The sequence below is a fragment of the Rattus norvegicus genome, chromosome 11 (genome assembly GCF_036323735.1).
Source record: "Rattus norvegicus strain BN/NHsdMcwi chromosome 11, GRCr8, whole genome shotgun sequence".
Taxonomy (NCBI): Eukaryota; Metazoa; Chordata; class Mammalia; order Rodentia; family Muridae; genus Rattus; species Rattus norvegicus.
In genome coordinates, this window is record NC_086029.1 from 29,078,366 (window position 1) to 29,222,544 (window position 144,179).

The 144,179-nt window shown below is 39.9% G+C and overlaps 1 protein-coding gene and 1 long non-coding RNA gene across 8 annotated transcripts; one reads left to right on the forward strand and one right to left on the reverse strand.

The window, feature by feature from the left end:
• Positions 1-4,592: 4,592 nt before the first annotated feature.
• On the reverse strand, positions 4,593-10,385 carry LOC120095594 (uncharacterized). 3 transcript variants are annotated; one of them, XR_005491148.1, is made up of 3 exons: positions 9,787-9,845; positions 6,204-6,705; positions 4,593-5,789 (listed from the first exon to the last, which is right to left on the reverse strand). It is a non-coding gene; the product is annotated as an uncharacterized LOC120095594 (long non-coding RNA). The 3 variants fall into 3 exon arrangements; XR_005491147.2 differs by lacking the exon at positions 9,787-9,845 and adding an exon at positions 10,242-10,385 and having other exon boundaries at positions 4,593-6,705; XR_005491146.2 differs by having other exon boundaries at positions 4,593-6,705; positions 9,787-10,233.
• Positions 9,918-119,958, forward strand: Usp25 (ubiquitin specific peptidase 25). Of its 5 annotated transcripts, XM_063270602.1 has the most exons (26): positions 12,245-12,687; positions 33,721-33,798; positions 37,357-37,504; positions 48,789-48,912; positions 50,906-51,068; positions 61,134-61,220; positions 65,424-65,561; positions 68,635-68,711; positions 75,603-75,676; positions 78,968-79,116; positions 82,423-82,550; positions 82,882-82,977; positions 83,997-84,158; positions 84,688-84,914; positions 87,921-87,991; positions 89,074-89,302; positions 91,389-91,589; positions 96,779-96,918; positions 100,663-100,776; positions 102,677-102,772; positions 110,599-110,777; positions 111,927-112,005; positions 114,403-114,482; positions 116,990-117,113; positions 118,099-118,294; positions 118,584-119,958. In XM_063270602.1, the coding sequence occupies exons 1-26, from the start codon at positions 12,643-12,645 to the stop codon at positions 118,754-118,756; spliced, it is 3,378 nt and encodes a 1,125-aa protein (XP_063126672.1). In that variant the 5' UTR covers positions 12,245-12,642; the 3' UTR covers positions 118,757-119,958. The 5 variants fall into 5 exon arrangements, with proteins under 5 accessions (XP_063126675.1, XP_063126672.1, XP_063126674.1 ...); XM_063270603.1 differs by lacking the exon at positions 61,134-61,220 and having other exon boundaries at positions 12,290-12,687; XM_063270605.1 differs by lacking the exons at positions 12,245-12,687; positions 100,663-100,776; positions 102,677-102,772 and adding an exon at positions 9,918-9,968.
• The last annotated feature ends 24,221 nt before the right edge of the window (positions 119,959-144,179 follow it).

Sequence of the window (144,179 nt, forward strand, 5' to 3'; positions counted from 1 at the left end):
GGGGATTTTCACAACAAATACCCTTATTTGTGATGGGATTCTGGATTCTCAGCTGGGAAGAAACTTCAATAAAACTCTAGGATGAGAATCGCCTTCTTTTGCTACGCTCCCTTAGTTTTCCCCGACTTTCTACAGTGCCTAACTAGAATCATGGCAATGTGCATAACACCTAGCATTACTACATTTTACCATAAACATATTTTATGAAACATAGTTATATTTTATGAAAACAAAAACAAAACCATGAGAAGAATGCTACTGTTTTAAATTTTTTGCCAATGTCTATAAAATTATAAGTTCTCCAATCTGTCCTTTCTATTGTTTTAGGCAGAAACCTATGAAGAAACTCTGCCATCACTCACATATCCAAGAGGGAGTGGTTGCATCTTGTCAACCTGGGAGGAGTTTGAGGAACTCCAGGAATCCTTCAATCCCATGTTGAGAATGTTCAATCCCACTATGGAAGGTTGAAGATTTGAGTTCACACAGACTTCCTACCTGGGGTCAAACCAACCTAACAGGGTATGAGTGTGTGCCTTAGGGCAACTGGTTTCAGTGCAACCTACTGCAATTTCTCCCTCTTTGCACAGTATCCTTAAGTCTAACTTCTTAGGATGGCTATCAGAGGGAAATGATCAGAATAAAGAACTGAGCACATGGCATAGCAAATAACACGTGCACCATGGGCTGTTGACTGTATCATCTTGAAATGGAAATCTAGACTAGCTCTCCTAACTCACAAACCAGGACAAAGGCCAATTTTGAAAAGTAGGTGGGGGGTCCTAAATTTAAAAAAAAAGAAAAGCAAAACAAAACGTATTCTATTATGTATAGACTGGGTTTATAGCCATGTTCCCTCATGAAAATTTTGGGAGTTCTGTCACAATTATCACATGTTCCCGGGGAAGCTGGGATTCTCTCTTAACATTCTTGCTCTCATGAATAAAAGAATGGACTGAATAAGGAAGTCTGAGGACAGTTTTTTTTTAGAGTTTAAAAGAAAAACTCCAAAGCATGCAATCTGTAAATGTTGGCAGCCTGGTGTGGAAAGATGGCAAGGAAAATGAAAGAAAGCACTAGGGTTTGGTATAAGACGGGTTGGAGGTAGGCCGCATAACAGACTAACAGCCACAAGGTGGGAAGGAGAGCTTTAGAGAAAGAGAAAGGAAGCATGAAGTAACAGAAAAAGCAACGTTGGTCCAGGCCAGTGGAAGAACCAACAACACAGGGTAAAAAAGGGAAGAAAGAAAGATAGAACCAAAGAAAGAAACTTGTGCGCAGCAGGTGGACCTGACAGAATCATATGGCAGTTTATAAGGACTAATGAATTGGAATGTGTGGAAGGAAAAAAATATTACCTCACTAAAGGAAAAATATGTCTGTAACTTCCTTAGTGTGGCTTAAGGTGAACTGGCCTTCCTGAGGAACAATACTTCCCTCAATTGTCAAATGGTCAAATAATTGACTTGGCCAACCTTCTGAAGGCTAGGTCCCCACCCGGGTTGGAGATTGCGTTCTCTCAACCATAAGGAAATAATTTTCCTTCCACGGGACTTCAATGCTACTTGAGCATCGTGGTTTGATTATGCATAGATAACTATAGGCTGAGAATATTAAACAAAATGCACTGAGGAGTGTGGCAAAATGTATGACTTTATGGTACAGTCTTGCACAGAAGGTGAATCATTTCTTGGTCTAGTGTTTCCATCCTGTATACACTACCTCCCTGTTAGTGAGTGAGTAGATATCCCACTGGTCAATCTCCACCATGATGGTATCATAGCACTCGTGATCAAGAATATTGATTTTAGTAAACAATATCCACAAGGTGCAGAAGGGCTGATGGTGACAAATCAATCATATGAAAGAGAAGCTAGAGTGTTTCCTTATCCATGAAAACAAAAGGACAGTGGAATATTTTGACAGTTATTTATGTAACTTGAACATAGCATTTTATTTCTCTTTCATTAATGGCTATTGTTAACCATTTACTGAATCTCACTTGAATATTAAACTGGTTCATAAATACTTAGAGGAAAAAAGTGCATGACAATTTGATATGATTCAAAGTGTTGGGATATGTGAGAATCTTGAACTGTTTCTGGTACAGTCAAGGAGGCCATTGTAGCATAATAGTGCAAGCCAAAGTGATGGCAGATTTAAACAGAACTATCAAGCCAAACCTAACATTAAAAAATTCTGTGTATTTTTGTACAAAAATTAGACCAAATTAATAAGACACAATTGGATATTGTCATATTCATATCTCCTTCAATAAGATGACATGAAGCATACACACTAAACAGTTTCTGAAGGCTAGAAAGTTGGAATGCATATTTTCTTTTAATTTGCATTATTTTGTTTATAAATTCATTTTAATTCATCTATGCTTAATGGTCACCCATGTGATATGAATGCCATTATTCTAAATGCAAACCTGAACATCATTTCTGACTAATATTTAAGGCTTCTCTTTCTACATGCTCATAGTATACCATCTGACTTCTATATCTTTAATATATATTTTAATTTTGTGATATTTATATACAAGTTCTGTGCATTTTCCTTTTAGTCAATGTGCAAATATTCACCAAAGGTCTAAAGCAATTGCTGCCCAAGAATTTCTAGGCAAGGTCACTTGTACATGATCTGACTTATTAAACTATTACTGGAATTTCAGTAGCACAATCCCTTCTTAGACTGCCAAGTTCTTCAACCAACCTCACTTAACCCCGCTGTTTCTCTTGTTTTCCTGGAATTGGAGTAGTCCATACCAGCTGACTGGTTCCTCTTCCTGCCCATCTACAGGTTTTATCTAGTAGGAGGAGGTACAAAAATGTCCAACACCCTTCTGGGCTTCAAACTAACTTGACAACAGACAGATTGACAAGAGGAAGACCATATTTATTTAGACACTTGGAAAAGATAGTTCCAACAATGAGGAGAAAAATCATCATCTAGTGTGTCTGGTTTGAATTGACCCGTATGACAGCTGCTCATACAGCATTTAGAGCTGGGTAAAGGTAAGAAAATGGGTGTTTTGAGGTGGAGTGTGGCAATAGAAGTTATGATAGAATCAGTGAAGGGAATGCAAAATAAAGAAGATTGTCTTAAGCCAAGTATTGTGCTTATAATTTTAACATTTATGCATACAATTCCAACAATTGAAAAGGGGTGGCATGAGAATTTCCATGGCTTCCAGGCCACCCTATGCTGGGCTTCATTGTATATTCAAGGCCAATCTGGCTATAAAGTCAAAATCCTGCTTTAAAGTAAAAAACCCACCAATGTTAGTACCAACAACTTATAAAATGGTTGTCTCATTAATATGAATTCTTTGTCATGGGTTGAATATGAGCTGTCCACCACAGGGACAAATGTTTGATCATTTGATCCTTAGTTGCTTGTACTGTTTTGGGCACTTATGGAGCCTTTAGAAGACAAGGAGTTGGTGGCTGAACCAAAGCTTATTGGAACCACAATGGTTCCAGCAGCCTGGAGTCCTCACTGCGATGTCAACTCTGTCACGGCTTCCCTTCCCTAGTAGGCTGTCACCTCTGGAATCATGAGACAAACCAGCCATTGTCACCTAAATTTCTTTGAGAGGTATTTTGTCATAAACTAAGGATGGTAATTAATATACTTTTGCAATAGCCCTCCTTTTGACACGGCTTCTTGACAAACACAGATTCCCCAGATAGTCCTAATTCTCATCTACAAAAAGACAGCTTTCCAGAGAGACTCCTATGTCTGCAGTTTCTCAGAATAACCAGTGGAGAACATGCCAGCAATGTATTTTGAGGAGTACATTCTAGTCTTTTACATCCAGATTTGGAAATGGTTTATCTCATGCCTAAAGATTTATTAACTTTAACATACCAAAAATCTAGTAATAACTTCAAAAGGCCTGAATAGTAAGAGCTCAATCATGTTTGTGGAAAAGACAAAATTCATGAAAAATCATGATGAAAGATAAATGTTGAAAGAGCTTTTAAAAGAGCCAGGTGGTAGTGGCACACTTGGGAGGCAGAGGCAGGCAGATCTCTGAGTTTAAGGGCACCCTGCTTTACAGTGTAATAAGTTTCAGGACAGTCGGGGCTACACAGAGAAATCCTGTCTTGAAAAACCAACAAATAGACAAACAAAAACAGAACAAAAAAGAAACGAAAAAGAAGAAAGGAGAGGGGGAGGAGAGAGAGAGAGAGAGGAGAGAGAGAGAGAGAGAGAGAGAGAGAGAGAGAGAGAATGGAGAATGGCATCGGAGGCCTTGAGGATAGAACCAGTGCCTAACTCTAGCTTCTGTGCATAAATGTGAATTTTTGTGCAAACAGTAGTTTGCTAGACATTAGGAGGACATAACTCCATTGTGTTTAAGTCATACGACTCATACCATGATGTTCTTAGAACTCTTGCTTATATGTTTTTGCTAAGTAGATGAGGGTCCAGTTTTGCTTATGCCTTTGGGGTAAGTCGTATTATCACCACACTGGGTTGGAATGAAAGAAAGAAAACTAGTCCAGACAGGTTAGTTAAAATTAGTTGCTTTGAGTGCCAAGTTTGGGGGTGGTGTGAAGAAGCTTTGTCTGAGACAGTTTTCACTATTCACAGATTCTTTAATTCTGGAGGTAATAAGAGTTGTGCAAACCTCAAGGAGCGGCTTTGAGTTTTCAACATAACTATACATTATTGGCTGGGGCTGAGATGCTGGGATCTCCTGAAGAGAAATTTTCGGTGCTTGCTAGACACGTTTGTAAAGGGAGAGAGGAGGTTAAACCTGTAATGTGGCTATCAGGCCACATGACTACATCAAAGGTGCTGGACGTCAGTGTCACAGGGCTATATACCAAGGGGCATGCAGGCCCACAACAGGGAGGGAGCCGTCCTTACTACTGCTAGTCTCAAGGTAAGAATTTCAAGGTTTGAATCTGTCTTGATCTCACTCTTGTTCCAGGCTCGTCACTCCCCCACCCCCTGCAACCACCACCATGGTATTTGACCCACATCCCCCCACTTTTTTTATTAATGGGGTTAGCGGTGTCATAGTTGTCAGCTTCTATGTGGGGAATGGTTTGATACCGAACCAGAGCCCAGGTGGCATTGATTCTTGCAATGTTCAAATCGACGGGTTTAGAGGTGCTGATGAGTAGGGCGCCAGGAGCAGTACGGCTCCAAAGGTCCAGTCTGGGTTCAAAGGTGGGGAGAAGGCAATCTACCAGAGGGTGTTGGGTGCATAGCATGCCCAGAGATCTCACCTGAGATCTTTGAGCATTTGTATGTCTGGTTCCACTAGCCCAGATTTACTGATGGAGAAGCAACATTTTTCCCCTAACACAGGGCAAATCCCTCCCTGTTCATCAGTCCTTAAGTCCAGGGCTCTCTAGTTTTAGAGAACAATCCATGCAAGGAGGTGATTTATCACTGGAGGGACTCAAGACTGTCTGTGGTGGAAGCCATGGCCTTGTCACTTTATCTTGGAAGTCACTGGCCATGCTGTGTTTAGAGGAAGGCTGTTCTGACTGCCCCAGAAGCATCCATCAAGTTGGTAAGACCCATGAGAAGAGAGATGAAGAGTTCTCATTTCTTTAGATCGCCCAGCTCTAATGTAAGTTCTTCAGGCTCATAGAGATAAAGCTGGGAAACAGTCATTATGGAGGTGTAGAAGCCTTTAAAACGGGGTATAACTCAGGAACTGGTAGTGTTGTTGCACCAGAGAAGGTGGGGGATTAGCACAGATTAACTTGTGACAGTGATGTTACAGGGACATGTAGGATGGGATCTTGAAGAAGGTCCTATAAAACAAAAGGGTAGGGGTAGATTGAAGAAAGGGATGTTTTGTGACTTCGTGTGGGTAAGTCTCCATGAGGTTCATGGAGCAAGATTCTAATAGGAAAAGCTGCCAGTAGTGGCCAGAAGAGCGAAACACAGAAGAAGCATTGAGAGGAGCTGGGGTGAGTGGTTAGAGGGCAGAGGGCAGGTGTATGTTGCAGGTAAATTGCAGCCTGGAGGTGCTGGGGATAGAATACCATGACACTATGCAAGGAGGGAGTGGCTTAGACCTCCTTCTGAATTTGGTTTTCCTGTTGAAGAATGTTAACATCAGTAAAGACTGATTTGGAGGCAGGGACAAGCTGGAGAGAGACACATATGTCAACTGCAGGGTATATAGCATAACCATTAGGGTAGAGCTAACCAAAACTCCTCACCATTGATCTCTCCAGGGAGCGCTGGAAAGGTGAAAATGAGTTTTAAGATCGTCAAGTATGGCACTACCATGCCTGGTGGATTCGAGTCTACACCCCAATGTCTGCAACCTCCATTGATGGAGGTCTCCTGGAGGCAGTCACATGTGTTGCCATAAGGAAAGCAGAGGAATGGGCTGGGGATTGTGGAGATGGAATCAGGGTCTAGAGGAATCTCCATCCTGGCTCAGCATCCTTCAAGTGGGCAGTCCTGGCTTCCTATGATTTTGCTGTGTTTGTCTTAGGTCTCCCTAGCAAAGAATCTCCGGTTGTTGGGTATTGGGAGGGCACATGGCTTGGGCAGCGGCCACCAGGTCCTGGATGTCCTTTCGGCAGATCTTGTTGTTCTGTTGTCTCCTCCACTTCCTTCTTCCTTGATCTGTCAAGCGAGAAGCAGGCTATTTTCTTGGTTGGTGGGATGATGTCGAACATTTCTGGCAGGGACTCAAATAGGCCTAGGCTGATCCTGTGGAAAGATACACACAAAATATCTTCCAATTTTAAGGAGAGGGGTCTGGTCCCTTCTGAATCCTATCTAAGGGAAAGCAGAGGAATGAGCTGGGGATAGTGGACATGGAATTGGGGTCTAGTATTATACGAGAATGGGAGGGGTTGTTCCTGGTGTGTGCTAATGGAGGGAGATAGGAGGGTATTTGGCACTTTTGTAGATGTTAAATATATTAAAGTAGTCAGAGGAATCATTAATTGTATGCTAGGTGGGGGTAGGCATTTGCTTTTTGTTTTATAAGTAGGCCTTTAAAGGCATGATGTGTTCTTTTCTTTATCCCTTGGCCCTGGGGGTTGTGAGGAATCCTTGTGTGCTGGGAAATTTCTCATTGTGAACAGAAGGTTTTGAATTGGGAGCTGGTAAAGGAAGGGCCATGGGGAATGGTTATGAGAGTCCATGGGTGCCGAAAATATGGTGAATTAGTCTTTTTGAGTTTTCTCTTGTTTGGGCTGTAGGCCATACAAAACACATGTGCCAATGTTCACCAAGGCATTGTTTTTCCTGCCAAATTAAGGAATGTAAGGTGACACCAATTTGCTGTAGGACATTGGATTTGAGACCTGAGGGGTTGGTGCCCATCGTTTGTAAAGCTGGGGTAGTAATAAGGGATGCACAAAAGGAGCATGTTTTTATTATCCTCTGTGGCAGCACAAGAGGAATGTGGAGGAAGCAGGTGAGAAGGCTCTTTGTGTGTGTGTGTGTGTGTGTGTGTGTGTGTGTGTGTGTGTGTGTGTGGTGAAATAGATCTCCTTGCTCCAGGCAGTCTGATCAGCAAGCGCGTTTCCCTCAGATGTCGGGCTGGGCAGGGGACAGTGGGTTCTGATAGGCTGTATGTAGGGGAGTGGCTGTTTCTCATAAAAAGGTGGGAATATGTGTGTGTAGAGAGGAAAGTAAATTGTTGTCTAATTTGACAACAGGGGAGCAAATTAACAGCATATACACTGTCTGAAAAAAAGACTAAAGGGCCTATTGACTTTCTCAGGGCTAAATCGGTTGCACATGGTCCCTTATATAGGGGGAAGTGATGGGGTAGCTCTTTGAATTGGGTAACAGGGGTTCATCTCCAGGGATTATATATATTTGCTACAGCTCCTCTCTTTCCTCCATCCATAAATATTGATGGGCTTTTTCTTTTTTTTTTTGTAAAAAGCCAGGAGAGGATAGCCATTGCACCAGAGGGAGGACAGGAACCCGTTTTTCATTAGGGTAATGGTTATCAATTTGTCCTGGAACTCCTGTTAAGCTAAGAGCAAAGCAGGCATGATTTCTGAGTAGCCATTGAATTTTGGAGAAATAGAGAGGCTGACCCAGAGTTGTTCTTGGGGGTGATGGAGTTACTGAAAACAGAAAGCATACACAGTGTCACGGGTGGAAGAATAAAGAGTAGAGATAAAGTACGTATATCTCAAAACCCGACTTAGCAGGAAAACCAAACATAAGGAAGTGCGTCTGGTAAGATCTAAGACCATTCAACAAATACAGTCTAAGGGGTGCCTCACTGGGAAGCTGAAGGCAAAAGAAGCTGGCCTAACCTTTCCATTTCTCCCACGCTGTAGTGTGCCACCCACCCTCTCATTAGCCAAGGACGTGCTGAGGTCACATGACTTGAGGGCATGTACATGCAAGAAGTGTATACTCTCCACAAGTTAGAGGAAAACAAAGGTCAAGGAATCTGAAGAGAGTGTGGGTAGTGTAGATGATTTATACAACTTGGCTGAGATGGTAGAGCTAAAGTTTTCATAAAGTATATACAAGATTTTCCTCTTCACACACACACACACACACACACACACACACACACACACACACACACACACACACTGCATGCTGAAAGAGGAGAAATAAAGCCTGTAAGATGATATTATTTTTTATGTAGTTTCCTTTGCATAATATATATATGTGTGTGTGTGTGTGTGTGTGTGTATAATTTTAGAAATTTTATGCCTGCCATTTTTTATACATCTGGAAGAAAGGTAATAAAAAGCGTCTGAGGACTATAACCCATCTTCCCTGTGAAAGAATCATTTGGGGCTTGTTCAAGGTGAGGTAAAGCCATCTATTTCTATGCTGTTAACCAATAAGATGCATGCAGCCTTTTTTTCTTTTTTTCTGGGCAAACCTTGCTTTCAGAGAATACTTCATAACTGATAGTTTACATTGTTATATGAATTATGAGAAGTATTTATTGATGAGTGCAGGTATGTGGGGATGAAGCCAGAAAACAGCTTGTTATGTACTTGGTTCTCTCTACCATATGCTGGGGATCCTGGGGATTGACCTCAGGTCGACCTACTTGTAGACAAGTATCTATATCCACTGAACCATGCGACAATGTAGGTTATGCTGATTTATATGTATATTAATTTTTAATTCAGAGGCCACTGTCTTCAGCAAAGCTCTTCTAATGGAAATGTCAATCGTGGTAGAACATGTGTGGAGTAACTACCCTTTGACATTGCAAAGCAACTCTTACCAATCTAAGAGGTTATGGGTTGGGCAGGCAAAGACTATTTAAAGGCACAAGAGTATGGTGTGTATGGAGAAGCAAAGTATATTGAACATGGCTGTGCTAGACTGGAGTAACTTTCCAGACGATTTATGCATTGGAATACCAGACCTTCAGACTTCAGGATCTAAATCTATAGAGAAGTTCAAATGTGTGACTGCTCTTCGGAATCACCCAATATCACCAACATTCTTAGAAAAAGATGCAGGTATGGTAGGCGTATGAATATAGAGGGACAGAGAAAGTGGGCATCTGGAAGCTAAGAAGAGAAACAGCAAGGCAAACCTACACTAGTCTGATCTCTACTCTTAGGTTTCTATTCCCCAGAAAAATAGACATCTTTTCCCATCAAGAATCCCAGTCTGTAGTCATTTGTTATATAAAATCGAGTATAGTAACCTAGTACCAAGGAAAGGGCTATTGATACCTAGAGATAATAGCAGGGACATGATTTGACATATAGCAATATGGACCACAGAACTATCCATAAGCAAGCTTCCTAGCCATTCATGTGATTTAACAAGCACATGTACCTATCTTAGCTGGTCTCTTCTACAGCTCCTCATCTATGAGTATTCTATCGCCTAACAGTACCATTGTGACATCATAGAATCTCTTCTTTGCGCGGTTGCTTATTGTTTACTCCAGGTGGTGATAAAATTATTCTAGACTATCACTGCATGTTAAGGAGGAAAATAATTCTGATACTCTTAAGGTAGATTTGAGACTTTCATTTTCAAAACTCAAATTTCCATTATGAATCAAGTGAGCTCTTCTTTCTTATAAATGTCTTACAAAGATCTTTGGCAACATAGTAGGCTCTCGGTGTCCAGAAATAGATCTCAAGCCTTTTCTAAACAAAGAGAAATGTATAGTTAAGCTAGAAGAGCAATTACTTGGTCCACATGTGTACACACCAAAGGTAATAATGAATACTAGAAATATTCTTTTCTCAATAGAAAAAAGTAGATTTTGGGTTTGCCCTTACCTTATTTTAGGCTCACATAGTAGAGAATCTAAGACTGGTACGTTAATTATATACCAAAAAATTTGACTTATAGTCCCAGTGTGTAAGTAGTCTAGGATGGATGGCCGAACCCACATCTACCAAAGAACTTTGTGATGCCCCATCCCATGGCAGAAAGTGTGTGTGTGTGTGTGTGTGTGTGTGTGTGTGTGTGTGTGTGCGTGAGCACACGCACGCATGTGCGATATGACAAAAAGAGGAGGGGGTCTTGTTCTTTTATAATATTCATAATAATTCACTCATTAATTTATGGTGGTAGAATCTTTATACCATATTCACCTTTTATTAGGCCCCAATTCCCAATCTGTTACTGGGACTTTATGTAGGGTATGCTTTTGCTGAGAAATACTCAAATTATAGCATGATCACACGCTATTTTTATTTCACATGACGTTTACCATGTCTTTTCACCAAATATCAATAATGTCAAGTAATGCATGAGGGTAGGAGCTCTTATGTAATATTCTGTGACGGCACAGTCTCAGCTGCCGTGCCTAATGAGGCAGATATGTGATATGCAAATTTTGAAAATGAGGTTGCAAAGCGGGCTTCTGTACTAATTTATGTTAATTCACAAATTTTTCTCCTCCAATTATTCCAAAGAAAACATATATCAGTTAACCTAAAATATGTCATCTCAAAAATCATGTACTTGGATAATTGACAGTGTGCTAAAAATCATTGAATGAGTGAAAAACTTCAGAAATGAGCCGGAAATGAACGTTCCAGGTGGGCCATCAATCCTTTATTTAAAGTACTAGAGATTTTAAAATTAAGACTAAAGAATGGAACTCTGAGGGTCATTATACTACCAAGTTCCCGAAATTAATGTTTAATATCTGGCAGTAGTTTTAAAAAAACATTGTAATATTTCTTTAACATTAATTTTAACTTTTTAAAAGTAGTGGTTCTAAAGATCAAACTTATAGCCTGGTGTATCCATGCTTGTGACTACTGATGTATCTTTAATCTCTAATTATTACAAGGCTTTTTTTTTTGTTACCATGACTATATAAAACGTGGTATTTTTTTTTGATTCTTTATCAAGCTTGTTTTCTTTGCCATGGATTAAATTACACCCTAATTTGTATCTGCATTGTATTATTTTATTTATAACCCTGCGCACATTAATCTACTCTTGCCTGGGCTGCACCCTTACTCTGTCCCTAGTTTAGTTTGTGCAGCTGAAGATATTTTATTTCCAGATTTTTTTTCTCACTGTTAGGCTTTTCCTACAACTCCATTTACAGTAGACTATTCCACATGTGGTAGTTAATCGTTTGTTTAATTTGGCAACAAGGATATTAGAATTATGCATCATCTAGGCAGTGATTCTTTCATAATGTTGTTTGCCTTATGTCTATTCATTTATATTCTCTTCAGTAAATAAACCTTAAATCCCCAGCCTAGCAGTGACTGGCACGCATTCCAGTGCATGAAATAAACACAGAATGTCAATACCGATATATGCAATGAATAGTTGAGGAAAGTACATCCCAGAAGGACATCTAACAGCGCTCTGTTCATTTAACTTTTTTTTTTTTCCAGCTGGTTCATGGCTTGTGAAAATTCCTAGAAAGGCATAGATGACATAGGGAGTACTGGAGTTCTGGGTCCGCCCTGGTTTTGGGACATTATAGGTAGGGAAGGACGTTGATTGTTCGGAGACTTTGAGCAAGAGGGTGATCTGATATACTATCCTATGGCTGTAGCCTCAGACTGGGGGTCAGAACGTCAGAGTTTAGTAAGAGCCCTAAACCAGCACACAGAAACCTGCAGGATGGGCGGTTCTGGCTGTCCAGATGGGCAGGGCTTAGACCACGGGCGGGGCACATCGGGGGGCGGGGCAGCAGCACAGCCCCTCCCGCAACCCCCGCGGGTCACAATGTAGGGTTAGGACGGGTGGGGCGGGGCAGAGCGGGGGCGGGGCAGGAGGGCGGGGCGGGGGCGGTGACGGCGGCGGGGGAGGGGCTGGAGGCGGAGTCGCGGCGGCTGGAGGACAGCGCCATTCCGGGTGGCCGCTCCCTCCGTCCGCTTGCCACCCGCCCGCAGTGGTCCCCCGGAGCGGTCAGGCGAAGCTGAGTGCGAACGCGTGACGCGGCCCGGCTTGCTCGTGCTTTCCCTCGCCTGCGCCCATGGGCCGGGCCGCCGCGGACCAGCGGCGCTGAGGAACGGGGCACAGAGGACCTGAGGCGGCCGCGGTGGCGCTCTCCGGCAGCGTCTCGCCGCTTGCCCGCGGGGCCCGCGTTCGCCCGCCGCCATCGCCTTCGCGCCCGGCTGGCGGGGGCGCCGTCCTCCCGGGCCGTCCGCGTCGCTGCCCCGGGCCCGGTAGAGCGCGACAGGCGGGGCCGCCGCGGGGGCCATGACCGTGGAGCAGAATGTGCTGCAGCAGAGCGCGGCGCAGAAGGTGAGAAGCGGGCTGGCCGCCGCTCCTCGACGGGCCGCGTGGCCTCCCGCCCGGCCGGGCCATCCCGGGGCGTCGCGCTCGGTTCCGCGGGGCTTCGTGCCGAGCGGGGTGTGTAGTAGTGAGAGGCTTTGCGTCCACTCCCTTCTGCGGATTGCTCTCCTGGAACCGACGGCGTCGCGTCCCCAGAGTGACCCCCGCATTCCTCCAGTACTCTGCCAGGCTTAGTAATTAAACTTTCTTCTCCTTCGCTTCCTTTTCCAGTCTCCTTTCTTCTGCAAGAATGTCACTTGTCACCCCTTTTGGACAGTTTCTCTTTCGGAGGGCTTAATATTCCAGGCCTGCTGTTCTGCAAAAAATTAACCTCCCAAAACGAATTACCTGTCTTCCAGGGCAAGTACATCACATCGACCCAGGGTGGAATCTATACAAATAGAGGATTTGGTTGGTTATTTTTTCTTTTCTTTCTCTCTCTTTCCCCCTCTCTTGAATATAGAAACTATCTCGTGTAAGAAGATCTTTATGGCTGTTATTCAAATCTTTTGTCCCCTAAGTTTGACCTTGCTCTCTTGTTCGTTCATTCTTTACTCTTTAACACACTGAGTTAGGGGGGTCATCACATATTGCTTTTAAAATAGCACCTTGCTAATTCTAGGTTTTACTTTCAGAATCTTAAATCCTCCATCATAGCTTGCTCCATGCCCTGAGGAGTAGATGGTCATGACTTGTTTTGCCCCCCACCCCCGACCCCGGCCCACCCGCTTTATTGGTGCGAAAAGCATTTCGAGCACAAGGGAAATGTTGGCTTAGTTGAATTCTAAATGTAGGAGCAATTAGGTTTACAGTGAACAGCCAGAGTCCTGTTTGGCTCATCTGGTGTAATGGATGCCACACCCTGCTGTAGTTTTAGACACAGGGTACTCGCAGGCTACCTGAGCTTGTCTTTAAAGTGAGGGCCTGTTGTACTTAAATAGACCAGTACGTTCAAACAGCCTGCTTTTGTTTTAGTTTTTTTTTTTTCCATTAGAATAGTTTTAGAATTTTATGTTCCTTGCGATAACCAAAGATGCCAGAGAATTTTGGAAAGTAGAGATAGTGCATTGTTATTTTAGGCGCTTTTGTTAAAGTTGTTTTTGGAGCCTATTTTAGTCTATGGTACTTGCACACTGAAAAGATTATTGCAAACTGTAATGTATTTGTGGCCAAAGAAATGAAGACTGAGTAGCAATAACGAAGAAAACAGTTGGCCTCCTAGTTCTGTATGCTGTGTGTAGAACACTGTGATCTTTACATTTTGATGTTGAATATGTGTTGGAATTTTGATTAGTTCATGTGATCTTAGGAATACTAAGCTATAGACTCTAGCATTTTGTTTGTACTCATTTTGCATTTTAAAACTTCATTTCAAAGTGGGAAATGTTGCTGGTTTTTTTGCTTCTCTTAAATTTTAAAATTGCAAGAAATTTATTCAGTTTGTGGTTTTTGTCATTCATTTTGACTAAACTACTTCCTTGCATAGTCAGATAACTACCGGAATGGCTCAGAACTTTGTATAAAAAACTGTAGAATCAAGAATTAAATCACCAAAAGTTATCTTTGTTATCTACTCCAATATTTCTGATTAATGAGCCTCCTTTCTCCAAAGAGACTATTCAAAATATTAACGTTGTGATACTGTTTTTAGCATGTAAGTATATTAGATCATTTCATTGATAATTGGTGAATTCTTTAAGAGCAATATCATACATTTTTATACATACACAATATTTACTTTTAATGGTGTTGGGGACTGAACCTAGAGCATCATACATGCTAGCAAAGAACTCAATCAACTGAACTACATCTGTACTTTCTTAAATGTGTTTCTTTTCCTTGTTAATACACTGTTACTTTGTTACCTGTATTAGAACAGGGTCAAACAGTATGGTTATAAATGCTTTTGAAACAATATAACTAAAAGCTGAAGTTTTAAAATTATTTTAGAAGCTAGGGCTTGTGCTTCACCCTAAGAAGTAGGAAGTGAACTCCATACTTAAGAAGAAACAAAAGTGAAACTGATTTTACTTAGAAGCCTCAAAGACTTGTCAGGAAAAGGAGGGGCTATCTGGAGAAGCTGCCGTGTAGATAGAATTTAAACTGCTTTTTCCCTCTTCTCTAAAGTGTTCAGAGCTGTTGACAATTTTAAGTAAATGACCATTACAGTTGTTGGCATGATTTTCTGCTTTCAAGATTTTCTTCCCTTTATTGTAAAGAGCTGTAACATTGGTATGTTTTTAAAAAGAGTACACACAAAACTTCGTGTTCTTCTTTTTGTTGTTGTTGTTACTCTGTTAAGTAACTTGTGACAATGTGATATGAAGGGGCTGTCTTCCCTTCTTGTAGCCTCTGCTAAATTCCTGAAGTTTGCCCCAGTCAGGAAGTTAGGAGATGTTGGAAAACTGCAGAGAGGTCAGATTTTGAGAGAGTTGAGATGGTTGAGGTGAGGATTTGACAGTGCTTGAAGTACAGGTAAACCTGCGGCTATTTTCTTCTTGGACCTGTCTCTTCCTCCTTTGAACTTGATGTTTATCTAGGTGTAGGATCTTTTTATCTTAGAAGGAACTAGATACATGGATTCACATCCCAAAGCCTGGTTCCTTCGGGAAGGATTGGTAACTTCCTCCCAGGAATCAAGGTGTCTGATAGTTGAGCCTTTCACCACGAAGGCATCCTGGTGAGTGAGTTACCTGTACTCTTGCACACCAGGACTTACCATTGTTTAAAATGAATATTTGTAAGTGATTGGAAAGGAAAGCAAGTGGAGTGACTGCTTAGATCACTAAGTAAAAAAATGACACTTGGTTACTGATAAACAGTGGCGGCTTGACAAGCATCCAAGCCAGGAAAGTAAGAAGAAACGAGGCAGGCTGTGGATTAGATCTAAATCATGTTCTGTGACCTTGGGCAACTCATGAAGTGTCTCTAAGTCTTCTTGGAAAGCTTTACACTTTGTAGACACGAGAAACTTCTTCAGATCTGAGTGTTTAATGGAGCTAAGCAGGCATTCATTATTTTTTAAATGTAGCATGAGGCTAGGTAGAGGCATAAATATTCTCTTCAACTGAAAAAAATCAAGACAACAGATTATTCAAGAAGAACTGTCCTTGTTTGCTCTGTGTATAAATACAAGAACAGTAGTCAGAAAAAAAATCCTATCAATTTTGCCATAACTATCCAGGTATGCTCATCACAGTGAAAGAAAGCTGGGGCAGAAAGGTTCTCATTTCAAGCCCAGCTGACTGCAAAGCAACTTAAACTATAGTGGTCTTGAGAAGGGGGGAGGGGAGAGGGATAGCTAGAGGGAGAAGCGGGAGGGAAAAGAAAAAATGTTTATACATTTCTATAATGGTTATCAATCCTATTTTTAAACACAACATACCACAATTCAAAACCACTAAATCAGTTTACCAAAAAATACTATCTTGGGGGCTTGAGACCTTGGGTCAATCAGTAAACATGAGAATGTATGTTTGGTCTCCAGCACCCATGTAAAAAGCAGACATAGCAGCCCCCATTCGTAACTCACCCAGCACTGGGAAGAGAGAAACATGGATCCCTGTACCTGACAGGTTGCAATCTTACCAAAATCAGAGAGTCTCCAAGTCTATGGTAGGAAGTGATAAAGGACCACATCCAGCATTGACCACTGGCTTATTACTACATGAGCATGTATGCACATGATACATGAGTTTGAGTGCAGGCAAACGTGTCCCAGCAAGTATTTGAAGGTCAGAGTAACTTTGTAGTTAGCTCTCTCCTTTCACCTGTGCAAGGGGTTGTGGAAATTCAATTCAGGGCCCCTGGCTTGAAAGGCAAGCGCTCTTATCTGTCCAGACACCCAGCTGGCCCATCGCTTGTTTGATCATAGTTCCAACAGTCCTTAGGGCTTAGTGCAGATGAGATATGCACTTAGCAGAAACCGGATTTTGAATTTTTTTCCCAGGCTAGGAATCCAGTGTGAGGATATGTCTGTCGTTCAGTGTGGGGCAGCAGTGGTGAACCGTAGCTCATGGCCTGTCACTCAAAAGGAAATGAGCTGGACTTTACTGAGTGCTTTTGGATACAGATATGAAGTTATATGAGATATTCAGCACTGTATCGCAGAGTAACATTTAGACTGAGGGCTGTTCTCTGATGGAAAGACAGACGTAAGTGTTTTGAGCATGCTAAGCTATGATTTGAGGTTCGTCAGTTTGGGCAAATCTTGGTTTTTCACCTGGAACCATAGACTTTCTCTGTGGTGTTTTGTTCTGTTCTGTTCTGTTTTGTTTTGTTTTTGCTATTAAAATGTTTTTGAGCTTCAAATGTCTTCCATAGTTCAGTTTGTTTCTGAATATTTCCATGGTTGTGGCTACATGGAAACACTGGTATATTTCTGGATCTTCCTAGTTTTCTGGTAATATATACATATATTATATATATTATATATATAATAAAATATAAATATAAATAAATCCATATAGAATCAAAGTTTGTCAGCAGGTCTTTGAGTAGGTCTTAGGCAAATACATAGGAACAGAAAAGTTAAAATGTACTCTGAAATTGTTACCCAGACTGCCACACTTTCTTTCAGAGAGGACCAGTTAGATTTTAAATTCCTCAGTACTTGGTCTTGCTACTCTTATATGCTTTAGTCATTTTTAATGGAAAATCATATTAGTTTGTATTTCCTTATGACTAATGGTTTTTGAAATCTTCTTTTGGTGATTATGTTTTGAACCACTTTTAAATATTGCTTTTCATATAGTACCCACTTAGGTAGTAGCACCAGCTGACTATTTTTCCCAATTGAAGTAGTAAAGATGTTAAAGCTGTTGTTAGAGCTAATTACGAAGTATAAATGTGTTTGTAAAGCGAAGTCTCATGATCCATTTTATTTCTTAAAAGATTTAAAAAGAGGTCATTGCTGAAAACTAGGAACCATTTTCTTTGTCATGTCTCAAGTCAAACATTCAATTTATCTCTTTCATAATTGATTTACACGCACTTTAGAAATCTTCCTAATGTATATTTTATTACCAGTGTATAAAATATTATCATCATAGATGTTTTGCCATACATGTGCAGTCTCAGGACCAGTCTAGGTTACATAGTGAGATCCTCTTTTAAGCTACCATTGCCAAGAACAAACAAAATCCACTTTCTGTAATTTAGTTGGTAAAGAAGTTTGGAAACAACATGGAGCAAAATGGTAGGTATGGGATGAATTATGGAGATCTGTCTATCTGTCTGTCTATCTATTGGGCGAAACTTTTGTAGGTTTTCCTCCATCTGAGGACAAGAAAAAGAGGGTTGGCTTGAACTGTAACCCCCCTCCCCCACTACATCTGTTGGTATTTTATTGTAGTTTTTCAGTGGAAAAGGATTGGATAGGTGAAGGGAATTAGACATCAGGGAGGAGTTGGTTGCAGAATTGAGAACTAAGTTCCCACTGAAGCAGGAAAGATATGTATAGAGGACTATATAGAGAAGGACCAGGACGGACTTGATGCTCTGTTAACAGGAATGGGGACAGCGATTGCACAGTGGTGTATGTAAAACATAGTGAGAGCTTCATTTCACGACAGTGTACACGCAGAATCAAATGCCTTAGATCCTTAAGGAGGTGATGTAAAAACCAACTTGGGCTGGAGCTCCGAGCTTTCTGTATCGTCCTCTGATGCCTCTGAGCTGGTTCTGGGGATTACAACTAGAAGTCCCTCAAGACTTTCCCTGAAACTTTGAAGAGGCGAAGGGGAGGGGGAGAGAGTGGAGCCTTGTGGAGCGGGGCTATGAAGGGGAGCAACATTTGAAATGTAAGTAAATAACATAATTAATAAAAAGGAAAGTGGAACAGTGCAGTACTGAGAAAGAGGATGAAAAGCAAACTAGAAACAGCTTCAATGATTGCGTCTTTGGAAGGAAGCCGCAGCTCAGCATAGTTTGCCTAGTGTCAGCAGACATTGAGCATCATGCAAATTCTCTGAACCAACTGGCCAGTTTCCTAGCTAGTGGAGCATCAGCTACAGGCTAATGACGGCACTGCAGAACTAGGGTTGTCTGTGCCTTGGGTGGCTGGCATTGAAGGGTGGACAGCCGTGAACCCAGGCTCCTGGATTGCTTTTGCCGAGCAGGTGAAAACAGGTCACCTGGTGGCCAACCTCAGCTTCGGAGGGTGTGTTGTGAGACAGGGACAGGAGTCTCTGGGGATATCCACCAAGAAGCTCCTTCTGGTCACAGGGTCCTGTCCTATGTGACATGACTCTAGGGCAGCTAGTTAGATATTACTGTTAGCTTTTGTTGGGCATCCTTGGTGCTGGCTTGGGCAAACCTCATGATCTGCTGATCTGGAGGGAGGAAGATGTTGTATTCTGGGTGGAACACTTTGTTGGTAGTGTGTCTTGTACTCCTTCCTTGGGGAAGTAGGTAGAGACTTGTAAGCTCACTATTCAAAAACAGGGAGTCTCCCACTTCTCTCTTTCTCCCTTTTCCTCCCTACCTTCTAGGTACTTTCTATTTCACTATTCCTGTTTACATGTATCTTTGTGTGTGTGTGTGTGTGTGTGTGTGTCTGTGTGTGTGTGTGTGTCTGTGTCTGTGTGTGTGTGTGAGTGTGTGTGAGTGAGTGTGTGTGAGTGTGTGTGAGTGTGAGTGTGTGTGTGAGTGTGTGTGAGTGTGAGTGTGTGTGTCTGTGTGTGAGTGTGTGTGAGTGTGTGTCAGTGTGAGTGTGTGAGTGTGTGTGAGTGTGTGAGTGTGAGTGTGTGTGAGTGTGTGCGAGTGTGTGTGTGTGTGTGTGTGTTTGAACACTTGTCATGTATGCATGAGGAGGCCAGAGGACAATTTGCAGGAGTGGGTCCCTCTTCTCATCAGTATTTTTGGGTAGAACGTAGGTCACCAGGCTTAGGACAAGGATCTGTACCTGTCATCTCACTGTCCTGTCGGCCAAATTGTTACTTACCTTCTTAATTTTGGGATTAAGAATCCTTTGCCTATTTCCTGTATTTTCTTAGATGTGACTGATCTTTTAATTTTCTTACCCATTTTTTAAATTAAAGTATTTGCTGTTCCATTGGATTGCATTTCCCTTGGATTAAAACTTTTAACTACATTTACTTTTTCCGGTTTTCTTCTCACAGGCTTTAATTTAACTTTGATGTTTGTCTATAATTCACTGGAAATTGTTTGTGCTCTGAGGTATAAGAAGGTTCATGTATATATTAAAATACAGTAAGATTTGTTTATGCTATAAGCACAGAAGATTCACTTCCATGTGGATATGTAATTGTTCTAGCATCTATGTTTGAAAGGATAATCGTTAATAATTTCTTTCTGAAAAATTGACCATCCATGAGTAGGTTTTATTCTTCTTTTATTCTATTCTTATTGTATATAGTGTCACAAATGCCGTATTTTAAGAAGGCATTTTGAAGTAGGTAGGGGAAGTTCTTCAGCATTATTTTTGTTTAAAAAAATGTTTTGGCTGTTCTTGGTGTTTCTGCATTTCCATGCAAAATTCTAATGGTCTTTGTACAGTTGAACCAAAATGAAGCAAAATGAAGGTAGGAGTTTTGAGTAGGATTGTGTTGCTTTATAGAGATCCATTCTGAGTGCATAGATGTGTTTAATCTAACACCATTCTACAGTTCCCAATTAATTTAGATTTTAATTTAACAGCATATCATTTCTAGATCTTGGTGTATCATTTATTAGTGAGACTTTTTTGATACTATTCTAGAAGGCATTTTTTTGTTATTTAGGTTTGTATTTTAATTGTTTTTTGACAGATAGATTATAATTGATTTTTGCATAACCTATGTCCAGTGACCTTGCGAAATGATTTCACTAGTTCCAATAGTTTGTCCCTTTCTGTCCCCCACCCCCTCTCTCTCCTCTCTCTCTTTCTCTCTCCACCTGTGTGTGAGTGTGTGTGTGTGTGTGTGTGTGTGTGTGTGTGTGTGTGTGTGTATGTGTGTGTCTTCTGATTCTTTTTTCTTGCTCTATTTTTTATTGTATTTTCTGGAAAACAAAACAAAACAAAACATTGGCTTGGAATTCTTGCATTGTTCCTCACTGTATTCTGGGAATGCTTTGTATCGCTAAGTGTGATCTTTGCTACAGTTCTTTGGAAAGATATATTTCATAAGGTTAAAAATGTTTTCTTCAGTTTTTAGGTTGTGAATACTTTGGTGAAACTGTGGTCATCCTTTTGTGTTTCTGGGCGTACTGAAGCTTAACCGTGTTCCCATTAATGAACTATTTGCTTATCTTTCCCAGTGCTTGTTGAGCTCTCTGATTCTTGCTTGTAAAATTCCTGTTTTTGTTTCTTTTTCTTTTTCCTTTTATTCTGATTTCAAGGTTTTCCTTATAGTCCAGCTTTTACTTGTGCACGTTTTCTTTTGCTGTAACAAAATAATACCAAGCAAATGAAAAGAAGGACGGATTAGTTGACCCTGTTGCTTTTAGGCTTGTGCACATCATGGTCCCATCCAAGGCAGTTACTCAGATCATGGTGGCCAGAAAAGAAGAAAATCAGGCCATTTTCCAGAGCATCTCCTCCCTAGAATCAGTCTTCTGCTTGGCCCTTCCTCTTTTTCTTCCCTTCCCTTCCCTTCCCTTCCCTTCCCTCCCCTTCCCTTCCCTCCCCTCCCCTCCCCTCCCCTCCCCTCCCTTCCTCCTTTCCCTTCCCTTTCCCCTTCCCCTCCCTCCCTCCCCTTCCCCTTCTCCCTTCCCCTTCTCCTCCCCTCCCCCCCCTCCCCCCCCCACACACGCATGCATTTCTGTTTGTTCCATTCTTAAAATTTAAAATTTAATCTTTCTGCTTCCTCCTTTGTGGTTTCCATTTTAGAGACATTTTGTATTTTACAGTTTATATCCATCGCTTCCAAGTTTGTATATTCAAAATTTGTGCCTAAGTATACAATCACCAGTGGGTGCCATGGCTGTCTTTTCATTTCTTCTTCCTTTGTCATAAGCAGATTGAGAAACAGCGTACAAAAACCTTGTAGTCTGTGTTTGTGGAGTCCAGTGAGAGGCTAAATGCTAAGGGAGGGAGGAGGGAGACAACATGCAGGGGTGAAGTGGAGCGTCACTAATACATAGAGAGACTTTGGTTATTAACGAGAAGCTCTTAATTTTGAAAGAGCAAAGATAAGGAAAGCTGAAATGATCCGATATTATCTCCTGTTACTACAAATAGCTCTACTAGAATTGTGGCAGAATATCAAACAAATATCCCATCTTTCCCCTGCTCTCTGACATAGAGTCCTGAAAACTCTTAAAATTGACTTTTTTTCTAACCTTAGGAAGATGACTCATGGTGCTTGATAGAGAGTCTGGATCGTGTCAGGATGGGAGCTGCTTGACTGAAAAACTAACCGTGTCACTAGAGGATTTGATTTATCACTGCAAGCTCCAGGGAAGGGACAGGAGTAAGCAGGTTGAGTTCATTCACTAGTGGCCAATGATTACATTACCTGTTCTTTAATAAAACTCAGCCTTGTATATTCTCAATTAGATGCCTAGTAATCCTGTAGGAGAGTAGTTAACCTACATGGTTAAATTTCACCTCCAGAGACTTTTCCCCTAGGCGTTTATTCTCTTCAGGTTAAATCTTCCTAATTCTGTTGACATTTACTTTCTTAAAAAATATAACAATATATTGTTATAATTTAAAAAAAAGTTAGGAGCTGAGGGCCAACCAAGACAAAAAGAGAACACAAAAGATTATAAAGAGGGTTTCAAGTTCTCGCCAAGTAGAGAGTTTGATCAAGACTTAGTAGAGGAGGGGATAGGGCTCATGGGATGGACCTATAAGACCAGCTAGGCAGGAAATGAAGCCAGGGGCAGGTCACCTGGCTGGGCTACAGATTCATTTGAAGACCAGCATGAGCAACTTAGTGAGACCCTGTCTCAAACACTGAAAAGAGATGCTGCAGAGAAGACTCACTGGTTAAGAGTACTGAGTGCTCTCCAGCGGACCTGGTGGCTTCAATTCATAGCACCTCAATGGCAGCTTATAGCTTCAGTCCCAGGGGATCCTCCAGGAACCTCTTCTGTGGGCCGCAAAATGTTAGTGCAAATTTATGTGTTTCAGCTTTTCTCTTAACCCAGCTAGCTCCCAAATAGTTGAGAGAACTATTAGATTTATTTAACAGGTTAAGGCACAACAACTGAGCCATATTAATCTATTTTAATTCTCCAAACTAATCTGGGTACCTCCCAGCCAAAATGCTTGAGATATTTACATTTTAGTACTTACTGATGTGACTTTCTCTGCTCTGGGTGAATTCTCATGGTGTCTCCTGGACCTTCTCCTTCTGGGGAACCCCCTTTTCCTCTCTCTCCCTCTTCCTCCTGACTGCAAGGAAGTCCAGTCTTATTTTTTCCTCTGCTCAGTCATTGGCTGACCAGCTTCTTTATTGACCAGTCAGGGAATAATTAGGAGCAGTGTTTACACAACATTGAGACAAGAGATTCACAAGAGGTTCTCAGAATAAGGATTGTGGATTGCAACCAGATAGGGGCTCATAGAAACCAGCATTTGGATAATACAAGGATAATCTTTACACAATGCACAGTAACATTGTGCCTATACATGAGTCAGCCATTATGTAATTAATAGGACAAAAAAATGGATTTGCTTTAAGGAAGTATTTGTGACATTAAACTGTGAGGAGTCCTGAGACACTTTAATTTGAAATTTCTCCTTTAAAAATTGGTTAGTTTTGATTTCAACTTGACACAATCCATAATCACTTGGAAAGGGAGTCTCACTGAAGGTTGACCTGTTGGGTGTGTGTTTTAGGGGGGATAATCTTCATTCCTTTGAGATGAGAAAGACCCACACATTCTGAATCCCATCACTCCCTGTGTTTGGGCCGTGGACTGTGCAGGAGAGGAAAAGTGAGCCAGGTGCAAGCATATGCGTGCATCCATTTTCTCTCTCACCTCTGACTCTGGATGTGACCGCCTACCTGCTTCAAGCACCTACTGTTTTCACTTGTCCACTATGACAGAACATAACCTGGAATTGTGAGCTGACATAAGCCCTTTTCCCTTTAAGTAGCTTTTGACAGGATGTTTTCTTATAGCAACAGGAAATGAAACTAGGATGAGGATGTCTGACTAACAAATTCATCCTTCGCTTTGTGTGTGCATGTGTGCGAGCTCGACGATTGTTGTTGAGTGGCCTTCCTTTTTCTATGTAATGGTCTGAGACAAGTCTATTTCTTGAACCTGGAGTTCACTGATTGCTCTTGCCTGGCTAGCCGGCCACCCCAGGGATTCATCTGACTCCTCCTCCCCAGTGTCAGGTCCAGGTCCCTGTGTCAGTCATTTTGGGGGGTTACTTGACCACCAAGCTTAGGTTGTCATGCGTGGGTGGCAACCTTTAGGCCCTGAGCCTTCTCCCAGGGCCCAAAGCTGCTCATTTCATTTGTATAGTTTGCACTTAAAATTATGACGATGTCATGCAGAAATTAGAGATACAAGTCACGCAGTGGTGGCACATAGCTTTAATCCCAGCCCGGGAGAGCTGAGGTAGGCAGATCTCTGAGTTCAGGTCATCTTAGTCTGCTGAGCAAGTTCGAATACAAGCAGGGCTACAAAGAGAAACCCTGTCTCACCCTCCACCCCCCCAAAACAAAACAAAACAAAACAAAACAAAAAAATCAGCAACCAACAAAACAGAAAAAGAAATTAGAAGTACATATATAACAGGAGAACTATACTTGCTCAATGCTTATTTTATTTAAAATGTATGACTTGATTCTCAAATGTTGTTTACCTACGTGTTTTCTAGAATGTAGGTACTCTAATTTAAAATCAGAGTGTGTAATAAAAGACTTTGCCAGTTTGGCTTCTGGAACTGAATATGTATGATGTTCCCATAGAAACCATGTTTGTTCCTGTAGGGTTCTTATTTGGACTCACAATGTACTTACTTTGGTAGGAGTTTTGGTTATAGTGCTGTAGTAACATTCACAGGGAGACATGTACTGACAGTTCCTACTCATGATTGTTTTATCTGCTGTTTAGTAGGGGTGGAGAATTCATGAAATGCTGTGGTATATTGCAGATAGGACTGAAGAACTGGGTGACGGGTGCAGATAAGAATTCTTGAGTGAGAAGGATGGAAACTTACATTTATCGAGGACTAGCTGTATCCTTACTCGTGTTGGTAATTCCCTTTAGATCAACTCATCTATTTTCTTAGTTCCTATTTTTTTTCCTGAGTCCCACAATCACTTTCTTAACATTGTTTATGTCCCTCCCCTGTCATTCATATATATATATATATATATAATATAAATTTATAAATATATAAATTTATAAATATACATAATATTTATATTTAAAAGCAAGAGAGTTAGAACTAAGTGTATAACTGCTGTCATTTCTAAGGCTGAGTGAAACACAGGAAAACACAGCATTCTGTCAGATTTCTGTGTGGAGACATGGCTGAAGTACTGCAAACCCCACAGAAAAGCTTCACCTTGTGGCCACAGGAAACACAGCATTGCCTGAGGAACTCTGAGGATCACTGTGGAGGTTATTTCTTTTTTTTTTTTTTTTTTTTTGGTTCTTTTTTTCGGAGCTGGGGACCGAACCCAGGGCCTTGCGCTTCCTAGGTAAGCGCTCTACCACTGGAGGTTATTTCTTAAAGTGAATAAAAATGACCGGAAGAATTGCAGACAAAACTAGTTTAGGTCATAAATTATCCAATACTTGCTTCGTTTGCAAGACTTTGGAAACAAAACAAAACAAAACAAAGGAGAGAGCAAGTAAGTTGAGGCTGTCACTCTGAGCCGCATTTCCTTGTTTTACCTCAGTGATCTCCACTGCCTCTGCTTTTGAATGGAGTTGGTTTTGATTGAGTAAGTGCTCTGAAAAGTTTAACCTTCTAGCACTAAACACGGGTGTTGGTTAGCATTAAGTGTGGCAACTCATGGAATGACGCCTGTGAATTCTAGAGAGAGCAGAGCATGGTGGAGAAAGCTGCATTACCATGTCTCAGTGTTCTAAGATCTAAGAGTTGGAAAATTTCACTTGTCCCTCTTTCCTGTGGGGGCGTTCAAGCCCTGGGACTTGAATTTATCTTTGCAAACCTGCTATGTTAATCTTAGTCAATATTCTCATTTAATTTAAATAGATATGTTATAAATTAAAGAAAATGAATGTAATCAATATTAATGTGTGTCAGTATAGCCCTACTACATTAACAATAATTAACATTGAGCTCTGTGTGCTAAGATTGTCCTAGGCACCAGACTTACAGCAAAGATCAAAATAATCCTTCTCTTACTTGAACTCATTGTCTGGTGACCAACCTTTCTATATTATAGTAGAATTTATGTAAATCTGAAGAAAAACGTTGTAACTTTGACAGATGACAAATGTCCAAAAACCTTTGCATTAGAAAAGAGAATGGTGTTCTGAAGATTCTCCATGACAGAGGGAAACAGAGAGTCTAGGATGAGGTTGGAGATAGAACAGAGGCCTCAGAATTCAGTCTTTAGAACTATGAACATTTAAAGCGCACTGAAAACTGCGCAAAGGACTTGTCTACCAGGTCCTTGTAGAAGTCATAAAATAGTCTGTTTGAATGAACACATGATTAAAAAGCCGTAGGAAGTGACGATTTTCTTTTTCCTTTGTGTTTCCCATGTGTCCAGTGAGAGGAAAGTTTGTACTTAAGACAGGAAGGTTTGGACTTCAGAAAGTGGCATGCCAATGGCCGTGTTCTGATGGAGTCCAGGCCCCTCGGACTTAGCCTTCCTTTGGGTTTCTGCAACTTCACCTGAGTCCACACTGCTCTTATCTATTAGAGTTTTGTCCTTCTCTTACCTCCTCCCTCTACCTCTCTTCCTTCCCTTCTTTCTTTTCCTCCCTTCTCCTCCTCTTCCTCCTCATTCTCCTTATTCTTCAGGGACTAAACATGAGTCTTTATTGGCCAGGAATAATTGAGGGGTAAGGAGGAGGAGTGGGTGGCAGCCATACATAGCAGGCTGGTGCTGCATGGCTTTTAGGTGAGGGACATCTTGCCCAGGGAGCGACCTGTCATCTCTGGCTAACTTTTTGCCTGGCTGTAGGTCTTGCCATTGTACATGCTCACCATGTTCCTTACCCTTGCTGGTGGGCTGATCATGTCCTTCAGTGGACTCTTCACCACCTGAGGGCTTTGATGGGTAGCTTCTCCTACTTGGCCTTTCTCAAGCTCAGAAGTGAGTGCTGCTTCCGTTGAGTGCCTGCCATGTTTCAGGTTCTCCCCCTGGCTGTGGCTGTGCAACTGCATCAGCTGCTCAGAAGCTCTGGCGCTGCTCCAAGTACGCGCTGTAGTAGGTAAATTGGTGAGTGGTTCATTTCTTCTGCTTCTCTTCAGTCATCTTGCCTACTGCTGGGAAAAGGAAGCATTCCTTCCTTCTTTCTTCTTTCTTTGAGACAGCGTCTCCTTAATCCTTATGTAGCCCCTGCTGGCCCTTACAGTCCTACATGAGGCTCCCTAGTGCTAGTACCACTGACCTGTGCCACCATTCCTGACCCTCTTCAGATCCTTACTGACTCTTCCTTAACCGGAGAAGACGGAAGTCTGAAATCTTACACACACCTGGGAAGACTTTTGTCATGTGGTACCTTTTCCAGTCCCACAGAAGCATTTCCGTCCCATTCCTTTCTTTCAGTCACCTTTGATAGCTTTAAGTAATCATTGGAGTGTTCTGGGGAATTCTTCCTTTGCTGCCAGAGGCCATGTTCTTTGAGTGAATTCTTAGTTACCATCAGAATTTCATTATGGAAGTTTGCTGCTACCAGTAGATGCAGAATGCATTTCAAAAGGAAATACTGCCATGTTCCTCACCCTAAAGTAGTAGAATGAGGGGTCGTTATAGTAGAAGTTAGAGGCCTGCCACTCAGGGCCTGCTGTAAGTAAGAGGTTTGAGTCTTTATTCTTAGAAAATCTGAAGACTTTCTTCCCCTAGTGGTCATTTTAAAATTTGCTGGCTGTAGCCACCTTTGAGGGGACAGAGACCTTGGAGTTCTTTTCTTTGTACTAACCTGAATATTATTGATTTTTGAAACTGAGTGGCAGGACCCAGTGGCGACTAAAGAGTCACTCAACTGTGAGTCCATTTTCCCTACCTTGTAGTCTGTGTTGCTTTTTTAACTTTTTATTTTTATAACCATTGAATATTTCACGTAAGCATAACTGGACTTTAAGCACAGAGTTTTCAGTTTTCACATCATTGCTAGTAACTGAGTTGAGAAAATCTGGAAAAGACAGTAACTGTTGAATTTCGAAGACCTGTGTTTATTCCTGTCTCTGCATGTACTAATCTCTTGAAGAAATTTCAGGGAGCTTCAATGAGAAGAACTTCTTGGGGAACAGAGCTAAGATTATGAACTGGAGGCATTTAGAAACCAGTATTTTGTATAACAGGCATGGCGAACAATTTCCCCATCCCCTTTGCTGCTAGCCATTCCCACTTTTGCATTCTTGGCAGTTATACTGATGTTTTAGCCAAGGTGTCTTTAAGTTACCGTGGAGCTGAGTGGGGCCATCCTGCTCTGCCTGCATAGATGTGAGCAGTGAAGAGAGACTTTTCTAGTGCTAACTGTCCCTAGTCCTTAAATACCCAAGACCTGTATAGACTACATTGGTAGACTATAAACCCTGAGAGATAGGGCTTATTGAATTAGGCTTTAAAACCAGAGATTTAGTTGTTTTTATTTTAATTTTAAATATGCAGGTTGGAGGCTTGCAGTTCTCGCTTATCCACGAGTGGGTCCAACATTTGACAGCTGCTGTTCTCCTTCATTTTTGGTTGCAGTGAGTGGAAAAGGTAGACGGTAGAGGCAGTGTCTGCTAGTGAGATAACTCCTGGGTGGGCTGTGCATGGTGGGACCTCGGGTCCTGAGGAGTTTAGTGTTACAGCACTGAGACCTATCCTCTTGGAATTTAGGATCTTGATTGCAGGTAGTGTTACAGCCCTCCGGCTTTGGGTGTTGGGATTCTTGGCTCCTAAGGCCTCCATGTCTTTGGAATCCCTCCAGTGTGCAGAGCCTGCACTGCAGGTTTGTCTTGGCCTCTTCTGCTTACTTAGTTTCTGTCCCTGGCTGCTTTCTGGAACTCTGCAGCTGACCTTCTGGTGCTGCCAGCACCTTGTGTTAGCCTTCAAAGAGAAAGACTGCTCCAAGGACTGAAGCCTGAAAGGAAGCCCTGTTACTGCTCTCAGGCTGCAGCAGCTGGAAGCACCAGAGAAGGACTCAGTCACAGAGTGAGCCAGGAAGCTTCTGTAGCAAGGTGAGAAGGACTCAGTCACAGAGTGAGCCAGGAAGCTTCTGTAGCGAGGAGTTTGCACCACTCAGGATACTGTGCTTGCTGCAATTTAAAGTTGGCATTTGTATTAATCAAGCCGTCCCTTTTGGTTTGAATGGAAATGGCTTTGGGGTCAGCTGGAGTTAATGGAGACTGGTTTTGCTGACAGTGGCACTTTCGGCCGCTAGTACAGACTGGGGTGCTCATAACTGCAGCAGGGCTGCAATGGCCGGATTGCTCACTGCAGGTGTTGTAGTGTTGTCAGAGTCATCGTAAAATGTCCAGAAAAACTGGGCTGCTGTGAGCAAAGGTTTCTTGGCTGATGGTTCTTGAGGTTGTTAACCATAAGGGAGGCTCCTGCCATTCTGGTCTACTCTGTAGTTTTTACTCATTCAAAGAGCATTAAATGGATATTTACAATGTAGATGTAATCAAGTAAAGCTCAACACAGAAGTAGCAATTCTACAAGCCCGTACCAATCAATATTTAGTAATATTTAACCATCGTCTATTACTTTTTCCCTCCGGCTCCAGTATTCCATAGAGGTAGCTTCCAGTGGTATCTTCACGTTTTCTGAAACATTAGGGAAAAGGCGGGCATTCCATAGTGAACTGAAGAAGTAAAGGATGTGTGCTGAAGTTGACCTTGCCTCCTTACCCTTGAGGTGCTCTACTTTGCAGTTGTACGAAGGAAGGCTGTCATTGTGCAGTGGGAATAGCAAAGCAGAGCTGGAAGTCTCTGCATTTTGGCATCTTTGCTCATTGATTTTTGTGGCATCCACAAACCCCCAAATCTGTTGAATTCTGTTTTGTACTTTGGCCCAGCTGTGGGATCAAGTAGAAGCTGACATGTTCTGCCCTATAGCACCCGAGAAATCCATGTAGAGGAGGCCACTGGCACTCAATAATGGGCTCCAGAAGTAGGAGGTTGGAGTGAGTCCACCTTGCTTCTGAGCTTGCTAGAACAGCGGAGGTCTGCACAGTATGCTCGTCGTGAGGATAAGAGTACATCAAAGGACACATCTGGTAAGCCAAGTGTCCTATTGTTTCATCAAAACATAAGGAAGGAGGTTTCCTTGGGCTCACAGCATTCAGAGACTCAGTTCATCATGGCAGAGGAGTTCTGGTGACAGGAGCAGGAGTTGATAGGTCACATTGTGTCCACAGTTAGAAAGCAGAGAGGACATTATGCCCAGCTTCCTCTCTCTTCTTAAAATTCAGTCTAGGACCTTAGCCTACGGAATGGTGCAGGCTGCCCATTTAGGGTGGGTCTTTCCAATTCAATTAAATTAATCTGGAAAATCTTTCTCAGGCATCCCAGATTTAGTTTCCATGGTGATTCTAAAGCCAGTCAGGCTGACAGAAAAGATTAATTGTCACACGAAGGTCCAAGACAAACCGGGATCATAATCACAGCAGAAATATCAGCAATATGGACACAGCTGCAGGAGATGAGAGCACAGCTTGTGGGGCTAATGACAAAGGGGACAGCTTTGCAGCCAGGTGACTTCTGGAGTTTTCTCTGTTGCGCACCCCCTCCCCCAGCATCTCTTCTCCATTTCTTGTCAGTTTCACTAAGAAACTTGTCTCTAGCTTTTCTCTCACCTCCTTCCCCTTTCCCAGCGTCCCGCCCCCTTATCTCCTCTTATGTTCACTCTCAGTCAAAAATTTGTGAAAACATGACTCACGGTGGAATAGGAAGGGCTCTTTTGGTGATGTATCAGACTGACTGCTCATAAAAAAGAAAACACTGCACATTTATGATATATAGCAAAATTGCAAAGGCTCTACCTCTCTTCATGACTTCTCTGTAATTCTTAGTGAACGCTGTGCCAGCCAACTAGTGCATAGGAATCACCGTAGTGTTGGTTACATACCAAGACCTTGTTACCACACTCACTGACTTACAGGCAGGCTGAGTGGCTCTTTTCCACATCTGCCTCTTTTGCCGGGGTTGGGGGGACTTCAGTGGGCTGTCCGAGTCTTCTAGTAAGGCATCTGTGAACTGTAGTTCCAACCATCCAAATTCATCCCATTTCTGCTCTCCTCGATTTTGCCATTGACGAGTGTCTGTCTTCATCGCCACAGGAAAATGTGTCTTTAGAGGAGGGAAGTAAAATAAAAAGCACCATCACTGTATTTACGGATTATTTAGTGTGCTCTCTTTCTAGCATCATGATATTTGAGAGTCATGCATTCGTTATTAAAATAAGAGGTCTCTGCCTTGTTCATACCTTGTCTAGGTTTAATTGCATAAAACCATCTGAGGCATATTGTTTATGGAATCAGTCTCTGGTGGGATGTTGGTCTTTATATTGTACCATGCACATTTGGTCATCTTGTTAACATTAATGTTCAACAACTGCTTTCTTGGATAAAGGACATTTGGATTCTTCCCCTTACTCCAGGATTGTGAAGAATAGCTATGAATATTTCTACAAAGAACTGAATTTCCTTGGGATATTCAGTATTTTTTTCTGAGATGTATGATTAAGTGTGCCACTGAGAAAAATAATATAAAGAAAGTGTTGAGGTGGTAGGCGCTGTACATCGCAAATAGGCCCTCAGCATTTTCCTACCATGATATGGGCACTGAAGCATTCCACTACGGAAAGCAGCAGCAGCAGCAGCAACAACAGCAACAACAACAACAGCAACAACAACAAAACACCTGTCACTTTTACTGCAGTTTTTCCCAATACGAATCAATAGGAGAGGCTTAAAGAGAATATGATTTTCTTATTGGGCCTGTAAATTGTCAGTTTGATTCGTTTGTTGAATGGCTGGGTACTTCCTGGTGCGTTACCTACTTTTCGTTTGTATCTTATTATTATTATTATTATTGTATTGTTAGGTGCTTCTGTTACCTTAAGAGTTTTATGGAAATGGAGTTCTTAGATGGCATGGAGGAGTCACAGTGGCCTAACAGTATCTGTGTAATGCATTTTCTCTTTGTTGCCTTTTCTCTTTCTTTGAATGAATTAATGCATCTCTGATTTCACCGTTAAAATGGATTTTGCCTACCAGAAAATTATTTTCTGAATTCCTCTGAAAGGGTTAGTGGCTTGACACTTTAATCTGTACAGACCTTAAGCAGAAGAAGTCTTAAGTTTTTAAGGAAGGCAGGTTCCTTTGTTCTTTGCTGAATTTTCTAGAACTTTTATGGGACATTGCATTTGGATATAAAGAACTTCCATGGCTTTTTTTTTTTCTTTTTCTTTTTAAATGGAGCTTCTGAGAATCACTTGTGGATATCGTACACTCTGTCCATTCTGTCACTTAAACATGTCAAGGGTATTTTCTAAGGAAAAAGATGTTCCCATACAACAATCCAGTTCATGAATGTGACACCAGTATGTTGTCATCCACTGAGCAGCTTCTGCTTCTCCAGGCACCTCCACTGACTCTGCAGGGCATGCCATAGCGTCGGCCAGCCTCTCCGGTCGCACTGTGTGGCAATAGTTCTGGATTTCCTTTCTGGCAGAGACTCACTCTTTGTGTTTGGTGGTGTAGACATCCTAACAATTATAGAACACCTCATTTCTATGTACTCCTTGTCTGAGATTGGCTGGTCAGTCTGGAAGATTAGATTTAGGTTTCCTAGTGGTGTCAAACTGTCACAGGCTGCAGTGTGTCAACAGGTGCATACTGCCATTTTGTTTCATCATCAGTGATACTAACTTGGATTTCCTGGTAAATGAGGAGGCTATATAGTTTCCAGTACAGAGCTACTTTTCCTCTTGATTCTTTGTAGATTGGAACTTTGTAAATACTTCTTTTTTTTTAAGCATACTTTCACCCAGTAGGTTAAGAATACCCAAAGGTTCCCATCTGAATTGGTACTGAATAAAGGCTAAACTATGTTGACAAAATAATCCAGGAGGTTATTATTCTAGCAATGAGGCTTGTTTTCTGTCTTATATTTTCTGTGCTTTATTTCATAGGGCCGTCCCACTGTTTGAGAGACTCATGTTTTAGGAAATAAAATAAAAGGACACGAAGTGGGGATTGTTGATAGAAGATGTTTGCAAGCATTGTCGGCAGAGTCTTGTGCTGTTTAGGGAATGAGAGTCCCTAGACTCATAGACTGTGGGAGGAAGGGGAAGAAGTGGACCAAACCAGTTCAACTGAGCCTGTTCTATGGCGGGTAGATTGGAGAATCAGGTGGTCTTGTCATTGACTGGCTCCGTGGACCCTTGGATGTATTTACTGGTTTACTATGACCCTGAGACATGTGCGTCTCCTAACCATCCCAGGAGGTGTGCCCAGGCGTAAGGTTTGGATTCTTGCCGAGCCATCAACTGATAAGATGCAGACAGAAGGAAGACTGTTAGCTCAATGAAGCTACTTGGGAAAGAGTATGAATGAAAAACTGAGCATGAAAAACAGGAGTAGAGTCGTGGTGGCACTTACCTTTAACTCCAGGTTCTGTGAGTTCAAAGCCAGCCTGGTCTACATGAGTTCCAGGTCAGCCAAGGCTACATAGTGATACCCTGTCTTTAAAAAAAGGCTGGGTAGAAATGTGAGAGTAGCAGAAGGGCTCTCTGACGTGTGGTGTTTTTCCTTGTTCCAAAGGAGTGACATTTTTATTCTGTGTCTTCCAAGGCTTAGCTCTTCTCTTTTTCTTTTTCTTTTTTAAAATAAAATATCTTTAAAAATATTTTCAGTTCTCACTGTACTAATTTTGATTTCTTTTCTGCCCTCTAGCACCAGCAGACATTTCTGAATCAGCTGAGAGAAATAACTGGGATCAATGACGCCCAGATACTGCAGCAAGCCCTGAAGGTACGGCCTTGAGTTACGGTTTGAATTTGCGGCGTATTTTTGTCTCTCTTACGTACTGTATTAGTTTTTTTTTTTTTTTTTTGGTTCTTTTTTTCGGAGCTGGGGACCGAACCCAGGGCCTTGCGCTTCCTAGGCAAGCGCTCTACCACTGAGCTAAATCCCCAACCCACGTACTGTATTAGTTAAACCGTATGATATTAGTAGAGGCAGAGGAAAGCAGTCTTGGATAAAGCTAGAGCCTCTTTTCATGTGTGGTAATTCTAAACAAGTACATTTCATGTTACCTTGAGTGATGCGTAACCCCTCTATTATCAGATACTTTTCTCTTAGAATAGTCGTGCATAATTTCAGTGTTAATGAAGAATGTTATTCAACCATGTTTTAGCATATGAATGGGGCTAAGTGTGTGGGTTAGAATACAATGTGAAAAAGGAACACATATTAGAGAATCAGTAGAGTCCAAAGCTTACAGCTCTTTCCTTCTGAGAGTGAGAGATGTGTACTGCTTTCAGCTATCACGTTACTCATGCTAACTTCCTTCAGGTAATTATGCCGTAAGGATATCCCACCTCCAATTTCAGTAGCATGTGCAACACAGCCAATGTGTCATTTTGGTTGTCCTAGGTATAGTCCCATTTCCTTATGGAGATGAGTCAAATACCATGTTAGTTTGCAGGAAGAAGGATCAAGCCAATGAAGTATATGCTTGAAAGAGCTGTATTTCACCTCATTTGTATGAGTTTTATCATCATAGTCACACGCAGAGACCCGAGCCTTTGTAACTTATCCATGAGGAAAAGTTAAAATGGTCCCCGATTCTGACCCACAGGGCTTTAATTTCCAGCGATAGTTGCCTTTTCAAAGTTTTTTGTGGTTATAAATACCGTCAACGGTAGCAATAACCAGGGTTTCAGTTCTTTATGTGGGTTTGTTTGTTTATTCTTGTATTTCCAAGAGATAAATACTTCCCTTCCCCACTTTGTAGTCGAGGAAAGTGAAATATTGAGTAGTCCACCCCACATCACACTGGTGTGTGGAGGAGCTGGACGGAAGCCGCAGCAACCATCAGCCTGAACAAGGCTGTGTCTGCTGCTTTGCTGGGGGCTTTGGTTTGTTCTGTTTGTCAGAAGGAAGCAGATGAGACAGGGTTGCTGAAGGAGTTAGTGCTGAGCTCTACGTGCTGTCATTAGAGCAGTGGAGTGCAGTGCCTCGGTTCTCGGGAGCGTGGCATTCGACGGTTGCCAGTCTTTCTTTCATTCTGATAAATAGGTGACTAACCCATTCCAAGGCTATTTTCAGAAAATGCCTCTCGCAGGAGATCACAGGGGATGAGGGCGTAGCCAATCACTTCGCTATTGTGCATTTGGAGAAAACCCCCTCCCTGTTTTCAATTTGAGAAATATAGATCAATTAAGGCTTGTCCACATTCCTTTAGTGTAAGTGATTTTTCTTCTTCACAAACTTTCATCTCCACTTTGGTAAATACGGAACTTAATCTCCAACTGATGGCTTTTCTGATTTCTCAATGGTTTAGTAATGAGTTGATTCTCCTAGCAACATACCAAGAAGTCCCGTGTGCTGGGATCCACAGCTGCTGACTTCATCACCTTAATTTGGAAATGCCCTTAGCTACTTTCCTTAACCGCACGGCCACATACCCGACGGACGTATCATAGGATAGCTAGAGAGTTGGCTCGGTGGGAAGAGCACTGGCTGCTCTTGCATAAGACTCCATTTTGGTTCCTAACATGTCATTGGCTTACTTCAGCTCTACTGGGTCAGTTCCCCTCTTCTGGCCTCTGCAGGCACTACACTCCTCTACACATAAACACACATACATAGACATACACACACATACACGTATACATACACATACACACATACATAGACATACACACACATACACGTATACATACACATACACACATACATAGACATACACATACACGTATACATACACATACACACATACATACACATACACACACATACACGTATACATACAGATACACACATACATAGACATACACATACATACACATCACTTTCAAAAGGCACAGAGAGGAGGAAGGGTTTGTTTTGGCTCACAGTTTCAGAGCGCTGTCTCGTGGTGGGGAGTCACGGGGGCAGGAGCTTGAGTGCCGGCTCACACCTTAGCAGACCTGGAAGGGAGCTGGGAGACCCTCTCCGCCCTCACTTCACCGTGTTCACACATCTTCACTCCTGAGAAACTTACACAACCTCTCAGAATGTTGCCATCAGTGGGGTATCAGTATCCAAACCCAGGAGCCTGTGAATTAATTATGTTTAGATCCAAATCCTAACAAGAATCTGTACTTAGTCATACAGGCTAAATCGACACCAGGTTGTAAAATTCCTGCTGTGCCTGAGTTTTCATTCCATGAAGCAGGGCATTCAAGAGACTTAGCAGGTTTCTTGACACACAGTAAATGCTGTCTCACTGCGATTCCTTTGGCAAGTAGTGTATTGCCTAACAGTGGCCTATCATAAGTGTGCAACTTGGATGAGTCACTTAGGAGCCCCGTGATACACATAAAGGAATCACACTTCACAGTCCCACTGTTGCCTGCCCGCCACCCTTTCCTCAAACTCCTTGCTAGAATGAGATCTAGGGCAGGACCTATTTCTTCTTAATAGGTTAGCAATAATTTATCAGACTTTGCCCCTATAGTTTTCTTTTTAATGCATAGCCAGCACAAACTTTTTTAACGTGAGCATCATACGATGTGCAATCTCAAACTGTGAGGTCTTTTACATTCTGGCTTCTGGTGTAGAGATGACTTGATTAATATCTGAGTTTATAGTGCTGTCTCAGTTAGCTGCCTTGAGGTAGTATCACATTTTACTTATCATCCGTCCCTTAGAGCATCTAAGGATAACTCATTGTTTTTTTGAATTCTAAATGAATTTGTGTCTATGCTTTTGATGAACACTGACTCTGAGTGTGTGTGTGTGTGTGTGTGTGTGTGTGTGTGTGTGTGTCTGTGTGTCTGTGTATGTGTGTGTGTGTGGTCTTGATGGCAGTGAGTATTTTTGTCTAGCAGTTCTCCCTGCCTTTCCATATAGTAAAGTTCTAATACTGCTGATGTCCTAAGAATCCTTGACATTTTGCTTCAGTTTTCTCTTAGCTGTGCATCCAGTATCCGTGTTAGAGAAGCTGTATTTTAACTATCAGTTTTCACTGTATGGACCCCCTCCAGAGGGGATCTAGGTTACTAATTTGTTTCAAATTGCAAGCTCATGATTGGATTTTTCTAAATGGATAAGAAAGTAATAGAAAACTAAGAAAATAGACAATTGATTTTAGCACTGTATTAAAAATCTTAATAACGAATATCAAATAATGAATATTATTTTAAGAAATGTATTATAGTTTGCGGGTAGTGAATTTTTACTATTCAGTTAGTGTTGTATTAGAATGATTTCAAATCAAAGTGATTTTTGCTACATAATATTATAGGTAAAATTATGTACATTTTGTGTGATTATATGCCATTACTCCAAAATCATTGTGTGTTCCTTTCTTGATATTTGAAGGATAGTAATGGAAACTTGGAATTAGCAGTGGCCTTCCTCACTGCAAAGAATGCCAAGACCCCCCCGCAGGAGGAGACGGCCTATTACCAGACAGCAGCACTTCCGGGCAGCGACAGGTACATCAGCGTGGGGAGCCAGGCAGATGCGAGTAAGTTTTTCTTCTTAATGTTTCATAGACATGAACCAAAATGTTTCTGTTGATAATGTACAAGTTTTACTCATTAAGTGAGGTGAAGCTCAACTACAAAAATAAATGAATATACATTTTTATTCATGACATAATATTTTTCTAGGTTAAAAACAAATCATTTTATTTAAGTTATATATCTTTGTATGAGTATCTCATGGACAACATGGCTCTGAATTATAAGAAAACTGTGTGAATCATTTTCACAGAAAGTATAGCATTTTAAGAGGGCACTGCGTTTTCACTTTCAGTAGAAGCTGAGTATTGCTTTGAGAGTATACATTTTTATGTTTAGTGTATTAGAAAAGTTTCCTCACTCCACATTGAAAATAAAGATTTGAATAGAAGCTTATTATCATGTAATCAAAACCGTTCATTATTCAAAATGAAAAGACACAATAAAAACGTGAAAGAGTTGTTGGGAGACACCATCCATTCTCATGTGGGTCTCAGTGAAGACACATGAAAGACTTACCCTTTCGCTTGCACACTTACGTCAGGATACCCGAGAGGCTTTGCACACGGCACTAGCTTATCCTCATCATGTGAACATTGTCATGTAGCACTGAGTTTCCAGTGTGTACTAATATCCGCAATGCCCTGCTCTTGTTCCATAACTGGGGTACAGCTGGTATTGTTAAAGATATGTGCTTGGCCATGTTTTATTCTTAAGCTCCCCAAAGTACAAAGCTGGTATGTGTAAAGTGTAAGCTTTTATTTTTACGTGTTGTAGATCTGAGATGTGAGATCACTCACCTCTGGGTTCCTTCTGAGGCTGTAATGATTAGGAACAAAGCAGGAGAGCGCATCTCCCTTTTCCTTTCCACATAGCTAACAGGCGACAGGAGCCATCCTGCTTGCATGAGGCAGGCCTTCTTGCTCTTGCAGAGTTCAGGACAGACTGAGGCTTTGCCCCAGCTTCATTCTTGCCTCTGCTTCTCTCCAATTTCTCCCTACTTTACACTCTGACAATAATACAACCTGAGTTGACGTTCACACCACCCATACCCAGTGCTACTGTCTCTCTCAGGGTGTGTTCTTGCTGTTCTTTCAGTCAGGAAGCATCTTCAACTTCTCTCTCTCTCTCTCTCTCTCTCTCTCTCTATATATATATATATATATATATATATATATATATATATATATATATATATATATATGTTATTTTAATCTTAAGAGTTAGTTCAAGGGCAGCGCCTTGGAGGTTTGGTGGATCTGTATCTTGCTCCAACAGTGTTTGGACAGGACAGACCCAGGGACTCCTACTTTATTAGTTTCCAGCCACCTTTACAAGTCTCTCCAGTCATGGTCTCTGGGACCATATCCTTGCTGCTGTCAGCCAGCACCATCTTCACCCTTAGCCCCATACTCCGGATCAGCCATAGCCTCTCAGATTCCTGAGAATTATTCCCCCGAAGTGGAGGCTACCGTGACCCGCCTGGTCAGCTTGCCCCTGCAGGCCTCCTACACCTCCCTCTCTCTAGGCTTCTTTTTTGATCCGGATGGCATGGCTTTGGAGGGTGTAAACTACCTCTTCCTCCTAAAATGAACGTCTGAAGCCACTAAGCAGCTTTGTAACTACCCTGGAGCCTCTCCTGAGTCTTGGACCAAGTAAAAAGAAAGCTTCTTAAAACTGGAAAAAACGTTAGTTCAGCAGCTACTTGCTCGAGAATGTTTTCTCCCTGTCTTCTTGCTGGGAGTAAGTATGTTTCCAGCATCCAGGGTGTGCTTCTAAGCACTGCCATTTGCAAATCAAGTGGAATGGAATTGTGAGACTGCTGTAATGGAAGGCCTATTTGCTGTGCAAAAGGAGGAAGTAGTACATAAGCCAAGCGCTAACACCTGTTCAAGACTTTTGTCAAGGGCCAGTGCAAATGGGACACCAATGGCGACCTGCAGAGTCCCTTAGAGAGAGCATAACCCACATTCAGAAAGCTGATATCTTCTGATAACACCCCCCTCTACACACACACACACACACACACACACACACACACACACACCACTGTTTGCTTATAGCTCTAGAAAAATATTATGCAGTTTTAGTTTTCACTTGGAATAAAAGGTAGGTGATTGGAGTTTCTGGTTGCACCTCAGCTGGTTGTCACGTTGAATGCCTCGTCTGCACTGTGGTTCCAGTATAAAATGCACCGTGCTAAGCTGGAAGCTCCCTGGTATGTGTCCTGTGCACAGACTTATGATCATCGAGACACGACCTGTTGAAATTTAATGGTGTGCTTGCAAAATGACCCTGTTGGTCACACTTTAATGTCATTACTTTTAGTAGCAATATTTGTTTTTATCATGTTTTGTAAACTTTTTGGAAGCATAGCTCTTGTTAGGAAATAGCTTTGATTCAATGAACTTAGTGAGATTGTGAACTAAGTAAAGAAATTCGTAGGTGTAACTGTGAAGTTATTGCTGAGAAATGAAGGGTGTGTGTGTGTGTGTGTGTGTGTGTGTGTGTTTTCAGTTTTATAGAGTGGAATCTTGTGCATGGAAGGAAAGATAGAACACTGAAAATTGTTCTAAATGAGAGTCTAAGTGCAGACTTGCTCACAGAACTGAGTGCTGCAGGTCTAAGAGTCAGGAATTTCTCAGGCATTGATGTGGACCAAACTGTTTCACTCTTCAGCACCTTCTCAACTTTATTTGCAGTCGATTGACATTTGAAACTTTCCTATAGTTTGTTTCAAATATGGCAAAGTTTTATTTTCAGTAAATTACTACTTTCTTCCATCTTCTTAGCTCAAAGCTTGAGGGCAACTGAAGTCATGTTCCCAGCCTACTGGCCTCAGTACTGGCAAAAGATTCTTTACTCTGTACTGAAAAATTTTGCTCTGCTACTGCCTTAATGTAAATGTAAACATAACTATTTGTGCCCGAGTGTCTCTTTTAGAGAAAAAGAAGTCATAAAGCTTTCTAGCCGTCCCACTTGGGGCTTGGATTAAACTTTTAGTTAGGCATCTTGTGACCATCAAAGGCCATTAGAAGTTATGTTACTTGATATGAAGAACATTCATATTTGGGCCCATTTCTGTAATATTGAAGAATTAATTACCTTTTCAATACTTTTAATAGTGGACCCATCTCATAGTTCTAGTTTTACCTTTTATTTTTGAGAGAAAAATTTACAATTTCAAGAAAATTTGTACTCTGGACTTCACAGTTACTCAACTGGGTGCCCTTTGGTAATATTTGCTATTGGAATTTGAAACTGTGGTATATTCTGGGAAAAGGCTCAAATTATTTGCAGTATAATTAGCAAAAAATCTAGACCTTTTCATAACCTGTATAATCCTGACCCATGTTAACCTGCACAGTTTGGAAGGAATGCCTCCTGCTGTAGCTCACACTGGGGATGAACACACATGAGATCACTGCAGTGTCATCTGTTGGTGCAGAGTACGCTGCACAAGTATGAGGGGCTGAGTTTAAAATCCCCAAATCCATATGCAAAACCTGTGTAATTCCAGTGATGTCGAAGGCAGAGGAAGACGCTCACTGGTCCTTTTTGGCTTCCAGCCTAGATCAAAGTTTAATGATAGACCCTGACTTAGGAACTAGCATGGGATGTAACTGGGGAGTCTCCCTGACATGTGCCTCTGACCCTCTGCACACACATCAACCCCTGCCACATATACAAGTGAATCAGACCAAATTGCAGTGCACACTGTTGGCTATTATAATTGTAATGGTCAGAAGGGTAACCGTGATGGTCTTGGGGTTGGCACACACTGTCTTAGCCATGACTTAAAGGGTTTTGCCCAGTTTGAAACTTAAGTAATACTTTTATACCACAACTATTAAATTGTTTTAAGCTTTTTAAAAACAGGGCAAAACCAGTATATGTTTGCCATAGCAAGATGCACCACAATTGAGCAATCAAAATATGCATCAAAAGATAAGAGAGATTTTGGTAGGTAATCATAATGTAGGAAGTAATATGGTTTATTTACCTTTAGAGAAACTGGCATACTACATTGACATGGGTTCTAATTAGTAGTAGGCTCTTCAAACATTTGAGTTGCTGTAGGTGCCCTCCCTCTATACAAGCTGAATTGTATTCAGAATGAGAAAACGTGGAGGTCCCACCTTAGGATTCAGGTAACTGTTGGATGCTTGGCCAAGGTTGCTGATAGCCTAGATGGTGGGGGCAGAGTTTCTGTTCTTACAGAGAGTTAAGGTCTCTTACCTTTGCCCATTCCTCACAGTTTTCAAAAAACAACTTTAGGTAGGAAAACAAGAAGTCAATTCAGAGGAAGTTACAACTCTGTCTAGAAATTTATATTGCTTGAAACTATATTAGGTATTCACCAACAGCCAGTTAGAGATTAGTACGGTATGAAAATGTGTAGCTGACTAGATCCACAAGGGTGCTTAGAGTAGGTTAGGTGTATGCTACTTGATGTGGACTATGGACCAACCTTTTCCAGAGCAGCTTCTGTTTTCTAGCCTGGTACTGTACTCAAGGGCCATGGTTGTCACTGTGTTGAAGTTGTTGACTAACAGGGAACATTAACTTCAGGTTTTTTACCATTTAGTTGAGAGACACAGAACATTAATGAGAATTTTTTCATTAATTTGTTAATTTACTTTACACCCTGACCACAGCCCCCTCCTCCTGATCCCCCCTTCACAGCCCCTTTCCCACGCCCCCCTCATCACTCTTGAAATCATTTCACTTTTTTTCTTTACAGATGCTACTATTATGAATTTAGTAACTTTTTAAAAAATCAGACATACATTTGGACCAGCTAAATTTGTTTGGTATAGTTTCCAGGAGTGAAAATTAAATTTATATAATGTAGAAATGTCATAATGTAGAATATTTCATAATATTGTAGAAAGTCCTGTTCACACAGAACAGTTTTAGAGACTGAGTTTAGCAGTCAGAATAGTTGTGTGAGTGGGAGGGACTGGAGAGTATCGTTTTACATGGAAATATTTTACAAATGTATTGCCTCTCTGTCCTCTGTGGAAAATGGGGGCATATGCTCATATCTATTATTGTCCCTACACATGGCCCACTTTTTAAATTCTGTTTCATATTTGGGTGTTAAGTTCCATGTGTGTTTGGTACCTACATACTGATAATTCAGTAGTTTTAGGGACCTTTGTAAGCCATAGAAAACTACAGTGTCTGCCTATGGAGGATAGTGAGGATGAATAATGCCAGTTCTCACAAGTTCACAAAGAACAGAATTCCTGGGCCAAGATGGCAACATGGGTGTGGCTTGTGGTTCAGAGCAGGAACTGCTATTTTAGGTTCAGTCCTCAGAGAATGCTTCTTAGGTGAGGTGACATTTGAACAGATACCTGAGAGAGGTGAGGAAGGGATTCACAGGCTGCGTGAGGAAAATAAAATGGCAGCCCAGTCTGAGACAGGGTTGTGTTTGGCTCATGGGATGAACAGTGACACCAGGCTGCTGAAGCTGGACTTGTGAGGATCAGAGGTGCCCTGATCTCTCATCTGTGTTCTTAAGAGCCATCTGTTCTTACAGTGCTCCTGGTCTTTGGGCTCCCCGAAAACAGGCTGTACAGTGTACAGTTCTGGTTTGGCATTCCAACTTGTTGGTTCAACTCTCCTCAAATTCATTTCTCTTTCTTCCCTCTCAGTACTGGGGATTAAACTCGGGACCTTAGCACATGTGAGACAAGCCTTCTAACACCCACTGTATCACCCAGGTCTCCTCAAGTTCCTGTTCAAAGTTTTCGCTCTCAACTGTCCACATAGAGTCTAGGAGTCTTTATTGGTGACAAACAAAATTCATTTATCAAGCAAAATACAACATTCCCTTGGATTTAAATTCATGTAGATAAAGAAATAATGAAAACATTCATTTCACCTTTTCAAGCTAAAATCTTTACATTGTCATTCAAGTAGATTTTGGGTCAAATGGTATACTTGTAAACGAACTCATGATGAAGTGAATTAAAAACCATGCAAGGGCTGAAAGTGTGTGTAAAATCCGATAGGATACGTGTATTTGGGACTCATAGAAGTAAGTGTGTGTGTGTGTGTGTGTGTGTGTGTGTGTGTGTGTGTGTGTGTATAATGTATATGAAATTCATGGTAATTTCTTAGAAAGCAAACATTTATAAAGATGAGTACATGTGCTGTATTCCTGACTTATGAAGTTATTTTAATTTAGATAATCTTAAACATGTGGGTAACGGCTCCGATGATCATGTAGTTGACTGCAGTGATACGCAGCCAGTGTGTTTATAAAGCACCATTGCTCTCACAGTAGTAGCTCAGGGAGAGTAGGTAGCAAAGGCCTTTGCAGTGTTTTCCTGAACTCTTACTTTGGCACACATATAAGAATATAATGTACTGGTATTTGGGTGGATTTTTTTTTGTACTAAGACTATATTGACTTTAAACTTACTTCTGCCAATTACCAATTGTTTATAGCCAAGTTCAGTTCACCTTTTTTCTAAACATACAGAAAATGCTAGTTTTCATTATACTACTGGTAGATGGAGCATTTAATGTACTTGTTGTTCTACTAATTCCTGAAAAGGAAGTTCAGGGAGGTCCAAGACTGGGGTTCTCAGCTGGTCTTCAGTACCTGCCAGAACTCAAAAGGAAGCAGGCTCTAATGCCAGGGAAGGGACAGGCATGCCAGCAGGAGCAAGGGCAAGCAGGCAAAGAGCGTAGGCTTCTTTCGTGTCCTTATTTGGGCTGCCAGCAGAAGGTGTGGCCCAGATTAAAGGTGAGTCTTCTCATCTCAAAATGGGTCTTCTCACTTCAGATGACTTAATAAAGAAAAAATATCCTCACAGGTGTCCCCAGCCACGTTGGTTTTAGTTAATTCCAGATGTCATCACATTGATAACCAAAAGTAGCCATCACAAAAGGAAAATTAACTATGTATCAATCATAGAAAAAAGTTACATTTTACTTACTAATTTCTTATAATATGAAATGATACTTAAAATCTAAATAATTTGGTATGTGCTTAGGTCATAAAATTCTTTCCTTGTGATGACATTGTTTGAAAGTCCTGCAAGAGGACACACAGCTTTATGGAGAGTAATGGGAACACCATGAAGAATATTGTAATTAGAGTGGCTTTGCAAAGAGAACTTTTCCTTTGCTGGAAGAAAACGTTTCAGTGAAGGACTGATAGTATCTGATCTCAGCTAACCTTTTCCATCATTAAAATGTTCTGTTACCGAACAGCAGGCGAGGCAGGCTCCAATTCCCATCTGGGTTAAAGTTGTTCCTGTTTGTCCAACTCCTGGAGGATTAGAGATGTGGAGGGAGAGAAGGGAAGCAGGAATCACTGAGTGTGGTCCTTGTAGCTCAGGCCGTTTTGGCCTTTTATACCAGGGGAAGGAACAAGTGTCTTTTGTTTGCAATGCTGTCAGGGCAAGGCAGATAATATGCATGTGTGTGGAGACAAGACTGAGAAAGCCGCACACTGGGTCAGGCCACACTGTGGAGGACAAGGACATCCATCCAGACGCAACTTTGTGGCCATGTCCTGGCCTCCTCACAGAGGAGACTGGCACACAGGGCTGGTAGCAATGTTTCTTGACGTTCTTCAGGCGACTGCACTTTTTATTTCCTCAACTCGGTTATAAAAACCAGATTACAAAAGCCTTTATCCTACCCAGCCAAATGTATTGGAGGGCATGTTTGTATTTAATAACGAGGCACACTTTTGATCTCAGAAGTCCTATAAACTCACAGACTTGTTTCACCTCAAAGTGCTTTTTGTTGATACAGAATATTTTCTGAGTTAGAACTTAAAATTCAAAGAAGCTTAGAAAATTAATTTTTACCAAAAGTGCAATCTATTATGTTTACATAAACATTTCATATAAAGTATATTTCTGAAACAAATTAGTGAAAGAGTATACTTTGCTGCAAGCGTCTCGCGTGTATGGTGTGGGAGAAAAGCTGGGATCTCAGACCTGTGTTGGAGGGACTGCATTCTGCTGGCGTAAATCGCCTTGGTTCTCTATGTGAAGAAGGCTGGCTTTATACAGATGTCATTTGGAAAAGGGTTTAATTGGTTATTCAGACTAGATATTCTGTTTACTGTCTCAAAACTCAGTGTTTCTTCATTTCTGAAGGGTGAGTTGTAGTGTGAACCCACAGTCACACTGGTGTCTGCTAATCATTAATTGCTTTTCCTCTGGTCCTGTTCTACATTAAAATCTACCACTACCCTCCCATGGATCTCTCACCCATACATGATTCTGTAAGACTGGAATGATAATTGCAGTTTCATCTATATTATGAAAGAATACTACGTAAAAATACCAAGTTGTTGGCAGGTTATGAACTAGCCTTAGCAGAAAAGGCTTTAGATTCTGAGACACTGTCAGGATCATACTAATTGAAATATTGTTTTCATTTGCAAAGTTCTGAGCCTGAATGAGAGTTTCTTCACAGTCATTAATAAGTCACTCTGCAGTGACTGGTGAAATTGAAGTTTGGGCATTCATACTTTGTAGCATGACATTTGTTCTTTCCACTAAAAATGGTGTGAACGATATAGTATGAAAAGTTTGCAACTCCAGCCTTTGACAGGCATTTAGAGTAGGCTTTGCCATACATTGTACATTTTTAGTCATTAACAATTTGAGAACCTTGTAAATTAAGATTCAGTGTTTAGTAAAATTACCTTTTTTGGATCAGAGTTTTGACTCAGAAGAGAAGCTGGGTTTTTTTTTAACGAATTGATTATGTTTATTTATAAGTAACAAAGGGTTCCACATTGGCACTGGTGTCTTGATTTGTCCTAAGATGCAATCCTTTCCTCCTGTCGCTCTGCATCAGCAGTGCAGACATCAACTGCAGCAGACGAATTACATATTCATGTACTGTGATCATAGTCTTTACCCCCAGGACTTCTCATCTTTTCGTCAAAGTGTCTGTCAGGATGCTTAGATCACACCCGAAGAATTGAGTGTGGGGAAAATGGGACGTAAGAAATGACCTTAGACTTGGAACCTGTTATCCTTACACTTAGGGGATAGGTCAAATTATGCTGCCCTCTCTTAAGGTTTACTTTTGTGTTAACTGATTTCCAATTCATAGATCCTAAAAGAGTACCAGTATAGGTTAGTACTCGTTCTAAGTAGGTTTCTAGTCAGTTAGTCACGAAACCGCAAATATGCTCAGTAATTTTATAGAAGGAATTTAAAGGATGTAGAAACATCTTGCCTGCAATTGAAGGAGAGGTCTTGAGCTCACTCTTCTGTAGTGACTTCAGATCATTGCAGGATTGACCCTCATAGTGCTTCTCATTTCTCTGCCACACAAGGAGAACAGCCTGTAGGGTGACTCTGATCAAGTCCATTCTTCTCACTGTAGCTTTGGCTTAGTGGAAGAGAACTAGATGTGCAACCTCGACTTGGCCCTGCCTAGGTATTGGAATGCTAATAGGGTACCAGCTTCACTTTCTGGTGAGTGTCTTAGTTAGACACTGACTACTGGACTGCTGCTGTAGAACAGTGTCTACACATCCATTAACACTGGAAACAGTGCAGCAATAGGATCCTGGCCACTGTATTGCTTCTGCCTTCAGAGTTTCTTGTTAGTAATGGTATTGATGTGACCTGAATTTTATTCACAATATTCTTTGCAAGTGAATATGGAAGACATGTTTGTTTGTTTCATGAGGGAAGCACAGTAGAAGTATGGGAATGGAATTCATGCACTAATTGATCCTGTTCCTAATGCTTGATTTTCTAGTTTCCTGGGATTTGTAACATGTATCTCCTCTCCATCCCTGTCTAGGTTCTAGCCATTTTAATTGCGGGCTGGCTCTTGTTCTGTGATGCATTTCACACACTGGATCCACCCTCCTCCATTACTGAGTCTGGACTGGGAAGCTGGACCTTCGTACAGCTCCTCCCTGTTTTAGCTCCATTCTTATAGCTCCTCCTTATAGTTCCTGTATATATACTCTCCACATAGCCTGCCTTCTTTACAGCCGCGCCCTCCTGAGCTGTGTCCTGAGGACCGTGTACTGGGTCACACAAAACCTTGTACTTGATGGCATGTGAGGTGCCCCGTCATTCCAGCTACTGTATCTTGTGACCTGTGTTTGAACTATTTTTCCAGCTGGAATTAAACACTTTGTAGCACAACTTACTATATTTTTATTAAGTTTTATTGTATATGAGGTCATTTAAAGAACCCTTTCTATAGCAACTATTTATAATATTTTAAAAGTTCTTGTGTCTTTCTCTTGGAGAAAAAGTGGTAGGTAACAATAAAAAGATTTTTGTAATTGTCCAAATGCAATAATAAAATTAAAGCAGCTTTTCCTATTTTTCCTCTTCTTTTTTTCTCCTGTGATATTTTAAACACATTTAAAGTTTAAGGAACATGAATATAAATTGTGTCCAAAGCCTGAAGACAATTCTGATTACCCATTCTTTTTCTCACTGGACTGATTCCTTTCGTTGCTTATATTGTAATAATAGTATTCGTCATCATCATCTTCTCTGTCAAGGAAGCTGACCAGTACACCTTACAGCCCTGTGCTGAGCACATTTTACTGAGCTTCATAAAAGGTGCAGCTCTTATTCATCAGCTATAGAAGTAGAACTTGTAATGTTCAAGGTCTCTTTTAAGAAATGAGGGAAATACATTCATTTGTGTATGTTTAAGTAAAAATCTTTTTCAATGAAAAGGACATATGTCCTAAATTGATCACATGGTACTGAAGTGTAAAAAGCATAAGGTGAAAGCTCCTTACATCTCCCTTTTGTACATTTTTCTTCAGAGATATTGACTTTCAAGAGTGTGGCTTATTCTGACTGTAGAACAAACACACGCACATGCGCATGCACACGCTCGCAAACTCACATGTGTGCACGCGCACCCCTATGCTGTTGTCTGTGTAATAAACATAAATCAGAGAGCGCCAATGTAAATATTTGGTAGATGCTTACTCTCCTTTTCATTGATAAACCATACTCCCAGCAATCTTTCTGCTTACTGGCTTTTAATAAGAGATTGCATCGTAAACCAACAAATGCCAAGGTTTTGTTTTCACAACTTTTCAAGATTTATAGAAGAAACTATGAAGTTATCAATAGTAGTTAATGGTAGCCATGTTTGGATTGTTAAAGACATATTCATTCTTACAAAAGTAGAGAATTAACTTGGTTCTAGCTTTTGGCCTGGCAAGGTTTGTTAGGCATAAAATCTCTGTGATAGGAGTTCCTTTTTATTTGTTTGGCTGAATTTTGAGAAAGGTAATTTGCCTTTCAGATGTGATTGATCTCACTGGAGACGACAAAGATGATCTTCAGAGAGCGATTGCTTTGAGTTTGGCGGAATCAAACAGGACGTTCAGGGAAACTGGCATAACCGATGAGGAACAAGCCATCAGCAGGTGAGGACAGCATAAAGCCTGTGTGTGAGGAGTTCTCTATTTCAGATCCAAGGATGGATTTTAATGTTAGTATCAATAGGACCTACCTCATCCTGAATAAGTCATTAACACATGCCTCTATTCTTTCTCTGTCGTATGTCACCCAACATCATTTAGTTCTGAAAGTTTAATTTACTTTGTAATTGTGAAGCACATAATTTTGTCACAAATTTATTTTTTAAATATTGTTGTTTCCTCCTGTAATGTCATTTGAACCTACTGTTCAGTTCATTTTTACAAGAAATTTATTATAGGAGTTGAGGGTTTTGTTTTTGTTTTTCTTTTTTGTTATGAGCCAATGGTAAGTGTTTTGGATATGTGGTATATAATTATGTCGGGTAGTTTAGTGCTTTTGTATGTATGTAAGCATCCTCACGTATGCCTGTGTGTGGAGACTGGAGGCCAGCTCTGAGAGTGGTTCCTTAGAGGCTGGCTCTCTTTGTTTGAGACAGTCTCTCTCTGGGACCTTGGGTTCACCAATGTGATATAGGAGAAATGTCATAAAATAAAAGTTACACTTGCTGAAAATGTACTTTTTAAAAAAAGTCACATAAACTTTTGTTTATATCAATTTATATTAACGTAAGAATATGAAACTACGTAGAAATTTATATCACAGATTAACATTTATAATTCTGTGTCATTTGTTTTCTTGTTATTTTGGTTGTGAGCTTAGTTAGTTTGTTTGTTTGTTTTTTTTTCTGAAAATGACTGGATGCTTCCCAGGTTTATATTTGAACTGCTACCATACAGATGCACATTGCTAGGTAATGATTCTTCTCTCCAGGTGTAACCCTTGCTGCTTGGTTATGTGCTTACTTCCTTGTAAATTTTGAGACAGAGTTTTATTGTGTATCTAATGGTGACTTGAAATTCTCCTACCTCTACTTATAAGTGTTTATATGTCAGTGGCAGGATCTGTCTGTCCATCTGTCTCTTTGTCTGTCTGTCTATCGCAGAACTGAGGATGAAAACTATGTCACTGGCTATGTTAGTACTTTCTCTGAACAACAAAGCTATCTTTGCAGCCCATGTCAGTCTTTTCTAATTAAAGCAATATAAACCTATTTAAGTTACAAAGTGGTTGACTTTGGCATAGTTCTAAGAAAAGGGTGAATAGGCAATTTCATTAGAATATGATTACAAAAACCTAGATGTCACCTCTTAGGTTAACAGCTCCGTGTAGTCCCTTGACATAGTTAAGAGACAAACGTGAGAAGTGGTAATCTTCTGCCAGCCTACTGTGGCATTCGCGTTCGCAGGATGTGATGTAACAGGGTAGGAATACTGTAAAATACCTGCATACAGTAGCATATTGAAAGTCTAAGTGTGGTGTCGGAGTGACTGAGTGCTGAGAGCGTGGTGGCTCCAGCTGTGGATCAGTAGAATTGCTCTAGTTATGAGGGCTGGAAGGATGGTAGGTTTGTTTATACTGTGTCACCACACAAACGTGCCTTCTGTTAAAACACAGTGGCTGGAAGGCCACTAGGTAAAGGAAATTTCATCTTCACTGTACTCTCTGAGGACCAGTCTTGCATATGTAGATCACCATATGATTCATGGACATCTCTCTCTCCCTCTCCCTCCCCCTCCCGTGTGTGTGTGTGTGTGTGTGTGTGTGTGTGTGTGTGTGTGTGTGTGTGTGTGCGCGCGCGCATGCGCATGTGCATGCGTGTGTAGAAGTTAAGAATTGTGATTCTATTGCTAGTCTGATTGAAACTTTGTATTTAAATTTTCTTGGGAAATTATCTTTACTTCCCTTGATCTGTTGTTGTTGCCACTGTCATGTTCTTAATGATATTCAACTGCTACTCTAGTGATGTTAGTATAACATTACTTGAACATATTATAATGAACTGTGTAACGAATCTTTAAAGCTCACCCATCATAGGTGTTGCTTAGAGGGTTCTGTAATAGAGTAAATCCTTTTCAACATCATATTTTCATTTTTAAGAGTTCTTGAAGCCAGCATAGCAGAAAATAAAGCATGTTTGAAGAGAACACCTATAGAAGTTTGGAGGGATTCTCGAAACCCTTATGACCGGAAAAGACAAGATAAGGCTCCGGTTGGGCTGAAGAACGTTGGCAACACCTGCTGGTTTAGCGCAGTTATTCAGGTAAGGGCGGAGGTTCAGCCCTCAGTGCGTGGGCCTGAGGAGCAGTGGGGGTGGGCTGTGATGTTTCTTGTTACATTTTAAGGAGAAACTCAGGCAGAATTTTCATATATGTGGCATAGAGTAGCTTGATTTCCGTATCCCCCAAACCTTGTCTTTAAATTTCCCAGTGTGCCTTTTGTTGTTGTTCTTTGTTTGTGTTGTTGTTATTTCCTGTTCTTTGTTTTAGTCTGGTTCTTGTTATGCAGTCCAGACTAGCCTAGAACTTAGAACCCGCACCTCAGCTTTTTTTTTTTTTTTTTTTTTTATTAACTTGAGTATTTCTTATATACATTTCGAGTGTTATTCCCTTTCCCGGTTTCCGGGCAAACATCCCCCTCCCCCCTCCCCTTCCTTATGGGTGTTCCCCTCCCAACCCTCCCCCCATTGCCGCCCTCCCCCCCATAGTTTAGTTCACTGGGGGTTCAGTCTTAGCAGGACCCAGGGCTTCCCCTTCCACTGGTGCTCTTACTAGGATATTCATTGCTACCTATGAAGTTAGAGTCCAGGGTCAGTCCATGTATAGTCTTTAGGTAGTGGCTTAGTCCCTGGAAGCTCTGGTTGCTTGACATTGTTGTACATATGGGGTCTCGAGCCCCTTCAAGCTCTTCCAGTTCTTTCTCTGATTCCTTCAACAGGGGACCTATTCTCAGTTCAGTGGTTTGCTGCTGGCATTCGCCTCTGTATTTGCTGTATTCTGGCTGTGTCTCTCAGGAGTGATCTACATCCGGCTCCTGTCGGTCTGCACTTCTTTGCTTCATCCATCTTGTCTAATTGGGTGGCTGTATATGTATGGGCCGCATGTGGGGCAGGCTCTGAATGGGTGTTCCTTCAGTCTCTGTTTTAATCTTTGCCTCTCTATTCCCTGCCAAGGGTATTCTTGTTCCCCTTTTAAAGAAGGAGTGAAGCATTCACATTTTGATCATCTGTCTTGAGTTTCATTTGTTCTAGGGATCTAGGGTAATTCAAGCATTTGGGCTAATAGCCACTTATCAATGAGTGCATACCATGTATATCTTTCTGTGATTGGGTTAGCTCACTCAGGATGATATTTTCCAGTTCCAACCATTTGCCTACGAATTTCATAAACTCGTTGTTTTTGGTAGCTGAGTAATATTCCATTGTGTAGATGTACCACATTTTCTGTATCCATTCCTCTGTTGAAGGGCATCTGGGTTCTTTCCATTTTCTGGCTATTATAAATAAGGCTGCGATGAACATAGTGGAGCACGTGTCTCTTTTGGGATCACTTAAATATACTATCATGTCGTCTGCAAATAGTGATATTTTGACCTCTTCTTTTCCGATCTGTATCCCCTTGATCTCCTTTTGTTGTCTGATTGCTCTGGCTAGAACTTCAAGAACTATATTGAATATGTAGGGAGAGAGTGGGCAGCCTTGTCTAGTCCCTGATTTTAGTGGGATTGCTTCAAGTTTCTCTCCATTTAGTTTAATGTTAGCAACTGGTTTGCTTTATATGGCTTTTACTATGTTTAGGTATGGGCCTTGAATTCCTATTCTTTCCAGGACTTTTATCATGAAGGGGTGTTGAATTTTGTCAAATGCTTTCTCAGCATCTAATGAAATGATCATGTGGTTCTGTTCTTTCAGTTTGTTTATATAATGGATCACGTTGATGGTTTTCCGTATATTAAACCATCCCTGCATGCCTGGGATGAAGCCTACTTGATCATGGTGGATGATTGTTTTGATGTGCTCTTGAATTCGGTTTGCCAGAATTTTGTTGAGTATTTTTGCGTCGATATTCATAAGGGAAATTGGTCTGAAGTTCTCTTTCTTTGTTGTGTCTTTGTGTGGTTTAGGTATAAGAGTAATTGTGGCTTCATAGAAGGAATTCGGGAGTGATCCATCTGTTTCAATTTTGTGGAATAGTTTGGATAATATTGGTATGAGGTCTTCTATGAAGGTTTGATAGAATTCTGCACTAAACCCGTCTGGACCTGGGCTCTTTTTGGTTGGGAGACCTTTAATGACTGCTTCTATTTCCTTAGGAGTTATGGGGTTGTTTAACTGGTTTATCTGTTCCTGATTTAACTTCGATACCTGGTATCTGTCTAGGAAATTGTCCATTTCCTGAAGATTTTCAAGTTTTGTTGAATATAGGTTTTTATAGTAAGATCTGATGATTTTTTTGAATTTCCTCTGAATCTGTAGTTATGTCTCCCTTTTCATTTCTGATTTTGTTAATTTGGACGCACTCTCTGTGTCCTCTCGTTAGTCTGGCTAAGGGTTTATCTATCTTGTTGATTTTCTCAAAGAACCAACTTTTGGTTCTGTTGATTCTTTCTATGGTCCTTTTTGTTTCTACTTGGTTGATTTCAGCTCTGAGTTTGATTATTTCCTGCCTTCTACTCCTCCTGGGTGTATTTGCTTCTTTTTGTTCTAGAGCTTTTAGGTGTGCTGTCAAGCTGCTGACATATGCTCTTTCCTGTTTCTTTCTGCAGGCACTCAGCGCTATGAGTTTTCCTCTTAGCACAGCTTTCATTGTGTCCCATAAGTTTGGGTATGTTGTACCTTCATTTTCATTAAATTCTAAAAAGTTTTTAATTTCTTTCTTTATTTCTTCCTTGACCAGGTTATCATTGAGTAGAGCATTTTTCAATTTCCACGTATATGTGGGCATTCTTCCCTTATTGTTATTGAAGACCAGTTTTAGGCCGTGGTGGTCCGATAGCACGCATGGGATTATTTCTATCTTTCTGTACCTGTTGAGGCCCATTTTTTTTTTACCAATTATATGGTCAATTTTGGAGAAAGTACCATGAGGAGCTGAGAAGAAGGTATATCCTTTTGCTTTAGGATAGAATGTTCTATAAATATCTGCTAAGTCCATTTGGCTCATGACTTCTCTAAGTCTGTTGACATCACTGTTTAATTTCTGTTTCCATGATCTGTCCATTGATGAGAGTGGGGTGTTGAAATCTCCCACTATTATTGTGTGTGGTGCAATGTGTGTTTTGAGCTTTAATAAGGTTTCTTTTACGTATGTAGGTGCCTTTGTATTTGGGGCATAGATATTTAGGATTGAGAGTTCATCTTGGTGGATTTTTCCTTTGAAGAATATGAAGTGTCCTTCCTTATCTTTTTTGATGACTTTTAGTTGAAAATTGATTTTATTTGATATTAGAATGGCTACTCCAGCTTGCTTCTTCTGACCATTTGCTTGGAAAGTTGTTTTCCAGCCTTTGTCTCTGAGGTGTGTTTCCTGTAGGCAGCAGAATGCAGGGTCCTCGTTGCGTATCCAGTTTTTAATCTATGTCTTTTTATTGGGGAGTTGAGGCCATTGATGTTGAGAGATGTTAAGGAATAGTGATTATTGCTTCCCGTTATATTCATATTGGGATGTGAGGTTATGTTTGTGTGCTTTCACTCTCTTTGTTTTGTTGCCAAGATGATTAGTTTCTTGCTTCTTCTAGGGTATAGCTTGCCTCCTTATGTTGGGCTTTACCATTTATTATTATTTGTAGTGCTGGATTTGTAGAAAGATATTGTTTAAATTTGGTTTTGTCATGGAATATCTTGGTTTCTCCATCTATGTTAATTGAGAGGTTTGCAGGATACAGTAACCTGGGCTGGCATTTGTGTTCTCTTAGGGTCTGTATGACATCAGTCCAGGATCTTCTGGCCTTCATATTTTCTGGCGAGAAGTCTGGTGTGATTCTGATAGGTCTGCCTTTATATGTTACTTGACCTTTTTCCCTTACTGCTTTTAATATTCTTTCTTTATTTTGTGCGTTTGGTTTTTTGACAGTTATGTGACGGGAGGTGTTTCTTTTCTGGTCCAATCTATTTGGAGTTCTGTAGGCTTCTTGTATGTCTATGGGTATCTCTTTTTTTAGGTTAGGGAAGTTTTCTTCTATGATTTTGTTGAAGATATTTACTGGTCCTTTGAGCTGGGAGTCTTCACTGTCTTCTATACCTATTATCCTTAGGTTTGATCTTGTCATTGAGTCCTGGATTTCCTGTATGTTTTGGACCAGTAGCTTTTTCCGCTTTACATTATCTTTGACAGTTGAGTCAATGATTTCTAGGGAATCTTCTGCTCCTGAGATTCTCTCTTCCATCTCTTGTATTCTGTTGGTGAAGCTTGTATCTACAGCTCCTTGTCTCTTCTTTTGGTTTTCTATATCCAGGGTTGTTTCCATGTGTTCTTTCTTGATTGCTTCTGTTTCCATTTTTAATTCCTTCAACTGTTTGATTGTGTTTTCCTGGAATTCTTTCAGGGATTTTTGCGATTCTTTCAGGGATTTTTGCGATTCCTCTCTGTAGGCTTCTACTTGTTTATTAATGTTTTCCTGTGTTTCCCTAAGGGAGTTCTTCACGTCTTTCTTGAAGTCTTCCAGCATCATGATCAAATATGATTTTGAAACTAGATCTTGCTTTTCTGGTGTGTTTGGATATTCCATGTTTGTTTTGGTGGGAGAATTGGGCTCCGATGATGCCATGTAGTCTTGGTTTCTGTTGCTTGGCTTCCTGTGCTTGCCTCTCGCCATCAGATTATCTCTAGTGTTACTTTGTTCTGCTATTTCTGACAGTGGCTAGACTGTCCTATAAGCCTGTGTGTCAGGAGTGCTGTAGACCTGTTTTCCTCTCTTTCAGTCAGTTATGGGGACAGAGTGTTCTGCTTTCGGGCGTGTAGTTTTTCCTCTCTACAGGTCTTCAGCCGTTCCTGTGGGCCTGTGTCTTGAGTTCACCAGGCAGCTTTCTTGCAGCAGAAAAGTTGTTCTTACCTGTGGTCCCGAGGCTCAAGTTCGCTCGTGGGGTGCTGCCCACGCGCTCTCTGCAGCGGCAGCAACCAGGAAGATATGCGCCGCCCCTTCCAGGAGCTTCAGTGCACCAGGGTTCCAGATGGCCTTTTGTGTTTTCCTCTGGCGTCCGAGATGTGTGTGCAGAGAGCAGTCTCTTCTGGTTTCCCAGGCTTTTCTGCCTCTCTGAAGGTTTAGCTCTCCCTCCCACGGGATTTGGGTGCAGAGAACTGTTTATCAGGTCTGTTTCCTTCAGGTTCCGGTGGTGTCTCAGGCAGGGGTCCTGCCGCTCCTGGGCCCTCCCCCACGGGAGGCCAGAGGCCTTATACAGATTCCTCTTGGGCCAGGGATGTGGGCAGGGGTGGGCAGTGTTGGTGGTCTCTTCCGCTCTGCAGCCTCAGGAGTGCCCACCTGACTAGGCGGTTGGGTCTTTCTCTCACGGGGTCTGGGAGCAGAGAGCCCGCACCTCAGCTTTTGAGTGCCGGGGTTATAAGTATGAGATATCACACCTGGCTAGATAAAGATTTCATTATTTTAAAAACTTTTTTTAAGTCTAATTTGCAAACAAGATAGCCACACACAGCGTAGGCCGGCCTGAGTATTGAGGTTACAGGCGTAATATCTGCCATGAAGTTTTCAATAGAACGTAAGTGAGTTCCTCCCAGCTATGTAATATTAATTTCTCCTGGTTTCTTGCTGGTAGGAATTGGTGCAGTTTTATTGATTCCCGAAGAGGTAGAAAGAAGATAATTTTGTGGGTATTTCTCTGAAAGTATAGAAAATGATTATAACCAAGATAGGAAATTAGAATTAACCTTCTGTGGCTCAGGTCTGACCTATTTCTATATAAGGGATACCGTCACAGTACTACAGGCGTGCATGTAGTAATGTAAATGTTTACAAATTGATTCTTGAAGAGACATTTTGTTTCAGGCTGGTGTTGATGTGCAAATACATCACAGTACATATGTGGGAATGCTAAAAAAGAATAAATATTGATAAATGGAGATTAACACATTTTATTTTTACCTTAGAAAATTCTTGCAGTATGTTTTGTTAGCTTTCTCCAAAATAGATGTTTGTAAATGCCCATACCTGTGATCTTCTCAAGAGGAATGACTTTTTTGTGTATATTTAGTGTGATCTCTGATGTTTTTAACTTTTTATATAATAATGCTGGCAATATTTTTTTCATTCTCTGTTGATATGACTAATCCAATTTTAAATTTAAATAAATATTCTCTAAATATTTTCTTCAATTTCATGAGTTTTATAAGAGTTAAAGCGTTTTTGTTTACTATTCCTTAGAAATCACTGGGCATCTGTGCCATTTTTTTTATGCTCAAAACAAGAGCCTATTTTGTAGCTTTCTGATTCTGCTTTTATGATTACTTCAGCTTGCACACCGTTCATTTTCTGCTAACTTGTCTGTCATTGCTAGGTGGCTTTTCTCTACAATGTAGTACAGGTTTGAAGCCCCACCCCCTTTGCTTGTGGTACATGTACAATTTTGGTAGATTTCGTTTGGTTTTCTGGGCTTCTGCCTCATCCTCATGATGTTATATTAGACACTGATAAATGAAATGGCTCCTGACTTGCTTTTCTCACACATTCACAGTCTGTGAAATATCTGCTTTGCTATGAATCTGTAGCGATTCTTCCACAGTAGGCTTCATTCTGAACTGTTCATTCACGCATGTGCCAAAGCAGTGGCTAACATGTCTTGATACTCTGGACACTGTAGCCATTACAAGTTGTTTAGCATAGTCTCCACAGATTGCCCTCTTCTCTCCTATAGCAGTGGCATGCTTTGCAGAGCGTGACCTATGAAGAACAGATGTTCTTGCTATGCTGTCCTGCCTTCTGCACGGCACTGTGCTCACTAATGCTTCTCCAGGGTCTGCTGGTGCTTTTCACTGAGACATTCAAGGAGAGGAAGTCCTACAAGCAGTATTTGTTAGCTAGATACATGCTGTTCACGGCTGACAATGTTCACAGGGAATTCCCATTTGAAGGAATAAATGAACAGAAATGAGGAGCTCCATCTTTCCTGTTCTCTTCCTTTTTCAGTTTAGTGTGACAGAAACCATGTCTACTGTAAGTTCACTAGGTGACCAAGCTTGCATGTATGTGAACATACCAAAAAATGTGACTTATTTTTCCTTTAGTCACTAGTAATTTTATTAATTTTAATTTTTATTTGAGTCTAGTAGTGACTACACCCATGATAGTAAATTTAGCTACTGAAGAACATTTGATTTCTCTAGCAGAAGCCTAAACACCCCACACAGATAATTTCCAACCTTTAGAAGGCTAGGTTGTCACAACCTTATACAAGTTATATTTAGGGAAAACATAAATCTTCACACTGTGGAAATCTGTGTAGGTAGCAAATGTCACAAGTTCACTTAGAGGTGTATGTTTAACTGTATCTTCAATGATCATCGTGATTTTAGGGGACTTTTTATTTTTATGGTTAGAAATTGTAATCTTTATTTTTTTCTTTCTCTGACACTGCTCTTTTCTCAGGTGTGAGCTGCGAAGTGACTACTTACCTATAAATGTAACTCTTCACTTAACATTGCCTCCATTAGCATTCACAGCTTTTATTGGGATTTACAAAGTTGATTGGAATTCCTTCCAATCAACATAATAAATGACATAAATGCTCTGCCGAGTTTCAGTTCCAAACCATCTGAGGGTCGGCGCTCACTGAGCCTGCAGAGTTCTGTGAGACCAGATGAAGGTGAATGTGTCCCTCTGCCGATGAGCACACAGCAGCCCCTGCCTCTCAGAAGGCAGGCCCTTTAGCGAGCTAGGAAAACGAGCTGGCCATCCCCTAGTCCGTCCTTAGTAAATGTTTATAGAATGGAGAAAAGCAGTTTCTCATACAGCCACTCCGAAGAACATTCAAAGCATAGCAGTGGATTCTCGTTGTTCTTCGGCTCATTTCCGCACAAGTCATTCCGACTTCCACCTTAAGCTGTCGTCCATTTCCTCAAGGCTTGCCTCCAGCATTCTTCCTCTCCTCTATTTCTCGCACCTGCCATCTTGTGTCCCCTTTGACAGAGCATGCTGTCATTGCGAATCTCTGTAGTCTTGCAGAGTTCCAGCGAGTCCGCGCTGTGCACCCCGTCTCCCGCTGTGTATGTGGAGAGGGCCGTGATGCCTGCTTGTTTCTCCTTTCGATCCTTCATACATCTGGAACCTCTGCTTTCCCATATCCCCTTCCCTGCTTCATTGCCTGACTCTCTGCTACTGGGCCCCAAACCTTTTTCTTTTATTTAAATTTTGGCTTTAAACTTCTTCCTCCCTGCTGAGGTTCTGACTTCAGGTTCTTTTTCTTTCCTCTCTGATTCACACTCCTGCCATCCTTTTAGTCCACAATTCTATGGTGATCCACATCATATAAGAGGACGTGCTCTTCTCTGTCCTCTAGCATGCCTCAAGCCCTGTATATGAATAAATGCGATAGGCACAATGTTGTGCTCCTGGTGTCCCTCATTTCAAATGGCCCACTCAGAGGAATCATTAGAGTTTAGTAGTTAGAGCCATCCTGGGTGGCATGCAAGACCCCTTCTCAAAGGAACAAAACTAACAAGAATAGAAAATGAATTCTTTTATGTGCTCATAATAATGAAAAAAATCTTCTCTGGGAGCTGGGGAATGGTGACTCATGCCCTCAATTCTCAGAGCACTCAGAGGCACAGGCAGGCAGATCTGTTGAGTTCAAGCCCACTCTCGTCTATAGTTTGAGTTCCAGGACGGCCAGGGCTATACAGAGAAAAAATCAAAACCAAAGCCAAACAGAACAACAACGCAACAACAAAACCCACATAACAATAATATAACTTGCTGGGCATTGCTTGCACAGGGCTGTATCTCAGCATCAGGAGGCAGAAGCTTGTGGATCTTTCTGAAGTCAAATCCAGCCTGTCAGACCAGCCAGGCCTATGCAGTGCAACCTGTCACAAAATAAAACCTAAAGAACAAGGGACAAAGAAAAGAGGAGGGAGGCTGTAAGTCGTCACAGATCCTGTCTCATGTCCTATAGTTTCTGTTAGGAAGCACTTTTGGCCACTCATCCTTATCTTCCCTGGTCTTCTATTTGCCAGCTCCTGGCTTCTCATTCGTTTTGTTGTTGTTTATTTGTTTGTTTTTGTTAAGTGGTGAGCCGTTTCCCAAAATTTATCTGCTTAAAAATTATTTGTTATCATTCATTTGGGATATTGCTTTTATGCTGTATAAAGTAATCCAATTTATATTTTGTAAAATTTCATACATTTTTGCTGCTTGTGACAGTTTATATACTGTATCAAATGTGACACACTCACACAGTACAGTTACACTGTAAAACTTGTAAGATATCTACTTGTGTATAAAGTATTTTAAGGAGAATCTTGAGATGATCAGATGAGTTCATATTTATTAAGTATGTGTTCTAGTATGTACTATTGTAGTTTTCGTTTTGAACAGCTGTTATGATGATGGTGTGGATTATGAAGTACTTTACTAAAAAGTAACACTGTGGTACTGATGGAACTGAGTGGTAGAGAAAAATTCACAGCCCTAATTCAATTTCCAGCAGCTGACACACCAACAAAAACCGTGCTCCAGAAGTCTGTCCTATTTATGAGTGTCTGTCCTATTAAGTACTTTTGCATTTCTCTGTTTTTACAGTTATGTATTCATCTCCTTCATGTGGTTTCTTAGCTATCAAGAGAATAACATTTTGTGTTTCTGTCACAGGGCATCTGAGGAATAAGTTGATTTGCACTCAATTTTTCTAGGTACATAATCTGAAGTAGAACATGTGTAAAAGTCTCTCCACTGTATTTTATTCATTTTATTTCAAGAAAACTTCCTGTTAATGACATAGTGGCATAAACAAGTTTCAATAAGTAAGACATTGTATGATTTAAAGAAAGATGTCCCTGAATAATTTGTACTTTGCATGTAGGATAAATGTTAGATAGTAACAGTAATATGTTAGAAGTAAATGTAGCTCGGTGGTTAGTGTACTTGCCTTGCATGCAAAAGGCCTTGGGATCAATTCAATCAAACTCCCATCCAAAATTATTTTTAAATGAGAATACTATTTTAGAATATATAAAAAGACTTCTCATAAAAAGGCATTCTGTGCTAATTGCCACCGTTCTTTATATGAGTAGTAGAATTGTCAAGAAGGAGCCTTGAAAATAGTGATATTCACAATCCCATTAATAGAATTTCCTCTTAGGTATCTTAAATTGTTCTTTTTCAGTCATTATTCAATCTTTTGGAATTTAGAAGATTAGTTCTGAATTACAAGCCTCCATCAAATGCTCAAGATTTACCCCGAAACCAAAAGGTAAATTATAAAAGATTTTTAAAAGCCAAGTATTATGATACTTATGTTCTTTCCTAAGTATTTTGGAAGCTCTTCTTTATTAACTCTGAAACTGTTCAAATTTTAATGTTTTGCCATTTATCTTTATTATAGTAACTTCCTTTCCCTTTCCATATCATAAATGTGAAATTTCTTCTGCGTATCACAGGAGCATAGCAGTTCCACGTGCCCAGGTTAAGACATCTCCCCCTTTAGGCTGTCAAAATAGAGTACATTCGTAGGTGACTTGCTCCAATTTAGGTCTTTCATTAATCGACGTCTCAATACTCTCGTTAGGATCAGTATTTCTTTTCACCTGATTGTCCAGAACAATCCTTTAAAACTGGGTTGTATGCTCTTTGCCAGGGAAAACTTCTCCATCCTGTTTTGGAAGTTAGAGTTGAGTAGTTGAGGTTGACCTAAGAGAGCAGACTCCAGGGTCTGATTGCTTGGGTTTTTAGCTGTGACCCTAAAGCAAGTCAGGCTTCTCTCTGGGATTTCCTCCTCTGTAGTGGAGACAGTAACAGTAACAGAGGTGCTGAGCAGATTAAATGGTAAACATGCAAAGCACTTAAAAGTGTCTATTACACGCTATTGGCAGCCATGTTTTAAAAGAAAGTTTTGATTTTTATAAATTCATTAATTTTAATAAAAATTGGACTGATTTGCACGCATACATTCTTACTTCATGAGTAAAATCTTTTTGTAGGGGATTGATGTAGTTTGGGGCAGGTATCAAGTAACCTCCCGTAAAGAGCCAGGGGCCTTAAAGACACAGGCTGAAGACTCAAAGGAGATGAAGTTTTAGGCTTCAGTGATGTCCTGAATGTCATGTGACCCATTGTTACAGTGATAAATTATTTAGTTACATTTTCCTTTTAGTGTTTAATTTTTAAAACAATTTTTTCTGTAAATACATGAAATATTTATAATGCACATCAGAGGAAATAAAGCTTGAAATAAAGCCAACGTTTAAGCTACAATTTCTGGGCTGGGACAGGCTAAAGAATAACTACTTTTTAAAGGAAATCAGGACAATTTGTCAACTCCATAGTGCTAGAGAAGTGAAGCAAAGCTCTCCCAGTGTAAGAGTTTTGAAGGGAAGGTTTGGACTGCTGCCTGTCCGTATCACGTTAGTATCATCGGTTCTCCCTTCTCAAGTCCCAGGAGAAGGCATGCATAATTTATATGCCATTAGTTAGAATTACTTGCAACTGTAGAATCGTGTGTGTGGTGCTTACTTTTTATTTCTTTCATTTTACTAAGTTATGAAACTCCAGTCTCTTATTTTTCACAGTTTGAATGAAACCGAGTCTGTTGTGTGACTTTACTTAAAAGCTAGTCACTCTCGGTGTTTCTCTAGCGGAGGTCCTTTAGGGCACTCAACACATGCTAGCAGTGTGCGTCCTGAGCACACACTACAGGAGTGTAGTGAGCCCATTGTAGAGAAGTTTATTTCTTTCAGTGGAAGGAGACTTATCATTTCCATTTTTTAAAAGATGCTATGCAGAAAGCTGGTGTGTCACAATTATGGTGGATTGTCAGTCATAGTTTTATGTTAAATTAGTTGGAGATAGTGAAAAATATTTTTTGTTTTAAAGATTTCCATATAACATTAGCCATTTTCTTTTAATAGTGAATTTGCATTGAACTCATGACATGTTAATATGACATGACATCGAACTTAAAGCCCATTTTGTTAAAAGGCAGAATATACCTGGGATTGGTTTAATCTTATTACAGAGATATCATTTGCTAAATTATCTTTTTAAGAAAATAAAGCTTTCCACAAACATTGCATACATTTTAAGTAAGAGTCAGGATGCATTAAAAGTCAGTTTGTGTTTTAGAAAAAGGTTAGTATAGAACTACTATAGTATAATATACTATATTTTGTAGATATTATAAAGATATTATATATAGTATATATAAGTAGTATACTGTTCCTTTAACTGTTGATACATTTCAAGTATAGGATACTTGGTATCTGAAAACTGTCTGATCAGCGTGTTCTACATACAGATATTCTTTGAGCTGACAATAATCCAAGGTCCCCAAAGTTTTTATAAAAGAATGACAGTGTGTGTCTTCACAAGAATTTTCACATTATTTAAAGCAGCAGCTGAAGAGCATCTTGGGTAGAATTGTATTTAAACCACAATGCAAGGCCGCACAGCAGCAAATTATAACAAATGATTATGTACACCTGTATGTAGATAAAGCACTAAACATGTATACTGATCGCACAAACCAGACTAAAGCAAATACCTAGACGGTGGTTCCATTTCTAGAAACATCCAGAAAGTCCAGCATCCCTCTTGTAGCTGAGATGACTAGGGAGTGGGTGTAGTTTGGGGTGTTGATAAATAGGTTTGTTATGTTGATGGTGATGATGCACAGTGGAGTGTGGGAAATTGTGTGCTTTTTAAATGGTGTGTATTGTGCATGACTTATAGCACAAGACTGTTGACAAAAGTAAATAAAAATAGTGTTGAAGCTTTTATACATGCTTGTTTTTTCATAATTTAGTCAAATAAAGTAGTTGCTCTGTTTTATTGTGTAATGTTAAATGTTTTGATAGTCAGATTTTTCTAGCTACAGGGATGGGCTGAGACAACGGTTTTATAATATTTTAGTTTCCAAATAATCTTGGCAGAATGTCTCTATTGCTTCTGTCCTTATACTTTATACAGAGCACTTTCACTTGTCATGGGAGGAATGATAATAGATGCCAGGAAATAGTATTTTGAGAAGTTATTGTGTAGATTAAATTTTATAGTACTTACGCGCTTAAAAGTTAACTGATAAAGTGCAGTTACTGAAAGACTTGAACGTATTACAGGAAAAGGATTGTTTTCATGTGCACGTTTTGTCTTTTACTACTGCTGATGGCATGTATTATATTTAAGTAAGTGATATTGGGAGTTCTTTATGGCTGATAAATTCTGTTTCAGGATTAGTTTATGTGGGATTGCCTCTGTTGTGTCTGAAGTTTGGAGATTGTCAGGCCTTGTTTCTCAGGACCCCCCCTGGAATGCACGAGAGAACAGTGGTTTCTGTGTAGGTTTGAGTACTCTGGGCATCAGTTACATGAAATTATCTATTTTGATTTTGTTAAAGAAATACCAATTATGCAAATTAAAAGTCTTCCCATATTTAATAATATTTTAAGATTTATGCTAAAATTCTTGTTACAAATACTATTATTCTGAAAACTGAATTTCTGCCCTGAAGCTTTACTGAAATCACTTCAAGAATTTTTTTTTTTGTTTGTTGTTGTTGTTGTTGTTTTAGAATAAATACAGACTAAAAGCTTTTTTCCCCAGGTTTGGTTTAATAAACCAGTAAGAACTGAATACCTGATTTTTGTGGCAAAGTGAAGATATCTTGAAACCATTGAGAAGTGTGTAATCTTAGTGATAATAAAATTACGATTTTATGTTAGGGCTTGATCTGACTAATGCTTTTCCTAACATTATACTTACTAAACATTTAAATTGAAAAATTGCAGTAATTACAACAAGTATATACTAAACCTTATAATTTCCAAAATAAATGCATGAAATAATTATATTAATATAAGTATAAAGTAGTATATATAAAGGGGTATTAGTGTTTACTAGGACATTGATTACACAGGGCCTTCAATAAATAGGGTCATTGTATGGCAAGTGGCAGTTGGTGGTTCTTATTCAAAGCACTCGTTCCAGGAGATGTGGCGTTTGGAGGCTCTGCTGGCCTGGAGGGGTCTGGAGGGCCCTGGCTGAGCAGGGTCCTTTGTTTAGTGGGATGACTGGAGCACGGCACTCAGATGCTGCCTGGCGCTGTGCTCTCACTAAACACGGACTCTTCTCCTTGCCCTTGTCGTGGCAGCTGCACCCTGATGAATGGAAGACTATAATGAACAGACCTAAATGGGGTGGATATTCTGGGCTGGGTAGTGACATAATTTGCTATGAATATGTAACATTTGGCAGAAATTGTAAGGCTGGCTTGAGGTCCTCTCTTGTAGTTCTTAACTCCTTTGAGTCTTGAAGCTGTTACTCTTTTTTAATGTGATAATGCCAGATTCGTCCTCATAAATGCTCTTTGCTTTCTGGTTCCTGTGGAAGTAAGTGTCTGTTGATCAGTGAAGAGTTTGCTGATTGTATTGGGTTGCTTTTTTCCCTTCTCTTTTCTTTGCAGGAACATCGGAATTTGCCTTTTATGCGGGAATTGAGGTATCTGTTTGCACTTCTTGTTGGTACGAAGAGGAAATATGTTGATCCATCCAGAGCAGTTGAGATTCTAAAGGATGCCTTCAAATCAAATGACTCACAGCAGGTAGCCTCCTGTCTTCTAACTGGCTCTTTCCACTTAACCTTATAAGTCTTCCCTTTCTGAGGGTGAGGGTGTCCATTGAGTTAGGATGGTATTACTAAACTTTAACTTGAAGCCATGGAATCATTATTTATTATTTGGAAAAAATTTAAATTAAACAAAGAATGAGCAACTTGGAGGTAATGAGATAAGGGAATGCGTAATTTGTAGAATGATGGGAGTTGATAAGGAAAAACTGAACAAAATTGAAAATATTCATATAATTAAAAGTTGTTAAAATGTTGTATATCTGGGTGTTTGTGTTGCCTGTGTTCTGTGTACCTGTTGTGTGTGGAGGCTACAGGAGGATGTTGGGAACTGAACCTGGGCCTCTGCAAGAGTAGTCCATTCTCTTAACTTGTGAGTTATCTCTCTAGCCCCTTAAGAAGCAATTTAAACAAACTTGTGATAATCTAAATGTCAATATATTAGATATGATTTTCTTGACCCTGTTTTAGCTGATAGGAAATAGTTTTCTTTAATTACCTATGAGTTTTTTTTTTAAATACTGCTTTAGTTATTTTTCTTGCTTTTAATGGTATTAGCATAGTCTCCTTTTATTAATATTTGGTATAAACAATGTTTGGGATGATTTCTTCTAAAAACAGTGTCTATAAAACAGCATTGCTACTTGAAAATTCAGAGAGATCCAGAACATAAGCAGGAGCTCATGTTTGTAGATAATAATAAATATTGAAATAGATGGCCCGGAGTGGGTACACACGGAAGGGGCTCCCCAGCCCTGCCTGGGGCAGTGAGCTTTATGTTACTTGGGTTCATGAACACTACTTCTACTTTTGGATATCTTTTCTTCATTTCCCCATTTCTAACTTTTTTCTCTAGCTTTCTCTTTGGAATGGGTGGCAGTCCGTTTTAGTTACCGCCCTTTCTATAAATTAATTTTGCACAAGCTCACTTCCATTCTCTGACAGTTTTCTTCTGTATTCTTTCTGCATTTGCTTTTTTGCCCTGCGTTGTACAGATGCCATTGGTCGCTTTGTATGTTACCCCTGAAGGGTGGAGCAGATGTGGGACTCTTCCCTAAGAATGAAAGTCCTCATGAACATGGCTTGGACTTTGCCACTCTGTGCCTGTAAATGCTGTAGTGTGAATGCTTTTTCTTGTAGTGTGAATAGTTGTATGATTGTTGCTTTGTTTTTTTCCCCTCTGGAGATCTTTCTATTGATTGTTTTATGTGCATTGGTGTTTTATCTGTATGTATGTGTGTATATGTGTGGGTGTCAGAACTCCTGGAACTGGAGTTACAGACAAGTGCGAGCTGTCATGTGGGTGCTGGGAATTGAACCTGGATCTTCTGGAAGAGCAGCCAGTGCTCTTAACCACTGAACCACCTCTCCAGCCCCCTGGAAATCTATAAAAGTAGATACATATCAGTTTACTTTGATTTTCCTGACATACACATTGGTGAATGGGTGAAATGCCTACTTAGGTAAAATGAATATTGTGATTAGTTTTAAATACCTTGGCCTTCTCTTTTACATTCTTCCAGAATGTATGGCATGTCTGGAAGCAAGGCACAGTCTTAAGGGTGATTCTTTGATGAGTGGCGCTTCTGTCAACTGTACTTGTCCCTTTTCTGCAGTTCACAAGTGCTTTGTTACAATAAAGATCTCACTTTTTCATCCTAAGGAACTTTGCTAAAATTTTGTAATTGAATTGTAAAATTTAGGTTGGTTTCATAAAAGGATGGGGAATAATTCTTTGCAAGACTCGTGATAAGTAGAAAATGATGGTTCTTTTTAGGTCCAATCTTCAAGGTTAAAATTGTTTAAGAATATGAACATTTACAAATGAGTTTAAATCTCATGGTTCAGAAGTAAGGGAAAATTATTCGTAGACCCAGAGACTCTGGGATTCCCTGGGTTTGGAATTAACATGCTGGTACATGGCTCCCACAGAAGAAGCATCCTCCCTGCCTCTTGTCATTTTCTGGTGTTCTTGGCCCTAAAATGCTAGTGCTGCTCTCTCTCTGTGTTCACGTGGCCTTCCTTGTTTCTCTTGCTCCTCATAGACGGTCATTCTTAGATTAAGGATCACTTTTATCTAAGCTGAATTCACCAGCTTATTTTTAACAACCAGGTTATTTTTTCGAAGACCCATAATCAGCTAAAGTTACTTTTTGAAGTTCTAAGTGGGTAAAAATTTTCTTTGCTGCTATTTTTCCTAAGGGGATACAAATAGATTTGTTTACTGATATTAGTCCTATTTGATTATGTGACACTAGAGTCATGTGCTCTGCCTAGACCTTAACAGTAAGACTTTATAGTTAAATTAGTTAATCTAAGCACTAGGTAGAAAAAATACATGCTTTGTTCTTGAGGCCACGTCGGAAAGTGAAACCTACGTGGATTCGTCTATTTGGTCTTGGTGTCATGAACTGGTCTTTCTTTTCCCCGTGAACACATTCTTCTAAGCCACATTGTGTAAGTTGTGGTAGTTATGTGGCTACCCCTTACTCTCATGTTTATTTTTACTTTATTTTTTTGGTTAGGGGATCAGTGTCCAAGTAAAGGGACGGTAGTAGGTGATGTTTATCTGTTTCTGAATGTAGAATGAGTTTGAGGTTTAAAGCATTGTAGGCTCAGTTGGGCTTCCTAACTGCTAAAGTTAAATAGCTTGGTAAAAGTAGGTATGTGTTAAAAAGCACGGAAAAGAGATATCCATCAAAAAGCACTAGTCTTTTTTTCTAAGAGAATGCGTAATGATAATTTTGTATAAAACAGTTTTTTAGTAAAAGAACTTTGTTCATTCCATTGATTCACTGCAGAGTATAACTATTTTTATAAACTCATTTGTTACATTTGACTGTGTATGTTTCCTAAAACAAAACCGTAAGATTATAAAATTTTCTAAAAGTCTTTATGTCCTGGTTAAATTATGAAACTGTGGTGTATTTTATGAGACAGTCACATGACACTTTTCTGAGTCGGGACTCCCTGCAAGTGTTCCCTTTATAGCATCTAGTATCGTTACTAGTGGGATCAAATACCAATCAACCTTTTTTTTTTTCCCACAGCAAGATGTGAGTGAGTTTACACACAAGTTATTGGATTGGCTGGAAGATGCCTTCCAAATGAAAGCTGAAGAGGAAACGTAAGTCTCTATGATGTTTAGATGTCAGTGAGTATGTGACAGTCATTTTGCTCTCTTGGTAAAGTCCAAACATACATCAAGAAAGACTTTGGGGGGCCCAGTATTGTCTGTCTTATTCAAAGGCTGTGTAGAAGTTTTAGTAACAGTTTTCAGGTAGCTTTCAGTTTCTACTGTCGGGTTTGATGGAAGATCTGAAAGGATCTTGCAGCCATGCGTTTTTCCTAGGTTCAGGTTTTCTTGAGGGAGAAGGGGTTAGCTGGACATAAATTTAAAAATACCTTCCTTCATACTGAGTCCTTTTCTGTGAACCCAAGGGCAGGATGAACAGTTCTACCTCCAGATTCTCCGTCCAAGCATGAAGCCTTGACTGATTGTGTGTGTATGTGGGGACTGGGACTGGGACAGGTCAACCTGGGGTGTGGTCGGCTCTCAGGTGCTGTTCACTTACTTTCTAAAGGAGGATCTCTCATTGGCTTGGAGGTAGCGGAGGCTTCTGAGGCTGCACTCCTATTTGCTCTTTGTGTTTTTCCCCACGTGTTTTAAGATTTACTATGCTTATTTAATGTTTATAAGTGCTAGGCCTGCGTGTATGTATGTGGAGCACATATATGTGCAGTGCCTGTGGAAGCCAGAAGAAGGGATCAGATTCCCTGGAATTAGAGTTCTAGGAGGTCTTTAGTCACCGTGCGCATTCTAGGAATTAAATCCAGGTTCCTTGCAAGAGCAGCGAGCACTGTTGCCGGCTGTCATTTTTCCAGCGCCCCCTTTGTGTATTTTAAGACAGCCATTCAGACTGCCACTAGAAGACTCTCTCATGGAATCTGCAGCATGCTTTAAACAGTGTGTAGAACATAGGTGGAAACCCTAGGCTCAAAAATATTACCTTCCTTCCATTTTCCCCCTAAATAACTCCCTTTTCCTATTTATTTTTTCTGTTTAAATTTTGTTCAGTCTTACTGTTTTGTAATGATACAATTTGCAGTGAATTTAAGTCATTTGAAACATTTCGTTGATCTTTTAAGGAAAAATTCAAAGGAGTTATATCTGGAAATTTAAGACTAAAGCATCCTCTAAATAATTTAAAAATCCATTTAGATTATTTTGCTTTGTGCATACAAATGGATTAATAATACTAAAAGCAAGGTCTCAGCCCTTTAGTGTCTGTGGGCTCCATAGTAACCTCCCGTGCACCGGGGCATTGTCACCTACATACCTGGAGCTCTCCAGCAGTGCTGATGCCGAGCTGAGGAAGCTTTATTTTTAGATTTCAGAAGATTATTAGGGCACATCCACAGCAAGCACCAACAACCTTTGGCATTCTGACCCTGCGGTACCAATCACACAATTTAATACAATTCTGATTCAAGATGTTTTTAGAATAATGGCAGAAATTTGGGGGTGAAGCATAGACTAAAATATAAAAACCCTAATGGTTTTAATTCTGCAGAATACCAGCATGTAATGGTGACTTGCTTGTGGACAACTGTCTGTGAATTGAAAGCAAGCTCGGAGGAACTTACTCAGCGTTTAATCAGAGAAGCTTCCTTCTGCAGTAGGTTGTGATTAACTGGGCAGGGCATTGAGCCTTAACAATAACGAAGTGCTCAGCACTAAGTGGGAGAGCTAGACCACTCCTCATGGTTCAGCTCACAGCACAGGAGGAGGGGAGGAGCACAGAGGGAAGACCCAGAGAATGGGAGATACACAGCACAAAAGGTGCTTTCTTACAGGGCAGAGCCTGGGCACTCAAAGACTCAGTGTAGCTGCTTCTCTGCACACGGTTGGGCCCATTGGCATTTCCTTGTGGATTCGGTGTGGGAACTGAGGGATTTGGGGCACGTAATACTTGTTAGGGCCAGGGCATCATTTTTTCACTGTAGCATCTGATAATGTGATCTTTCTTCAGTAAATAACTTCTTAGTCATGCTCTGGCAGGAAACTAGTTTTCCTCAGGGGATTACACACAGAAAGATGCCTTGAATGTAGGAAGGGACTTATTAGGAGAAAGCGCTTCAGTGAGTGAGAAGTGAAAAAGTAAAATTCATTACGTAAGTACAAAAAAAATTATAAAATCGAAATTAAAAAGAAAATATTCAATATTGTATTGCTAATAAAAACATACAACCAGTTAAAACAGAAAAATAAAATTAATCAAGCCTGTAGTCTTTGACAGAAGAAATTAGACATTTTGCAAACTGTTCAGTCATGGGCATTTGGAAGTTGCTTTCTCTTTGGTTAGTGTAGAAGTTTAAGACATTGGCTGCCCTATCATCAGGGGTCCCTTTCTGTCCATCCACATTCTTAGTGTGCACTTTTCTTCTGAGGTCATTTCATGCTGAGATCATCAGTGCTCAGCTGAAAAGATTATAATAACCCTTTCTGACTGAGAAAGTCTCTAGGAATGTGTTTTGCTGTGTAACTACTAAGGCCAGGAAACCCTGTTCCCAAGGCAGGTTCTTGTTTTAGCTTCATCTTAGCTATGTCTAAAACTTCCTGTGAAAGTTAAGCGTGGATTCTGCTCCTGATGTTCCTGGAACCTAAGACCCGGCATCCAGTGAAGACAGTGCCTTTGCAGTCAAATTCTGGACTTGGGGGTGTCCCAAGTATTGAATATATTTCTCGATGCTGTATCTTTTTTTCTAAGTGTGTCATTATGTGTGTGACTGTTTTAACTGAACGTGTGTATACCATGTAAGGGCCCAATGCCTGTGCAGGACAGAAGATCTAGTTGAAATCCTGAGACTTGAGTTGCAGGTTGCTTTTAGCTGCCTTGAGGATGCTGGGAAACAAACCTATGGCTTCTACAGGAACAGAAAAGCATACCTAAACAGTGAGCCATCTCCAGCCTCCTGAGCTCCCGATGCTACATCTTTTGGGGTGTCATACACCTTTAGGGTTCAGTAACATGCATATGTACGTGTGTGTGTGTGTGTGTGTGTGTGTGTGTGTGTGTGTGTGTGTGTGTGTGTACGCGCGCTCACACGTGCGCCCCATTCCTTCTTTTAGGAAGGTATGATGGTTAGTTTTAATGGTCAATCAGAAACATCTTAATTCCTCTGAGGAGAGCACCGTGACTGAAGAAGTATTTAGATCAGGTTGCCCTGTGAGCAGGTCTGTGGGGATCTCTTGTTAATCAAGGTGGGAAGCCCTACCCTGAGTGGGTAGCACGGCAGCATGAACCAAGCCCCTACATTCTGCAACAGTGAAGAAAGCCAGCTAATGTGAGCAGGCACATGCGGGCGGTAGTTGTCTATGGTTCTCACTGTGCATATAATGGGAGCAGCCATCAGAAGCTCCTGCCGTGGTCACTGCTCTGAAACGATGGGCTCCTGTTCAGGATTATAAGCCAGATAACCCTTTTCTGCCCATAAGCTGCTTCTTGGCCTGGTATTTTATTGCATCAGCAGAAGTGAACATAAACAGAAGGCTTGAGTTAAATTGTAGTGTTTTCATATTATCCTGTTTGTTTATTCTTTGCCCTTTACATTTGCTGTCGTTCGAGTGTCTTCCTTTGGGGACACCTTGATTGTGTCCGCACAGTGAAGATTAGTGAAAGCTGAGCTGGGCTCTCCACATTGTTCCTCAGTCTTGTTTCTTCCCTCTTCACCCACATGTTGGAATAGGTGGGCTGGTTCGTCAGACCATGGTGTTCCCAAGTCTGAGGTCACTGAGCTCGTGCTCCCTCAGAGTTGGTGTCTGTCTTAGGAGATCGCATGTGTCTGGCCCTCTATAAGTTAACCTTCCAGTGCCCCAAACTAATTGATTATCAAGTTAACAGATTGAGCAGTCACTTCACCATTGCTCTTGGGGGTTTTCTGTACTGTGATCCTCCCCCGGAAGGTTCTAGTTTTCCTCTCAGGTAACCATCCTGAGTGGGTCTGAAAGCACACTGCTTGATCACCTTTTCTCTATTAGTCCTTCCACCTTCCACTCTGCAGTTTATTTGTCCCTTCTTTTGATGACTTTTTATTACACTTCTTTGGTCCCACTCATGGTTTCTAAACTAGTGCCCAAGTTTGTCTTTTTTTCTAAAATGTTCAGAAAACAGGATTTTTTCCATTCCTGATTTTCTTGTTTACATCTTACGTTTCATCAGAAATATATCCTCATTTACTTTTTTTTTCTTTTTTCTTTTTTTCGGAGCTGGGAAGCGAACCCAGGGCCTTGCGCTTGCTAGGCAAGCGCTCTACCACTGAGCTAAATCCCCAACCCCTCCTCATTTACTTTTGAGTAGTTTAAATTCTTTCTGGTTGTGATGTTAGCTGATTTGAGACACCTTGCTATGCCAATCCTGAGGAACACTTTCTGTTTGGCCAGTAAAGCCAGAATGTAAGTATATAGAGGGAGGGATCCTGTTTCTCTTTTGATAAGAAACCACCCTATTCCCCCACAGATCTACATGCATTATCTTTGAGGCAGAGGCCCCAAACACCTAGGGAGACACTCACCACAGTTTTCTCAATCGACTCACATGCTCTCTAGACTATCGTGTTCTTCTCTTACAACCTTTCTGGTAAAACCATGTTCATACTCCCAACACAATTCTTAGCATTTTTCTCAGTGAAGTTTCTTTTGCCTTTGACTTTGGTGGTAAACTTTATTTCCTTTACCTCCCACTTTTTTTTTCCTCTTGATTTCTTTTCAGTTGTGTGTCTCTTTTTCTACTGATGTGAGCACATTCTGAGGTCCCTTCTGAGGCTTAGAGTAAAGAGCATTCGGGACGATGCAAAGAAGACCAGAGCAGACAGTTTCTGAAATCCCAGTCCAGGGACAGCCCTGGAATCCTTCAGTGCAGAGCATGGAGAATTCACACACGGATTGGAAGAAGTAATAAGCATTCAGGATTGGTATAGCCACTCACTCCTAGTTGCTTTTGCAAAGGCATGAAGTCAAAAGTCATCAGATAGGTCATTACTCTAAGAGTTAATTTGGGTGATTGGAAAGAGGCCTAGAATGTTGATTTTCTTTATGGAAATGTCAATTCATATTAGTAATTATATCCAAAGAATTGGAGTTTTCAATGTTTGCATGTTTTCCTCTTAGTCAAATCAATCTCCAGAAACTTTGATTGCCATAATTTAGAAAAACATTAATTATAAAGATGTCTACAGATTAAGTTGTTGCAGTATATAAACACCTCAAGTTTATAAGATATTAGCTGGTGGGGCTATATAATTGTGTGGGTGACATCCCCCAAACTAATGACTTCTACTCTTTCCTGTCATGCCCCAGTGTGTAAGTCAGGGTCCATAGTCTCTGCTTACTCAGGGCTGCAGGGCAACAGAGACCTCCGCTAGTCATCAGCACATGGTGTCACCCTGGCAGTGAAAATTAGCTGTACAGTCATCTGCTAAAGGTCCCAAGCTGTGTGGCATGAGATAATCCATTTTGTGTTGAAGGAAACAGGGAAGACCAACGGTCTTTACATTATCTTTTAGGACTTGAATTAAGCACCTTTAAAAGAAATTATTCGAAATTATCTCTCTGTCTAGCAAGATCCAGTCCCAGTTTGGGTTTCATTGTATTGGTGTAAGCAATTTATTTAACTTGCCTTACTGTAGAGTGAGTTGAGAGACGTCTCACCCTTGCCATGGTTGAATTCAGTGACAGCAATGTGAAGTAGCGACTTTGTGCAACGTTGATAAAGGAAATCGAATAACAGGCAAAGACGATACTGTGATAATTCTCCTGATTAAAAGTAGACGCTCTAAATTTGCATCTTAACTTGTGGGCATGTGTACTAGTGAGTTGAAAACACAGTCTGAAGAAGTATTTATGGATCCACGCTATAACAGTGGTACACCCAGTAGCCAAATCTCCGCTGATAAAGGGAACGAAAGTGTGTATTATTCAGCTTCCAGTAAAGCGGGATTCTGGTGCTTCACAGACAGACCTTGAAGTCACGTTAAGTGAAGTTAATCGTGGAACAGACAAATACTCGGCCATTTACATATGAGGTATCCAGTTGTCATACTCAGACAGGGAAGCACGTACAGGATGGGGTTACGGTAAGGCCTTAGGTAACTTTACATGCATCTAAGGATCTGTGATGACTTGTGTCATACATCGAGCAAGAACCTGATGTTTGCTTCTCTCACTGAAAGTAGAACTTCACAAGCTCGTTTTATTAATTTAAACACAAAAAACGAGGAGAAATTCCCATAGTCGTGAATACAGCAACATTTTATATAGACTAGGGAAATAATTTCTTTTAAAGGTGCTTAATACAAGTCCTAAAAGATAATGTAAAGACTGTTGGTCATCCCTGTTTCCTTCAAACACAAAAGGGCTTATCCCATGCCGCACGGCTTGGGACCTCTAGCAGATGGCTATACAGCCCTCTGACTGTGGGAACGGATACCCACACCGTGGACCCCTCCTTCAGAGGCAGGGTGTTGGGTTCCTCACTGGTGGCAGTTGCTGCTGTGGTATCTGTGACTTCTCTATGTAAATGTGGGGAAAGAATTAGCGTTTTTTCCAAAAACCAATTTGGATTAAACACTCTCTTCTCTTCCCGGTAAGGCCAGTGTTATAGAGGCCTGTGTGTCTCAGATGGAAATAGGCAGCGAGAACAGGAAGTGACCTTCTGACGGAGCTGGCTTGTCTTTGGTGTAGGTCCCTTGCAGTAACTCAGTCAGCCCTCACATCTGTCCTGCGAGCTCAGTTACTGTAATTATCTTTAGCTGACAGGTGAAGAAATTGAAGAATAAATTTAAGTGCTGTGTCCAGGGTGACACAGTAAATAACAGAGCTGTGTGCCGTGCGTGACAGCCATGCAAATGATATCATCTTGCCATATATTGCTCCATGTAATGGTTATTTGTATGTTTTCTCAATTATTTAGTGATCTGAAAGTTATAAGCATATTTATATCTTTTAAACACGTTTTAGGGATGAAGAGAAGCCAAAGAACCCTATGGTAGAGTTGTTCTACGGAAGATTCCTAGCCATGGGAGTGCTTGAAGGTAAAGTTTCCTGTTTGCTTTTATTACAGGTCAGGGTGTTTTCTGTTGGTTCCTTTGTTGTTGCCTGCGTTTGCTGATGCTCATTGTGTATTCCTCCTGTAGCCACTGCTTTATCACCACTGCTTTATCACCACTGCTTTATCAGTGCCCCTGCAGCATTTGGACACCTTCCATCCCACTGCCCTACCTTTTGCTCCTCTCAGGCCTTCTCTGTTCTCACTCCCCTTCCTTCCTGGTGTCCATCAAGATCACTCTTACGGATCCCCAAATCTGCTTTTCCCTGACCCCTGACTCTTGTAAGTCTCCTCAGCGTCCCTCTTCTGATCCTGAATGTTGCCGAGTGAAGCTTGCACAGAAGGGTCGTTGTGATGTTTTGTGTGTTTGCACTGACAGTACAGAAGTCTGAACGTGAGGTAAAGGAAGGAACTCCGGAGTGAACTCTGGACCTCCACTTCAAAACTACAGTCTGTTCACCATCCCTTCAAGGACTGCTTTCATTTCCCCCCTCACTGCAAGTGTAGCTGGCTTCCTGCCTGCCTGCCTTCCTGCCTTCCTGCCTTCCTGCCTTCCTACCTGCCTTCCTGCCTGCCTGCCTTCCTTCCTGCCTGCCTTCCTTCCTGCCTGCCTGCCTGCCTTCCTTCCTGCCTTCCTTCCTGCCTGCCTGCCTGCCTTCCTGCATTCCTTCCTGCCTGCCTTCCTTCCTTCCTGCCTGCCTTCCTTCCTTCCTGCCTGCCTTCCTGCCTTCCTTCCTGCCTTCCTGCCTTCCTTCCTGCCTGCCTTCCTTCCTTCCTTCCTGCCTGCCTTCCTTCTTTCCTGCCTTCCTTCCTTCCTTCCTTCCTGCCTTCCTTCCTTCCTGCCTTCCTTTCTACTCACTGCAAGTGTAGCTAGCTTCCTTCCTGCCTGCCTTCCTGCCTTCCTGCCTTCCTTCCTGCCTTCCTTCCTTCCTTCCTTCCTGCCTTCCTTCCTTCCTGCCTTCCTTCCTTCCTTCCTTCCTTCCTTCCTTCCTGCCTGCCTTCCTTCCTGCCTGCCTTCCTTCCTTCCTTCCTTCCTGCCTGCCTTCCTTCCTGCCTGCCTTCCTTCCTTCCTTCCTGCCTTCCTTCCTGCCTGCCTTCCTTCCTTCCTTCCTGCCTTCCTTCCTGCCTGCCTTCCTGCCTTCCTTCCTGCCTTCCTGCCTTCCTTCCTGCCTGCCTTCCTGCCTTCCTTCCTTCCTTTTTTCTTTCTTTGTCATTTCATTCCTCTCATTTTCTGAAAATATCTTTCCAATTTTCATGGAGTTATTTTGAAGTCTGCAACATCTACCCAACATTCTGAATTTAAGTCCAACATTTTAATTTCTTTTTAGAAGAAAGTAATTCCCTTTATATATGGACTTCGGATTTCATTAGCTCTACCTGTTCACACCTTCACCATATTCTTTCGGTCTTTGTCTTTGGAAACTTAGAATATGGGAGAACCATCATGGAGGTCCCTTCATGCTCTTAGATTCTGGTCTCATGCTCCTAGGTAGCTCTGTTTCATTTATTCCCCCTTCTGAGTCCTTAACATCTCCTCTCCTTTTTACTTCACCTCAGGGTTTCTATGTGTTCTGCTACTTCAGATCACAAAAATTAAAAAGAAAATGTTTGATAGTCTTTTGTCTGAGCACTAACTTCTTCCTACTCATGTATGCCCTGTAGTGAGGAGATGCTTTTGCCTGCTCACTCTATAGTTTTTCCACACTTTGCTTTAGTTGCAGGCTCCACAATTCTAAGAAAGACAGACCTTGTGAAGTTATTGATTTTCTACCTATGAGCAAATACACTAAATCCAGTTTAGTTCTTAGTGATCTATTAATGCATTAGTGACTGGCTCTTCCTCCTCTTATTTATCTTGCCTCTTCCTTAAAAACAAATTTCTCTGTCCTCTAGGACACTACATTCATTTTAAAATAGATGTTTGTATGTATGTGCACATGAGCGTGTGTGTGCGTGTGTGTGTGTGTGTGCACGCGCACGCATGTGCATGCTTCTTATTGTACGTGACGGTTGGTTCCTCAGGGCATGGTATAATCTTCCTTATTTTCTACAGTTCACTAGGCAGTCATATTCACCGCTGTGCTGGCACACTCTTAGAAAGCAAGGAGTTAGGAAACAGTAATACCCAACTCTTGAAAGGGAAATCTCGTGGTCACTCTGAATCAGTGACTTTTACTGCTCCAGAGCAGAGAGGGAAAGTAGTCCTGGAATCCATCCATTGTCCATGGGAGGAATATAGCACTCTAATCCTCAATTTCCTGTTGTGCTGTGTGCATCCTGTCTACAACCCAGCCCCTATTCGTGCTCAGATTTGTATATTAAATGTGTGTTTCCAGCAAAGCAAGGCACAGGGCTTCTGTGTCTTTAGCTTCATGAATATGACTGATAATACAATTAAAGAAAATTATAAAGAGGACTGGAAGACACTGTAAACCTTAACTCTCCCCTAACTATATTACCTGCTCAAGATGTTCTGATCCTTCTTTGGTCCTTAAACATGCCAGCTTTGGGAGTCTTAATATTCTGACTTTGCTGCTCCTTACCCAAGAATACTGCACAGCCCAACGATCTGGCCTAGTTACCCTCTACTGCTTAAGTTCAAATCTCACTTTAAATGTCAGTTCCTTGAGGGAGTCTTCACTGCCCTACTCTCTATTATTAACACTAAGTTCACTCTTTTACATTCTCTCATCTAGGTGGGAGCAGGTAGGCGGGAGTGGGAGCATCTTCATAGAAGCCGAGGGAGGGCGATGGGAGGTGGGGGGAAGAGGGATAAAATGTAAATACCTAAAATATCCAATAAACAAACAATTGTCCTACTGAATCATTAGTTGGCTTATGACAAATGGGTGTGTGTGATGTCTTTCAATGAAACTGAATTACACTTATACACACATGCACACAAGTTGATGTGAGCATATATACGCACATACAGTGTTAGCACAGTGTCTTATTCTGACAGCTCATATACATGTGAATTTTAATTACTGTCTGAGGCTAGGTGTGAATGAATACACATGCATAATATGTATATGCCACTAGGAAAGCTCTAGTAACCCATTATCACGTGTGTGTGTGTGTGTGTGTGTGTGTGTTTGTACAAAAGTTCTACTCACCCATTCTTCTCTGGTGCACAGTCACTCTTGCTCTTTCATATATATATATATATATATATATATATATATATATATATATATATATTATATTATAATTTTAATTTTAATAGCAGAAAAGCCAAGTTGAGGAACATTAATTAACTTCTCCAACCATCCTATAGGAAAAAAATTTGAAAACACTGAAATGTTTGGTCAGTATCCGCTCCAGGTCAATGGGTTCAAAGACCTACATGAGTGCCTGGAAGCTGCAATGATCGAAGGAGAGATCGAGTCCTTACACTCGGATAATTCAGGAAAATCGGGCCAAGAGGTGAGGTCACCATTTCTGTTATACTTTTCCTTCCCATTCTCCTTTAAATGGCCTAATGTAAATTCAGGGTTCTGATTACATAGCTGGGAATGACAGACAAAAGACTCAAAAATAATATCTGATATGTAATTGGTTAGATTTGAGGTAAAATTTTTACCTTTCTCTTTACACTTTGTCCTTTTGTCTATCTTGACGTATCGTGTTTGGTCATCAGTGGTGTGGTAGTCAACTTAAAAATGAAAAACAGAGGTCAGTTTTTAACCTAAGCACATGTTCCCTTGTGAGTCGGTGTTCCTGGGATTTGTCTGCTTCTGTATAGCAGCCTCTGTTCCTACAGAGCAGACATGTCTGTTCTTATGAGGTTGCTATTTGATTGCATAAGGTAAAATGGAAGGTTCTAGGTTTTTTTGTGTGAAAGAACTGACTTTCATACACCCCAAACCTGTTTATATACATGGCTGACTTAATTTCCAAAGCTAACAGTTTCCTTCTCTCTTCTCTCTTCTCTTTCTCTTTCTCTTTCTCTTTCTCTTTCTCTTTCTCTTTCTCTTTCTTTCTCTTCCTCCTTCTCCTCCTTCTCCTTCTCCTCCTTCTCCTTCTCCTTCTCCTCCTCCTCCCCTCCCCTCCCCTCCCCTCCCCTCCTCTTCCCTCCTCTTCTCTTCCCTTCCCTTCTCTTCTCTTCTCTTCTCTTCTCTTCTCTTCTCTTCTCTTCTCTTCTCTTCTCTTCTCTTCTCTTCTCTTCTCTTCTCTTCTCTTCTCTTCTCTTCTCTTCTCTCATCCACCCGTACCTGTCTGTGGAGAAGGTGTACACCACCATGGAAAGCAGTACAAATCGTTGTCTTTCAGTCCCTGTGAAGCGATTACTGACTGATATCAGACATATGTGCTCCATGTATGAGGATGTGTGGATCTTCATGGTGCTATCTCCTGTTGCATATTTAGTGGACAGGACAGTGGCAACTGCATATCGAATAATATAATAATTCATTAAAATTTCTCAGACTTTAACACACAATGTGTGGCTATGGAGCAGCTGCTTAAGAAGAATAAAATGGTGCTTGCTTTTAATCCCAGCATTACGAAGGATGAGGCAGGAAGATCACTAGTTCAAGGCTAGCCTGGGGTCCATATAGGATTCAGGACAGTCTGGCAAGACAGCTGTGGCCTTCAAGACTCTTTAAACACCTCTTGTTCCCATACCCAACTGCAAAAGAAGCATTACATGATAATGTTAATTTATATTAATAAGAACTGGGCACTTGTTACGTTGGGAATAAATTACTATATTGTGATGCATACAATTCTATTTATATGCTACTATACTTAAAACACTAATAGTTCAGGGCTAGGTATACAACTAATGATTCCTTAATGTGAATTTAAGAAACCTTTTTTTAATCATGTCCCCATGAGCTGTAGAGTGAGATAATAAAATATTTTCACCTTGTAGTAGAACGAATGTGGCTGTTGCTGATGGAGACGATGTGTTCCCAATACAGGGATGCTACCTAATGTTCTGTGAGCATCCTTTCAGGGGTTACAATGCAGAAGACTCCTTAGCACAATTTGGGTCACCTTACTTTTCCCAGTCACTGTAGTTTCTCATCAATTAAATTAAATTGTCTCGTTAGTTGTAAAGATGATAGTTAACGCATTGAGGTAAAATAAGGAAGTAATACTTCTAAAACTATACTCGCCTGTTTGTGTATCAGAGAAAGGTGTGTGGAATAATATCCTAAGGGCTCAATCAGAAGTTTGTTAACGAGATATTAGAGACAATGGTTTAGTTTGCATCTCTAGATATGGTAACGAAGTAAAGGGTAGGGTCTGGAACAATGTCTTTAAAGTTAGGAGCGTGCCCTGCTCTTCCAGTTCTGAGTTCAGTACCAAGCTCCGATGACGGAGGCTCACCCCTTCCTGGAAGTCCATCTCCAGTGAATCAATGCAGTGTTTTCTGATGGACTGTAGGCCCCCTGTCAAACAGACATGGACAAAGTCATGGACAGGGCCAAAGCCACAGACACACTCACAGAAATAAAAATGCAAGTAAATCTGTGTAAGAAGAATTCTGCTGCATGCTAGCTTGCGACTTTTCTCTTACATCTTTTGATGGGTATTGCATTAGGCTTGGTTGACTCTCAGGAATCATGTTTCTTACATTTCAACTGAGCAAAACCTTACTCATGCTCACTTCAACTTCTGCTTAGCCAGTAATTATTAGTGTTTGGGGAGGAATAAGGAGCTACATGTAAGTAGTTACTTTTAGTAGCTTTGCTTGGAGAAAACTACCACGGTCAAGATTCCAGTGCAGGCCATTTTCATCAGCCTGCAATGTTTATTCCTGTAGTCAGTTCAGGTTAAGTCAGTACACACTCACTGAGGGGTATACGGTACCATTTTTTGGCATTGGAAGCTATGATAACTGTATGTTGGTACCAGTGCTTCCTTTAGAAGTCTCTAGTTGCAGGGCTTATAAATATTAATAGTTGAAAATATTTATTATTTTATACTTCTATATTTGTTGGTTTGTGAATGTAAATATTCATTTTTAAAAAAAAATAGTATCCTTTTGTAAAATTAAACTTGCTCCATGAAAACCAGCTTTTTGAAAATGTTAAACTTCCTGATGCACTGAAGAGCTGCCAAATTTTGCATGTAGGGGTGGGTGGTTAAGACATGCTTTGAAGGGGTTGGGGATTTAGCTCAGTGGTAGAGCGCTAAGGCCCTGGGTTCGGTCCCCAGCTCCGAAAAAAAGAAAAGAAAAAAAAAAAGACATGCTTAGAGCAATAAGAAATTTGACTCATTAATTGCTAGTTTGTATTTGAAAGTTTTTACAATTTTTTTTGCTAATGAAAAATGTTTACCATAAATCAGTATAATGTGTAATTGTAAGATTCAAGGTAAAAATAGGAAGAGAAAAAATAGAAAATAGGAAGATAATGTTTTTCCAATTTTAGGATGAAAACACTGAGCATTTTTGCCAGACAAGTATTTTTCCCTTGGAATCAAATCGTGGATTTGACATTCGGTTTTAATAAGTTTTAATAAGTGTCATTCAGCATGAGACAGAAGACGGAGCTCTGGAGTCCTTTTCTTCGAGTTAGAATTTTGAATGTTACAACTGTATAGATAAGGTTTCCCTCTGTCCTCTAGACAAAGGCTATGGGAACTTCAGATAGATGTTCAGCTGTAAGGTAAACATCATAGTTCCTCTGTGTGCTGTCAGCGCCAGGATGGTATCCTTGTCCTTAAAACTCTGATGAGAAACCTAACTGAGGCTAAGTGTCTGTTCTCATTTTCTTTCAGCATTGGTTCACTGAATTGCCACCTGTATTAACATTTGAACTGTCAAGATTTGAATTTAATCAGGCATTGGGAAGACCAGAAAAAATTCACAATAAACTAGAATTTCCCCAAGTTTTATACCTGGACAGGTATGGTTTGTACAACATGTGGTAGGTTTGCAACTGTTGAGTAAACAAGGGGAGGGTAACTGTATAGTAAAATTCGTTATTTCCTTCCAGCTAAAGTTTATTGATGCTTGATGTGTCTGTTTTATTATTTGTTAAGGGAACACATTCATTTTCTCTTATCCATATATAGTTCTGAATGTAAATATATTAAATGTTAAAATAGTTTTGTGTTTTATATCTGGTATCTTATAAAACTTCAGTTAATCTTTTGTAGTGATAATTAAATTTAACATCATACTCGTTTCTAAGATATTTGGGAACATTAATGCTGGCTAATTTTTTTCCTTTGTAGGTATATGCACAGAAACAGAGAAATAACAAGAATTAAACGTGAAGAGATCAAGAGACTTAAAGATTACCTCACAGTATTACAACAAAGATTAGAGAGGTATTTCTGCCTTCGTGAAATTATGACAGGAAAGCAAGTGCTTGTGACTCCCTAGATTATTCATTTTAAATATGCTTCGGGTAACTTATAATGTATACAATCATTCTGGATTTAATTTTGATTATTTATTTTAGAAACTAGTTTGCATCCTTAGTAGACTGTAGATGATTACTTTAGAAATTGAAATGAAAGATCTGATTATCACCGCCTTGTTCCCCTGGTGCTGAAAGTGGAGGTAAGGAGGCTAGCAGAGAGCACAGGGTTCACTGGCTTGAGAGGAGCGGCAGCTGAGTGAGAGGATCCGCACTCTTCCCACCTGGCCTCCCAGGAGTCACACAGTGGATCAGTCACTCAGGAAGAAGCTGGTCAGCGAAGGGCATGCACGGCTCATAGACGTGTGTGCCGAGTGGGTGGGTGCTGTCGCACACCATAAGGGAGGGGCTGTGCGTGCATGTGTAAGAACATCGTGAACATTGTAAGAACAAGTCACAGCTCCATCAAATGTGGAATGTGGGTGCTGTGCAGGCCAGAGAAGTCTAAGACTGAAATCCCAGTTGCTGACGTACAACTTTCTGAGTTAGGTTTAATTTGCATGTTAGTAACATAAAATGTTGAGTGTGAACATATATTTCTAGTGAGTTTTAGTCTTAAGTTCCAGTACATGTATGAAAAGTGTTCATGGGGTAGGTGACGATGAAATGACTACCTGGCCCCTAAGGCTCAGGAGATGAGGATGTTTGCAGATGGTCCCGACTTTGTTTCCCCACCGGGCACAGTTTAGGATGGCGTCTTAGGTGCAGCCACACATATGACTTGCATTTTGATCAGCTCTGCTGTCCTTCCTTCTGAGAACATTTAGTCCATCTCTTGAATGTATGTTCAGTTTCACCTTCTTTATTAGAAAAGCAAGTGAATTCCACTGATGTCTTATTTATTGATGTGTTGTCTTATTTTATAAGACTTAAAGCCACAAATTATGCTGACAATATAGGAAAAACATTTGTATATTTTATTAATAGATATTTAAGCTATGGCTCCGGTCCCAAAAGATTCCCACTGGTCGATGTTCTACAGTATGCGTTGGAGTTCGCCTCCAGTAAGCCTGTCTGCACCTCTCCTGTGGATGATATCGATGCTACTTCCTCAACCAGTGGCTCCACATCATCACAGTCGTTACCAAGGTAACGTTCCCATGCAGCAAGCTGCTCTGGTGCCTGTATCCTGTGCTGCCTTCACACGGGTTCTGTGCTGTTGTGATTAACCTCGAGAAACCCTTTAAACAGTGGGTCACCTTAGCTGCTTACCCCTTATCATTTCAGCAGGTCTGTGTTTATCTGTGGAATCTTTATACATGGTCTCTGCTCACAATTATACGTTCAATGTTCTGGTTTGTAGTTTCTGAACGTTTATAATATGTTAATAATGCTCTTGAACACAAATTTCTTTCTGGTAATGCAAGTTGGTATTTGCAAAGGTAGAATATACATTAGATTTTCCATTTAAAAATAAGAAGGCATTCTTGTTTTAAAGCCACACTTTCATCCTCATAAGATTTTAGTCCTCCCATACTGAATGTCTCATCAGGATATTTGATCAGTTCATGTATTTCTTAAGATCATTTTCTCTTGAAATTATGAGGAGCTCGAATGCTATCTATATATTTGCCTTCCATTTGGAGGTCTAATAGTAGTGTATGCTTTGAAACCACAGCACAACAGAACAGCAGGGAACCCCTGCTTCAGACCTGCCCAGCTCGTCACCTGCATCAGGTGCTGCCCTGTCACTGAGGTCAGTGATACACAAACCCTTCACTCAGTCGCGGATCCCTCCAGACTTGCCCATGCATCCGGCACCAAGGCACATCACAGAGGAAGAACTGTCTGTGCTGGAGAGCTGTTTACATCGCTGGAGGACGGAAATAGAAAATGACACACGAGGTAAGAAGCCCGCAGACTGGTTGCTGTCACTTCAGATGATGTTGTATACAGAAAGGGAAAAATCCCTTGGAATTCATTTTAAATACTTGTACTTTTCCTTCTTTTAAAAACTCTTTTCTGAAAAGCTTTTGTGGGAGACACTGATCTGGCTCTGCATTCTTTTGCTGTTAGTGTCAGGTTCACAGGCACCAAAAGGGTTTCCCCAGATTACTTAGCTGATTAATGATGGAGCAGATGGTCTGATTTGCCAGTGTAGTGTTCTAAATTTATATCAAACTGGAATTCACAGCTACTCCATTGGGGAAATGTCATAGAGCCTCAGAATTTGTACTCATCGGTTCTAAACTCCATCTGATGCTTGCACAACGAAGAGGGGGTAACTGTTTCCCTCTGAGTATAAAGAAAACCACTTGAAAAGTGAAGTTTTATTTTTGTTTGTCACTGGAGGTTTAACCATGCTAGAGATGCAGAGTCCCATCTCCAGCCTCATTGTTTAATCTAGTCTAAGAGATTTACAGATAGGATCCATGGACCCAACAGCAGTCCGTAGGAGATTTTCAGGAAGTCTGCAGCAAAATAAGGGTTTGCTGTGTGGGAGTGTATATGGATGACACATGTATTGCTGAGCTATACATGAAGGAAACTTTATTTTGAATTCATTTCTTTAAGTGTTAAAATGAACCTTTTGATTTTAACAAAATAGTATTTCATGGTAGATTATATTATAGTTCCTTTTAGATGTCAAAATATACCTTACTAACTCTAAATTTCAGCTACCAGGAATACAGAAATTGTAATTTTATATTAAAAGGATGAAATTACGTTAAATAGCACCAGCTGTCTTCTTTTAGCTAGCCAAATTGACACTTTATAGAGAAGTATGAATAAAGAAAAGTCTAGTTTAATACAGTAAATACTTGCATTGTTAGCCTTAGTAAGTAGAGAGTTTGTTTTAATATTTTGCATATATAAAAATCTTTAAATATTGAGCTTGCTGACATTAATTAAACAGTTTAATGATATAATAGTTAATAATACTTTATTGGATGCTGTTTGAAAATTGAATAATTCCCTTCTGGACATAACAGACTGTATTCATAATTTTACATTCAGAAGGGTAGATGCTGATAAGCTTTTGTCAGTCAGGTACTGCACAAAGGAAGAAGACAAGTGAAAATGTTTGAAATAATATGAAAAGAAAAACAGACGCATGGAGGTTAATGACCACAGGCATGAGAGAGGAATTAAGTTGGCCACTTAATTCACAGTAGCACAAATAACTGAGTAAAATGTACTTCAAATGCACAAACTTGTAGGCCCTACCTGGGAGAGGAAGAGGGCATGATGAGGCCACTCTGGGTCATTTGAGATAGAGGAGCCTGGGGACATTCGTATCATAAGGCTCTGTGCACATCACACTATGGATCAGGAAAGACTTGGCATTCTTGTTCTCTCTCTTTAATTCCTATTGATAAAACATAATAGCATTGATACACACTAACATTGATTTTTATACCATTGTATAGTATTCCAATGTACAGGAATAATTTAATATTCATGTATTAACTGCAGAAAGTGTTGACCTATTACATATATGTGTATATACACTACATGCATACATATATGCTTCTGAAAATACCATTTCTCAGCTAAAGTATATAGGTTTTAAAATTTTGGGTATTTTAAAATAGTTCTGTATGAGAGGGAATACTCTCAGGATACTCCCAAACCCTGAGTGTAGTTTATTACTTTGGAGTAGTCTGATAGGCGGGAAATGACCTTTCAGTATCTTGACTTACTTCACCCTCATTATGAGTACATTGATTGTACTTTTAAAAATCTTATTTATCTTATTTTCCTCTTTTGTAAACATTTTAGACAGATTTATATATACAGAAACACACACACACACACACACACACCACTTATTTCATGTAACAAATTGGGAAGCAGGTCATTAACCTATTTTTTTATATTAAGCAATTTTTCTAATTTGTATTTCCTAAAAGAAAATGTACTCAGACATGAGTCTTTTGCCTACAGTGCATGCTATAGGTATTATTTTTCTCATTTGTTATTTGGCCCTTATGCTGGGTTTTTATTTACATTTGTTATTTTTTTTAATTATTAATTCTGTGTGTGGGTGATTTACTTCCAAGTGTGTTGGTGCATCATTGTGTGCAGTGCCTTTGGAGGCCAGAAGTGGGCATCAGACCCCTCCCCAAGAGTACATTTAGGGAGCCGCCATGCGTGTGCTGGGAATTGAGCCCAGGTCCTCTGGAAGAGCAGCCAGTGCCTCTTACATAGCAATCTCTGTAGCATCTAGTTTTGGAGTTTTTTGATGTTGATTAAAGTTGATGTTTGTAGCTTAATTTTCTAAAATAGGTCTTCCCAGAGTCTGAAGCTATATTTTTGTAGTATCATTTTCTGGCTTCTTCCTTGTTTTCTTCAAATGATTAACAGTATGTTATGATTCTATGATATTTTAATGTATTGCTACTGTTACTTACATTATTTGGATTGTAAAATTATGAAATAATGTATCTGAGAACACCCAGTTTTTGAAGACTTTTAATAGACTTCTTTTCTACTGTAAGTAGAAATAATGGGAGATGGAACTTCTGTAGTGTATCGATTTCCTTTGGCTATTTTAGTGTTCTAGGCACAGACTCATTTTTTTCATAAATTCTCTACTAATAGCTCTGTCTTTATAGGGTGATGAGTGCTAACATTCCTTGAAACCTTCCTGTAGAAACTTGAGTGCAGCTTGATTTTCTTGGCTCTGCATATTTCGTAGCCGTGTGGTTTCTGCTTGTTTCATTTTTACCTGTCTTCGTTCTGAACAACATCTCTTTCCATTCAGCCTACAACAGTAGCGTCTTATAGTCTAGGAAACTTTTCTTCCTCGCTAGTGTGATTAAAAAATCCCTTGGTGTCCCTGTCTTATTATCTTAGTAGAAGTCCAGATGACCTTATCGTCTATTGCGTCCCCTCTTCTATCCGCAGACCTGCAGGAAAGCATATCTAGAATCCATCGAACAATCGAACTGATGTACTCGGACAAATCCATGATCCAGGTAAGTGACGCTGACCACTGTCACTCCGCTGCCACCCTCCCGTTCACCTGTGTACTGCTTGTAAGGATGTATTTTTAATTATGTGTATGTTGATGTGTACTGGTGCCCTGAGAGGACAAAGGTGTACGATGGCTTTAGGGCTGGCGTTACAGGCAGTTGTGGACCACTGGGCTTGTGTGCTGAGAATAAATTCTGGTCCTCTGGAACAGCAGCCAGTGCCCCTGACTGTTGAGATATCCTCCCCCGCTTGCCTTCATCCTAGTCATCTCATACCAATTCCTGATCCATGTGTTGTCATACAATGTGGATAAATGTTGGTATAATAAGCAATATATTTGGTATAAACTAATGGGAAAAAAATTCTGACAAAACTTTATAACAGATTTCCTTCATGTCATACCTAGTTTACTCTTTTTTAAAATTCTATAATAAAATTTATAAGCAATTTTCCAGACATATTAAGAAAAATATGTCCATAGGGAGAAAATGTATGACAATTTAAAGATAAATAGTTTGGAGAGAAACTCTGAAGCCCAGTTAAACTCAACTTCTTTCTGGGTGTGGTAGCTATGTCTTTAGACCCAGCACTCAGGATGTTGAAGCACAAAGATTTATGTGGGTAGCAGGCCCACGAGGGTTGCATAGTAACAGTTTCCAGAGAGGAACAAAACATGAATGCTTATCTGGATGTGCATTGATTAATGCAGTCTGGTTTTTAGCTCCCAGAATTGTGAAGACTGAGAAACTGTGTGTATAAGTGTTCACTGTGACTCCTTTGTTCAGTACAAAGAAGTAATGGGCCAGCCACCAACATGCACAGCCGATTTTGAGTTTCGAAAATTACTTTCTCTTACACCTTTTGTATATGAGTTTATTTGATTTCCGTAGATTTTCTCCCTTAATAATTGTGCATGGTTTGTTTGTTCTGTTGTTCTCCTCAAAGCTTTAACCCCAGCTACTTTTATCCTATTTAGAAAATGTGCCCCCAGCTTGCCACACATAGGTAGTTTTCAGGTGTCCTTTGGAAATGGTTTAGTAGACTATATCATTCAGTTCAACTTCGTTTTTTCTTTCTACAATAGGTCCCTTACCGCCTCCATGCTGTCTTAGTTCATGAGGGCCAGGCTAATGCCGGCCACTACTGGGCGTACATCTTTGACCATCGTGAGAGCAGGTGGATGAAGTACAATGATATTGCTGTGACCAAGTCATCATGGGAAGAACTAGTGAGGGACTCTTTTGGTGGTTATAGAAATGCCAGTGCATACTGCTTAATGTACATAAATGACAAGGCACAGTTCTTAATACAAGGTAAGATGATGTGCCGTCATCATTGGCATTTAGAGATTACTTTTTATCTTGCATGTATGAGTATTTTACCTGAATGTATGCAAGTACACTGTGTGAGAACCTGGTGTCTGTCCCCAGAAGATAGGAATTGTCCCAGAGTCAGAGATGGTTGTTGTGAGCCACTGTGTGGAAACTGAACCCACAGCAAATGCTGAGCTTTGCTTCTAGTCCCGCAGTGTGACTCTTGAGTAAGACGTTTTGGTGATGATTTGGCTATGTGATGAGGTCATAAAGGGTGAAGAATTGCATTAAGAATGAGTCATGAGGGCTGGAGAGATGGCTCAGCGGTTAAGAGCACTGACTGCTCTTCCAGAGGTCCTGAGTTCAATTCCCAGCACCCACATGGTGTCTCACAACCATCTGTAATGAGATCCAGTGCCCTCTTCTGGTGTGTCTGAAGACAGCTATAGTGTACTTATAAGAAAAATATAGTGTACTATAAAGAAAAATAAATAAATAATTAGAAAAGAATTATTCATGAGACGCTGAAATGAGGAAATAATACACACCAAGTTGGGACCCACATGGGGGCAGTCACATTGTACTCACAGCTACTAATAAACATACATTTTACTGTGTTCCTCCATAGTGAGAGCTCCTTGTTACCGCATCTACACATTGACTGACGTTTGACACCTTACCCTAGCAAAGAGCCATTGTTTTCTGGCCTCTCACATTTGCTCCAATCTCATGACCATTGTCCATTTACTGACATTTGAGCTTCTTGTCATCTCCTCTTGCAAAGTTTCTTGTGAACTTCCAAAAATACCAATTCAGGTGTTCTTAAACACATTTCAGGCTGGAGCGATGGCTCAGGGGTGAAGAGTGTTCGGTTAGGTTTGCACACTGGAATCTCTGGCTCAAAGCCAAAACTTTCTGTGACAATATACTGTAGTCTCTTTGTTTCTGTTGTTCTAATGTAGGCTTTGCATAAAGAAAATACCCAGTAAAGATTTGCTAAAGAGACAGTCAACTTTCCTTCTGTATGTAGCCAGGCAACAAGCCTAACTAGGCCGTCCATTTATAACTAAAGTGTAACGTTGTAGGAAATATTTAATCTTAATCAGGGGTTTCCACCCTTGCCTTTGATCAGTCAGTTCCCAGATAAAAGATACAACACTTTTATCTTTGTAAAAGGCCTTTAATGCACTACAGATGGGCAAATATCTACCCCCTAAACTATTAAATTCTATCTACCCATCAGAAACCCTGAGTTATAACTTGCCATGTCCATCTAGACAGCCCTCATGGCCATGTTCATGGCTAACTTACCCCATGGAGTCTTCTCCTCTCTCCCCCTTCTTCTGCCCCCTCTCCCTCCCTCAACCAGGTAACTGAAAACCCCTCCTACCTCTAGTCCCTCCAGTAACTGGCTGGAGACATTTTTATTTAACCAGTAGTTTTAAATTAAGGAACAAGGTTGGCAGAAGGAAAGCTTGTGACTGTGAGAATTCACTCTTAGGCCTAGTCCTTCGGTACAGCATTACAGTACATAGCAACAGAACAGACCTCAACAGTGTACGGTAAGTATTTAAGTACTAGTTACATGTTGTTTCAGAACATCTTGCTGCATTGATCATCTTCATAGTTTATGTGTTTTTACGTTGCATTTAGCCCCTTAACATGAAAAACAGTGTTAGTTCTACTTTGAGGTTAACAAAATTACTGGTTACTTCTTACTTTGGTGAAAGGTTACCTCCTGCATAATCAGGGGTCAGATGTTTTCTTATAACAGCAAAAGCGAGGTTACGTCCATGTTAGAATCACAAGGCATTCTAATTAATTCTATATTGTGTCTGGTTGCTACTCTTCAGAGTCTAGGAACTTATCAGAATCCCTTAGAGTCATTTCAGTTAATCATGTCTTTGTCTGAGCACTTTTAGACTTTTGAAGAAAACGTAAGTGATATTGTTTGTTCTGATAACTCTATATCATAACTAATAGTTTATCATTTATGTTCCACTTGATATGCATTCTATTTTTGAGCTTTGCTTTTTTCCCCCTAATTCTTAATTTTATACTAGTTTTTTGCAATCTGATTTTTCAGAGGAGTTCAATAAAGAGACTGGGCAGGCCCTTGTTGGAATGGAAACATTACCTCCAGACTTGAGGGATTTTGTGGAGGAAGACAACCAGCGCTTCGAGAAGGAGCTGGAAGACTGGGACACACAGCTCGCCCAACGAGCACTGCAAGAAAAGCTGCTGGCTGCTCAGAAGCTGCGGGAAGCAGAGTCTTCTGCGCCCACAGGTTTGTCCACTTACTAAGCTATATTTTATTGTCGAGGGATAGCAGTTACTTTTATTGTGTTTTATTATAAACTGTGTTCACAGTTATGCACAGCAGTAGGGCCTGTGTTCTACCCGATTTGTTTTTAAAGCAGAATAATGTTAGTCAAAGTAAATGTTTAAAATTCTTCCAAACTAGAAAATGATATCTAGGCATTAATGTTGGCACATGTAAAAAGTCAAAGCATGAAGTTTAACTGCAGTCAAGTATGAGGAAGCAGTAGAACTTAGCAAACATGTAACACGTATGATGACCGCGGGTCAGCTTCCTTGCTCATTGAAGACAGCTAAGATTCCTCTCTGTGCTTTGCGTCATCTGCTGTACTCTGGCAGCAAGCGGCAATCACTGTGTATAGGAAAGAAACAAATTGGCTATTAGGAAAGAGTTCTCAACGGACAATACTAACATACCCATAGTTACCGCATAATGCTGGAAGAGCAACTTGGTTGGGCTTTAAAAACTCTGAGATTACCAAACAGGACTGGGAATACAGTTCATTAGTTTAATGAACACTATATAGCAGAGAGCCTTTGAATCCTTTCTAAATTGTATTTCTCCTGGTGGAAATTTCAATAATGTCATTGCTAGTGTCCATCCTTAATAAAGGCATTTTTGACAATTTTTAAAAATTACCCTTTCATAATTTCTGACTTGAATGTATATAGATCATATGCAACCCATTCTTCAACTCCTCCTTCTCCCCACACCATGTCTTCTTGTTTTCATAACCCAGCGTGCAATTAGGACTCTTCATAGGTGCAGGAGCATTGAGCTCCATCCTCTAGGGAAGGGGCAGAATGCCATGTGCTGCCAAATACTGAACTCTAACCAAGTAATGTATCTTAGAGAAGTAAAGAATGCCAGGGGGATGGAGAGATGGCTCACTTTAAGAGCACTAACTGTTCTTCCAGGTCCTGAGTTTAATTCCCAGTAACCACATGGTGGCTCACAACCATCTGTAATGGGATCTTTACTGAATCAAATTATCCAAGATGAAGCGTCTTAGGGAGAAAAGATGATTTCCTGGCTTCCTTCCTTGTGTGTCTATGGCTTGCTAGAACATGATGGTGCAGATTACACAGGGAGAACAAGCTACTCATTTTCTGCTGATGGGGGAAAAGAAGAATCAGTACAAGGGCTCCCGACAGTATGCCTGTGTGCCCTGGCGACCTACTTGCTGTTAGAGTGCCACGTACTGGACCACCTCCCGAAAGCACCACCATCTTGTGAACACACCTCCAACACACGAGTTGTTGGAGAACCTAACCACTACACAATGATAGAAGTCAAGGAGGACTCCAGGAATAAAGAAAGCAATCACTCCAGGTCCTCCATCTGGGTCCTGGGGTGCATTATTTTTGCCCATTAGATTCTTTCTCTTTATAAGCACCTGAAATAGTGTGAGGTTTATGTGGTTCATGGTTACAGCGTCATCACTTTGGAGCATAGTATGTGGTAAAGTCAAGCATTTGTCCTCCGGATGGCATACCCTGATAGAGAAATTGCCCATATGTGTGGCAACGTGGATTTCTTGAACCTTTCATTCTTAACAACTTAGTAAAAGAAAGGTCATTAAAATGTTTTTTATTTAAGTTTAAAAATGTGTATAAAACCATGCTTTTTTATTAAATCAAAATTATTAGATTGGTTATGTCTTGAAGTAGAAAATGCCAAAGGAAAAAAACTTAATAGTGCTTACCTTTGGGTATTAGAAGACCTCTCTCTCTCTCTCTCTCTCTCTCTCTCTCTCTCTCTCTCTCTCTCTCAACCTTATGCATTGACTGATTCTCTGGTTTCTATTCTAGGACTACAAGGGACTAGCTAGTTCCCTCTTTTACTGCAATCCTATTCCTCACATCTTTCACACGGAGGGGACTCTTCCACAACACTGACATCGCTAATGAGATAACAGGATTTATTACTTTAAGATCCTTTAAATATCAAAAACTCTTTATGAGTCTTTTCAAGATCAGTTCAATCTATTTCAGTATCATGTTTTTTGTAACTTTTCCTAAGAAGTACTTAATTTTGACTTGCTTATTAATGTCATTTATGTCAGGCTTTTTAAATTCATCCTTTATTGGTCCTTAAAATTGTTTCTATAAAACTATTTCCTCTGCCTGGATGCTCCTCATTTCTAAAACAATCCTGCCTATGAGTCTTTTAAGACACAAATCAGCTGCCATAACTTTCAAAAAATCCTTAATAGTCAACACCATCCCAAGAATGTATATTGAGTCCATAGTTCAATTCTATGAATGAACTATGAATATCACTACATTTAATATATTGTAATAATAGACTCATTTAGATTCATCTTAATTCGTGAGAAATTAAAATAGTTGGAATGTATAAACATTTATCTTATTTTTTTCAAGGTAGAGAAAGTAGTTCTGTGAGATGCTTGGTCAAAATCATTTAATATTACCCATGAAGCTTTTTGGAATCTCATTTCTATGTAGAAAACCGTCATGGCCCTCATGAACTACAGCGGATTTGACTGTGCTCCTCTAAACCTTACTCTCCCTCGTAGGCAGCTTACTATTGCTAAGCCTTGGACCGCTAGTTAGACAATGTGTGGCCCGATGATTGCCTTTGCTTTACTGTGTTAAGGTCATTATTCCGTCAGCCGTCATTCTTGCCATATGGTGAAAAGAAACTGCCAAACCGGGAAATACTTTCCTAAGCCCCAAGGATAAAGCTTACGGCTCCTGCAAGAAGCCATCCAGAAAGAAATGCCCTTTCTAGTAGGCTCCACTGTCTACACTCTCTCCTCAGTAGGGACACTGAACTCATCAGCACCAAGCAGGGAAGAGTTATACAGGTAGGGAAGTGGCTTCTTTTACCCTATTTCCTTAATACACATCCTTTAAGCAGTCTCTACTTCTAGTTTTCCTATAGTAAAAACCATCTCTATCTTCACAATTACCCTGACAAAACTTGGAATCACCTTTGTGTTCAAGTTCTGATTCCTAATGTGGCTTCCAAAATACTCTGTATCCCATTGCTTCTGTGTGCCTTTACTGCTGTCTGTTATGGAGGGTGTAACCATTCAGTGCGTTCAGTATTGCTCCAGTAACTTCTACTGCTTGACTTTAGTTCCACTTTCTCTAGTTTATCATTCAAATGCAGCACTGTAGTTTTCTGTATGTGCTAGTGATAGAACTGAGAGACTTTTGCATACCAGCCAAGCTTTGCATAGTCCCTACTTCTTTTCTGGCAAACTCGTCAAGCTACTATTGTGTTAGAACCTTTTCTACCTCTTGGTCAACTAAAAACATTTATAGCATTCAAGACTGTTAACACTTTGCCCACCACCATCTTCTGTTAGAAGCTTTGCTGTTTGCTGTGCTGTGTGTAATCTAACTGGCTCTTTGTGTTTTCTGAGAGAGAGAGAGAGAGAGAGAGAGAGAGAGAGAGAATATATATATGAATTGCATGAAACTCACAATCTATTTCCAGTGCCTCTAAATCTTTTCCAAACAGTTTCACAAACTGAGGATCAAACATTCAGATATATGAATCTATATGGTGGTTCTCATCCAAATTACGCTTTGTTACAATTTTTACAAATCCTTCAAATTTTAATTAGTGACTGTCCACGATTTATTTTAAGAGATGACAATACTGTTCATTTGGCTACTCCTGGAGATCTAGAGCCTAGCACATATGTGTTTTATTAAAATCTGTTGGCAAGATGAATGCCCATTTGTGTATATTAAAATTACAGCACTACATTTTGAATGAAAAACATTTTAATGATAAAAGTGAAATGTTAAGTGGGGGCTGCTTGTAACTCTGTTTTGTCCCCTGGGGTCATTATTCAATGACTCACTACTTCCAGTAGCAATTTGGAGAATTTACCTTGTCATTCCTCATGTTCATTCTTTAATGAAATTGCTCAGTCCTTTGTTGTATTAAATTACATTCCTATTCATGCAGGGCCTTGGAGAATTAGCAATGCAAAAGGGAAATAGCATGCTTGCCAATGAGATTTTTACAGGTGGCAGGGGATACGAGCGTTAAATAAAGTAATTGTTAAGCTATAATTGAAGTAAAGTAGTCTTTAAAGGGCAAGTCTGTGTAACTTTAGAATCAGGATTCTCCTCTGTTAGTGATTTTCTTTTTGAGGAGGAGTCATTTGCCTCTTTGGAGTCCCTACATTGTCATATTTTGGGAGGCGACAAAGAGGTTACATCAAGGGGGGACACAATGGGTTCACAATATATCCCCCCGCCCCCCGCAACACACACTGTAGACTTATTCAAACCAACATGTAAGTAATGGCGGAGCCTAGGAACTCTTCTCTAGAACTGATACGTGAGTGAATAAGCTCATTTCCAGAAAGTGGTAGAACATTCAGGAAGCGTATGAAAAGCTAGGGCAAGCTTGTCCTTTAGTGTATGCAGAAGTGGTAGTGTGTGGGCCATTTTTTGGCAGAGAATGCAGGATGACATAGGAGGAAAAGGCTGAAGCCTGGGGATGTAAAGCTTTGATTGGATATCCAGAATAGTGCTGGAGCTGTGATACAGACCTCAGAAGAGAGGGAGAGTGGGAAGTGTGCTTTGAATTTTTCTCCTCAATGGTATCTGAAGTCACAAATTCATATTGGCATCAGTGTGTGAACTTGGCATCATTTCTGTTCAGAGAGCTTACAAGGGGCAGGGTCAAAATGGAGATGGTAGGATTCCCTCAGGTTAGGATTTATAGATGGAAAAACAGGCAAACAGCCAACTCACTTATACTCATTGTGGAACCCCATACCAGAACTGCAGTGACAATCCAGTTCTTCTTTTAGGCAAAAGCTGGATGGCTGTTCAAAAGAGGTTGGTACTTTTCATGTAGAAAAGTTTCCTTACATAAGATATAATGTGGGGTTGGGGATTTAGCTCAGCGGTAGAGCGCTTGCCTAGCGAGCGCAAGGCCCTGGGTTCGGTCCCCAGCTCCAGAAAAAAAAAGAAAAAAAAAAGAAAAAAAAAAGACATAATGTGTGTGTGTTCTTTAGTAGTTGAATACTCTTGGTTTTGTTTGTCCTTTTTTGGATACTTTTTGTTGCTAAGTTCTTGGATAAATGCAGTACATTGGAGGGTGCATTTTTATGTCGCCTTGTGATTTATGTTAGATACACAATTGATTCTTTTCTCCTGAAGCACAAGCAGGAGGACCAGACTATCTAGAGCAGCCATCAAGGAGTGACTTGTCAAAACACTGGAAAGAAGAAACTCTCCGAGTGATTGCCAAGGCATCACATGATCACGAAGATAAAGGGCCAGAGACAGTTTTGCAGTCGGTAAGAACTTTTCTCCTGGCTCTCGGAACACAGCCATGCACAGCGTTCTCACAGTGTAACGGAGGAGCGCCCTGCCTGCTGTCAGGGTACACTGTGCCTTTGCCATGACCATGATCTGGGAGTGTGGGCTGTCAGTTCCTCAGCTTAGGAGTTTAAATAAAATGCCCTCTTCAGTTTCTGTTTTCCTGTCAGAGGACTAAAAAGACTCAAAGACTACAGACTAAGTTTTTCATTTGACTTGGAATTTAAAGAGATACAAAGTTCAACAGTATTTTCCCTCTTGGTCTGTGATATACCAATACTGCAGTAATTGAGAAATTAAAAGACAGTTGTCAATGTTCTGGGGAAAGTAGTTAACAATAAGTGAGAATATTACGAGAAAATAAATCCGATGTGCAGTTTGTGCCTGTCCTGGATAGAAACTCTGTGCACTTTACAGTTTGTTGAATGGGAGTAAATTGACCAGAGATGTAGGGTTGAGTCAGTGAGTATGAGTTTAAAAAACACGTCAAGAATTTTGTACTGTGACTCCCACCCCATTTTTAGTAGTTAATATAGACAGCCCCATGCAGGCTTATTGGAGCTCCATTAGGAGGTGAAGATCCTTGTCCTTAAGAACTAAAGACAATAGGATAGTTCAGAAACTTACATGACAAAATGTTGTACTTTACAAGTCTCAGCATAGCCTGCTACCTTAAGACACGCATTAATCAAAATTTTCAGTAAATAAGTCATTCTACAAGTTATATACTAATGAACTGAATAATAAACAGAAAATATATTACAGTCTTCTTAATATGAAAATTAAAACTATTTTAAGGCTATAAATTCTGCAAGTGTCTTAGATTCTGTCTTAGATTCTGTAAGAACATCTTTAAGAACATCTGCTAACTCTAAGTTGTTTCTTGGTAAATACTTTGCCTCTTGAGTCTGAAAACTCTGCTCTTGGGGGCCTTGGGAACAGGAAAACCTGGGTAACAAGGACAGACAATTGGCACAGGGAGCGTACTTTTTACCAGTATAAAATTTTAACTTGGGGTCTTCATAAATTGGCGCCTGTAGCCATTAAACCCTAAGGTAGATCGTACTTTTAGCTGGGTCAGGAAACCAAAATCATAATTTGTAATATAGAATCATGTTTCATCTTAGTTCAGCTAATTATAAATATTTTAACTCACGTAGCCGTCACATTAATTCACATGACCTAGATTCACTGGTGTGGGTGTCTTCTTAGAAATTAGCTCAGGTATGAGAGAAAGGAGACTGTGGTGGGAAGTCTGGACCTGTGGAAGGGTTGTGAGCTGCTAGCATCTGAGTGGTTTGTGCCTCTTAGTCCCGGGATTACTGCTTAGGACGCTGGCAACCTCTTCCCGTTATCTTTTCCCAGTTATACTTAGATCAGAAACGACAGTGACAGTGCAGAGACTTCAGATACCATTTCTGTGACTTTGGGGGTGATCTCCTTTCTTACTAGAAATGCAATCTTGAGTAAACTTTTTACTTGAGTTACAGTTTTCTTTTTTTCTGCAAAAATTAAAGGGACTGAGTGAGGTCAATGCTGAGCATTTCGTGTAGTTTTGTGTCATTTTGGTAGTGGGTGTAGGTGTACAGCTTCCGTCCCCTCAGCCCTGGGTCTCTCACAGGTACACAGCACCTTAGGTTCCAGCTGCAAAGGAGACCTGACTCCTCGGAAGACTTAGAAGCACAGAGGATATCAGCAGTCCTCAAGTGTCCGGGCAGCTGGCTTTCCTAGGGAATTGCTTTAATTTCTAACTCTTACTTGGGAGTCTGCTAAGCAGATGGCTCGGTCAGCTTGGCCTACCCATCTTACCTGTTTTCTGTCAGTAGAGTCCTTGTATTTAATTATTAAACGGGGCGCTATATCAGTGCCCCGCTGACATGAGATGGACTCCTGATGTCAAAATACAACAAACCACACTCATGAACTCCACCGTCGCTTCAGTTTGACAGAGGAGAGTTTGCTCTGGGTTGTATTTGCAGTCACACATACGTTCTATAGTCCCGTGACTCGTGTTCTCAGTCCCTTCTATGAGAACGATTTTTATAAAACCATACAGCCAGTGAGTTCCGGGCTACTTTAATGGTTTCTGTCTGACCTACCTCATTTATGGCCTTTGTTTAGTTTGTGTTAATTTGTTCACTATGGGTGAAATAATAGATAATTAAAAATAAACATTTACTTTAGTACACCTTCACCTAGTTTATATGAAAAATAAGCTGAATGAGTTTGAGTTCTGCTGTGCTTATAGAACCTCTTTCCTTCCAGGATTATCAGAATCAACGTTATGCTTTTGAAACTTAACAGTAGCAAAAAGGGCTTATGATTGTTAACTGAACTCCTCCCGCCCCCAGACAGAGGTCCCAGTAGCTATTTTTTGAAGTATTTTTTATTTCAATTATATTTCACATAATTATACATACGTGAGTCTTTGCATGCAAGTTTGTGCACACATAGGTACAAGTGTCCTACGGAATCCAGAAAGGGACATTGGGTCCTGTTGAGTTGGAGTTAGAGGTAGGGTGACATACCTGTCATTGGTGCTGGAAATTGAACTTAATTTCTCTGCAAGAGCAGGATGTGCTCTTTATCAGGAGCCATTTCTCCAGGCCCCCTTTTCTTCCTTTAAAATCATAAATTGGGTTGCTAGTAAGTCACCACTAAAGTCCCAGCATGGATTGGAATTTACTGGTTTACTTTTCACCTTTGTTAATGGACACCTCGCAAAATGTCTCAATGCTAGATGTATTAACTATTTTTAATTACAACACATTCATCTCTATAAAATATGTGATAATATGAATAGTTTAAAATTATTGCAGTATAAATTATTAAAGGTAATTTACTAAAATAATGTAATGATTTGCCCATATCTACTATTTGTAACAGCTGGTAAACACAAGATACTTAAATATAAGCTCGTGATCACAATAGCAGTGGAGGGTGGTTACTTCCTTTGTAGATGATGAAAATTCTGATCAGTAGAGCACCCAAAATATGTTACAAAATAACACTTTTAAGATAAACCTTTCTTTTAAAAGAACAAATACTATTCTTGACCATTACTTGTGTTTTCATTGTTAAAGTCTATTTAAATATGTATCTAGAATAGAAGAAAATATGTACAACATTAAAATCCTCTTCTATTTCAAATAGGAATAAAAATTGTAAATGTTCTTATTCATATTTCATATTTGAGCTCCTGCCTATTTTTGATTAAGAAAGCTTTGATGCACAGTGCAGTGGCTGAAGCAAGCTGCCCAGATCCTTCCTGTGCTTTTGTCGTCTGCTGACTGAGAAATAGACGTTCACACTCTAAACCTGCTGGTTGAACAAGACTGTGTGAAAGCCTTACCCTTGCAAACTGCTGGGATTAGGATTATTTTCATAGAATTGCAACGAAGACTTTCTGGAGTATCTAGCACTGTTTGTCTGTTCCAAATACTACCCACCATTCAGTGTGACTCTGGTCTTTGCTATTTTTAAATATTTTAAGTCTAAAATGCTTGGTGAGAAGCTACCTGAAGTATCCAGAGTACAAAGAGAAAGGCTAAGTTTTGTGTTACAGTTTGATTACTAAACCTGGTGCTAATGTTTATTTTTAAGTGGTTTCATTTTTTATGTAGTAAATATAGTATGGAAAGAGATTATAAGCCTCTGGATATAAAGAGATTGCGTCCGTCATTTTCTTTGCTAATGTGCTTACCAATGATTTTCTTCTGCAGAAACCTGAAAATACCACCAGCCAACCCCCTTCTAAGCAGCAAGCTGTAGAGGTGCAGATTCCTCACATAGGGAAGTTTATGATTGAGTCAAAGGAGGGAGGGTATGATGACGAGGTACCTTGGTTGCAGTGTTCCACATGGTTTGCACCCACACTTTGCCAGTATGTGCAAGCACCATAGGCATGCCTGTGCCACACACTTAATGTCTGTTGCTGCACAACGTCCAGCTTTGCCTCGTGCTGTGAAGCCTCATCGGCTACTAACAGAACGTGGATACCCAATGTAAGGTGAAAGGGCGAAGCCTCGGAAATAGATGGAAAGAATGAATTTTTAATGTCACTTCACTCTCAGGCTGAGAATTAGAGTAAGATTTGCTTAGTTATATATATAATGCCATTTTGCTTTTCAAAATAACTATTTTCCTAGCATACTACTAAACTACTTGTATAATTTACTGTATACTTTGCCCATCATTCCCTACCAGCAGAAAGCCCTGCAGATTGATGGCGAGGTGGATAACTGCGAGCTTTGCTGCTATAGACTCTCGCTGTAACAGCAGCTAGGATGTCTGGTAGTTGCCTTTTCTATTGCCGTCCCCATCGTCCTCCCTCTCTTCTGCTTGTCTCAGTTACCTATTCTTCCACCAGCCTCCTGCGTTTTTCTTTCTCGTGATAAAGTTCTTTTCAATACAGTTGAAACTCAGTTGTTTCGTTCCATCAGATTACTATCATCCCTTTTTATGTATTTCCCCTGGAAAGTCTTTCATGTGGTCCTTTTCTGCGTTTGAGAGAGGACAGATGAGCAGTTTTGGAATATTGACAGTAGGAGACGGGGAGGCCAGGGTGATATATGGTCAGAGAGATACCGCAGCTTTTTAATGTTCATATCTTTGGATAAGAGCTGGATGTTAAATATAATTCATTCCTGAAAAATTTCTTCCTGAGTTTTAATTATGAATATGTAAAAATTAATCATCAAACTTACAGTTATTATAAAGATATTAGTATCACTGTGCCAATACAAGAAAGCATGTCTACTGAAAGACTAGATCTGAGAGAGAGGGACTGATCAGAGGACTTGTGTAAGCAAGCAGTGAGTGGAGGTCACAAGCAGCCCTCCATGTATAATCCAAACTACAAGTGTGAGTCTTAGTTTTAGGGAATCCGCGGGGGTAACTGCAGTGAGACGGGGTCATGGTACTTATTTCAGACATTTAAAAGGCAAACAGCCAAGAATGATCCACTTTGAAAATAGGGCTTACATGTCGTATACAGTATGTGAACTACATTACACTGTTCCATGTTCGCTCTCATGCAGACTGATCCAAGCTAATAAAAGTACTCATTTACTCTGAAGCACCAAATTGCTTGTTTTCGGTGTGAGCTGGTTTTGGCCTTTGTGGAAGGATTGTGATTACTCACTCAGTACTACCTTTGGTGGGAAAGCTTCCTTCCGCTACTTAGACCTGCTCACTTTGCTGTGCTCTGTGGGCGTCCTTGCCTAACAGTGCATGTGCCTTGAGACTCTTGGTTTGCTTACCAATACGCCAGATGCACAGTTGTACGAAGCTCCCCAGCCCTGGAGCAGGAGTGGGATCCAACTGGAGTTTTCAGAGGCTCCGCAGTCCTTGAGCAAATGTACAAGCTCTTCATGGATTTACTAAGTGTTGGTTCCCTCTTTGAAATGGTTCTCTTGGAAAAGTATTCATTTTCTGCTTTGTCCAGAAGGGGGTGTCTTCTTACAATTCTGCACTTTAGAAAGAACGCTTTCTGTACTCTGTATAGATGGGCATCCTGTAAGCCAGCTGGACCACTGCTCAGATGACTGAATGGTGCTTTCCCTTGTGCATCAGAAAACATTTGCTCTTTCATAAATGCACCACTTGATTCCTAGAGAACAAAGCCTTTAAGTTGCATGTAAATAGTTTGTTTCTTTTTGTTAAAGGTGTTTTGCTTTTGTTTCTGCATTTTCCTGTTAACCATTCAGAAATGCTTACTTTCAATCTCTGTGGCAGATCATGATGACACCCAGTATGCAAGGCATTATCATGGCGATAGGTAAATCCAGGAGTGTGTATGACAGGTGTGGCCCTGAAGCAGGGTTCTTTAAGGTACTAAACATTTTCATTGAAAATAATGTGTTGTCTTACAGCACCTTATCTCTTTAAATACATTTCTTTTTTTTAAGACATATTTATTTAACGTATATGGATACACTGTAGCTGTCTTCAGACACCCCAGAAGAGGGCATCAGACTTTATTTCAGATGGTTGTGAGCCACCATGTGGTTGCTGGGAATTGAACTCAGGACCTCTGGAAAAGCAGTCAGTGCTATTATTAACCACTGAGCCGTCTCTCTAGCCCTTTAAATACATTTCTGTGTTCCTCTGTGAATTATGACAATCTGCTGTTCTGGGAGCTGCTGTGTGTAAGAATCCAGAATTTCCTTTCTTTTTAATGCAAATAATTCAAGAAAATGGAAACCTTTTACCTGAGTTACTGTAGTAGCGTCTCTCATTCATTGCCAATAATGTAATCCAGAGATTAAGGGCATTGGAGAGCAGTAGCTGGGCCTGGGTAACTACCACTGGTCATAATTTATTTCTTACATAGAGGTCAGACTGCGAGTCAGTATTGCAGTATGTGCCCTTTAATTTGCCTGTTGACACTAAAGCAGTTCTCTGTTTTTGAAAATTATTTATTCAGTTCTTATGTTTTGCTTCTTCTTCCTTGCTTTTCATCTATTCTGAATTTTAAATATTCTCCTCAACTCAAGGGGTGGGAGACCATCCAGTTGATTCCTTTCACCGTCTCACAGATTCACTTTTAAGTGTGCGCACTCTCCAGACCTTTATTGTTTGTCCTTTTATTTGAAAGTCCTATGTGTGAGGCATTACTTTTTGAGATTGCCCGAAAGACCTTGTGTTGTTGTAAAAATATATAAATAATAAAGAGTAACGGTGTCTTTTACCCCGCTAGCTCTGTACCACGGTGCCCAGATATCTCTAGATATCTTGGCGGAAACACAGCCCAGCCGCACACTTTCCTACACTCCAACCCTCACATAAAAGAACACACAACACAATAATCTTAGATCCAATTGGTAAGATATAATTGCCCACTTAAACATACAATGCCCGGTACTATCCATCCCTTGAGAACATTAATGACAACCTGTAAATACACAGAGCGGAATATTAACATCCCCTGCCATCTTGTCCTGCCACGGCTTCTCAGCCCCTCTCCTCCGCCCTGTCTCCTCCTCTTCCTTCAAACTTCTCTCCCGCCCATCCTTCCTTCCTTCTCCAATGACAGGTCTCCTTCTATCCTGTACCTGCCTCACCTGTGACATCATCCTACAACCTTGTGTGTGTGTGTGTGTGTGTGTGTGTGTGTGTGCGCGCGCGCGCGCGTGTGTGTGGGTGCTAGCTTGTGCATGCATGCTCTACACTCTAAAACGTTCCCTTCGTTTTCTGTGAGCTGTCATCACCCATTCTTCCTCAGAAGCTGGACCCTCTGAGCAGTGTATAGAGCAGAAGCAGTGTACTAATTTGCCATCTCAATGATTCCATTTGGATTTGTTGGAATTCATCAATTTTACTTAATTCCATGGACTTTTTGAATATCCAACTTGAAGTGTTAAGTTGCAAACATCTGTAATTATGGTTAAAAAACCGATTGATCAGCCTTTTAAGATACAATGAAAAAAATTTTAAAATAAATTCTCCTCTTTAAAAAAATAGTTGAGAAGGCCACCAGAAAAAAAATAAGCGAAAGGAGATTCGAATAGATTCTGCACGTGTTACTGTGTTCTTTATGAGTGTCTGATTCTATCGATGGTATTATTTCCTTCCCTCGTTTTGCCTCTCATTTCCCTTTAGTTGTCCCCCAATATGTAGTTTTTTGGCATAGTTTTCTGTATTTGACATCAGTTCCTCTCTCTACCAGTTGCTTGACTCTTCTCTTACTCTCTTTTTACCAGTTTGAAATTTGTTTTAATTTTTATTTTCCGTTACTGGATATTTTGCCTACTTTTCTTCAGTATTGCTTCCATTACCGCACTTTCATTCAGTGCCCTCAAAGACCAGAGGAGGACAATAGATTCTCTTGCAACAAGAGTTACATGTGGTTGTGACCAGTCATGTGGGTGTCAGGATTTAAACCCAGGTCCTCTGGAAAAACAGCCAGTGCTTTTAACCATGGAGACCTCTCCAGCCTGCTGTTTCAACTTTGCATTCTCAGAGCAGTATAAACGCAGCTTGACTCTTTACCCATGCACAGCTCAAGCTATTGTTACCTGGGACGTTCACGTGATGCATTTTCCATATTTCATCTATTTATTCCTCACACCCCGGAGTACCAGGTGCTGATGTGCAGTGAAAGGGACAGCTTATAAAGAGAGTGAGAAGTGAGATTGTGAAACAGGGATTGGCTAGACAGATCGTTAGTTATGCTCTACCTTTTAAAGTGAAATAAATGTGCCCTTTAAAATAAATTAAATACCACACTTTACAATCTTTGATGATCTCAGATTAGTAAGAATTTCCAAGATTCATTACAGAAAATTGGCATTTTGAAGACTCAGAAGTGACTATTAACATGTGAGCCTGTGGCCTTTATTACATCTAGAACTCCTTCTTGTGTCTCCTTCCCGTAAATCGTCGTGTCCACAGTTCTCTGGTGCTCTTCATCAGCTCTGTGTGCACACACCACTTGTAAGGATGGGCTCGTGCTTACCAGCATGAAAAGTCAGTATTGGCCTTTATATGATGGCTTCTTCTTCCTCCCTGTTTTCCTTGAAGTATATACGGTATGTTCTGTTCTCTTCAGTGCTAAATATATAACAACTTGATGGAAAGGTGTTTTGCTCTGTGTCTTAACATTATCAGGAAAACCTTAAGTTGACCTTTCAGAACTTATTGATTATGAGAGAAACATTTTTAACTCTGAGCCTGTTAAGTACTATACTACTAATGAGTTATGATCTGACCAATTCTTATGTTACTTAGAATGTATATGTGTGTGTTGGGGGGGGGATGCACACACCGTGAATCACATGTAGAGGTCAGAAGTCAACTTTATGGAGTCTGTTCTCCCTTTCTGCCTTCCTGTGGGCCCTGTGGATGGAGTTTGGAATGCCAGTCATGTGACACACGTGCCTTTATGTAGTGAGACGTCTCCCCACACACATTAGTTTCCAATGATAGATTTGATTGGCGGTGATTACCTTATGAATTATCATAGGAAATTATCCTGTGGGAACGTCATCTTACAAGAAACAGAAGTAAAGGATGCAGGTTAGGCTTGAGTAAGTGAACTGGTATGTTTAACCTTGACTTAGAAAGAGTCACACAGAGGTCTTCCCACAGGAGTCTACTGTATGTGTGTTTCACAAAAGAGTTATAGGCAGGCAGAGGGGGCTAAGGTTCTCTACCAGATCCCTTTTCAAGTTGTCTTCTTTTGAGAAGATCGGTTTCCATTTTAAGTATAAAATCTTTAAGTGAAATGGTTTAAAGAAAAGATTCCCCAAAAAGGCAAATTAAAATTTCTCCAATGAGAAAAATTAAAATCAAAGAGAGAGCTAAAATCAAAGGACAGTTGTAAAGGGCTGGTAGTAGTTAAGTATTTGTACATGCTGGGGGCAAAGAGCATAAGGTAATTATTACTTTGAGAGTAGCTTGTTTATTTTCCTTGAAAGACATAAAGCATCTTTAAACAAATTGAAACTCTTGTCTGTAGCTATTACAGTAATACCCTTGTGAGATAAGCTGACTTCTGTGTTATGAAATAACGTTCTTGATAGGGTATCATTGCCTCCCAGTAATAATCCCAAGTGATGCTATGTGGTCAATTCCTCTTACACCTTAGGACCTATTACCACTGCTCACCTTTCTTTACCTCTGATATGGAAAGTGAACTTAATTTATAAATGACTTAAAAGTACAACAGTAGTAGGTTATAACCCAGTAGATTACCACAGAAGGAGCAGATGCCCGTGTAATGACCAATCAGGCCAGGAAGCGGAACTCCTGCATCACTCACCTCTGTCTCCTCCCTTTAGTCTCCTCCCTCCATCAATTGAACCATGCCCTTCTGTTGTAGTGTGCCTGTTGATGTGACGTTGTACCGTATACATTGGAACCCTCGCTCTTCATTCTTTTCAGTGTGTCTGCCTCCAGAGCATGTTTAGTGTTCTGTATCACTGAATGCACTTGCAGGTTATAGTCTGCCGTGGGGACACACTGGCATCCCTTCGTGAGGCGCTTGATTGATATTAGGGTTCATAAGGCATGACCCTGAACCCGGTGGATGCCAGCAATGGAGTTTTGGATTGGGTTTCTTCCTGAACGAATCTTGATTTCTAGTGTGGAAACATTTATTAAATGGCAATCTGTATGATGAGGAACAAAGGAAATTAGGAGGGATTACATAAAATAAAAGAGCTGATATCTAGAAGTCTTCTTAGAGAAAGTCCTACTTCAACAACTAATACAACCATGAAAGTATAGACTGTGAATAGTTCTCTCTGTCTCCTTCTGGGGATAGATGTATTTACTTAAACTTATCCACATATCTATAATTTTCTACTCCTAAACTTATTTACTATATTAATAACTTAAAGTAGGGTTACTCTCTCTGTGTCCTCACCTTATTTTTTTTGTAGTTATATTTTATAATGTGGCGAGCAGTTTTGTAAGCCATAGCTCATACATTAACCACATTGATTTCCCTTGGGCTTAAAAAATGAATTTAAACATTCTCTTAGAGCACAGCACACCTGGAAATGATGTGTCCTTCTGCGACACACTGAGGAGACCATGGGACCAGAATCTCAGCATTCCTACAATTCATAACTGCTCTAGGTTAAGAAGTGGGTATAAGGTCTCTGTGGTGATGTGGCTACTTTTAAATCCAAGTTTTCTAGCTTAATTCTGCAACCTGGACAGTATATTAAATTATCAGACACAGTGCTTTCATTGAGACATCATAAAATTAAATACATAATCTATTTAGGAGGACGACATTAGATAGTATCTGTCACAAACAATTCAGTTGAATTATTGATTGGGATATGCGATTGACGGTTTTTTTGCTGGATGTTTGAGTCACTTCCACTTATTAACATTATTCTATCACTGAATACTTGGCACAAATATAGGAGACTAGAATTACAAGGCCGAATTACTTGCTAATTTTAAGTGCTGTTAAATGACTGTCATACTCCTACACTGTATCATTGGTTTTCAGTGTATTGACAGTTAGATTTGTGTAAGCATCAGTGTCTTTGCAGAACTATTTTGCCTGCTAGTATTTAACATAACTGTCTTTGTCTGTTTTATATTATGGAAGATTTATTTATCTATGTTAAGTATATGATAATTCAGTAGTTTTCCAGTTGTATTTTGTGGTTTATAGTTTGTATTTTATACTTCTTTATAGTATGAATTTTAGTAAGTACATTTTAAATAAACATAAAAAGCCTTTATGACTGCTTCTAAAACTACTGAAATCATTTATTCTATGATTTCATGCTTGACTTAGATTATAGGATTTAAAATTTCTTCAAATAGAAAAAGATCTAACACTTCCAAAGATTTTTGTATAATCTATCTTTTATTTTCTACTGATTTGAAATGCCACCTTTATCATACAATAATTCTCCATAGGTAACTGGCATTGTTTATATTTCTGTATTTTACTGGTATATTTTTCTAAGCAATGAACATATTGCCTCTGGCATCATTAGTATATTTGACATTTTATTCAAAAAAAAACCACATACTCATTTTATAAAAGAAATACTTTGTGAAACTTTTTAGTTTTTATGATTATTTAGAATTGTTACTTTTTTGCTGAACCCTTAGAGAATTTGAGTTCAAGTGTTAATTTAAGATTAAGTTGGAAATTATGTTTTAATAATTGGGTTATTTTTAAAAAGGTACCAGATATGGCTTTTCAATCTGGTGTCCTTTGCTATGTCTTTTCTATAAGGGTTCTCCATTTTGCTAGATAATTAGCTTATATTTTACATTGTTCTTAGATGCATAATTGTTTTATTACAAAATGGTACTTGCAAGTTAGGATGAACAAATATATTTTTAAACATTTCTCTTACTAAAATTCTATGCTTTTAAACAAATTTTTAATGTAGTCTCTTGATTATGTTATTAAACTGTTCTTCCAAAAAATCTCATTACTTTCATAATAGCTGTTTATATGATTAAAAAAAAGCTGCTTTTATAGACTTTAGTATATATTTTTAATGTTAGAGTAATGGTAAGAAATTCCTTTGTTTAGTATCACCTTATCAAGTTAATTGTCGAAGGCTTTATTTTATTTCATAATAAAATAAGTGTCTACTGGAATATAGACATTGAGCCTTTTAGTGTCAACAAGGTTTATTGACTATAATATTTCTAAGTATGTTATATTATTGTAATATCTACAATAATTACCTTAAATATTTCTCAATATAGACAGCCAAAGTAATAAAAAGTATAATTAGAAACATGATAGAAACTCATTTGAAGCAGTTCATCATGTTAGCTTTAATCCAGAGGCAGCTGGATACAACTGCTAGTAGAAACGGCCCAGATTGTCTGCCCATTGCTGTTACTAGTTGAGAAAGTACAATGGGAAGTGTTGTGACTAGATTCACCTTGGAAAATTAAGAGACTTACTGAGTAAATCTGGAAGATCAGCACATAAAATATAGGGGTATATGATTTTTTCTAATGTTTAGAATACATTGTTTTTTAAAAGTACATGTGGCCTCCTCACCAAAAATTAAAAAGTAAGATGTTTTAAAAGCAATCATAGTGAAAATTTCTATGTGCCTGACAGTATATCTGGAGGGGAAAGTCATCTTCCCTGAGAAAGGTATTTTTGAAGATTTGTATCACTATAACAAATGAACATCATCTTCTATTTGTAAGGCTTTGTTGTTTAGAATGGACTGACTAACCTTAAGTATTATTTGCCATAAATATTTTAATATATGCTTTTAATTATTTTTCCTCTATAATATAACAATATAGCTTATAGTATTACTTGAAGTTATACACAAAAAGAAAGTGAAGGGAAGAAACTAATAAACTTTTAAATTGAATGAAATTTTTGTAATGTGTGTTGTATGCAACCTAAGGTATTTTATGATTAGCAGAGCTAGAATTTAGATATAAAAATAAAGGAAATTTTTGATGGTTATTTTTAATCATGTGGTCTTCATCTGATTAGTTCAGCAGTATTTGATATGTAAGTCTACAAATATTCAGTTATATATAATCTAGATTGTGTTCATATGTTGAAAGATATATTAATATTCTGTGTTGAGTTCTTACTTTTGAAGTATTTTATGGCTAAAGAGCAAGTGATATTATAGCATGTATCATTGCTATTACTATAGTCATAAAATCCAAGTACTCTAGTAGCAGTCATAGTCACTTGAGGTGACTAGGACCCAAGTACCTTACTGTGACTGCTGGTGAAATAGGTATAGTTTTAGTGTAACTGCCCGCAAGAGCCTCACTTTCATGTATGGGTCTGGGTGTTCGAGGATTGTCCAACTCCTCTGGAACTCTGGTATGTAATCTAGTGCTGCAAGTGCACACAACACCTTTAGTGATATCCCAAGACAGACTTTGATGGAGCTCTGGCACAAAAGCCTACATTTCACAAAGCAGTCCACGCCATGTGCAGACACACTGTGTCATCACTTCTGTGTATAGAAACATAAGAACATTTGAAAGATGATGGGATGAGGAAGGTTCTATGTAGTTGGTCATTCAGAGAATTCGTTTATAGTCTGGAGTGTGGAGACACGTAAATGAGCCAGCTTATGCATTAAAAGGTAAAAATGAACATTTAATTACCATGAGAATAGTGAAGAACTTCAACTTATAATTAATTAAAATCTTTGCCTTGTTTCATTTTCTAGGCAATAAAATTAGAGTATTCAAGGCTGGTCAAGTTGGCCCAAGAAGATACCCCACCAGAAACAGATTATCGTTTACATCATGTCCTGGTCTACTTTATCCAGAACCAGGCACCAAAGAAAATCATTGAGAAAACATTACTCGAACAATTTGGAGATAGAAATTTGAGTTTTGATGAAAGGTAAAAACACAAAGTATCTACTTGATGTGTTCATACTTGTCTTATTGTTCTTGTTACTTTGGTTTTGCAAATCACAAGTGTAAGACTTTTGTGTGTGCAAAAACTATAATAAAATAGAGTACAAACCTTTCTCCCATTAATTTGGTATTTGCGTCTCCATTTCACTAAAATTTCTAGCTATGCCTTTTTAAAGTTTTACCTAAAAGTAATTTGGATAATTCAAATTATGAATAAAGAAATCACTTTTCTATGGATGAAAATGTGATTTTTCAGCGTCTATACTGTGGGGATTTTAGGCCAGGTAATTTTATTGTAGGTTTCCGTGTGATTTGTCAGATACAGTAACATCTCTAATCAGTACTGTGAGAAACCAGTTCTTGGATTACAAAGATTCAAGCATCTCCCATATTTTCCCAGTAGCCACTAAAGCTGGAAAGTGAGCTTGCCTCTCTGGGCAATCCATGAAGAAAGTCTAGCCATGTATGCAGAAAATAGACATTGATAATTGTTTGATATGGAGGATGACATAAAAATATTTAATTTTTTCACCTGCAACCATTTTTTTCAGAATGTGCTATAACACTTGTAATGTTAATTTTTTTCTCATTAGTCTGAATTTCATTTAAAAGACTCTAGATATAGAGGTTCAAGTTACTAAATGTTACTTTTTTTTTCCTGAGACACTTTATAACCTTCATTGACTTTTGGAACTTACTGTATAGACCAGGCTGGCCGTAAACTCACAGAAATCTTAAATCTGATTTCTACGTGCTGGATTTAAATGTGTGCACCATTGTATCCAGCTCTTTTTTAATTCTTTAAAAAAATTATTCAGGTTTGCTTGCATTGTTGGGGGTTGGGAGTAAGACTTGCTTGCCATGGTAGATGTGCGAGGTTGTCTCTGTGCGGCTGGGGTGGTGAAGGGAAAGAAGCATGCGGGCCGTGGTGTACGTGTGAAGGTCGGAGGCCCACTCTGGCACTGTGGGCTGTGCGGATTGACTTGGTCAGGACGTCAAACCCTTGCTCCATCCCCCAGCACTTGTGGAGATTTTGTTTTTCTGTGTCTCATAATTTAGTTTTGTGCAACATGCTTTTACAGTTTTTATGGATTTTGTTTTTGATTTAGAAATGTTTTTCTTGTGTTTGAAGGTGTCACAACATAATGAAAGTTGCCCAAGCCAAACTGGAAATGATCAAACCTGAAGAAGTGAACTTGGAGGAATATGAGGTAATATGCTTTGGTAGTATGACCTCTAGTTGACACATTCCATATGTCAGAAAGGAGAATAGAACTAAATGTTTTAAATGACTAAAACACTTTAAAGAAAACCCTTGGTCTTTATGTTTATAAGTGCTCTTGTATTTCATAAACTAGTTTTTGATCACTTCTATAGTTTCTCTAGCTTCATAAGTGCAATTCATTGCGTTAATGTGGAATTGCAGGTTTACGATGGGACTACTGAGCATCTTCTGAGCACTGCAGGTTTATTGACTGATTTCATCCAGATATTAGCCTCCAGTTCCATGGGACAATGACCGAGTGGCCCTCTGACCTCCACACAATTACCCTGGCAGCATGTCTCTCTCTTCCTCTCAGCCAACACACACACACACACACACACACACACACACACACACACACAAATACATTTTTGAAAGAATGTGGTGGTGCATGCTTTTCCTTGCTACTTGTTTTATTATTCCTGGTTTGTCCAGGAGCACATGGGGCGCAGGGAGAGGGGATGAATTGACTGAAGTTTTCACAGGAGTTTACAGCTCTCAGACAGCAGAGCAGAGCTGCAGGCTAAACTGCCATTCTATCTACAGCGATTGTTTGTTATGTTTTCTGCCCTCCTGTTGCTCCCTCATATATTTTAGAGAGATGTTAGACAATCATTTTAGGTATCTGTGCCATCTAAAGTTATGATCCTCAGACAGTGGTGTCTATGAGTGCACACTTTTATCATGGCTCATGGGATTTGTCTTTGTGTGTGCACAAAACCTTTATTACATTGGTTTGAATACATGTTTTTAACTGACCAGATTCAAAGTGTAGTATAGATTTATGCTTTTAAAATTAAGTTTGAAAAATTTACTTTTATGTATGTCTTTCATTAATCTTTGGTCTTATTTACCAACTTTTAATTTTGCTGCATAGAGGTTCTAAGCACCTATAGCATAGGTAACATGATCTTGTATAATTTTACCTTTTTGTGAAGATGAACTGATTGTATCAAAATGATGACTTGAAGTAATTAAAACTGTGTGCAGAGTGAAGGGCCATGTAAAGAACACCCTTCTCCTCTCCATTTGCTCATAGGAATGGAGCCAGAACCGGTTTACAGCTTTTGGTGAAACTTTGTTTAGATGAACCCTATATATATATATATATTATTGTTGAACTAGTTATTTTTATTTTAATTTTGATGTGTGATGTTTTATTATTTGCAGGAGGTTCTTTTTCCTCCTCCACTTCCTCCTCTTCTTCCTCTTTTTCATTTTGTTAATCATTCCATTCATTTACATCTCAAATGATATCCCACTTCCTGGTCACCCATCTACAAACCACCCATCTGCCAACCTCCCTCTCCTCAGTCCCCTTTGCCTCTATGAGGGTGCTCCCCCACCCACTGTCTTCTGCCCCACCCTCCAGCATCTCCCTATGCAGATGTATCCAACTTCCACAGGACCAAGGACCTCCCCTCCCACTGTTGTCAGACAAGGCCATCCTCTGCTACATATGTATCAGGAGCCATGGATCCCTCCCTGGATACTCCTTGGTTGGTGGTCTAGTCCCTGGGAGCACTGGGTGATCCAGCCAGCTGACTTTGTTCTTCCTCTGGGGTTGCAATCCCCTCAGCTCCTCCAGTCCTTCAGCCAGCTCCCCGACCAGGGTTCTGGAGCTCAGTCTGATGGTTGTTTCCGAGCATCCATATCTCTATTGGTCAGGTGCTGGCAAAACCTCCCAGGGAACAGCCACACCAGGTTCCTGTCAGCAAGCGCCTCTTGGCAACAGCAACAGTGTTGGAGTTTGGAGTCTGCAGAGAGAATGAAACATTCTTTAAGAAATGGGGGGGGTTGTTATTGTTGTTTCTTTGCCCTAAGTACCCCTGTTTACTGTTGTTTTTGGGGTAAGGGGGCTTGCTTTTCACCATGTGTCAAGAGTACTCTGCAGAGTATTTAAAATTCCTCCTATTTAATAATAATGAATAAGTAAACTATGACAGTTTTTATTTCCTTAAAATTCTGTATCAAGCAACAAGTTCAAGCTCTGGACAGAACTCTATCAATAGAATATTCCTGTCTGTACAATTCTAATATTAGTAAATTTTATACTGAAGAATGTTTTATAGGAAGAGAAAAATAACCATTTGGTCATCCTGCCATTTCATTATGTTTTATCTTCTATTCTTAGCCTTCTGGTAATATTGTTTAATTTCTTATCCATGACTAAATACATGATAATCATCATCATCATCATCGTCATCATCATACTAAAAAGTAGTGTGCTACCTAAATTATTTTAATTTTAAATTCATTTCTCTGTATAACTATCAGAACAGTGCATCGTTTTATACTCTTGCCATAGTTTTACTCTTTTCTTTTTTAATATTTTAATGTACAGGAGTGGCACGCAGATTATAAGAAATTCAGAGAAACAACTATGTATCTCATAATTGGACTAGAAAACTTTCAGAGAGAAAGGTAAGACAGTGAAAAAATGTGGAAAAAATGTTTGTTCTGATCATTAATTCTATTCAGTAATTGCTACCTGATGCAGAATATGAAGATTATATTTTAATGAAAGTTTTAGCTAAAAACAATTTTAAATTATAGAATATTGCAAATTTAATACAATATTAAATACTCTCACTATAAAATATATTTTGCTTTTACTCTAAATCCAAAAAGTTGGCATTTGTGTTTTTGTTATTCTTGTTCTTCAATAGTTTCACACATGGACACATTGCATATTCACGACCGCATTGACCCCACCCACCCACTGCCATCCTCCTCCCTGACCTTTCCAACTGCTCCCCACTTCCAATTTCCCACAAGCATTCATGTCTACTCTTTTCTGGTTTTTTTTCCTTGCCCACTGAATTGACCAGGACTGAGTTTAACATTGTTTATTGTGACCATGAGTTTGGATATGCCTGTTAGAGCCTAATGGACTCTAATTGAAAGTTCTGTATAAAGCCCTTCCTTATAATGCGGAGAACAGAAGGGCTGAGCATATGCGACATCAGTGGTTAGTATATTTCTTCTTCAGCTTAGTTAGACGCACATCAGAAGCCGTTCTTCTGTCTTCATCTGAATCCGCAGGTACCATAAAGAGAGCATTAGTGATAGGAAATTCACTTACAGTGTTCTTCGCCTAGTATGCACAAGGCCTAAGGTTTAATCCTACTGCACACCCACAAAAAAAAGTTTTTCTTTAAAAACTTATAAATGATACATACATTTTAAATTGAAGATAATTTTAAAATTTGAATGTATTTAACTGTAAAATTGCTATTTTAATTGTTTTATTTTTAATTGAAAAATTGATTTTTAATATAGTATAATTATCATTTCCCCTCCCCCATACCATCCACACTCTGCTACCCATCTAAATCTGTACCCTTTCTTTCTTTTATATAATACAAATAGGCATCTAAAAATAATAAAATAATCAATATTATAACTCTTATTATGAAAACATTTTATGCACTTTTCATTTCTATAATTTGCTAGTTTATATTCATTTCTCCATACTTTATTCAATTTCTTAGTATCAAAATACTTAACCTAGTGATTTTTTAAGAGACTGCTTTATTTTCAATGCAGTGTCTTACTGAAGCCAAGCAAAATAACTACTGACCTACTTCTTCACTTGCGTTAATAGACTGTAGGAGGTTCCCACTAAGGCGATGCCGTGTTTCTAATGACAAGTGGGCACTTATTTCTAGGATATGACTGTCCAACTGTCCAAGGTACACCTCGGATGACCATTTAAGTCTCTATAATGACGTCAGTTTCTTAGTAGTACAGGCACATCCATTGAACATTTAGTGTCCATTCTGCATACCAGAGCTCTTGCTGAGGGCCAGCACCCTGCCTAGCCCCAGCTTCTTAGCCTACAAGTGCTGCTGTTTATGACTTTCATCCTGTTTCAGGGCACATAAATCCTATCAGAGAGCAGTCAGTCATTCCTGCAGTGTTTGTGCCACTGTCGTGTCAGTAGCCTGTCTTGCCAGGCTAGTCCTTGTTGTAGCTGTGCTGTTTTCAGTGACAGGGACTTGCCATCAAGTCGAGAGTGTTGCTAAAGGCAGGGCATCCTGTAATGTTTAGGGGTCTGTGGAAACCTCAGTGGCCAGCAGTTCCAAAGGAAGTCACTCAGTCAAGGCCCTTGGCTTTTTCCTTTATTCTCTTCAGTAGAGAATAGTAGAGGCATTGATGACCTGTCATAATGTCACTCTGGTTTAATGTGTGTGTGTGTGTGTGTGTGTGTGTGTGTGTGTGTGTGTGTGTGTGTGTGTGTGTGTAGGTGTATGTATGTATCTATATATGTATACATGCATGCATGTGTGCATTCAGCTTGTGTAGTAAGCCTCAGTTTATCTTGTTTAAGGGGTCTTTGGTGTTGTTTATCCCTTCCCATACCAGCTCCTCTGTCCTAACCTCTCTCTCCCTTCCCAGTTTAACCCTTCTTAATTGGTCCCGTAAGTTTCCAAATTGAAAGTATGTTTTCTGCTTTCTGTCCGTCATCTCCTCTGGGCATTTTTCCTTTTATGTTTTCTCAGTGGCCAAAAATTTTTCTCTACATACAAAAACTTGACTTACATGGTCATTGCATGGAACAAATAATACATGTAAGTATAAAGTTAACAAAAGTAATCTTTTCGTAGGAAAATATTGTGTTAAAAACATTGACTGTTGGCCTCACATCAGACTTTTGGTCCTATGTGGAAAGCATCAAATCACAGTATACAGAGACAACAGAAGGCCTAGTGACTCCTGCAGCCGAGGCCATTCTCCCATGGTCTTTAGTTCTTTGCTTTACTTTCCCACCTTCAGGTTTAGCTCTTGTTAAAAAAGGTGTGTTTGCTCATTTGATGTATTGAACGTATTCTATTATAGGAAATAGACACTTAGGTATATAAAACATTGTTTTATAGTTAATAGATTGCTTGATAGTAATTAAATACTAATATTATGTTTATTTTAAGTTATATAGACTCCTTGCTGTTCCTTATCTGTGCTTATCAGAATAACAAAGAGCTCTTGTCCAAGGGTCCATACAGAGGGCATGATGGAGACTTGATATCACATTACAGAAGAGAGTGTTTACTGGTGAGTAGAAATTGCAGGTGTTCACATTTTTCTCGTTAGGCACATTTTACAGTTTTGCACATAGGTAATCGACTGTAAACACTGTTGGATAAAAATCATAATTTCTGCATAAAGTGTTTTTAATGAAAAACTACTGCTTTCCTTGTATTTCCAGATTTTATCATTCTATTGCCATTCCCTGTTTGCTATAAAAGGATGACTAGATCATGAAGAAAGACATTCTATACAGCAAACAATTAGGTTCCTGAGAGCAGTCAGTCATTCTGGACTTAGCTTGAAAATTTCCTTGAACATATTTCCTTTCATTTACAGTGGGAGACTGATAGTTTTTTTCAAATATTTTAGTCTCTCTAAATTATTATTATTATCATTATTATTATTATTGAAGATTTTTAAAGTTACCTTCAAAAAAGTTTCCTCTATGTTACGTAACTTTACATATGTAGAGAGTTTAATTAATGCACACTAAATCACCTAGCTCCCCCACATGAAATTCCCCTAAAATGTGATTACATTGGACCCACTGTCTCCTGCTAGCATTACTCTCATCCATAATGCAAACCACTAAGTAATAATTGTTTTTCCGTTTAAGAAAGATGAGAATAAACCTCTCTAGTTTTGTTATATGCATTAAATGTAAGAAAAGAATGTTTAAATGGATCTTTTGATGAAATACTTTCTCTTAGAAATTAGAACTACTCCTTTATGTTAATTTTAGTGTGAAGTGTTGTTTTTTCAGGTTTCATTGAGTCATTTGAAAGATAATTCTTTTCTTTTTCTATTGTCTTTGTTATCTATGTAGCTTTTTCTGAGAGAGTGTGTGTGTTTGGTGTATATAATTGGTGGCATTATACCTGATTGTTATTTGTTCTGATACTGTTTGAACATTTTGTTCATGTTGTCTTCAGTATTACCATGTTCAGGTCCTCCTTTCTTAACTGTAAGAGGAAGCAAAATGTGTCCCTTTTTTTCTCATTCCATCAAGAAATTAAATGAGCAAGCGGCAGAGCTGTTCGAGTCTGGAGAGGACCGAGAAGTGAGCAATGGCTTAATTATTATGAATGAGTTTATCGTTCCCTTTTTGCCCTTGTTGCTGGTGGATGAAACGGAAGAGAGAGATATCCTTGCTGTGGAGGACATGAGGAACCGATGGTGTTCATACCTGGGGCAAGACATGGAACGTAAGTGAGCAGTGCTGCTCGGCCCCGGGATGGCTCAGGAGCGGAGGAGGCCGCTGTCATCTCTGGCCTCCTTTGACATCCTGGAGTTCTTCCGCCTCCACACTATAGCCACTTCCCTCCTTCAGAGCTGAGGTGTGCACATTTCTGCTGCCATGTGCCTTACAAATCAAACTACAAAAGCAAAGCTCAGATCCCTAGAATGGAAGCAATTTCATCTTCTATGAGAAGCCTGCAAGAGGTGTTCCTTTCACTTCTCTTTGTGTTTAGATAAATCTATTTGTATTTGCAGCCAACCTCCAAGAAAAGCTGACGGATTTTCTGCCAAAACTGCTTGATTGTTCTACAGAGATTAAAGGTTTCCACGAGCCGCCAAAGTTACCTTCCTATTCTGCGCATGAACTCTGCGAGCGATTCGCCCGAATCATGTTGTCCCTCAGTCGCACTCCTGCTGATGGAAGATAAACTGCCCGGACTTCTCATGGTCACCATAGAAACTCTGTTCTCACCCCAGCTTCCTGCCAGGGGGGTTGCTTGCTGCTGCTAGAGTTTTTAACTTTTTATTTTAATAACTGCAAAAGACAAAACGACTATGCCGACCTTAGCCAAGACTACAAACAATAAACCTGAGAATCGCATGGCACTCCCCTTGTTTTATCGAAACCGATGTATAATTACAAATGAATTGATTTCTTGTGGCAAGGCTATGCTTTTGCTGCCTTCCATTGCAGTATTGCCTCTCAGTTTTCTTTACAAACAGCTTTCCGTTTAGTCTGGAACTTTTAAGACTAAGCCATTAAGTGTTCAGCACTGTGTATGATACATACTATTTGGTAGCTTGTAAATGAAGTCAAAGAATAAAGTTTTATTTATGGCTACCTATGTGTTTGTAAGCAGGCATATTGTATAATGGTGTGTATTTTAGTTCTATAAAGGACTGTAGTTGTGGGGTTGACATTGGGTGGTGCACACAATAGCCCTTTTGTGTTAGTGTAATGGAACCATGTTGGAAATGTACTAAGTATTTAGCACTTCGATGTGTCCATATCAATTGAGTTCTTGGACCTAAACATGTTATGTCCAGTCAGATTTCATTGAAGTGAATGACTGGATTTTAAGTCAAGCTGCACTGAAGCTTTTAACCTTTCCTTAGATTAAACGTTTGTTCTTTTATGTATGTGTAAATAATACAAGGTGATTATTTCAAGAGAAAACTGAAAAAGTACTTGAATAAGGGCTATTGAGAAATTTAAAAAGAAAAAAATGTGCACATATACACACATACATGCACATACATGTATTCTTCATAATGGAGGGCAATGTTTTTCATTATATAATTATTCTATTTTTGTAAATTATATACTACTTTAATTGAGAAATGTCCTCTACTAATCAATGCTGTGAAATGAAATTGATAGTTCGACTAATAATTATAAGAATCTTAACTTTTTATTCGCCTCCTTTTTTTTTTTTTCAAAAAAGGTAAAAGACGTAGACTATTTTATGGACGGAGCTACTGTTTTAAGATCAATGAAGTGATGTTGTGAATGAAAATCTAGATTAATGCTTTAAAGGTAATCATGTTACCACCGATCTATTTTTGAATTTATAAAAATTCTTTATAACTGATACTTTGTTAGCATAGTAAACTATATCATTACCCTGTGTGTCTATTGTCTGTTATCGCGTCACCAAGCATATGCTCTACAAGCGCCTGTCACCAAAGATCCAACAGCACGGCCAGGGCTCCTCACCCTTCCGAGTGCTCTGACCCTTTATTTAGCACAGTCCCTCACGTTGTGGTGACCCTCGGTCACAAACTTCTTTTGTTCCTACTTCATAACTAGACTTTTGCTACTGCTACGGATTACAATATCTGATAGGAAGGCTACCTGATGTATGACTCCAAGGGGGTTGATAACCTCTGTACTAGAGGAAGCTGACACAATGACTTCTGCAATATAATTTTGCAAAGGGAATTTTGTGTGGTGAGGCAGCCAGGAGGAATCATTGGGACCCAACCTGTGTAAATGAGGCGTGGCATATTATGGGCATTAAAGTGTTTGGGTTTACAGTCCTTGTTCTTTTACAAGTCTAGAAACTTTACATTGTTGTTGCCACTTTGCTAGCTATCACACATGTCACGCTATCAAAGTGGCAAACTGCTTTATATATGTTTGCAATTGCCTGCCATGGCACAAAGGAGTCAAATGCCAGGTTGAGACTGTTGTGTCAAAAAGTGTGTCCAGTGTATTATGTGGTTCTTATGACTAAGACAGTAGTATTATATTCAGTTCATAAGAAACTAGCTCATGAGCCTGTGACACAGCTCAGTGGGTAAAGGAATTTGCTGCCAAGCTCGACGAGCAGTGAGGGACCCCACAGGGTGGCCAGAGAGCACTGCCTTCCCCAAGTCATGCTCTGAACGCGCACAGACATGCTTGCACTAAACAGTAGTGAAACAATTTCACAAGCAAATTTATTCATGTCTAGGATTGAATTTGAAATAACTTAGTGATATAAATGAACTTTACCCATTCCTGGACAACCAACGTGCTTTCTTAGGGCCATTTACTCTGTCAATTTAGGTCACTGAAATTTTCTTACTTGTTGAGTTCTAAGTATAACTTGTAGCTTGTGATTTAAGAGTCAGAGCCTCATAGAACTGTTTGTTCATGGTAGGGTCAATATTCAATTATTATTATTTTGAAATATTTAGGGTAGAAATAGGTTAAGAAAGAACCTATGACTTAAATATATGTGGCTTTAGGGGACCAGAAACCATGACTCAACCTAAGGTATTCTGGCAGCATCTTATTCTTTAAATTCAAAGTTAGCATATGCTGTATTTAAGGGTACTAGTTCTCAAGAGGTTGGCTCTGTTTAACCTGTCTGAAAATTCTTGAGCCCCATCTCATAACTAGGATTCAAAACCATCCGATGCTGTGTTAGAGGTTTTTGTTTTTGTTTTTTCTTTAATTATTTTTCTTGGATACTTCATGTATTTACATTTCAAATGTTATCCCCTTTCCCCTCTCTCCCATACCCCTCCCCCAGCTTCTATGAGGATGCTCCCACTCTCACCCACCACTCCAACTTGAACACCCTAGCATTACCCTACATTGGGAAAAGTCTTCACAGGACTAAGAACAAGTCTTCCCCTCCCTTTGATGCCAGACAATGCCATCCTCTCCTACATATGTGGCTGGAGTCATAGGTCCCTCCATGTGTACTCTTTGGTTGGTAGTTTAGTCCCTGGGAGCTCTGGAGGGGTCTGGTTGGTTGATATTGTTATTCCTATGGGATTGCAAACCCCTTCAGTTCCTCAGTCTTTTCTCTAACTCCATTGGGGTCCCCTTGTTCATTCCAATGGTCAGCTGCAAGCATCCTCATCTGTATCAGTAGGGCTCTGGCAGAGCCTCTCTGGAGACACCCATATCAGGCTCCTGTCAGCAAGCACTTCTTGGCATCAGCAATAGTGACTGGGTTTGTTGACTGCACATGGGATGGATCCCCAGGTGGGGCAATCTCTGGATGACCTTCCCTTCAGTCCCTGCTTCATCCACTCTTTGTCCCTGTATTTCCTCCCATGAGTATTTTGTTCTCCCATGTGCCGAAGCTGGTGAACCATCTGACATTGTAAAACACTTAGCAGCATTTTGTGTGTCTTAATATTCTGTTGATGCCACTCTCTTCTTATTCTGTATTGACATTTTCCTCTCTTCTTCACCAGTAGTTTCAAAGAAGTGATACTTTTTGTGTTTCATTTCTGAGATCACTGAAAATAATAAGGATTTTCCCTATGTTTGCTTCTGCAGGAGTTTGGTATCTTTGCTTTTATTCAAATTTATTGACTTGCCCCTAAGTTCGAAACTTATCCCCAAAATTAACAAAAAAATGCTCTAGGGTGATTTATTATTCTTGTATTTTATTTTCCATTTTCTTCATATTGTTAGGTAAATTAAATGTTCTTTGATATGGCCATGATCCAACTTTCTTCAGCACATGTATAACAGCTTTCTGGGGCCATGAAACAAAGCAGTGCAAAACTATTTACTCTCAGGTCTAGAAGCTACATGTTCAGATTAAGGATTGGCCTACTGGTTTTTGTGGGATACTGTCTCTGTTCTCTGCCCCGGTATGGCCTTTTCTTTCTACACACATCTCAGCTTTCCCTAAATTGAGGGCTACAGTCGTGCTGGGTGCAGACCCCATCTTCATGACCTCACAATATTTTATTCAGCTGCATCAGGGCCTCATTTCTAAGTACACACCAAAGGCTGGGGCTTTCATATGGAGTTCGCAGGCCACATTTCCATTCAGATAGTATGAAGTGGCTGGTTCTCTTCCTTTCTTGATGTAAGGATAAGGTGTTAGCATTTCCCTTTAGCAGATGTCTTATTTTCTTGCCACGCCACTTTTATTTTTTCTTAGGAACCATTGTAGCAACCTAATCCAGAAAGAGCTCGTCTGACACTCAGCTAAGTGTCTCTCGGAGACACTTTTGTTAAATGAATGGAACCAGCACTGTTGATGGGTGGGAGTGCATTAGTTGCATTTCACATTGTACTTTTGATATTTTTGTTATCTTTTTCACATCTCTTCCCAATTCCCTAATCTACCCCCAGATGGTATATTTTTCTGTTTGCCTAATATCAACTCAGATGTGGTGACTTTTGTTTTTGAGCATTGATAAGGAGGGAGTCATTTGTTTTAAAATTGTAGTAGCCAACCATTTTACACAGTCCTCCTACTTTCCAGAAGCCAGTTGGTTTCCTTCTCCTGTTAGCTCTCAAATGATAGGTAATAAATAGAAAATTAAAACACTGATAATGATGTAATAGGAAGAAATATCTGGGAAAATATTACCCTCTCCCCAACTTGAGAGGCAGAGGCACGATGGTCTGAAGTTTGATGTTGCCTTGTGCTATATAATAACAAAGGGTTTCAAAAATGAAATAATGAGTCATGATTAAGGGTCTACATGAAGTAGAACACACAAATTTGCTGGTGCCAATATTTTAAATATCCTAGTTAGGCTCTTAATAATGAACACTGCAGACCTCCATTACCATGTTAGATGTCTCATTCTGCCAGCTGTCATAACAGACTAAAACTTTTCCTTACCCTTGCCAACAAAAATGAAGGGATTTTGGCTGCCCATCAACTCATGTGGATCTGTAAGTGTGTAGTTTAACAAGACGTTGGAGGACATTTTGGGTAACACACTATTCTAAAAAAAATGATATAAATCAAATCAGAAAAAAAAATACTTCGTTGAACTTACACATTTTAAGATATTCATCCGGTTTACTCATAGTCCTGGAAGCTGGTCGTTGAAGATTAAGGAATTAGCAAGTTGATTTTGTGGGATACTGTCCCCTCTATGCCAATGCCCACACTCTGTCCCACTGTGACCTTTTCTCTACGCCAAGGACTCATCACTACTTTCATCTACTCTTCCAGACCCCATCTTCATCACATCCTATTTCATTCACCTCCATGAAGGCGTCAAAGATGTTTGCTCTTTGGCAGAAACAATTTAAGAGCCCTACTTTCTTTCAACCCATAGTCATCTCAGATCTTTCGGGTTGTCTTTAAAACAATCGTTTTTCTCTAATTATCTACTGCTTCTCCAGTAGTATTAATTTGTGTACTACTAAGAATGTAGAAGGCATTGTTTTTTAATTAAGTTCTGCTGGCATTTTTTTTTGAGACAGGCTCTCTCCTATTTAACGAGCTCTAGCACTGTATGCAGACCAGGATGTCTTTGTATTTATGAACCCTCTTCCATCAGCCCTGTATTTTATTATTAAAATGCTTCTTAGGTGAGAACCAACTCAACACACAAAATTAGAGTTGTTGGACAAATTTTTTAGTGATTGATTGACTTAGTCCTACCTTGACATACTTGGTAATTTAGGAGCGTGGATGAGTTAGGTTTTGTATGGACTGTCTTTCAGTGGGACAGCAGGGCCTAAAAGTTTCTTTTCCCTAGACGGAAAGCACGCCTGTTTTGTCATGTGCTCCCCTTGAATCTGACACTGCACGTAGAGGGTTCCCAGCACTTAATTTATTGTCCCCCACAATTCTTTTTCAGTTTTTTGGTGTTACTTTTGTCCTGCTCCTCATGGTCTGTAACTTCCTAAAACATTTCTTCCATTCAATTTTTCCCCACCTGTAGTGTTTCTAATTCATAAGTCAGTAATTTCTGACTGAAAACTCCTCTTGGTGTTAGACTGGTGTATTTCTATTGTCTGTCTTATGAGATGTGGATATTTCAGACAAGATAGGCATGTTCATGGTGGTAAAACTGTAGATATTTCTGGATATTTCAAAGGTACTTGAACCATACATATCCAAATTAAACTCCTCATCGTTCCATGGATCTGATTCTCTTATACGCCTCAGTGAAAAACATAAATCTAGAAATCCAGAATTAAAAATTTTTTTATCAATCCTCACTTATGCCAAGTGTTCTCTAGGGAGCTTTTGAATCTCATGACTATAGCTCATTGGACCTCCCAGAGCTGCCTTTGGACTATTGGTTTTATTGAAGAGTAGCCTGTCTTGGCTCTTGCTCCTGCACACACCTTTCACACTGCTGACTCAGTGACCTCCATATAGAGCTGGCTTCATATGTGTGTTTTCTATGGCAGGACTGGACTCCTCTAGAGGGGAATGATGCTTTTTTATAGCTTGAATACCTGCCAAAATATCTAGCAACTTTTCTTATTCACTTTTTGCATCTTTTCTACCCCTCAAGTTATTGAATCTATATGTTTTCCTTTAGCTACTTTAAAAGAATATCACTTAGTCACTCTGGCCATATTTCATCCACTCAGTGGTTCCACATAACTCATTGTTTACTATGAGTTTTTACCTTGTTCTCATTGGAATGATGCTCAGTCTTTCAATAATCAGTGGACTGACTGTCTCTGACATACCTGTCTCAATAATAACCCAGAAGACTTACTATTTGCTATAGCTTAGCCCTTTGCTGGCTGACCCCTAGCTAGCTCTAACCTGACTAATTCAAGTCCTTGTCTGCCACATGGCCTTGTTGCCTCTCACTCAGTTCAGTATCTATTCTTTGTATCTCCATGTCACTAGGGCAAACCCCTCTGTGCCAAATTCTGCCCCAGAGTCCCTGTCTCAGCTCAGAAATCTTGCTTTGCCTCTCTTGCCCAGCTATCGTCCATCAGATCACTAGGGAGCCAATCAGATGTTGATGCAGGTGTATGCTTACAAAATACTCAGGCAGTATCGATAAAAATATCCATAAAAATAACAGCACCAAAGTCCAGTCAGCATTCAGCCCTCTGCCTGCATAGAAAATCAACATCTGAATAAATGAAGAAAACCTTCACAAGGTGCACAAAAAGATTATCCCAGCCCCTCATTCATGTGGACATTTCACTTTTGGAATAATATCCATTTGTCAAGCATATTTAGAAATCCCAATCAGAACACATTAGGTTTTAGTATTGCTTTCTATCTTGGTTCTGCCATAAACCAGTTTACTGTCTGTTGTGGGTTTTTTTTTTTAAAGATTTATTTATTTCATATATGTGAGTACACTCTAGCTATCTTCAGACACACCAGAAGAGGGCACTGGATCCCATTACAGATGGTTGTGAGCCACCATGTGGTTGCTGGGATTTGAACTCAGGACCTCTGGAAGAGCAGTCAGTGCTCTAACCACTGAGCCATCTCTCCAGCCCCACTATCTGTTCTCCAGGTGGCACCTCTCGCCACATGTGTGATGAAGGAATATCAGACTAGCTGTGACGCAGCTGTAAGTACAGTGACTTAAGAAGATAATAAGAAATATAAATGCAGGATGAATCTCATAGTCCTAAGAAGCACAAATGTTGTCAGAACCATGGCGCTTCAACAAGGCCGCTTGACACTGATGTTCAGTTCTGCTAGAAACTGAACTGTTTGGCTCATATATCATTTGGATAGTTCTGGAAGTCCTGAAAGTTGTTCAAAACCACAATGAACCTTAGTTTAGCACGGAGAGAATCAGCAACCGAGAGAAGGAAATGGCCTTGATTTCCTGCCTTCCAACTTCCTCTAGCACTAATTAGCAAAAGCCGACATGGAATGAAAGCAGCAATGAAATAAGTTGAGGACAGAAGCCTAGAGGTCCAGCCTCAGCATCCAGAGCTGAGAGTGGAAGGGCACGGCTTCAGCTCAGGTGAAATAGGTAAACAGCTAGACACTAGTCCCCTCTAAAGATCCTTTTTATACAGATGCTGACTCCAAAAGTGAGAATTCAGGGATGTGTGTATTATATCTGGGTCTTAAAGTGTACTTGTGGTTGGCTCCAAGCATCCACATCTGCATTGGTCAGGCGCTGGCAGAACATCATGAGGAAGAGCCATACTAGGTTCCTGTCAGCAAGCGCCTCTTGGCAACAGGAACAGTGTCCAGGTTTGGTGTCTGCAGACAAGATGGATTCCCCAGGTTGAGGCAGTCCCTGGCCCTTCCTTCAGCCTCTGCTCTATTTTTTGTCCCTTTCTTTCCTTTGGACAGGAACATTTCCAGGATTACAAACTTTGAGATGGGTGCGTGGCCCCATCCCTCGACTGCGGGCCTGCTTCTCTACTGGGCTTAAAGGTATCCCCACTGGGTCCTGGGAGCCTATCACTTCCCTGGCATCTGGGGCCCTCTAGTGCCTATCACTACCTGCTCATTCCTCCTGCTAAATACTTTTATTTCCTGACCCTCTATTCCTTTATCCTGTCCCCTGAACATCCTGATACTGCCCCCTTATTTCTTTCCCCTACTCTCTTCCTCCCAGGTCCCCCCTCCCTCCACACCCCTCAATCACACTCTTCCCCCCTCGATGCAGAACTGAAGCATCCACACCCTGGTCTTCCTTCCTCCTAAGTTCATGTGGTCTGTGGATTGTATCATGGGCATTGTGAGCTTTTGGGCTAATGTCCACTTATTAGTGAGTACATACCATGTGTGTTCTTTTGTGTCTGGGTTACCTCACTCAGGATGATATTTTCTAATCCCACTTATTTGCCTGAAAAATTCATTATATCCTCTTAATAGCTGAGTAGTATTTCCTTGTAATAAAAGAACCACATTTTCTGTATCCATTCCTCTGTTGAGGGACACCTGGGTTCTTTCCAGCTTCTGACTATTATAAATAAGGCTGCTATGAACATAGTGGAGCATGTGTCCTTGTTATATGTTGGGGCATCTTTTGGGTACATGCCCAGTAGTGGTCAGCTGAGTCTTCAGGTAGGACTATTTCCAGTTTTCTGAGGAACTGCCAGCCTGATTTCCAAAGTGGTTTTACCAGCTTGCAGTCCCACCAACAATTGAAGAATATTCCTCTTTCTCCCCATCCTTGCTAGCATCTGCTGTTGAGTTCAGGGACCTCAGTGGGGAAGCTGGAGGAAGGCCCAGAAGAGCAGAGGGGGATCGCCACCCCATAGGAAGGACATCAGTTGGCCGGATTACCCGGTGATCCCAGGGACTAAACCACCAACCCAGCAGTGTACAGGGAGAAATCCATGACTCCAGCCGCTTATGTAGCAGAGGATGGTCTTGTCTCACATCAAGGGAGGGCCTTGGTTCTGTGGAGGTTTAATGCTTCAGCACAGGGGGATGCTGAAGTGCTGTGGCTGGAGAGGGTAGGTGGGTAGTGGAACACCCTCACAGATACAAAGGGGACAGAAAGAGGACAGATGTGAGATAGGGTACTTGCGGAGGGGTAACTTGGAAGTGGGATATCATCTAAGATGTAAATGTATGGAATGATTAATACAAAAAAGACAAATTTGAAAAAAGCATACTTGTGATTGAAACTTTTGGTGTACAAGTCTATGTGGTTCTCTCTCTCTCTCTCTCTCTCTCTCTCTGTCTCTCTCTCTCTCTGTGTGTGTATTTGTGTTCTATTGCATTTGTATATATATAGTTTTTGTCTGGATCCACAGTGGAACATTATATGCATGCTCAGGAATAAGCCCATGCATACTACATACATACGTACATTACATACATACACACATCAAGCCAACAAACTCATCACTTAAGATTAGCGATGTCTACAGCACTTTGCCAGGCTAAGAATGAAGCAGAAACCAGAGTAGAGGTTAGTAAATACGCTATCACTAAAAGAAAGAAAATAAAATAGATCGTGCAAGAACAGACTGGAGCCTGACGGCGCGTGGAGCCAGCCACTGTGTTAGGCTGGTTGTGCCTCTGAGAGACTTTTGCCTGAGAACTGCTTTCTGCCCAGAATGATGTATGCCTTGGGCAACAAAGATGACTGACTCCGTCTCTAAGACCAACCGGAGGAAGACTTAACCGCGTTTTATTATTGTTGGCTTTAACGTCGTCATCCTTGAGGCTGCTCTGCAGTTTCGAACTCCGGGAGGTTCCTTTACACAGGAAGAGAATGCATTTGTCATTGCCATTTTACTGGTGAGCTTTGGGTCAACTATAATCTGGATGGATTGAGCAGCTTGAGCTGAATTTAAAAAACAAACAAAACCAAACAATAGCCCAAAGCCCAAATCTGCTTTGTTCTTTGATTTTTTTTTATTGAATGAGAGCAGTACCAAACACTTCAAGGACTTCTTACTGAAAGGCGGTGCTCAAAAAGACGAAGCTCCGTCTGAGCATGTTGTGTCTCCATCAATTTCCAAACGGCTTGCCTACTCCAGCAGGACACCATGGAAATGTAATAATAGATGTATGTACATTTCCAGGGAATGAATCTGCCTCTTACTGATGTACTGCATCTAATATGCAGAATATGCTGATATGTATACACACACACATATATATACATACATATATGTATATATATATATATATATATATATGACGTGATGAAAGTTGATGTGTGTGTGTCTGCTTCTGGTCTATTTGTCTTGTTCGTTTCTAAATGTGTGACTTGTGTATAAATCACAACGTATAGACTACACGAGTGCTTCTGTTCTATTTTTCACAGTTACCCACAGCATCATGGGGACAATTTCTTTCACAAGTTAGAATAACACACAATTCTATTGGTATTCAATATTTTCCAATAATGCACAAAAGTTCTGATGTCTCGTGACAGTACTCGAATACATTAGTACCTCACTGCTCACTGTTTTCTTCTCTCAGTTGTTCATGTTTATTTGCAGAGGAACATTTTAGGAATCATTAATTATTTATTTTACACTGCAAGCAGTCGTTACAACAGTCACTGTAAGCTTCCTCATTGCCTCTTTCTATCTGCCTCCCTTTCTGTGTAATTAAATCTGTTGATCTCTTTTACACTTCCAGCCTTTGGAAATGACTAATGCTTCTGTTAATTTTATGTATTTTTCTGGAAAGGCAGGGACAGAATAATTTTCAGGACTTACTATAAAGATGGGGGACAATTGTTGAGAATGAATTTTCCCTGGACAGAACTATAAAAAGTATCAGTATGTCTCCTAATATTTTGTAATTTCATTTTGTGTCTATCTTTAATGCATTTGGCAATTCAATGTCTTTAAGCATTTCTATGTTAAATTTCATAGTACAATTTCTAAAGTAAATTTCATATTTATAAGCGCACCAGCTCCATTTGTCTTCTTGCCTGAACAACTACCATAGCTAATCGTATTACTATTATTTAATGTTTTAGCATTGATTTAAAATATTGTGATTACACATTTTCATGTCTAATAGTTTAGACTTCGCTCCCAGTATACTCTCCTTTGATACCCATCTTCCACTGGGATTTTCTGGGATACGTTTTAGGTATCAGAGAACATGAACATGATTTAATCTTCCTTCAAATAAAGGCCATGCTAGCCCTGTGATGGAAGTCATGGTCTGTGGCATCAGGACTTGAGACACACAGAAGTAATGGGTGCTTCTCTACCTCCAGATCCTAGTCAAAAATTTCACTTTGTTTTCTCTTTGTGTCCTGTGTTTCCTGGCAGAGTTCTCAAGGCTCTTTTACCATCCTTTAGGTAAGTCTTGTGTTGGAATGCTTTTCTGACTTTTCCAGAGGAGAATGGAGAAAGGGAAGTAGAAAGGGAGTGAGGCAGAAAAGGAGGGAGGGAGAGGAAAGGAAGAAAAAGAACAGATGCCTAACTGTAAATTTCCAAGTGTTCTGGCGTAGATAAGTATTTACCTTTGTGGCCTCACATTTTTTTTCATACTCAAAAGTCATCACCTTTAGTTTTGTTGATATTCATCATCTTAGAAATAAAATGAAAATATTTATTATTATATTAGTTATCTTTAGTTAACTAATTATTATATTAATTTAAAACGTGCCAGCATTTATGCTAGCACAGATAACCTATTTTAAGTGAGCTGTAGCTCTTTGCCTGACTAATCTTGGAGAGGCTCGTGTAGTTAAATCAAAGCCTGAGACACCGTGAAAACACGGTAATGACAATTGTCCCCCGTCCTTATAGTAAGTCTTGAAAATTATTCTGTCCCTGCCTTGCTGGAAAAATACATAAAATTAACTGAAACATTAGACAAGCAAGGACTAACAGGTTATTTATTTAAAAAAATTGATGGAAATTATTTTTCATGGTAGTCATATAATTCTCTGACCTGAAATTTTAGGTAATTTTTCTTATATCCTGGTCCTCTCTACTCTCAAGTATTGCAACTTTGAACCATCCTCCGTGTTGGTGAGAAAAGAGCTGTCTGTGTATTTGCATCCAGCTCTGAGTTTATATCTGTGACAGGAACTCTTCTCGGTCAGATGTCATCTGACATCTTTTAGACGGTAGTGTAATAGTAAGACCTTAGAGCATATTTAATTTCTTCACATGCAAAATCGATCCGGAAAGATATTTTCAAAAGATGCTGTTTTTGATTTGTGTATGTGTGCATGCACACACATATTCCAGAAGGGGGTGTCAGATCCCCTGGAGCTGAAGTTGCAGGCAGTTGTGAGGCAAATGTGTTGCTTCTTCAAGAACACCATGAGGCGTTAACTGCTGAGGCATCTATGCAGCAGCAGGTAAGACAAAAAGTCCCTAGAGCTGGGGCTGTGACTCAGCAGAAATGTGTGCTTCTGTGAACAAAGCACTGAGCACAGTCCGCAGCATGGCAGAGCAGCAACAGAAAGAGCTGCTGCACATCAGGAACTTAGAGGAGTATGTGCTCAGTGAAGACATCTGCAAGATACAGGAGGACTGGGTCCAGCTAACAAAACTGTGAAAGGTACAGTTGGGTAAGATCCTTAGGCTGTGTTCCTTGAGATGTTCTCAGGTTGTGACTTAGATAGCAGAGAATATTATTTCTAAGATTTTTTTGTACATATAAACTGAGTCATATATGTGTGTCAATTATATTGACTATATGGACTATAGAAGAATACATAGGAACTCCTGAATGATGTACTAGCAACTGTGGCAGAACTTTCCCCTGATGAATAAAGATTTCAAGGAGCCAATCACTGGGTGAGTCGTCGGGACTTCCGGGTGGGAGTTTTCAAATCTGGACACAACCTACATCTGTCAGCAGTAAACTGACAAATTACACCATATGCATGCAGTGGATTCTTACCCAGAGCTAAAAGCATGCCAACTGAAGCCACTTATATCAATGGGAATAAATCATGAATGAATGATGCCAGACAGTTTTGTACCCAGTATGGTTTCATGTATTAAATGTTCCAAAATCCAAGTCAAAGCCAAATTACAAGAAGGCACTCACAGATGGTTAAACTAAATTAAAAATAGAAGGTGGATAAAGATGACCAACTATTTCAAGAAATGGTTCCATTTAAGTGTGATGTGTGATTTGAAAGGGATATCCAGAGTCCTTTGGGATTGCTTCCAGTATGTGATTTCATTTTAAAAGTTTGGTTTACATGCTTTCAATGGGCACTGCCAATTTGGGGAGTAGATGAGAGGCCTTAGCTCTGTGAAGCTCTGACCACATTTGCTGTAACTTAATATGATGATACAGAGACGCAGAGGGCCAGAACTGAGTCTGAGGGCATTAAAGGCCCCTACACAAAGAACTACAGACAAACAGGAATGCTCAGAGTGGATGAAGCAGTCTTCCCCAGAAAAGAACACATCAATTGATTATCCAAAAGCAAATTGTAAGCCCTGAAAACATATACAAGTAACATACAGACTGAGCAGGTTATATTTAGGAATACATATTATGTATATACATACATGTATGTAATATCCATTAATGAAAAAAGAAGCCAGGATTTGAAAGAGAGCAAGAAGGGGAGGGATTTATGGGTAGGAAAGGGAGAAATGGTGTGGTTACACTAACCCAAAAAGAAAAGGTCTGTGTTGGTAGGAAACCCACAAAATACAGAGTGGCAAATGAAGGAGGTAAGATCTGATATGTTACTTTAAGGGACAATTTTTTCTCAAATGGAGGAACAGTCACCTTTGAGACACCCTTAAGTAAGAGCAGTGAGGTGAAAGATACTGCTAAACCTAGATGGGGACCACAGAGGCGTGATGGAGTGGGTTCAGCAGTTCAGAGAGTACCGAAGAGGTGGTTATAACAGGATTGCTGACCACACAGCAAGAAAGCAAGATGCCTCACACACTAGAGAAAATGTTCAAACAGGGCCAATCCATCACTGTACTGGGGGAAAAGGAAACTGTTTTCAATGTCAGAGGAAAAACCTGACTGTGTTCTAATAAGGACTATGTCCTAAAAGGAGAACTAAAATGCTCTCTTCTCCCCATCAAACAACAGAAGAGAAAACCAAAATAAGGGGGCAGCAAAAAGAATGAGGGGTATATTTAGTGATGGCAATCTGTTGCTACTTGTTGTCTTCAGCCATTGTCATCATGAATGTTGTCATTCTTTAAATTTCTCTATAATAACTGTTAAAATGCTTCTAGTTCAAGGAAGAGACTAGCTATGTTTAGATGGCTGAACTGTTTTCTTCTCAATTCCCAGTAGGTGGTGTCATAACCCTGCATTTGAGAACTTACGCAGTAAAATAAGATTGCAAGACAGAATTCCTATCCTGCTCAAATGTGTGTGTTTTAGTCTCAAAAGTAGTTTTGTTTTCATGTTGTGAGACCATGAACATTTAAATTCTGTGTATACTTATTTAATTTACATTTTTATCAAAGTTATAGAATATATATGTATATGTTTTCTCTCTCTCCTTTATTCTCAAGAGTTATAAAAAACGAATTGCTTAGTCAACAGAACAAGATGACCAAAAGGGTTAACGGTGTTAGACAATTTTCCACCCTGGTTTTGTGCCCATGTCTCTTAGCTGTAGTTACCAAGACACTGTACCTATCCTGGATACAAATCAGCTGTGGCAAACCCGCTGCTCTTACTAGTGTAACAGCTCTTTTGATTGTAGATTTTTTTCCAGGTTTTGTTTTTCAAGTGTCTTCACTGGCAATGATTGACCGCGCTGCAATTCTACTCTATCTAGCTCAGCGGAGTGTAGATGTAAAATTCAAAACCTACTACTGCCGAAGCCCTTTGGATTGCATTTGGCAATCCACTGTGTGTGCTCACATAGTTGTTCTCAAAACCTCTGTCCAAGGATGACTCCCAATACTCCATGAGACATTTCAGTGTTTTGGTATCTCCAAGACTTGATTATATAACCTTCCATGGTAAGATCAGTGCATGAATGTAGGTTTTGTGGCCAGCAATATGCTTGTTTTCAAATCAGCAAAAGTGTATAGTAAATGTTGAATAAATATGATACAATTTAAACCATTACCTTCTAATACTACAGCCAGGAAGTAGTTGCAGTGGGAAAGCTATTGTTAGATAACTTGGTGCTTGTGAGCCGTCAGGAGTCCGGAGCCAGAAAGGGCGTGCTCTCTGTCTATGCCCTGCTCTTTAGCAGGGTGCTTATGGCAAAATTGTACTTCCCTCCTGGATAAGGCTCAGTAGAGAAGTAAAAACCCCATTCCCTTTGCATTTTTCTCTGATAACTAGAAATTAAACTGAGGTAACTCTAAATCAAAGTTGTTTATTTTAAACTTGCACGGACATCTTACCCAACTTGAGCAGATGTTGAACATCACTGTCCTTGAGAAGATCAAGGAGCGTGGCACAGCCTGACAGAACACAGGAAGTTTGCTGTTACTCAAGAACGTTGTCCCCTTTACTACATCTGCATATACAGTAACTTGAAGAACCATTTCTCAAGAAAGTGCATTTTATTCTAAATTCTGGTGGTCTCTGGTATATAAAAATATCAACCTTCCTTTTGAAAATTCTTTTTCATTTATTGAGATTTTAAAATTATATCATTTCTTCCATACAAACCCACCTATCCTTACTACTTCTCTTTCAAATACATGGCTTCTTTTCATTAGTTGTCGATACACGCATGCATGCATACATATATACCCACATACATACACATACACATATGTGTTCCTAAATACATAAACACAACATCCCAGTCTGTGCAATACTACTTTATGTATGTTCTTGGTGTCCCCCATTTGATATTTGATAAGCAATTGATGTGCCCTTCCCTTGGCTATTTCTTCTGCTCTCAACATTCATTATTGCTTGCTAGTGTTGGTAGTGCTGTAAGATTCTGGGCTTTCTCTGTGCCTGTTAGCTTGGTTTTTGTTCCTCCTTTTACTATACCTCAAAGCTAAAACCCAGTATCCATGGCTAGTTGATTAGTTGCACTACATCTAACTGATATTGAAGACTTATCCTGAAGTACCTCAATCAATGGAATACAGGCACTGACTAAGAAAACAATTCAGTTGTTGGAAGGCGCCAGGATTGTGATTATTTGCACAAAGCCACAGAAAACCAATGACTCAGACAGTGAGTTATGAAGATAATCCAAATGAGTTTTTGAGTGTGTAAAGTGGTTAAAGGATAGAAACAGACTGCAGGACCTCCTCTCCTCTTATGCTGGAAGTGGGGTGCATTTTAGTAGTCGGCATATTACTGTGCCTGATAGTTTTGGTATGATGGTGTACTGGCTGGTTGTGTGAGTCAACTTGACACAAGCTGGAGCTATCACAGAGAAAGGAGCCTTCCTTGAGGAAATGCCTCCATGAGATCCAACTGTCAGGCATTTTCTCAATTAGTGATCTAGAGTGGGAGGGCCCATGTGGGTGATACCATCCCTGGGCTGGTGGTCCTGGGTTCTATAAGAAAGCAAGCTGAGCAAGCCAGGGGAAGCAAGCCAGTAAGCAGCATTCCTACATGGCCTCTGCATTAGCTCCCACTTCCAAGTTTCTAACCTGTGTGAGCTTCTGTACTGAGTTCCTTTGGTGATGAACAATGTGGAAAAGTAAGCTGAATAAAACCCTTTCCTCTCCAAGTTGATTCTTGGTCATGATGTTTTATGCAGGAATACAAACCCTAACTAAGACAGATGGGACAGTGTTCATAGTAGTCTTCCATAAAAAACTCAGCGGACTATTACTCAAAATGTGTCTTTTTAGTCTTTGGGAGAGTCATACATTCCTTTTTTAAACATACATACCCAAAATATATTGTCTATGTGTATACTATAGTCTACTTAGACACTTCATCGTATGTACAGTATGACAGTTTGATGTAAATGGTTTATGTATTGGAAAAGCTTTTGATGTTGGGGGAACTTTTAGTTCTGCTTTAACAATGTCTTGATACCTGTCAGTGAGACAGGGAATCCATGAATCTTTGCTCTCTGCTAAACGATTGGTAATATGATCTGAGCTAAAGAAACTGGGCTACCCCTCTGAGGATAATGTATTTTGAGTGGAAGGAGGAAAGGATGAAGGAATGTTTCCAGCAGCCCCTTACTTCCTGCAGTTCCTTAGGAGAGGAATCCAACAGTGCCTGCATCCTAGAGCTCCAGAGAAGATCTTCTTGGGGCTCTTCTGAGCCTAGTTCTCCATGTCTCCTGCCAACTGCGTAAGATCTGCATACATTTTCATTTGCACCTAGGTTGGACAGCCTGTATGTCCCTTACTTTCAAGTAACTATAAATCTCAGAAGTTATGAAAGAAAGCTCTGAAAATTTTAATGAATTCTGTACCAAACAAGGGAAAGAACATACATTTGTATGGAGATGGTATGAAAGAGTTAATTTTAAATATGTGCTATGATCCTTAATAGCTTTAAATATGATCAGGATTCTGTCGACCTCTATAGTTGAGATGATAGGGAATGGCTTTCCACTCTAGTAACTTCAAAGGTGCTTTGATATACACACTCTAATTACAGGAATTTACTTCTTAAAGATACATAGTTATCTGACAGGTTAGGATGTCGACCAGTGGCAGAGAACCAGCTGGCATGTGCAAGACCCCGGGTCTAATTTCCAAACTGAAGAATTTGATGTCATTTAAGTTAGTATTTTAATAATTTATGTCTGTGTGAGTATTTTGGCAATTTTTTCACTAAGTGAAATTGCTTTCAAACAGAAACAAATGTCTTCATTTGGTAAAATATGTACATATTTTATTATATATTATATAATAATATATAATAATATATAATATATTATATATATTGAGTGGCACCTTTGTGCTATTAAGTAAGCAGATACTTAAAGTAATGTCTGCCTAAAAGTTGTAGGACAACATTTTTGTTTAAATTTATTTTTATCAGATACTAAATTTTTGAGATATTGTTATATGTATTCACATACACACATATAGCATTATATGTAATACTATGACACATGTATCCATGGTATGTTTTCACTTTTAAATCAGCGTAAATGTTCATTATCTCAAATCTCCATGGTAAGAACTTTTTCTGGAAGATGGGGAGGAAAGATTGGAGGAGCCAGAGGGATCAAGGACACCGGGAGAATTGATCAGGTCTCAGAGGTTCACAGAGATTGGGGAACCTATAGGGGTGGGACCTAGGTCCTGTGCATATACAATATGGTTATATAGCTCAGTGTTCCTGTGGGACACCTAGTAGTGAGAGCAGTGGTGGCTCTAACTCTTTTTGCTTGCCCTTTGGACCATTTATTCTCCATGCTGGGTCATTTCATGCAGCCTTGATGTAAGAATATGTGCTGGGTCTTTTTTTTTCTTTTTTCCGGAGCTGAGGACCAAACCCAGGGCCTTGCGCTTGCTCTACCACTGAGCTAAATCCCCAACCCCACTGGGTCTTATTGTAGTTTGTTATGGAGTGTTTGGTTGATGTCCCTAGAAGGCCTGCTGGTTTCTTAGATCCAGAGTAAAGGAGAGGTGGGGGGAGAGATTCGGGTAAACTGCAGTAGTCTTGTAATATATGAGAGAAGGATAAATAAAAAGGAAAAATATCAAAATAGTTTAAAAACAACCTTCCTTCTTCTCTGTCCAGCTTTCTGAAGTGTACTACTGTGGTTCTGAAGTGCTGCCTATTGGTCAACCTTTGTCCATCCCTCCTTCCTCCCTATTTTACCCAGTCTGGTTACCACAACTCTAATCTCAACTTCTATGAGATGAGACCACAAGTTTTGAAAGGAATGTTCTAAAATTCCGGGCATTATTATGGTTTATGAGTGATGTTTTAAATGATAAGCTTTGTACCTGCTGAATTTATAGTGGTTTGAAAGTGTGTATTATTCAAGAACCAATCAACAGAAAGGGCCCATTAACATAATTTAAAGGAGAAAGTTAAATATATAATGTGCACATTAACCACCAATGGAGAAAGAGTTCTAACTGATAACGAATCAGTGAGGTAGTGAATAGCCATTATCACTAGGCCTAAGGAAGATCAGCTGAGGATAGAATAATTGGATACTCCTCCCTGCTGCTGGAGTACCAAGGCCATGGCCTGTTAGGACCATAGTCTTCTGGGTGGGGGAGAACTTCACCTAGACACATTGCAAAGAAAAATTGCTAGGAGGCTACTTTTGATGGTGTTTGGGAACTGTTAAGGGGAAATGTTACCCTGTTAATTCTCAGGGAAGGTGGCTAAGGGGATGAAGTGCTGGAAAGATGGCTTCTAAAATGTTGGTGATGTTGCCCTTGAGAGATCCTGTCATGGGTTCCTCCTGTAGTCCAGTACGCTGCACACTGCAGCTGCAAGGAGAGCAAACAACAGGGGGAGAAAACCTCTTCTCCCCGAGTTGACCTCTAAAGAGACTTGTTCACAATTCTTCACAGCTCACCCTTTGTCAATGGAAAGCTATTTGCAAGGTTCATCTCCAGTGTCAAAAGCAGGCCAGTGGAGGGTGGGGTGAGATCTGTTAGGCAGTCAATTTATAATTGGCAAAGGCAAGTGAAATTCCTCTTTCCTGTGAAGGAAAGGATTTAGCAGGACATGGGATCTACAAATTCATAAATCAAGCAATACTAGTTGGTGGGCAGCCAATTTTACATATAGCTAGCTAAGTTCTTTAACTGCGGAAAGAAGAAATAGTTCATGTCTCACTTTTGTAACATGCATTTCAAATATTTAGGTTCCAATCAGGGACAGTGTCATAATTTTCACATTCAGCCTGTGAAAATGTTCTGCTGAAGCATGATTTTCTTACAAAATAAACCACCTAGCCACAAACAGTCCCTTCCCTGAAGGAAAAATCTGTGGTTTCTTAAAAATTGACTTCAGATTGCATATGCAGAGTCAGGGCCAAGATGATTTTCGTGTGCTGCTGAATCATCTAAGACAGAGAATTGTACTCACCCAGTCTGATCGCATAAGGAGAAGGCCACCACTTATGTCTGCGTGTATAACACACTGTAAAGTAACATATGAAAGTTATTCAGGAACAATTTCTGTTTTACTCTACTTTTCCTAATGCCATTTTAATTCCCATAAAATTCTCCCTTCTGTTTGTGAAGAGAATTCTCAAAAGCCCTTAAAAAGATTCTAGATGTCGGCCGCATGGAAAAGAACTGCTTCCTAAGTCAATCTTGATATGAGTCGAACTTCACACAGCTGTTAACTCTTAGGCATTTTGTAGAAACCCTGTACTCTGGATAGGGCCCCGTAATGTTCTCAATTCCTCCTGTCATGGGTGTGTTTTGGTAGCTACACAAACAACAAAGGCAGAATTCACTGGAAGCAATGCTTGCTCCTCCAGCAAGGTATTACTCAAAGACCTAACAACCATGAAAATAAAACGAACATATTATACAGGTAAGTGTGCTGTTATGCTAAGATTTCTGGAGCTTACCTAAGATTTCAGCCATATTGCATATTTTACTTTAGAAGGTTTAGCAGTGTCTTTATGTTTTGAAATAATGCAGAACAAATATGTAATTTAAGTAGAAGAGGAAAGGTAGTATCATCAAAGAAGAGGTATTAGGGTGCCTCATTTTTCCTCAAACTTCATAGCTAAACTTGTATGTGATTTCTGACCCTAACCCTACATTTAACCAGCACACCTAGAAGTGACTATTTCTCTACCTATTTGTCATAGAGTTGCTATGTGAATAGTGTAGATATTTATTTTAAAATACAATATCTGGTAAGGAAAATAAATGCTGCCTTCATGTTGCATCTAAGTAACTTTCTGTTCCCTATATTTTTGTGACTTACTAATTTTGAAATAATTATAATTTATGTTCGTTATCTTAATTCTATGGAGACTAACAAAAATGAAGTTTAATGTTTTGAGATTGGGGTAAGCTTTTTATTTCCATGGTAGATGATATTATTTGTTTTCTCAGATAAAGTTCCTCATGAATGCAGTAACACATTAGAACTGATGATTACAGAAAAGGAATTTTCTTCCTTTGTTTATATTAATAATAAAGCTGAAACTCCCTTACTAATAAGGCCTGTCTCCAAGGTCAACGCACCTTAAAACAGAATTTACAGGAGGGGAAATTGGTAACTTTCTATATTTGCATTTAAGTCTGAAAATCATTCAGATTTCTTTTTCCACTTTAGAAAATGCAACAAATTGAAACACATCCAGAGGGGAGCACAGTCGTGTTCTGAACGATGCCAGCTGGTTCAAGCCTGATTTTTAAAGTGGAAAGGTTTACCTTTATAGTCTCTTCAGAAGAAGAAAAGTCCCTGTGTCATGTCATTGTCCTATCAAGAAAGACCCAATAAAAATGACTTAAAAGAATAGAGAAGAAAGAGTGTTTGCAATGAAAGAGTATCTCAGTACTGTCAAACTCAGTTAAATAATTTGGGCTTGCTTTTAAAGGAACTAGACGTTGAAGGAACCCAAGAACCTTTAAGTAAGCAGAGTAGTTCAGGCTGAACAGAAAACTACTTCATTTTCCACTTTGAATGACTGCTTTGGCTCACCCGTAGGCTCCAAAAATAATGGGCACAATTGTACTTGATAGCATTTGAGTAATATTAATTTGTGCACATTTAGAGATGAACTTATAATAATTGTACTTATGATGGTTATGGGATACATGTGTACAAGTTAGAGGGGTGGTGAAGGAAAATATGCTTTTGTGAGCAATGAACCCTATCCATAATTTAGTTGAAAGTAAGGTCTATAGATGAAGTGAAATGTGTATTAATACCTGCCTGCTTTTGTTTCGTCTTAGGCTCCTCTTAACTGCTTCTGTTAAATTTTTTATGATTGCTGATGTTGTGACTATTATAGAAACATGTTCTCTAGAATATTAGTTTTAATTTATTAGGTCTCCTTTAATTGAACAACCTCGTCACACTGAGAAACCAACCACTAAATGTGCTAAATAAGAATTATTAATTTCCTTAGCTATCATTTAACATTTGACTAGGTTAGTATTTGTCTATTGTTTCAGACTTTCCAAGTTCCTGTTAATGTGAGTTGTTATATCTTGGTCATTTCTATATACTTTATTACAAGAATGGATACTACATACTTAGATATATCCACCTGCCTAGCAGGCAACCTCTGAAGTAGCAGAGGACCTTGGAATCACCTCTACCTTTGTGTGAGGTGAGAGTTGTAATCTGGGCTCTCTTCCAGAGAGGTGAAGTTAGTGTTTGGGAAGGGGACATTTCATCACCAAAGGGTGTAGGTGGGAACTTAGATTATCTTGCCCCATCATTTCTAAAGCCTTGTGGCTTGAAGGCTTTCCTGTTACTTCCCCATAGCGAGCAGTAACATTGACTGGGAGAGAGGCAGTGTAGAAATTTCCAGCCCTCTAGTAGGCCCTCTTTAGGTGAATTAGGGAGAACCAATGGTATTTCTTCTCTCTCTCTCTCCCTCCACCCCTCTCTCTCTTACTTCTTCATGTTGCTTCCTGTTATCTTCAGGCAATCATTGTATAAAATGATGAATTTCTCTGCAACATTGTTATGCCTAAATATTATAATGTTTTTTTCATATTTGTTCCTTATCATCCTCTCTGCTTCCCTCTCGTGATGGTCTTCTTCTTTATCCAGAGTAGTTTCTTGTTCCACTTTGCTGTCTTATTGATCGGTTTTATTACAACAGAATTGAAATGAAAAGCCAAGATACAGTCTACATGGATACAACAGATTTGTGCAGTGTTCAGTACAGCTTGACGGAGATAGACCTTCTAATTCCCATTGACATTTGTTGACCTGAACAGCAGGAGTCACTTATAAAGAACTGCCTCTTGCCATTGACCATGGGAGAATTCCTACTGACTGTTGTCCTGGGAGGAAGTTGGGAATTGAGCTACTGTGAATTAGGACATTTATCTCCAGATCATTTGGACAGGATAAAGCAGGCTTTGCTGAAGTGTTATTATATCCATGTTTGTAAGCATTTCCAAACTGCACCTTCAATTTGAGTCTGGAAAACATGCAAAAATCATAAGTAATAACCTCACTCAAATGACATTGCTTAAGCTCTTGGATTCACTGTCTTTTTAAATCTCTTTCTACCCTGATTTTTATTACCATATTTTGTATGTAATTTGTCTAGAGTAATGGCTGAACATAATGGGAGAAAGGGATGATGCCTCTCCTTCGTTTCTCCAAACTAAGAATGATGTTTTGGTAGATAAGGAGGAAACCACGGCATTTGAAGGAAAATCCAATAAGTGAAGATCATTGTGTTACCAGAAGCACAGACTCAGAAAAATGCTTCATGTTTCCTCTTGTAGAGAATCTGGATTTATATGCATATGTACACATGTATATAATTTATGAAACTTAAAGCGGGATCTCAGGGGCAGAGAGGCATTTTACTGTGGGTGGGCATGGAGAACTGGAATATATGTGATGTGATGAGATGGAGGCTATTAAGTGTGAAGAGGAGGACCAGAGGAGGGATGAGGACATAGGGAAGGGAAATGGGAGAGAAGGATGAATCAGAACAAAGTGCAATAGCGAAAATGTAAGAGACTGTCAAAAATGACATGTGTGAGAACTCTGAACACTAGAAATAATCAAAGGAAGAAAGAACAATAAGTTTCAACTATGTGTTAGTGAGCCAGATAGAAGTAACAAAAAGAGATCAGCATGAAGAAGAAATTGGAGGAAGAAAAGAAGGAAGAAATAAAACTGATCGAAACGTAAATCCCTGAGGCCTTGTAGGTAGAGATGAGATGGATGTGACTTGGTGAAACTGCTGTGGGCACTTATACCTATTATGTATCCCCAAAAACGTTTCCCAGTCTTGGTGACACTGTCCATACGTGTGCATTCTTCCGTTGTCCTAAAGATGAAGGTACAGGAGTGCTCACCTCTTTCAGGAGTAACAGTGGAAGCAATAGAATGGCTTATTGAACTTTTCTACAGAATTTCTACAGAGAACTAGCTCCAATGTGTGTCCCTGTGTGCACTGTGGTTATGTGTTAAGCACTGCTAACTGGTTTACTTTCTCTTTACTCATGTTGCCAAGTTGACATTTTTTTTATTACAGTATTGAGTGTAAGAAACTCAAAGTTTTGCGTCTCCAGAAATTCCACTTATGACAGAAGTTTGTGATTTTGCCGGAACTGTGAGCACTGAGATTTCATTTTACATGACTACTTGTAACCTCAAGATATCCTGATCTGCATAAATCAAGTTGCTTTAGAAAGAAGAAATTCTAGAGGAACATTAAAATTCTTGATGTTTCAATTCTCCCAAGACCTAGCATTGAAATTGCAATTCCCACCTTTATGGTGTATGGATGTGGCTTCAGGGATACATAAAGTAGTAAGGATATTTACAGCCAGGGTGAAGTTATGACCAGGAAAGAGTTATCTCAGAAAAGTTTTGCTTCCCATATACAAACTGGGATCAGTGTTGAAATGTACTCGGCATGTCTAATCAGAAAACTTTCTTCAATCAAGTTCTGAGTCTACTATTTGACTATGGGCACATTTGCTTCAGTTTAAGGAGGGAGGCATGGCCTGGAAAATATCCAAGCTGTCAGCATTTTCCTGAAAGTTCTGTATTATGGAAGCTCATAAATACTCTCCCCAGAGGGTATTTGAAGTCATGACCAGACTTGAAAGGCTCGGCGTACCAATAACTTTCCAGCAGTTTTGTAGGGAAACCACACTTATCTTTGCACACATCAGCCATCAACTCATGGGAACATCTGTGGAGAGTGATGGAAACTTGCACTGTGACTGTCTTCCTTGAGCATCTTACTATGGGCTATGTTTGAAAAGCCATGTTTCCAAAAGCATTTATATTTAGAAAACTATAGGTATTATTTGACTTTCATTACAGCTTGGAGTATCTGGTGTGTAGTAGGCATTCATTAACATTTGTGTACTGACTAAACTCTTTGATGTCCCAAGGAAATAATTTCTATTACGGGGCATAGTCTCCATACTGGGGGCAGAATTTGAGCATGCCACAGAACCCTGGCAGGTAAAGCAGTTCTTGGAACTGTGTTCCATTTGCCAGTGATCTGCAAAAGTCATGGGGTACTGCAGCAGGAGGAGCTGGTCACCTCTGTGTATATGCTGGGGTTCTTGAGCCACAAAAGCGTCTCCAGCAAGAGGACCTCATTAAGGACTGCCTGAGAGACCAAAGATTGCTGGCACAGACAATACCAGCCAATCAGAAACTACCGTTTAGAAGAGATGCATTCTTGGACCAATGGGGCACAGGGGGA

Bases quoted from the DNA above. Each gene is read 5' to 3' on its own strand.
- Usp25 (XM_063270602.1), top strand. From the start codon at position 12,643: ATGACCGTGGAGCAGAATGTGCTGCAGCAGAGCGCGGCGCAGAAG. The intron at 33,799-37,356 runs GTACGGCCTTGA...TGATATTTGAAG, and splicing joins TACTGCAGCAAGCCCTGAAG to GATAGTAATGGAAACTTGGA. The intron at 89,303-91,388 runs GTAAGATGATGT...CTGATTTTTCAG, and splicing joins GGCACAGTTCTTAATACAAG to AGGAGTTCAATAAAGAGACT.